Source organism: Mauremys mutica, chromosome 10, assembly GCF_020497125.1.
Source record: "Mauremys mutica isolate MM-2020 ecotype Southern chromosome 10, ASM2049712v1, whole genome shotgun sequence".
NCBI classification, from domain to species: domain Eukaryota; kingdom Metazoa; phylum Chordata; order Testudines; family Geoemydidae; genus Mauremys; species Mauremys mutica.
The window spans coordinates 1,368,074-1,489,969 of NC_059081.1; the positions used below are offsets into that span (position 1 = coordinate 1,368,074).

Sequence of the window (121,896 nt, forward strand, 5' to 3'; positions counted from 1 at the left end):
TGCAGCTCCCAGGGGGGGCCGGGCCCTGCCTGAGGGACGGAGCCGGCCTTTAAAGGGAAGGTATGTCCAGATGGGGGGGGGGTGTCATCCCAATACCAGGGGAGCAGGGGGAGAGGAAAAACATCGAACTGTGTGAGGGAGAGAATCCGTCCTGCCTGCCCCACGCCCAGCCTGTCTGCCCCCGGCCCCCCAGGCCTGCCCCCACTGCAACCCCCCATGCCTTCTCCACACTCTAACCCGCTGCGCCCCACACCTGCCCCACGATCCAACCTCCCCGCCCCCCCACGCCTGCCCCTGCCCCATGATCCAGCCCCCCTGCCCCCACTGCAACCCCCCATGCCTTCTCCACACTCTAACCCGCTGCGCCCCACACCTGCCCCACGATCCAACCTCCCCGCCCCCCCACGCCTGCCCCTGCCCCATGATCCAGCCCCCCTGCCCCCACTGCAACCCCCCATGCCTTCTCCACACTCTAACCCGCTGCGCCCCACACCTGCCCCACGATCCAACCTCCCCGCCCCCCCACGCCTGCCCCTGCCCCATGATCCAGCCCCCCTGCCCCCAGGTCTTCCCCATGATCCAAACGCCTGCCCCCACACCTGCCTGCCTGCCCCAGAATCCAACCCCTACCCCCCCCATCCCTGCCCCACGATCCAACTCCCCTTTCCCCCACTCCTACCCCACAACCTAACCCCCCTGCACCCTGCACCTGCCCCACGATCCAACCCCGCCTGCCTCCCCACTTGGCCCAGCTCCTGCTCCCCACAAGCCATAGGGGCAGGGGCGGCTCCAGGCCCCAGCAGGCCAAGCGCGTGCTTGGGGCGGCAAGCCGCGGGGGGCGCTCTGCCGGCGCCGCGAGGGCGGCAGGCCGGCTGTCTCCGGCGGTTTGCCTGTGGAGGGTCCGTGCTGGTCCCACGGCTTCGGTGGACCTCCCGCAGGCAAACCGCCGGAGGCAGCCTGCCTGCCGTGCTTGGGGCGGCAAAATCCCTAGAGCCGCCCCTGCGTGGGGGGGACAAGCGGGGTCCCCCCCATGGGGGAAGCAGGTCCCTGCACAGGGCCCTCGCCCTGCGGGTATCACTGGAATCTCTGGGCGGTGAGTCACCCCAAGCCCTCTGCTCTGCCAGCCATGGGCCCGGGGAGACAATTCCCGCCCGGCTGCCCTGGCCCCGGCAGGCTGCCAGCTCCAGCACCCGCGGAGAGGCAGCTACCGGGAAGCAGGCCCCAAAGCGTGAGGGATCATCGCAGGCCTGTGTCGCAGGGGGCGGGGGCACTGCTGGGCAGGCAGGGCTGGCAGCAGTGGGTGCCAGGGGCTGGGCCTGGAGCGAGCAGGGAGCCGGCTGGCCGGCGATGGGCAGCGTCCCGTCCATACCCGCCCCAAGCTTCCTCCCGCCCAGCGTGAGCCCTGCGCCCCGATCCAAGCTCTGGGCTCACCCCTTTCGTTACGCTGGAGCCACCCGGGGGCGGATCGGGCCCAGGCAGAGCTGAGGCACCAGGTCTGGCCCTCGCGGCGTAGGAAAGGAATCGGAGAAGCGGGGAGCCGGCTGGCAGGGTGGAGGGAGCCCCGGTTGCACCAGGCAGGGGCTGCAGATACTGACTGGCGCTTCGGGATGCGACCCCATCAGCAGGGCCCTGCCCCAGCCCAGCCTGGGGATCAGCCAACACGCCCCCCCATGCCCCACAGGGATTGCGGGGAAGGCGCCAGGTGTCAGTGAACTCACAGGAGGGAGGAGGAATCCCGGTGTTTCAGACTCCCCAGGATCGGGGTCACAGCCCCAGTGTGGGGACAGGCTCTGGGAGGCCCCATCAGTGGCCCAGGTCCCCGAGGGGTCTCGCTCTCCCTCCAGGGGAAGCCACGGGGCTTCATCGCCTCCTGGGGCTGGACCTCTGGGCCTGCAGCCCCCTCCGTGAGCCCCGGGCAGCAAGTCCCACGGAGACAGGCCCCGATGGAGCCTGTGACTGAGTAAGGAGCAGGGAGTATTAACCTGGGACTGGTGCATGGGAGTTTTACTAGTTTACTGTCTTCTGCTAACACGGGGCGTGCCTCAGTTTCCCCGGGGTGCTGCACCAATACTAGATGGGGATGGGAAGTAAGGGGGGGACTTCACTGAGGGATGATACTTGACGGCCAGCACAGCACGTAAGGGATGGCGGCTGCCCGGCTCCTTCGTAACCTGAGCCCAGGAGGGGGTTGGGGCCAGGTGACACCTTCTGCCTGGGGGGGGGGGGGGGGACTGAACAAAGGCTGGAGGAGGGGCCGGGTGGGGTGGCTGAGTGAGAGGGATGGAGGGGGGTTCAGTTTGGAGCTGGCTGGGGAGACGGAGGGAGGCCCAGAACCGGGGTCTGAGCTCCCCACCCACCAAGATGGACCCGGCTGAGGGGTCCTGGTCTCTGTACCTACAAGCCCTGCTTGGGACCGTGTTCCTGTCGGCTAATAAACCTGTGTCACTGGCTGGCTGAGAGCCCCGGGGAATCGCAGGAAGTGGGGGTGCCCTGACTCCCCCACACTCCGGGACAGAGACTTGTACCATCTTGGGGGGCAGCGCCCCCCCCCCCCGCCAGCGTCTGCAGGGACACGCAGCCAGCGCGGGCCGACAGGCGGGTGATGAGTCACCTGGACCAGCCCCGGGAGTCCAGGGGAGTGAAGGTTACAGCCAAGTCCCTCCTGGTCAGCCCAGAGCCCAGCCACGCAGTGACCCCTCGGTTCGGCTCCGTCTCTCTCTCTCCCTTTGGCCTCCGTCCGACTCCAGGACTGTTCAGCAGCCACCGCTTATCCCCCACCTCACCCCCACAGCCCTTTGTTCCCGACCCGGGGCGATGGGGCTCTCTGGTCCTTGGTTGCTGGTGATCGACGTCCAGGATTGGCCGTTGTCTTCTCAGAGCCTCCACTGACATGGGGCCCGTGCCCCGGCGGCCCCCCTGGGTATGTCGCTTTGCCTGCCTGGAGAGCTATCAGCCCTTTCCCACCCCCTGGGTAACAATGCAGCATGCAGGGGAAACTGAGGCACACACCAGAAAATTCCCACTTGTTCACACCAGGCACCTACCGGGGCCAATTCTGCTCTTCGTTCCTGGGTCCCTGTGCCTAGCACTGAGATCGAGGGACAGGGAACCACGAGCAATAGGCCGCACTCCGATGGCTCAATCCAGGGCCAGACGGGATCTTCTTGGCCATCCAGATCTCCTGCATCCCCAGAGCCCCCGTGCCACGATTCCCACCGCCAGCCCCTTGGTGTGTGGCTGAGCCCGAGCGGGGTGAGAGACCCCCGTAGCCAGGGCAGGCTCAGCGCTGTGGATCTCAGTCCGTGGGCCAGGACGGCGTCCCCCGGCTGGAGCACGTGGCAATGCACCGTGTTCCTGACGCCCTGCCAGGGGACCGGGCCCTGTTGTGCACAGACAGAGGGAGGGGGGCCCTGCCCCGACGAACCACAGGGCTGGGGGGCAGGGTCTGGTGTGGGGGGGACTAGCCCGTAAGGCCCATCTCACTGGCCCCACTCTGCCAGAGGCAGCCCCCAGCCTGGGAGGGAGGTTCCCAGAGGGGATTGTGGGGAGCCGGGACCTGAGCAGAACCAGGATCTTCCACCAACGATGAGAGGTGGCAGCCGGGCCGACCCAGAGCGGCCCACGTCACCACACCTGGGAATCCTGCCCGAGTGATGGGGTGCAAACAGGCCATGCCGAGACCAGCCGGGGCACTGCCGGTGTCCGACTCAGCTCACGGTGACAGGGGAGTGGGGGGGGACAGGACAGCCATGCGGGGGGAGCCCCAGGGGGGTGGCATTGCTGGGCATGACGGGGCAGGGCCTGGCAGGGAGGGGAACCAGGGGGAGGAGACACATGGCTGAGCCCCCAGCACGGCCTGGAGGGGAAGGCGCCAGGGCCGGCCCCACTGCCCCTTTGACCCACTGCCGAGCTGGACATTTCTGGGGACCACAGCTCGGCCCCCCACCCGGGTGCAGCTGGGAGGGGCTGGAGGCCTGGGATGCTGCGCCAGAGGCTGGATTTCAGAGGGGTCATGGCCCGACTTAGACATGAGTGAAACCAGCTGCATTCAGGCAACCTCCCCCCCCAGCCGCCTGACCTCGATCCCTTCCCCCCACATCCCTCCTCGCCACCAGCACCCCCCATGCAGAGAGCCCCCCATGGCCCTGGGTGCTGGGGGAGCCAGAGACCCGGCTGCTCAGCTCACAAAGGTTCAGCTGCTGCTTGAGAGGACACGTGAGTGGGGCACAGGCAGCAGATCCATTCCCGGGACCCCCAACCCCATTCTCTGCAGCACCCCCCACTTGGGGGGCAGGAACTGGCCTCTCCCTGTGCATCCCTGCCCCCATCCCATCCCTCCCGCATTCTCCCAAGGATTCATCATTGTGTGATGAACACAGAGGCTGGGAACGTGGCCCCCCACTGCCCCCCCGGCCCGTCTGCCCCAGCGCGCCCGGCTCCCCGCTCCTTTTACAGCCATGCGGCTCCGAGGAGCCTTTCTCCTAAGTAGGAAGAACCCGCCGGCCGTTCCCTCGGCTCAGGGCGTCTTATTGTCTAAATAGGAGATTGTTCTGTCTCAGCTGGCGCCCGGCCCGGCCCGCCGGCCTCTGGGCCCCGGCAAGGGACACCCAGAAAGCGCCTCTTGGCCCAGGCTGGGCACCTGAATTGGCTGGACCCAGGGGGGCCCAGGGGGGCCCAGGGGAAAAGGGGATCCTGGCTTCTTGATCCATCACCTCCGACTGGCCTGGTGCCCCCAGCTCACCCCACAGGGCTTTCGCAGGGCTGGCGCTGGCCAGCTGGCTGGGCTGAGACGGGCCCCACGGCCCCCCGTGGGTGGGGTGGGGCACTGATGGGGATCCATGGGAGAGGGCCTGGTGCTGGGGGGAGCTGGGCTCCGTGGGCGGAGATGAGGTGGAGTGTAACCACTGGCCAGGCCCCAGCAGGATGGGACATTTCAGGCATCCTGGCGGCTGGCCCAGCCCAGCGTCAGTGCACGGGAATCCGCTTTGCCCTGCTCCAGCGCTTGGCTGGGAGAGCTGGTCCCCCCCCCCCCCGGCCGTGGACACCCCCTTCCTCCCAGCTCCCGCTCTGCAGCCTAGGGGCGCCCAGCCCGGATCTTGGCCCCGCTCCACCACGGGCTTGTTTGTGGAATCTCTCCTTCGCCGGCTTGTGCGGTTAACCCCCGCGGGGCCGCTCCCCTTCCTGCAACAACAACCCCCACCCCCCGGGGCCCGTAACCCCCGCGGGGCCGTTCCCCTTCCTGCAACAACAACCCCCACTCCCCGGGGCCCGTAACCCCCGCGGGGCCGCTCCCCTTCCTGCAACAACCCCCACCCCCCGGGGCCCGTAACCCCCGCGGGGCCGCTCCCCTTCCTGCAACAACAACCCCCACCCCCCGGGGCCCGTAACCCCCGCGGGGCCGCTCCCCTTCCTGCAACAACCCCCACCCCCCGGGGCCCGTAACCCCCGTGGGGCCGCTCCCCTTCCTGCAACAACAACCCCCACCCCCCGCCGCCCGGCACCCCCGCGGGGCCGCTCCCCGCCCAGCAACAACAACTCCCCCCCCCCGGGGCCCGTAACCCCCGCGGGGCCGCTCCCCTTCCTGCAACAACAACCCCCACCCCCCGGGGCCCGTAACCCCCGCGGGGCCGCTCCCCTTCCTGATACCACCCCCACCCCCTGGGGCCCGTAACCCCCGCGGGGCCGTTCCCCTTCCTGCAACAACAACCCCCACCCCCCGGGGCCCGTAACCCCCGCGGGGCCGCTCCCCTTCCTGCAACAACAACCCCCACCCCCCGGGGCCCGTAACCCCCGCGGGGCCGCTCCCCTTCCTGATACCACCCCCACCCCCTGGGGCCCGTAACCCCCGCGGGGCCGCTCCCCTTCCTGCAACAACAACCCCCACCCCCCGGGGCCCGTAACCCCCGCGGGGCCGCTCCCCTTCCTGCAACAACAACCCCCACCCCCCGGGGCCCGTAACCCCCGCGGGGCCGCTCCCCTTCCTGCAACAACAACCCCCACCCCCCGGGGCCCGTAACCCCCGCGGGGCCGCTCCCCTTCCTGCAACAACAACCCCCACCCCCCGGGGCCCGTAACCCCCGCGGGGCCGCTCCCCTTCCTGCAACAACAACCCCCACCCCCCGGGGCCCGTAACCCCCGCGGGGCCGCTCCCCTTCCTGCAACAACAACCCCCACCCCCCGGGGCCCGTAACCCCCGCGGTGCCGCTCCCCTTCCTGCAACAACAACCCCCACCCCCCGGGGCCCGTAACCCCCGCGGGGCCGCTCCCTTTCCTGCAACAACAACCCCCACCCCCCGGGGCCCGTAACCCCCGGGGGGGCCGCTCCCCTTCCTGCAACAACAACCCCCACCCCCCGGGGCCCGTAACCCCCGCGGGGCCGCTCCCCTTCCTGCAACAACAACCCCCACCCCCCGGGGCCCGTAACCCCCGCGGGGCCGCTCCCCTTCCTGCAACAACAACCCCCACCCCCCGGGGCCCGTAACCCCCGCGGGGCCGCTCCCCTTCCTGCAACAACAACCCCCACCCCCCGGGGCCCGTAACCCCCGCGGGGGCCGCTCCCCTTCCTGCCAATATTTAAAAAGGGCTCTAGGGGTGATCCCGGCAATTACAGACCGGTAAGTCTAACGTCGGTACCGGGCAAATTAGTTGAAACAATAGTAAAGAATAAAATTGTCAGACACATAGAAAAACATAAACTCTTGAGCAATAGTCAACATGGTTTCTGTAAAGGGAAATCGTGTCTTACTAATCTATTAGAATTCTTTGAAGGGGTCAACAAACATGTGGACAAGGGGGATCCGGTGGACATAGTGTACTTAGATTTCCGGAATACCTTTGACAAGGTCCCTCACCAAAGGCTCTTACGTAAATTAAGCTGTCATGGGATAAAAGGGAAGGTCCTTTCATGGATTGAGAACTGGTTAAAGGACAGGGAACAGAGGGTACGAATTAATGGTAAATTCTCAGAATGGAGAGGGGTAACTAGTGGTGTTCCCCAAGGGTCAGTTCTCGGACCAATCCTATTCAATTTATTCATAAATGATCTGGAGAAAGGGGTAAACAGTGAGGTGGCAAAGTTTGCAGATGATACTAAACTACTCAAGATAGTTAAGACCAAAGCAGATTGTGAAGAACTTCAAAAAGATCTCACAAAACTAAGTGATTGGGCAACAAAATGGCAAATGAAATTTAATGTGGATAAATGTAAAGTAATGCACATTGGAAAAAATAACCCCAACTATACATACAACATGATGGGGGCTAATTTAGCTACAACGAGTCAGGAAAAAGATCTTGGAGTTATCGTGGATAGTTCTCTGAAGACGTCCACGCAGTGTGCAGAGGCGGTCAAAAAAGCAAACAGGATGTTAGGAATCATTAAAAAGGGGATAGAGAATAAGACTGAGAATATATTATTGCCCTTATATAAATCCATGGTACGCCCACATCTCGAATACTGTGTACAGATGTGGTCTCCTCACCTCAAAAAAGATATTCTAGCACTAGAAAAGGTTCAGAAAAGAGCAACTAAAATGATTAGGGGTTTAGAGAGGGTCCCAGATGAGGAAAGATTAAAGAGGCTAGGACTCTTCAGTTTGGAAAAGAGAAGACTAAGGGGGGACACGATAGAGGTATATAAAATCATGAGTGATGTTGAGAAAGTGGATAAGGAAAAGTTATTTACTTATTCCCATAATACAAGAACTAGGGGTCACCAAATGAAATTAATAGGCAGCAGGTTTAAAACAAATAAAAGGAAGTTCTTCTTCACGCAGCGCACAGTCAACTTGTGGAACTCCTTACCTGAGGAGGTTGTGAAGGCTAGGACTATAACAATGTTTAAAAGAGAACTGGATAAATTCATGGTGGCTAAGTCCATAAATGGCTATTAGCCAGGATGGGTAAGGAATGGTGTCCCTAGCCTCTGTTCGTCAGAGGATGGAGATGGATGGCAGGAGAGAGATCACTTGATCAATGCCTGTTAGGTTCACTCCCTCAGGGGCACCTGGCATTGGCCACTGTCGGTAGACAGATACTGGGCTAGATGGACCTTTGGTCTGACCCGGTACGGCCTTTCTTATGTTCTTATGTTCTTAACAACCCCCACCCCCCCGGGGCCTGTAACCCCCACGGAGCCGCTCCCCTTCCTGCAACAACAACCCCCAACCCCGGGGCCCGTAACCCCCACGGGGCTGCTCCCCTTCCTGCAACAACAACCCCCACCCCCCGGGGCCTGTAACCCCCGCGGGGCCGCTCCCCTTCCTGTTACCACCCCCACCCCCCGGGGCCCGTAACCCCCGCGGGGCCGCTCCCCTTCCTGTTACCAACCCCACCCCCCGGGGCCCGTAACCCCCGCGGGGCTGGTCGCTCTTCCCGTTACCTCTCTTGGGGCCCGTCCTCCCTCCCCCCGCCCCTGGAGCCCATAACCCCTCTGGGGCCGGCAGCCCTGCTGGCTGGCGCTATCAGGCCTGCCCCAGAGCCTCTGGCCTGTCCCGGGGTGGCAGCCCCCACTGGTGCCTGGCTCTCCAGTCCCCCGGCAACCCCCTGGCCCCCACAGTGACCCTCTGCTGCCATTAGCCCTGCCAGCTCCAAGGGCGCCTGCCTCCGACCGGGCCCCATCTCAGCAGAGGTTTTCCATGGGGCGTCCACAGGAGGAGCCCAGCAGAGCCTGGCGGGGCCGGGCGTCCCCCAGCCCTGAGGGGTTAGACAAGGGGGGAGGGATGCCCGATGGGGGGTAGCAGCCTGTGGGGCACAGAGAGGGGCCGAGGCTGGTGGCGGGGGGAACAGCCTGTGGGGCGCAGAGACAGGGGTGAGCAGGCAGCAGCCTGTGGGGCACAGAGAGGGGCCGAGGCCAGTGGGGGGGAACAGCCTGTGGGGCGCAGAGACAGGGGTGAGCAGGCAGCAGCCTGTGGGGCACAGAGAGGGGCCGAGGCCAGTGGGGGGGAACAGCCTGTGGGGCGCAGAGACAGGGGTGAGCAGGCAGCAGCCTGTGGGGCACAGAGAGGGGCCGAGGCCAGTGGGGGGGGAACAGCCTGTGGGGCACAGAGACAGGGGTGAGCAGGCAGCAGCCTGTGGGGCACAGAGAGGGGCCGAGGCCAGTGGGGGGGAACAGCCTGTGGGGCGCAGAGACAGGGGTGGGCAGGCAGCACCTGTGGGGCACAGAGAGGGGCCAAGGCCGGTGGGTGTGGAGTGGCCCGTGGGGCGCAGAGACAGGGGTGAGCAGGCAGCAGCCCGTGGGGCACAGAGAGGGGCCGAGGCCAGTGGGGGGGAACAGCCTGTGGGGCGCAGAGACAGGGGTGGGCAGGCAGCAGCCTGTGGGGCACAGAGAGGGGCCGAGGCCAGGGGGGGGGAACAGCCTGTGGGGCGCAGAGACAGGGGTGGGCAGGCAGCAGCCTGTGGGGCACAGAGAGGGGCCGAGGCCAGTGGGGGGGAACAGCCTGTGGGGCGCAGAGACAGGGGTGGGCAGGCAGCAGCCTGTGGGGCACAGAGAGGGGCCAAGGCCAGTGGGGGGGAACAGCCTGTGGGGCGCAGAGACAGGGGTGGGCAGGCAGCAGCCTGTGGGGCACAGAGAGGGGCCGAGGCCAGTGGGGGGGAACAGCCTGTGGGGCGCAGAGACAGGGGTGGGCAGGCAGCAGCCTGTGGGGCACAGAGAGGGGCCAAGGCCAGTGGGGGGGAACAGCCTGTGGGGCGCAGAGACAGGGGTGGGTAGGCAGCAGCCTGTGGGGCACAGAGAGGGGCCAAGGCCGGTGGGCGTGGAGTGGCCCGTGGGGCACAGAGAGGGGTGTGTGTAACAGTGCTGCCCATGGGAGCCAGCTGAGGTGAGCTGCAAACAGACCGGGGCAGACAAACCCCAAACGCTGGTGGATCTTCCAATACTGAGACTTACCAACCAGCACAGAACAGCTGGTTCCGCAGAATCCAAACCCCGCAGCTCCCTTCAAGTGCCCAGCCCCAGGCCTCCGGCCAGACACACCTGTCAGGGATGATGATGATTCCTGAGAATCTTCTCTCATCATATAAAGAAAAGGTTCTTCCAACCCCAAAGGATCAGCCACATGCCCAGGTCCAATTATAACTTAGATCTTACCCCAAACACACGCTACAGCCAGTTCTTATTAACTAAACTAAAATTTATTAAGAAAGAAAAGCGAGAGAGTGTTGGTTGATAGATCAATCTACAGACAGACGTGAATTCAATTCTTGAGGTTCACACACAGCAGAGATGAGCTTGTAGTTGCCAAAAGTCCTTTCAGAAATAGTCCAGAGGTTATAGTCCAATGTCCATATTCAGGGTGGCTCCAGTCAGTGACTGGGGATCTCAATCCTTGGGGCTTAAGGTTTCCCCCTCTTGAAACCCAAAGCAGATCTGAGATGAAGCAGGATCCTGTCCCGGGTTCTTATACATTTCCAGCAGCCTTTAGCCTGAGAAAACAATCGGCTCAACTCTCCTTCTCCCAACCATCCTGGCAATTAGCACAGGGCCATTTATCCATTAACAGCTCAGATACAGGTCACCACAACCTGCAAAGAGACACACAGAGAATAACACTATTTCCCTCAGGTATCTTCTGGGATGGAGCAGGGGCTGTCTGTGTGGGGGAGGGGAGAGCCGGGAGGACGTTAGGGGAGGGACAGGACCTGAGCCTGTAACCTGAGCTAGGCAGGGGGGGAGGTCAACACCTCTGCCCGGGGAGCTGGACAAAGGAGGGGGCCGGCTGGAGAGGGGGGGTCAGTGTCGGTTTGGGGCTGGGGGGTGCAGCGCAGGGAACCCCAAGCTGGGAACTAAGCTCCCTGCACCCCCAGAAGGACCAGAGTGAGGGGTCCTGGCTGTGCCCACAAGCTCTGCTGTAGCCTGTGCTCCTGTGTCCAATAAACCTTCCGTGTTACTGGCTGGCTGAGAGTCACTGGGAGTCCCAGGCAGAGGGTGCAGGGCCGGACGCCCCCACACGCCGTGACATCTTCCTAACTGTTAATATTCCTGTTTTGATCTTTGACTCGAAGCTCTAGCGCTAGACAAGCCTTGTTTGCTGCCATCCCAAGCCCTGAGCAACCCCCTCCCCTGCTCCCGCTACCAAGGCGGCTGCATGGCCCAGCTCTGGTCATTGACAGATCTTCCTAGCCAGGCTCTGAAGCTCGGCCCTGGGGCAGGTGGGTCTGGGGGTAATTAACCCTTTCTGGCCCTGTCACCTTCCAGTGAGAGATTAGATCACACTCAGCACATCACAGGGTGGCCGGGGAGCGGCCCATGGGGCTCAGAGAGGGGCCGAGGCCGGGGGGGGGAGCAGCCGGGGGGGCGCAGAGAGGGGCCGAGGCCGGGGGGGGAGCGGCCGGGGGGGCGCAGAGAGGGGCCGAGGCCCAGGGGGAGCGGCCGGGGGGGCGCAGAGAGGGGCCGAGGCCGGGGGGGGAGCGGCCGGGGGGGCGCAGAGAGGGGCCGAGGCCGGGGGGGAGCGGCCGGGGGGGCGCAGAGAGGGGCCGGGGCCGGGGGGGGGAGCGGCCGGGGGGGTGCAGAGAGGGGCCGAGGCCGGGGGGGGGAGCGGCCGGGGGGGCGCAGAGAGGGGCCGAGGCCGGGGGGGGGGAGCGGCCGGGGGGCGCAGAGCGGGGACGAGGGCGGGGGGGGAGCGGCCGGGGGGGCGCAGAGAGGGGCCGAGGCCGGGGGGGCGCAGAGAGGGGCCGAGGCCGGGGGGGGAGGGGCCGGGGGGGCGCAGAGAGGGGCCGAGGCCGGGGGGGGAGCGGCCGGGGGGGCGCAGAGAGGGGCCGAGGCCGGGGGGGGAGCGGCCGGGGGGGCGCAGAGAGGGGCCGGGGCCGGGGGGGAGCGGCCGGGGTGGCGCAGAGAGGGGCCGGGGCCGGGGGGGGGAGCAGCCGGGGGGGCGCAGAGAGGGGCCGGGGCCGGGGGGGGGAGCGGCCGGGGGGGCGCAGAGAGGGGCCGAGGCTGGGGGGGGAGCGGCTGCTAGCCCACGAGGGACGCGGGCACGTGGGCAGCGGGGGTGGCTGGCAGGGGTGGGGGTGGGGGAGTCAGTAACAGCAGTGGGGGCTTGGTCTGGAAGCTGGGAATAGCCCCTGGCGTGGGGCCGGCCCCTGCCCGGCCGGGGCGAGGGGCGAGCGGGGAGGGGCCACACCCGCTGCTGCCACTCAGCCGGGGCAGCTGGAAATAGCCTGTCCCAGGGGGCTGGAAAACAGCTGAGCTGATTGTGTCCGGCCCTGGGGCTGCCCCACCCTTTCCCAGGGGCCCAACCCCCTTCCAGCCCCTTCCCGGGGCCCCAGGGGGCCCAACCCCCTTCCAGCCCCTTCCCAGGGGGCCCAACCCCCTTCCAGCCCCTTCCCGGGGACCCAGGGGGCTCAACCCCCTTCCAGCCCCTTCCCGGGGCCCCAGGGGGCCCAACCCCCTTCCAGCCCCTTCCCGGGGACCCAGGGGCCCCAACCCCCTTCCAGCCCCTTCCCGGGGCCCCACGGGGCCCAACCCCCTTCCAGCCCCTTCCCGGGGACCCAGGGGCCCCAACCCCCTTCCAGCCCCTTCCCGGGGCCCCACGGGGCCCAACCCCCTTCCAGCCCCTTCCCGGGGCCCCACAGGGCACCCAGCGTCTCCCCAGGTTCCCAGTGACAGCAATGGAAGGGGACGTGGTGCCCCGAGCTGGGGGAGGGGCAGGCATTGCAGGTAACACATGGGTGGGGGGCGTCTGGGGGGGAGAGGGGCGGCTCCCATCACACCCTGGCCATTAAGCAGGGCTGGGCGGGGTAAGTGCAGGGCTGGGAGATGTCCAGGGATCCCACCGCGCTGCCGGAAACCTGTGTTGGTGGCTCTTGTCCTTGTGGCATGAGGGGGCGGTGGACAGTGGGGGGGCTCGGTGGGGGGTTCTCCCCTCGCAGTCAGCGCTGACCCCAATGCCCCATAGCGCTAGGGGGCGCTGGGCTGCGGGGGGCTCGGTGGGGGGCTCTCCCCTCGCAGTCAGCGCTGACCCCAATGCCCCATAGCGCTAGGGGGCGCTGGGCTGCGGGGGGCTCGGCGGGGGGCTCTCCCCTCGCAGTCAGCGCTGACCCCAATGCCCCATAGCGCTAGGGGGCGCTGGGCTGCGGGGGGCTCGGCGGGAGGCTCTCCCCTCACAGTCAGCGCTAACCCCAATGCCCCATAGTGCTAGGGGGCGCTGGGCTGCGGGGGGCTCGGCGGGGGGCTCTCCCCTCGCAGTCAGCGCTGACCCCAATGCCCCATAGCCCTGGGGTCTCCCCCAGCTGTCGGGGAGGCCCTGGCTCCAGGGGCCCGTCAGGGCCGTGCCAGCTGTTGTGCCAGCTGACTGTGACGCTCGGGCCCCTGCTCGGCCTATTCCCGTCCCCTGGCCAGGGGCCAGAGCTGGCGTTTTCCTGCCCTGGCCCATGGGGGACATGGAGCAGCTGGCTGTCTGTGTGGCAGCCGGGTGTCCGGGGCGAGCTCCCAGCATGGAACGCCCCCAGCTGTCGTCGCTCTCCCGGAACCCCAGCGGGGCGCCGCTGCACGCTACCCGGGGATTGGGGGGCTGTAGGTGGGGCTCCCCCAGCTCCACAGGTCTCTAACCACCCAGGCGCCCCGCCAGACGCTCAGTCACCAGCTCCCGGGGCTTCGCTGTGGGGAGCGCTCACGGGAGTGGGGCAGCTGGTGACTGACGCCCGAGCTGCTCCGGAGCCCGGGGAGCTGGGGAGCCAGTGCAGAGCACCCCCAGAGCAGCACACGGGCACCGCTATTTCCTTCCCCAGGGCACAGGCAGGCCCTAGTGCCACCCCTCTGGGAGACAGGGCCAAGCACGGCTCGGCGCTGGGCACTGCCAGGCCCTGGGAGCTGAGGGCAGGCATTGACGGCTGTCACGGACTCACAGGCCTTGTGCTCCTCGGCTCCCTACGGCCCCTGGGAGGGCCCCCCCTTCAGTGTGACACCTCTGTGACGGCTCTACCCCGTCTCGTTGGGGCGAGGCCAGGGGTTCTCTAACTGGGGTCGAGACCCCTCAGGGGGTCGCGAGGTTATTACATGGGGGGGGGGGGTTTACGAGCCGTCAGCCTCCACCCCAAACCCCACTTTGCCTCCAGCATTTATAAGGGTGTTAAATATATAAAAAGTGTTTTTAATTTATAAGGGGGGGTCACACTCAGAGGCTGCTCTGTGAAAGGGGGTGTGAAGGAGTAGGAAGCACAGACTGTCTGTGCGGGGGAGGGGAGAGCCAGAGGTTTAGGTGAAGATGCAGGAATTCAACTGTGAGCTGAGCTTGGCCTGGGGGAGGGGAGATGACACCTCTGGCCAGGGGAGACAAAGGAAAGGAGCTGAGGAAAGAGGAGGGGCCGGAGGGAATGGGCAGACGAGTGCTGGCTGGAGAACAGAGGGGAGGCAGGGAGACCGAGCTCTGATCCCCAAGGGGGGCTGTGGGGCCCCCCAAGATGGACCTATCCGGGGGATCCGGTTATCTGTGCCTGCAAGACCTGTGTTGGACTGTGTTCCTGTCGTCTAAATAAACCTTCTGCTTTACTGGCTGGCTGAGAGTCCTGATGAATCTGCAGGGAGTGCGGGGGTGCAGGACCTGACTCCCCCACACTCCGTGACAGGGGGCACCAGGGCAAACGTTTGAGAACGGTTCTGTTCAATGTCTTCAGTAACGATCTGGAGGACGGCGTGGGCTGCACCCTCAGCAAGTCTGCAGATGACACTAAACTGGGAGGAGTGCAGAGTCCTGCACTTAGGACGGAAGAATCCCATGCACAGCTACAGACTAGGGACCGAGTGGCTCGGCAGCAGTTCTGCAGAGAAGGACCTAGGGGTTACGGTGGACGAGAAGCTGGATAGGAGTCAGCAGGGTGCCCTCGTTGCCAAGAAGGCCAACATCATTTTGGGCTGTATAAGTAGGGGCATTGCCAGCAGATCGAGGGACGTGATCATTCCCCTCTATTCGACATTGGTGAGGCCTCATCTGGAGTACTGGTCCTCTGCAACAACAAACCCCCACCCCTTGTTACACATGCAGCACACAGGGAAACTGAGGCACACACAGGCTTCATGGAAAACACTAAGAACATCCCCCACTTCGTCACATCTCTCCCCCCTTCAAGTCTGAACTGAGCGGGGTCATTTCAGCCGGTGACCTGGGGAAGTTCAGGTACCCCTCTCCGGGACAACACATCGACTAGAACATTTGAACTTTTTGTCAACATGGCTCACATCCATCTCATAACCCTGGGGGATCAGACTCCATTTTAGGGCTGCCAACTAGACATCGAGCCGTTGATCGCTACCCATTGAGCCAGACGATCTAGCTAGATTTCTATCCACCTTATAGTCCAGTCATCCAGCCCATACTTCTTTAACTTGCTGGCAAGAATACCGTGGGAGACTGTATCAAAAGCTTTGCTAAAGTCAAGATACATCACATCCACCACTTTCCCCATATCCACAGAGCCAGTTATCTCATCATAGAAGGCAGTCAGGTTGGTCAGGGATGACTTGCCCTTGGTGAATCCATGTTGATTGTTCCTGATCACCTTCCTCTCCTCAAAGTGCTTGAGAATTAATTCCTTGAGGACCTGCTCCATGATTTCTCCAGGGACTGAGGTGAGGCTGACTGGCCTGTAGTTCCTCGGATCCTCCTACTTCCGTTTTTTAAAGATGGGCACTACATTAGCCTTTTTCCAGTCATCCGGGACCTCCCCCGATCGCCATGAGTTTTCAAAGATAATGGCCAATGTCTCTGCAATCTCATCGGCCAACTCCTTTAGCACCCTTGGATGCAGTGCATCCGGCCCCATGGACTTGTGCTCGTCCAGTTTTTCTAAATAGTCCCGAACTACTTCTTTCTCCACAGAGGGCTGCTCACCTCCTCCCCATACTGTGCTGCCCAGTGCAGCAGTCTGGGAGCTGGCCTTGTTTGTGAAGACAGAGGCAAAAAAAGCATTGAGCACTTCAGCTTTCTCCACATCCTCTGTCACTAGGTTGCCTCCCCCATTCAGTAAGGGGCCCACACTTTCCCTGACCTCCTTCTTGTTGCTAACATACCTGAAGAAACCCTTCTTGTTACCCTTCCCATCCCGTGCTAGCTGCAACTCCAAGTGTGCCTTGGCCTTCCTGATTTCACCCCTGCATGCTGAGCAATGTTTTTATACTCCTGCCTAGTCATCTGGCCAAGTTTCCACTTGTAAGCTTCCTTTTTGTGTTCAAGCTCAGTGAAGATTTCTCTGTTAAGCCAAGCTGGTCACCTGCCATATTTACTATTCTTTCTACATATTGGGATGGTTTGTTTCTGCGCCCTCAATAAGGCTCTTGTAAAATACAGCCAACTCCCCTAGACTCCTTTCCCTCTCATGTTATTCTCCCAGGGGATCCTGCCCATCAGTTCCCTGCAGGAGTCACAGTCTGCTTTTCTGAAGTCCAGGGTCCGTATTCTGCTGCTCTCCTTCCTTCCTTGTGTCAGGATCCTGAACTCGACCAGCTCATGGTCACTGCTGCCCAGGTTGCCACTCACTTCTACTTCCCCTACCAATTCTTCCTGGTTTGTGAGCAGCAGGTCAAGAGGAGCTCTGCCCCTAGTTGGTTCCTCCAGCACTTGCATCAGGAAATTGTCCCCTACACTTTCCAAAAACTGGATTGTCTGTGCACCGCTGTATTGCTCTCCCAGCAGATATCGGGGTGATTAAAGTCTCCCATGAGAACCAGGGCCTGTGATCTAGTAACTTCTGTTAGTTGCTGGAAGAAAGCCTCGTCCACCTCATCCCCCTGGTCCGGTGTCTATAGCAGACTCCCACCACGACATCCCCCTTGTTGCTCACACTTCTAAACTTAATCCAGAGACTCTCGGGTTTTTCTGCAGTTTCATACCGGAGCTCTGAGCAGTCATACTGCTCTCACACACAATGCAACTCCTTCACCTTTCCAGTCCTTCCTGAACAGTTTACACCCATTCATGACAGTGCTCCAGTCATGTGAGTTACCCCACCAAGTCTCTGTTATTCCAATCACATCATAGTTCCTTGACTGTGCCAGGACTTCAATTCTTCCAATTATCCATGTAGGCCTGGGCACAGTCCTCCGCCCGCCCCCCTCAGTAACTGACCCACCCAGCACTGGGAGGTGGCAGGTGCCCCCTTGAAGCGAAAGGCAGGACCAGGAACCCAAAGAGCCCCATAGGGGTGTGTGACGAACTGGGAATGTTCTTAATGTTTTCTCTGAATACGGTGTTGGTGCCTCAGTGTCCCCTCTGCAGTTCTTAAGTATCCAGGTGGGGGGGATCAGGGGGTGTGATTGCTGCAGAGCAAGGGGCCAGTGCACCTAAATGCCTGGCACTCTGTCTCCTAGCAACTGATGGCCTGGGCCCCCCCCCTCCCCTGCAAGGTGCCAGCTGAAGGTGTTGGAGACAAAGAGGTCAGGTGACCTCCTGGCCCGGGGAAGGAGCTGAGCAGAGGAGGGGCTGGAGGGGGGGTCAGTCTGGAGCTGGCTGGGGATGAGGAGTGAGGGCAGACGTGGGGGTCTGGCTCACTGCCCCCCAGGATGGACCCGGCCGAGGGGTCCGGTTCTCTGTACCTACAAGCTCTGTTTTAGATCCTGTTCCTGTCATCGAATAAACCTCTGTGTCACTGGCTGGCTGAGAGTCACGTCTGACTGCGAAGTGGGGGGGCAGGACCCTGTGGCCCCCCCCAGGACCCCGCCTGGGTGGACTCGCTGGGGGAAGCGCACGGAGGGGCAGAGGATGCTGAATGCTCCAAGGAGAGACCCAGGAGGTGAAGCCGTGGGAGCTTCTTGCCCTGCAGACAGGCTGCTCCGAGGGAGAGGAGGCTCCCCAGGGTCCTGCCTGGCTTTGTAGGGAGCAGTTCCAGAGCAGCGCCCGGGGACTACGTGATGGGAGCAGATTCCAACCCAGCATCAGGGTCCGAAGGCACCGGTCAGTAGCCCTTGGTGACATCCCTGGTAGTGAGGTAACACCCCCCCCAACTTGTCTACGATCTCGTCAGCCCTGGCACAGTGACAGCTCTGATATTCCGATAGTCCACACCGGGTCTGATCGACCCGTCCTTCTTGGGGACCAGCACCACGGGAGAGGCCCAGGGCTGGTGGGCGGCTGGATCACCCCTAAAGCCAGCGTGTCTCTGAGCTCTCTCCAGGGCCTGGGCTGTGTTCCCAGTGACTCTGAACGGGGAACACCTGGTGGGAGGGTTATTTTCGTCTCCCCCTGCCCCCCCCCCCCCAGCTAGATTAGTCAGCCCAGGCTGGCAGGAGAGCAGCTGTGGGGAAGATCTCAGCCCCTCTGCTTCCTGCCTGCGGGGCAGGATGAGCTGGGCAGAGAGGGGAATTGATTGCAGCAGGAGGCGCCGGCTCCTGTCTCAGGGGAGATCTCACCCCTTCTCCTCCTGGCCACACACACAGCCCAGCACCAGGGATTCGTCATGTCCACCCGGGACACGCTCCCCACCCCGCAGCTCCAGCGCGACTCACCTCCTTCCGCTGGTTCCTGAGTCACTGGGCCCCTTCGCACTGAGCTGAGACCCCCCTCCTGGTCCCTGAGGAGCCGGCACACGGTCGCACCAGCCCTTCTGCTTCCCTTGGGCCTCGGCTAGGCTCTTCCTGGCCAAGGCCACGGGCTCAGTGAGCTTTCCCTGGAATGAGAGTTCATACTCCAACCCCGAGATCCCATTTCTCTTCCCCTTCCATTCGTGCCTCATCAGATCCAGGGGTCCCGTCACTCCCCTTCCAGACAACTCGCAGGGGTGGACCCCTGTGAACCTCTGGGGCAGTAAACGTTCTGCACAGCCCTCCCCTGGCGCGCTGGACCCCTCATGTCCCGAGAGAGGCACATTCCACTGGGGTACTTCTGAGGAACCGCCAGCTGCCCCCTCATCCTGCCAGGTCCCGTCTTCCCTCAGGGGCCCTTTCCTGGCCCCGGATCCCTTTTCTTACAGGGCTCTTTCCCTGCAGTCCTCCCGCAGGGTGGTGCCACACTGGGGCCCACAAGGGCCCTCAGCTTCTTCAAGGAGGGACCCTTCTGGTGCTTGGTCCGGGTTTCAGCCCAGCCCCCCTGGCTGGGGTCCGGGTGCCACCTGGCCAGTTCTCCAATCCGTCCCCCATCAGCACCTCCGCAGGTAGCTGATTGAGCACCCCAAACTCGCTGGGGCCCCCTTTGGCCCCCCATTTCAGATGTATCGTGGCTACAGAACCTTAACCAGGGGTCTGACCCCCACTCCCCCCAGGGCTAGATATGCACTGGGCCCTACGTGATCTGGGTCCACCCCCTTGGCTGTCGTCACCGCAGCACCTGTGTCCCAGTGAGGGCAGGCAGCGAACCTCTGCTTCGGTTCCAGCATCAGAGCCAGCGTGAGCCCCCTCTGCCCGTCACACTCAGCTCCAGGGGTCTGGCTGCAGGCAGGCAGGTAACCGAGCTTCACAGATCTTCCCTTGTGCTACTAGCCAGAGGGGAAATTCCCTTCTCCTGGCCCGGCCGAGCCATTCACACGCTCGCTGGCTCCTGCCCTCTCCGCCTTCCCACCTCTGGGCTCAGCTCTTTGGCCGTTACTGGCGCAGGATTTGAATCCTGTTTTAAAGAGACAGTCACCCGAGAGTATGTCAGAGCTGCTGTGCTAAAGGACCCCAGCTACCAGTCATCTCCCCACCCACCCCCTTCCTGCACAGGGATCTGAGCCGGCGGCCGGGCGAACGGCTGTATATTTGGGACCTTCACCCAAGTCATATATTCCCTCAGCAGCTGGTGGGGCTGCATCACACTGACAAGAGTCTCTTGGTCCCAGGACCCCTCCGCCTGTGAATGTTTCCCCTTGGAGGTCAGAGGGGCCGGAGCCCAGGGGTGCACAAGCAGACCTATCTGCTGGGCTTGGGGTGGACCCTACCCTGGCCAGCTCTGCTCCAGAAGCTGGCTGGGTGACTGCTTCCTCCAAAGGGAGACGCGCAGCTTCAGAGAGCTGCTATTACAGGCTGTCTTCCCACTGCCACCCTAACCCTTTGAGGAGTCTCATGGGCCAAGATTTCCTTTCTTTTGGGGCATTGCACCACCTGGTGTCCTTTTTGTGCACAGCAATTACACCTCAGGTCCCATGGAGGGGTGTGACGAAGTGGGACTGTTCTTAATGTTTCCTCTGAATACTGTGTGGGTGCCTCAGTTTCCCCTAGTCTCCAGTGCCCATAGATGGCCGACACTCTGTCTCCTGGCAACACATGGCTGGGGCCCTTCCCCCGCCCCCACAAGGGGATGCTAAAGGTGAACAAAGAGATCAGGTGACCTCCTGGCCCCGGAAAGAGACAAAGGCCAGAGAAGGAGGGGCTGGAGGGGGTTCAGTTTGGAGCTGGCTGGGGATGAGGAGTGAGGGCAGACGTGGGGGTCTGGCTCACTGCCCCCCAGAATGGACCCGGCTGAGGGGTCCCGTTCTCTGTACCTACAAGCTCTGTGTTAGACCCTGTTCCTGTCATCGAATAAACCTCTGTGTTACTGGCTGGCTGAGAGTCACGTCTGACTGCGCCGTGGGGGGGCAGGACCCTGTGGCCCCCCAGGACCCCGCCTGGGCGGACTCGCTGGGGGAAGCGCACGGAGGGGCAGAGGATGCTGAATGCTCCAAGGAGAGACCCAGGAGGTGAAGCCGTGGGAGCTTCTTGCCCTGCAGACAGGCTGCTCCGAGGGAGAGGAGGCTCCCCAGGGTCCTGCCTGGCTTGGTGGGGAGCAGTTCCAGAGCATCGCCCAGGGACTCCGTGACAAGGGGTCTGCCTACTCCAGCATTCATGGGCACCCTGGATTGGGCTTCTTAGAGTCCCCACTCTGAGAGGTCTCTGGGGGACTCCCCTTCTGAGTCCCCGACGTGGGTCACCCTCATTCCAGATCTGCTGTTCATAAACTCATTTGCCAGCGCACCTGCTCTTCACAGGTCTTTAGGCTTCCGGTTCACTAACCACATCTTAAGGTCTGGAGGACAGAAGTTATACAGCCAATCCACTCCCACCAGATCATACACATCCTCTGCAGAAGTGCCCCCGCCCCCTTTCCCCACTTGCAGAGATATTCTCCCAGCAGGGTGGTGACTCCTGCTCGCAGCCAACCATCTACAGGGTGCATCCACCAACCATCCTCTGCTACCAAGTTGTCACGGACTCCCAGGACCCAGGCTCTCTCTGCTCCGCAGGGTCCCTGGGAGGAAAATAAGAATGGCCAGACTGGGTCAGACCAAAGGTCCATCCAGCCCAGTGTCCTGTCTGCCGACAGTGGCCAGTGGCAGGTGCCCCGGAGGGAATGAGCAGAACAGGGAATCAGCAAGTGACCCATCCCCTGTCGCTCATTCCCAGCTTCTGGCAAACAGAGGCCAGGGACACCATCCCTGCCCAGCCTGGCTAATAGCCATTAATGGACCTGTCCTCCAGGAACTTCTCTAGTTCTTTTTTGAACCCTGTTATAGTCTTGGCCTTCACAACATCCTCTGGCGAGGAGTTCCCCAGGCTGACAATGTGCTGTGTGAAAAAAAATATTTCCTTCAGTGCGAGAGCCCTTCTCGGGGCTCCACTCTCTCTCGGGGGTTAAGCCATGGGCTCCAGCACCTCCTGGAACCGCACCTCTCTGAGCCTCCAGCAGGCCTGTCTCTGCCGTGGGCCCCCCCAGGGAGACCCCTCGCTCTGGCCTCCACCCCCAGAGGGAGCAATGCCCCCCTCCCCCAATCTCTAGCCTGCCGTGACTCTCAGCCAGTGCAAAACAGGAGGTTTATTGACTCTCTGAACCCAGCACAGGCACTTCTCAGGGCCTCGAGCCTGGCCCGTCTCAGCCCCGTCCAGCTGGGTCCGTCCCCCTCCCCATGGGCTCCGGCTGCTCCTTGTCCCAGTCCAGCAGCCCCCTCCTATAGCCCCTCCCCCACAGCCCCCCTCTGTCCTGTGTCCTCGGTCCCAGGCAAACAGGCCACCTGGGCCCCGCTCTCCCGTCCGTTGCCCCCCCGGCTGGTCAGGTCACCGGGCCCCTCTCTCCGCAGCCCTTTGGCCTCCCCCTGGGCAGAACCGGCTGGCTCCCAAACTGGGCTGGGCCTCCCGGTCACAAGTGGCTGGTCCCCAATCTCCAGGCTGGTGTCAGGGAACATGGGGCAGCCCTGGGTGGTCTGTGGGGCAGGCCAGGGGGCCTATGGGGTGATGTGGGGACATGGGGCAGTCCGGGGGTGTCTGTGGGGCAGGCCGGGGGGCCTATGGAGGATGGAGGGACATGAGGGACATGGAGGTCGATAGGGCAGTGGGGAGACATAGGGCAGGCTGGAGGGGGGGGTCTGTGGGGCAATGTGGGGGGTCTATAGGGCAGTATGGGGACATGGGGCAGGCCGGGGGGCCTATGGGGCTGTGGGGGGACATGGGCAGCCCGGGGTTGGGGTTGGGGGCAGGCTTGTGGGGGTCCATCTGGCAATGGGGTGACATGGGACAGGCAGGGGGGTGGGGAGGTGTCTATAGGGCAGTGTGGGGACACAGGGCAGGCAGGGGGGCGGCCCATGGGGCGGGTCTATGGGGTGATGCGAGTCCACGGGGCGGAACTATGGGGCTGGGCGGGGACACAGGGCAGGCGGGGCCCGGGGCGGGTCCGTGGGGCCCGGGGCGGGTCTATGGGGCGGGTCTATAGGGCAGGCGGGGGGCGGGTCTATGGGCCCGGGGTGTGTTTGCTCCTCCCGGCCCGCAGGGGGCCCCGGAGCCCGGCCCGGCCCGGCCCGCTCGGTGTCGGTGTCCGGGGCGGGGCCGGAGCCGGAGCCGGAGCCGGGATCATGCAGGTACCGGGGGGGGGGACGGAACCGACCCTGCCCCCCCCCCGCGCTGCGGGCTGGGCACGGCCGGAGGGGTCCCAGGGGGGTCGGGGGGGCACGGCCGGGGGGGTCCCAGGGCTGCGGGCTGGGCACGGCCGGGGGGGTCACACGGGGGGAGGGGGGGCACGGCCGGGGGGGTCCCAGGGCTGCGGGCTGGGCACGGCCGGGGGGGTCACAGGGGGGTCACAGGGCTGCGGGCTGGGCACGGCCGGGGGGGTCCCTGGGGGGTCGGGGGGGGCACGGCCGGGGGGGTCCCAGGGCTGCGGGCTGGGCACGGCCGGGGGGGTCACAGGGCTGCGGGCTGGCTACGGCCGGGGGGGTCCCAGGGCTGCGGGCTGGGCACGGCCGGGGGGGGTCACAGGGGGGTCGGGGGGGCACGGCCGGGGGGGTCCCAGGGCTGCGGGCTGGGCACGGCCGGGGGGGTCCCAGGGCTGCGGGCTGGGCACGGCCGGGGGGGTCACAGGGCTGCGGGCTGGGCACGGCCGGGGGGGGTCACAGGGCTGCGGGCTGGGCACGGCCGGGGGGGTCCCAGGGGGGTCGGGGGGGCACGGCCGGGGGGGTCACAGGGCTGCGGGCTGGGCACGGCCGGGGGGGTCCCAGGGGGGTCGGGGGGGCACGGCCGGGGGGGTCCCAGGGCTGCGGGCTGGGCACGGCCGGGGGGGTCACAGGGGGGTCGGGGGGGCACGGCCGGGGGGGTCCCAGGGCTGCGGGCTGGGCACGGCCGGGGGGGTCCCCGGGCGGCGGGCTGGGCACGGCCGGGGGGGTCACAGGGGGGTCGGGGGGGCACGGCCCGGGGGGGTCCCAGGGCTGCGGGCTGGGCACGGCCGGGGGGGTCACAGGGGGGTCGGGGGGGCACGGCCAGGGGGGTCCCCGGGCTGCGGGCTGGGCACGGCCGGGGGCTGGCGTGGGGATGAGGTGACTCCGCACCCATCGGTGCCGGTGTCACTGACCTGGCGGGTTGGGGGAGTCCATGGGCGATGCGCTCGGGGGGCTGCCTGCCATGGGGCCGTGTGCACATGGTGTCGCCTCGCCAGTGAGTGGGGGGCCGGGGCCGGGGTCCCTCCGTCTCCGTTCGCCACAGTAACGCGCCCTGTGCCCACCAGGCGTCCGTGGCCAAAGACTCGGTGCAGGGGGCGGCCCAGAAGTTCCTGAGTTTTGTGAACCGGGGCCCCTCCCCGTACCACGGTAAGGGGCTGGGGGGCTGGGGGGGGTCACAGGGCTGCGGGCTGGGGGGCCGGGGGAGCCTGGGGAGCCTGGGGGAAAGGGGTTTGCAGCCAGGGGCCGGGCCCCCTGAGCCTGCAGCTCCTGCCCTGGCCGGGCGTTCACCACGTCCACAGTGAGCTGCCCTGGCGCTGCCCCTCACTGCAGGGTGCCCTACCCGCACCCCTCCGGGGTCCCTTCCCCCCCGGCTCCAGCCTCTGGAGCCCATGGGGCGGGGAGCAGAGACTCCCCAGCTGGCGGGGGGAGATATTGCCCAGACTGGGAGGGCACCAGCTCACCAGGGTGTTAACCCCGGGAAATCGCTGCCCACGCCCGGCTCCTGGGCACTGGGCCCGTTTCTCACACTGCCCCTGCACGCTCCTCCGCACGCTGGAGTCCCAGCGTCTGTTCTGCCCCATGCTGCCCCCCCCATAGCTGCCCTCTCCCCCTGCCTGGAGTCCCAGCGTCTGTTCTGCCCCATGCTGCCCCCCCCCATAGCTGCCCTCTCCCCCTGCCTGGAGTCCCAGCGTCTGTTCTGCCCCATGCTGCCCCCCCATAGCTGCCCTCTCCCCCTGCCTGGAGTCCCAGCGTCTGTTCTGCCCCATGCTGCCCCCCCATAGCTGCCCTCTCCCCCTGCCCGAGCCTGGGCCTGCGTCCAGGAGCTTCGCTGGCAGCCAGGCAGGGGATGCGGCAGGCCTGCAAGGAGCCAGCGTCCCCACTTGTTTATCAGAAGCCTGCGGGACGCTGCAGGGTGTGGAGTTCCCCTCTCCCCCTCGTGTGCGATTCGGGGGCGGGGTGGGGGGGAGGTTTGGTGGCAGAGCAGGTTGGGAATTGCAAGCCAGCGGGGCTCCCAGTGCCAGCCGCCCAGCCCTGCTGAGTGCGTGAGGATCCGGGGGGTGGGGGGCTGCTTCCTCCTCGCTCCCTGCCCTGGAGCAAAGTCCCTTCCCGGACTCTTATCAGCACAGGCAGGGCCAACTCCCCAGGCACTTGGCACCGGAGCCAGGCGCTGCGCGGGGGGAGCTGCCCTCTTACCCGCCTGCCCCATTGGGGAGCTCTCACCCGGACTGGGGGGTCTGCGAAATCCCTCCCCTCCAGGCAGCGGGTGGGGCTGCCATGCCCATGCACTGCTCTGCATGGACCCTTCTCAGACCCGCTCGGGCACAGCACCCTGGCGAGGCACCGGCTGGCAGAAGGGCAGAAGCACTTTCCTGCGGTCGGTGCCCACTGGCCCCTAGCGGGTGAGGGGCTGGCATGGCCCGGGGGTGGGGCTCAGTCTCTGTGCCGCCCGTTGTGACAGACTTCCCTGGGGTGCAACCTGGAACTGGGGTACCGCCGAGCCCTCTGCCTCACCAGCCTGGGCTCCCTCTCCCACTGTGCTGCTGTGAGGAGCTGCAGACCCCGGCAGGTCCTGCACTCGCCCAGGCAGCCACGCACTCAGCTGAGTGACAGGAATGCGCCTGCCCCCTCAGGAACCCCCAAGAGAGCGAGCGGCCCCAGCCAGTGCCCCCAGCCTCGCACCCCAGAGCCGCACCAGCCAGCCCTGGCCAGCCGCCTGGCCCGTGTGCGGTATTACCCTGTCCACCCCGCCCGCCGTGTGGAGAGGGCACGCGCCGGCAGATTTCCCTTTGCGCTGCAAACAACGTGCCAGCCCCTCTGCCAGCAGATTTCCCTTTGCGCTGCAAACAACGCCCTGTCGTAGGTAAAACACACAACCGAGTTAGGAACGACGGCACGGTCCATTTTAAGTGATGATAAGCAGTAAGTGGACAGATCAGAGTCGGTTACATCAGAAACCAAAGCAAACCGCAAGCTTCGTGTTATAAACCAGACAGGATCTGAACCAAGCGGTGGCTCGTGCTGCTGGGACAAACAGCTCAGCAGTCTTCCGTGCACAGGCTGGGCCCCCCTCCCGGGACCCCCTCGCCCACGCAGTCCTTGGTTTTCCAGACATCTTCCCAGGAGCTGAGTTGGGGGGCGGAGGGAGTGAGGCCAGGGCGGGCGTCGCTTCCCCCCTTTTATGGCTTCTTCCAGCTTGCGGGAAAGGTCCTTCGCTCTGAGTCCCACAGTGCTCTCGCCGAGAGGTTTCCTCAGACCCGGTGCCTGGGGTGAGCCTGGGGAGTGTGTGTTCCCCTCCGTGGGCCGTCAGCACCGCTTGGCCTTTGTGCTGTACCTGAGATGCTGCTGGTGGGTGTGTTTAACCCCACACCGCGGCTCAGCGACTCGCCCAGCTACGATTCTAACTCCAGATACAGTGACAGCACGTCCAAGCCAAGGGGAGATTACTGGGCAACAGAGCCAGACTTTTAAAATGCCACCTCCCAAGGCAGACTTTGTACCAAACACTCAGCAGCCTCCCACCACGGGAAATCGGGGGGCAGGGTGTTGCTTTGGGGTGCAGACAGTCTGTGTGGTTCCCCGCAGTGGTTGCCGAGTGCCGGAGCCGCCTGCTGCAGGCCGGGTTCCGGGAGCTGAAGGAGGCTGAACACTGGGACATCCAGCCCGAGCACAAGGTAGGGCAGGGGGCTGCCCGGGGCACGGGCTGGGGACATGGGGTGCTCTTTGGGGGCACAGTGCATTTGTGAGGGGAGGGAGCAGCTTGGTGGTGTGGGCCCGACTTCTCCCCACCCCCAGGAAAGGGCTGAGGGGGTCCTGGCCCCGACGCCGTGGGGATGGGCTCAGGCTAACGCTGACACTGCTGCCTCTCCCCTTTCCTCTCAGTACTTCGTGACCCGGAACTACTCCACCCTCATCGCCTTCGCCGTCGGGGGCCGGTACCAGCCTGGCAACGGCTTCAGTCTGATCGGCGCCCACACGGACAGCCCCTGCCTCAGGGTGAGGGACCCCTCGCACCCGGGACGCCGGCTGCCTCCTCCAGACCTGCTCTGGTTCCCCTGGGGCGCGTCCAGCCCGACCTGACCCGGTTCCCCTGGGGCTCCATCCTTGCCTGCCCCATCACCCGCTCTGCCTGGCCCTGCCCGGAGCGCTCCCTGGCCTCTGTCCGGATTCCTTCCCCCAGCCCCCTGGAGCGCCCCCTGCCCTGCCGGGTGCTGGACTCCCGGCCCTGCCAGGCTGGGATTGCTGGGGGCCGGTGTGACGGTGCTGCCCGTGGGAGCCAGCTGAGGTGAGCTGCAAACAGACCGGGGCAGACAAACCCCAAACGCTGGTGGATCTTCCAATACTTCAATTTACCAACCAGCCCCACTCAGCTTCTCTCTAGCACCTCCCTAGTTCCTCAGAATCCAAACCCCGCAGCTCCCTTCAAGTGCCCAGCCCCAGGCCTCCGGCCAGACACACACGGCAGAGATGATGATGATTCCTGAAAATCTTCTCTCATCATATAAAGAAAAGGTTCTTCCAACCCCAAAGGATCAGCCACATGCCCAGGTCCAATTATAACTTAGATCTTACCCCAAACACACGCTACAGCCAGTTCTTATTAACTAAGCTAAAATTTATTATAAAAGAAAAGCGAGAGAGTGTTGGTTAAACGATCAATCTACAGCCAGACTTGAATGCAGTTCTTCAGGTTCAGACACAGCAGAGATGAGCTTGTACAGTAACTCCTCACTTAAAGTCGTCCCAGTTAACGTTGTTTCATTGCTGATCAGTTAGGGAACATGCTCGTTTAAAGTTGTGCAATGCTCCCTTCTGTCACGGACTCACAGATCATCCCCACTCATGGCCCCGTGCGGTCTGTGTGGGGGGTGCCCCTTCCACTGAGACAGCCCTTTTCGGGAGGTCCACTCTCTCTCGGGGTCAGGCCCCTCCACCTCCTGGAGCCGCACCTCTCTGAGCCTTAGCACATCTGTTTCTCGCTGTGGGCCCCCTCAGGGACCCCTGAGGCCTCCTCACCCCCGAAGGGGTTGATGCCCCCTGTTCTCTAGCCCGGAGCGACTCTCAGCCAGCGTAACACCGGCGGGTTTATTGAACGTTGAACCCAGCACAGGAAACTCTCTGACCCTCAGGCCTGGCCTCCCTCAGCCCAGCACATCCCAGTCTCCCCTGCTCCCAGATGGGCCTCCGATATCCCCGGCCCCAAGCCCCCTCTGTCCATTGGCTTCTCTCCAGGGAAACAGGGTCATAAACAGGCAGGCCTGGGTCTCCTCTCAGCCCCCCTCTGGCTGGAGCCGGCTGGTCAGGTCACCAGGGTCCTCTCTTTGCAGCCCATTGTCCCCCGCTGGCCAGAACTGGCTGTAACTCCTGAGCTGGGTCTCCGGGTCCCCAGGTCACCAGTTGCTGGGGTCTCCATCCTCCAGGCCATCGGCCGGGGTCCCAAGTTCCCTCTCCGGTCCCTGTGTCCCAACAAACTCCCTCTCCCCTCCCCTCATTAAACTGGTAACACCCAGGGACACTGAGTCCCACCCCCTGTGCATGCAAACCACTGGAAAACCACGAAAAAATAAAAAAATCCCCCACTTAATCACACCTTCTAACATTGTTTGGCAGCTGCCTGCTTTGTCCACTGCTTGCAGGAAGAGCAGCCCGTTGCAGCTAGCTGGTGGGGGCCTGGAACCAGGGTGGATCGGCAGCCCCCCATCAGCTCCCCCTATCAGCTCCCAACTCCCCTAAGTTCCCTGTGCTGCAACTGTGCAGCAGGCTGGCAATTGCTGGCAGTTCAGCTGTCCCTTCCCCCACTGCCATGTGCTGCTCCTGCCCTCTGCCTTGGAGCTGCTCCCAGAGACGCCTGCTTGCGGTGCAGGAGGAGAAGGAGGGGCTAATGTTGGGGTGTCCCCCTGCTCCTGCACCCCGCTTACCCCTTCTCCATATAGAGCAGGCAAGGGACACAGACAGAGAGAGACAGAGAGAGCTTGGGGCAGCAGCTGCTGTCTCAACTTCCTGAGCCACTTAAAAAGACAATGCACTGAAGAGTGGGTCAGCTTCCTTAAAGGGGCAGTGTGCATCTCTCGCTCTCCCCCACACACAAGGTGTGTGTCTGTCTCTGCTATGCTGTCTCCCCTCCCTCGGGTTCGTGCTGCCTTGTATGAGAGGCTAAATTAACAACAATGTGTTAACCCTTGTGGGCTCAGCGAGTTCTAGTTCATCATTTAGCAGCAAGGCTCCCTGGGAAATATCCCTCCCTCTGACTCCACCACCTCAACCAAGCTTCACAGTCACCATCGCTGTGAACAGTATTAAATTGTTTAAAACGTAACCTGAGAGTGTATCTATCTAATACATAGTTTTTTATCTGGTGAAAAAAATTTCCCTGGAACCCCTCCCCCCCATTTACATTAATTCTTATGGGGAAATTGGATTCACTTAACATTGTTTCACTTAAAGTCGCATTGTTCAGGAACAGAACTGCACCGATAAGCGAGGAGTTACTGTAGTTACCAAAAGTCCTTTCAGAAATAGTCCAGAGGTTACAGTCCAATGTCCATATTCAGGGTGGCTCCAGTCAGTGACTGGGGATCTCAATCCTTGGGGCTCAAGGTTTCCCCCTCTTGAAACCCAAAGCAGATCTGAGATGAAGCAGGATCCTGTCCCGGGTTCTTATACATTTCCAGCAGCCTTTAGCCTGAGAAAACAATCGGCTCAACTCTCCTTCTCCCAAACATCCTGGCAATTAGCACAGGGTCATTTATCCATTAACAGCTCAGATACAGGTCACCACAACCTGCAAAGAGACACACAGACAATAACACTATTTCCCTCAAGCATCTTCCTAACTGTTAATATTCCTGTTTTGATCTTTGACTCGAAGCTCTAGCGCTAGACAAGCCTTGTTTGCTGCCATCCCAAGCCCTGAGCAAACCCCTCCCCTGCTCCCGCTACCAAGGCGGCTGCATGTCCCAGCTCTGGTCATTGACAGATCTTCCTAGCCAGGCTCTAAAGCTCGGCCCTGGGGCAGGTGGGTCTGGGGGTAATTAACCCTTTCTGGCCCTGTCACCTTCCAGTGAGAGATTAGATCACACTCAGCACATCACAGGCGGGAGCTCAAGGAGCCTCGCTCTCCCGCCCCCGGGGCCTGGCTTCATGTGTCCCCCCGGAGCCCCGTCCTTGGTGGCCTCCCCGCTGCTGCTGCCAGTGCCCGGGTGGCGGTGGCTGAGCCGGAGGTGCCCGTTGGTGGGCAGAGCCTGGCCCCGCTGGCTGGTGACCTGCTGCCGCTCTCACAGGTGAAGCGTCGCTCCAAGAGAGGCCAGGTGGGCCTGGTGCAGGTGGGCGTGGAGACCTATGGAGGTGGGATTTGGAGCACCTGGTTCGACCGGGACCTGACTGTGGCTGGGCGGGTGATCGTAAAGGTGAGGCGGGGCGGGGCTGGGAGCCGCTCCTGGCCTGCAGCTCTGCGTCTGCAGGTCTCAGCTCATAGTGGGATCCACTCCCGTCCACGAGTCCGTCCGCCCATCGCACCCACACTCCCCCTCGGAAGTCAGCAGGTTCCGACTCCCTACCCCACGCGTGGAACACACACCTCCCCGGCTGCAGGGCTGGGGTGGGGGTCCCGCGCTGCCGCCCTCTTCACCCCACATGGTGGGCAGCTGGGGGGCAGGTGCAGAGGGAACGCCCCAGGCGGGCAGAGACCCTCAGCCCGTGGATGGCTCACCCCAGGCCTGGACGAGGGCTGACTCCTGTGGGTGGGGACAGGGGAGGGCCCTGGGAAGGGCTCGCTGACCCGCCCTCCCTGCTGTGTTTCAGGAGCTGGCTGCGGGGCGGCTGGAGCAGCGGCTGGTGTGGGTGGAGCGGCCTGTCCTGCGCATCCCCCACCTGGCCATCCACCTGCAGCGCAGCGTGAACGAGAGCTTCGGGCCCAACACGGAGCAGCACCTGTGAGCCCCGAGCGGGAGGGCTCCGTGGGGCAGGCGTCCCCATCCCACGCCAGAGCCTGGGCGCTAACGTTCCCCGCGCTGTCCCCAGGGGCCTGGCCCGGCTGGGTGCCGAGAGAGGGGCCCTCCCCAGCCGGCTCACAGCCCAGTGTCCCCAGGGCACAGCCTGGCCGGCCTGGGAGGCTGCCTGCGAGGCACCGGGTACCATGGGGGGCACAGAGATGGCAGGCCTGGGGCAGGGCTCCCCCCTCAGTCACTCCCAGTGGTATTGACCCCCCTTTCTCTCCCTGTCGGCTGGTGAGCCCCCGGGGAGCAGGGTGGGTGCGCCCCCCGGGGAGCAGGGCGAGGGAGCCCCCGGGGAGCAGGGCGAGGGAGCCCCCAGGGAGCAGGGTGAGGGCGCCCCCAGGAGGAGGGCGAGGGCACCCCCGGGGAGCAGGGTGAGGGAGCCCCCCAGGGAGCAGGGCGAGGGCGGCGCCCGGGGAGCAGGGCGAGGGCGCCCCCGGGGAGGGGCACGCTCCGGCGATTGCCCCGGGACGCGGGAGCAGCCGAGCGGGTTGGAAATGCCCAGGTGACCGACCGAGCCCTTTCCCCCGCAGGGTGCCCATCCTGGCCACTACCATCCAGGAGGAGCTGGAGAAGGGGGCGCCCAAGGCTGGGGCTCCCTGCGCTGCTGATGCCCAGGTGAGGCAGGAGGGCTCCTGGGGGTGTCAGAGCCCAGCTCCCCATCAGGTGGGTTTGGGCACCGAGTGTCCCCTGCTGGGCATGCCGGGGGAAACCCAGCCAGGAGCTGCAGTGTTCCTGGCAGAGCCGGGGGGCTGGGGCCTGTGGGGAGGGGGGGCTCGTGGCCCGTGCAGGGCGTTCACCTCCCCCGGCGGGCTCTGCTCTCTCCCCAGACGGAGCGGCACGCCCCCACCCTGCTCTCCCTGCTCTGCGCCCAGCTGGGCGTGAAGCCGGAGCAGATTGTGGAGCTGGAGCTGTGTCTGGCAGATACGCAGCCAGCGGTGAGTACCCCGGACCCAGGCTGACGCACAGGGCTGAGGGCAAAATCTGCTGCGAGCGGCCCTGTCACGGAGTGTGGGGGAGTCAGGGCCCTGCACCCCTGGCTCCCTGCGATTCACCGGGACTCTCAGCCAGCCAGTAAAGCAGAAGGGTTTATTTAGCCGACAGGAACACAGGTCCAACACAGGTCTTGCAGGCACAGATAACAGGATCCCCCCCCTGTCATGTCCATCTTGGGGCCCCAGGAGCCCCATAGCCCCCATTGGGGATCAGAGCCCTGTCTGTGCTTCCCTTCTTTCCCCAGCCTCCTCCAGCCCCTCCCCTCTGCCTGGCTTCTCTCCCGGGCCAGGAGGTCACCTGACCCCTTTGTCTCCAACACCTGCAGTCGCACCTTTGCAGGAGGGGCCCGGGCCATCAGTTGCTAGGAGACAGAGTGTCAGGCATTCGGCTGCGCTGGCCTTTTGCTTTGCTAGATACTTAAGATCTGCACACAGCACCCCAGCAAGAACAGTCCCACTTCATCACAGGCCCTGCCCTGCCCGGCCGGTGATGAGCTGCCCGGCTTGGGAGGAGGCAGGGACCATCCTTCATGTTGTCACAGATCCACAGGATCGGGGCTATGCCCCCGGCTTTGGGTCAGTCCCTTGGCGTGATGTGCCAGGCCCCCCGGGTCCCACTCTTCCCCCACTTCCTAGACTGGGCCTGTGGGCGCCAGCCTCCTGCACCCCGGGCAAGCCCAGCTGAGCCCCCCTGGGAGGGAGCAGGGTGCCGCCCCCCCACACCCCTCCCACGCCTTTGTTTTGGAGCTGGAGGATTTGCTCAGCCTGGGTGCCCAGGGGTGGGGAGTCCTGGTGTCTGGCTGGCGAGCGCATTGCTCGGGGTCAGTCTCAGCCAGTCCCCTAGCGAGTCCTCAGGCCGCCCAGACAGGGCTGGTCTCCCAGCAAATGCTGCAGTGTGTCCGGGTAGTCCCCTGTCTGCACCCGTCCGTCTGGCCGGGCGCCCCATGGCTCCGGGCCAAGTTAGGGGGTGAGACAGCCGGGTTCCCACCACAAGCCTTCCCACAGGCAGTGAGGGCGGCATCTGCACCCTCCCACCCCCTTAAACTGGGCAGCGGTTTGGTATCTAGGCTCCCTGCAGAACTGGCAGCCCGGGGCCTTTCCCCACTGACCCCTTGGTGAGGCCTCTTGCCCCTCGGCTTCTCCAGTTCCTGCTTGGCTCAGTCGCCGGCCTCGTATTTCTGCTGCTCCGGCTGCGGCTCCCAGCTCCAGTGACCCCCGCTTCCGATCTGGCGGTGGGGACCAGGGACCAGCCCTGCTGCTGCCTCTGTCGCTCTCGGACCCGCTTGGCGCCCCGCTTGGGCCTGGGACCTGCTTCTTGGACCGCTCCTCCTCCTCCAGCCCACGTAACCCCCCTCCGGGCCCAGGGCTGCGAGTCCTGCTCCGGGCGGCGGCTTCGTGCCGTTTTCTCGCTGTTTCCTGTCACTCCCCTCGTCCTGCTGCTGCGCGTCACATACTGCGAAATGCTGCTGCTGCTGCGTTCAGCCTCCCGCCGCTAACACCGCCTGTCGCGGAGCAGCAGGATCGGGGCTTACAAGCCCTTGGGGGAACCTCTTCCGTGTGTCCCTCCCAAGGGGTCTCGCTCTTCCTTCAGGGTCAGCCCCACGGCCTCACCGCCCCCCTGCCCCAGGCCGCGCTCTGCCCAGGGCGTCCGGCTGAGACAGAGCCCTGGGCGCGGCGCGGCCGCTCCTTGGGATTGGTGCATCTCAGCCAGGGGGATTAGTCACCTGGCACAGCGCAGGAAGCCCTTAGGGAGGTCAGAGCTCGGTCCGTGCTGGTCGCCCAGAGCCCAGCCCAGGCTCAGCCTGTCTCCCTCCAAAGTCAGTTCCCAGGTGGGGGAGCCCCCAGCCAGGGGCCAGCCCTTATCCCCCCTCCCAGGCCTTTGTTCTCAAGCTGGGCTCTTTCCTTAAGGACTCCCCCCACCCCCGTCTCTGAGTCTGCCCGGAGAGCAAACGTAATCCCTGTTCCCCGCTGGGTCGCCATGGCCATGTCTGGGGAAACTGAGGCACACTGGCCTGCTACAAACTCTACAGTAAATTCCCACATGGATACATCTGTGTGGCAAGGGTGACGAGCAGGCTGCCTGCTCTGGTGCTGATGGCGACTGGGGGTCCCTGCCCTTCCCCCACCAGCTCCCTCCTGGGGCCTGCAGGGGCCAGTGCGGCTGCTTCTAGACTAACAGACGTATTGGAGTAGGAGCTTTCGTGGGTGAATCCCCACTTCGTTGGCTGCGTGTAAACCGACGCAGTGGGGATTCACCCAGGAAAGCTCCTGCTCCAATACGTCTGTTAGTCTATAAGGTGCCACAGGACTCTGCTGCTCTCACAGATCCAGACTAACCCGGCTCCGCTCTGATATTAGTGTGGCTGCTGTGCACGTCCCCTGGGAGCAGCCTCTGCTGCGGGCCCCCCAGCCTCCAGGGGCTGGTGGCTGCGCCCTCAGGCTGAGATCCCATCCCAGCCGAGCCAGCCCCCAGCTTGTGCCCCCCTCCTCGGAGGCGGCCCCCCACTCCCTGCAGCAGACCCCCAGGGCAATCCCCAAGCAGGGCTGGGGTCAGGCCTCAGGCGGTGCAGCTGGGGCAGGAGCCGGCTCCTCAGGGCACCGGTACCCCTCAGCCCCACTCCTGGAGCGTGGTGCTTGCCCAGGGCGTGGTGGGGCAGCGCCCGGGCACCTGGCTCTGTGCGTACGTGCAGGGGTGCAGCCCGGGGGGAACTGGGCCCAGAGCCCTGCTGGGACGGGACTGCCCGGCTCCGCCAGCCCCCCAGCCCGGGTGACGGGTCCCGTTTGCTCGTCTCGTTTCAGACGTTAGGCGGCGCCTTTGACGAGTTCATCTTCTCCCCTCGCCTGGACAATCTGCACAGCTGCTACTGCGCCCTGCAGGTGAGTGGGGGGGCTGCACTGGGGGGGCCGTGTCCCACCCCCTGCTCTGCACTCCTCTCTGGGGGGTGGGGCCCAGTGGGGACTCCCCTTCTGGCAGGATGGCAGCGGGGCTGGGCACGTGGAGGGGCGGTTTGCCTGGCGCTCGCTCGGCGGGTGCTGTGGCTCTGGGGGCTCTGCCCCCAGGAATGCCCCAGCTCAGCCCCATGTTCTGTCCCCTGCAGGCCCTGATCCACTCCTGCGAGGCTCCCGGCTCCCTCTCCCAGGAGCCCAACGTCCGCCTGATCGCGCTGTACGACAACGAGGAGGTGAGCGGAGGGGGGGCGGTGACATGCCCCAGCTAGAACTGAGCTGTGGGGTGGGGAGATTGTGGGGGAGGAGGGGAACCTGCGCCCTTCCCCCTCCAGCACAGCGCCCCCCAGCGAGGCACGGACTGGCTGGGGCAGATCTCCCCCCAACCCCCATGTCCAGTGATTCCCAGCGCAGCCACCTCCAGTGCCTTTCTCTGCTCCTGCAGGGGAATAGCCCAGGCACCACTCACCCCATGTTGGGTGTCCCGGACCCCCAGGAGCAGGGCCAGGGCCCAGCATGGCGACAGGCCCCCAAGGGGTCTCACTCCTCCAGGGGAAGCCATGCGGCTTCAGTGCCTCCTGGGGCTGGACCCCTGGGCCTGCAGCCCCCCGTTTCCCCCCCCCCCGTGAGCCCCGGGCAGCAAGTCCCCCGGAGACAAACCCCGATGGAGACTTGTACCATCTCGGGGGGCAGCGCCCCCTCCGCCAGCATCTGCAGGGACACGCAGCCAGCGCGGGCCGACAGGCAGGTGATGAGTCACCTGGACCAGCCCCGGGAGCCCTTAGCTCAGCCCAGAGAACTAAAGGTTAAAGCATCGTCCGTCCTGGTCAGCCAGAGCCCAGCCCCGCTGTAGTGAACCCCCTTGTTCAGGCTCCGTCTGTCTCTGTCTGGCCTCCTTCGGCAGAGTCCAGGTGAGCCCCGACTCCTGCCAGCAGCCAGCTCTGATCCCTTACCTTACACCTCCCCCGTCCTCTGTCCTCCAGCTGGAGGATGTTGCCTGGGGGAGGTGCGGAAATCCACCCCCTTTCAGGCGCTGGTTGTGGGCGTCGATGTCCTGTGACTGGCTTTGCCGTTGTCTTCTGGGATTCCCCATTGATCTGGGGGTCAGGCACCACCAGTGTTTTTTAATGACTTATCCCTGCTCAGATAGCCGGGCGACATTCACATCAAGGTCTCTTAGCCTCCCTGAGAGCAAACTACACACACACACACACACACACCCACACACACACACACACACACACACACACACTACTCCTGGGGGATTCTGCGCCAAAATAAAAATTCACACAATATTTTAAAATTCTGTGTATTTGATTTGTCAAAATAACACAATATAATCACGCCAGTTTCAATTATTTTTGGTCATTTATTTCAAAATACCTGTCAGCAAGTCTGTCTGCAACAACACAGACAAGAAAAAAGATTCAGGAAATGTTTTTGGACAAATAGATTCCTTACTAGGCATATTGATACAGGACTCTGAGCAATAATTCATTTAAACTACAGTACCGACCTGTATTTCCCGCACCCCTCAGAAGCCGAGCAAAGGCTTGGGGGAGTCAGGGGTAACGCAGGAGCTGAGGGAGAGGGAAGTAAATTGCTGGGAAGGCTCCTCGCTGTGAACTTGGAGGGTTGTTGAGGATGGGTGTGAAAAGTATGGAACAGGTTTTTTTGTGAGGTGGGGAGAGATCGTTAGGGAGCTTCCCCATGCAGACCTTGGCTAAGCCCCAGCCTTTCCCATTCAGTCAGGCCCATGTGCCCCTGTCCCCATGTGTCTATGTGCCCCCCAGCCACTCCTCTGTTGCGATGTAGCTCTGCACCCCCTCCCTCATCACCATGTAGCCCTGCACCTCCCTCCCCCCGTGGCCCTGTGCTTCCACTCCCATCCAGCCCCTGCCCCCGTCTGTTCTCCCCCACTAGCCCTTATGAGCCCCTGCATGACCATCCCCCCCCAGCACCCCATGCTGTCTGTCTCCCCACAGCCCGGTCGCCTGACCTGGCCCACTGCTGTGAAGAAGGCAGGCTCTTTCTCTTCCCGCGCTGGCCGGGAGCTGCTGCTCTGTTCTGGTGCCACAGCACCCTCTGGTGGGCAAAAGGCAGAACTGCAGGAGCATTTTGGCAGAAGCTTTTTTCTGCACAAAAATATAGAAAATATGCATGGCTCATTAATTATGCATGAGCACACATAAAGTTCTGTCCATAGGCAGGTCCCTGCCTTGCTGAGTCACAAGGTGTATCTGCCTCCTCTCAAAGGGTCAGTTGTAGCTGATGGTCCTTAATGAGCCCTCAAGCAGGCTAGGCAGAGCTGACACCAGCTTGTCTGGGGTGTCCCCAGAAGCACAGCACAAGTTTGAAGTACAGACAGTCTAGAGCCAATACTCATAACTTCAACTACAAAATGACACATGCACCCAGACAGCACAATCCTAACCAGCCACCCCTAACCTGGTCTTAGACACCTCATTTGACCCCCTCTATACAAGATTTGGTGCCACTACAGGACCTTGGTTGCAACAATGATCTATACGGTCCCAGTTCATGTCAGTAACGTCACGGGGGGAGCCCAGGGCTGGGCTAGCAGGGGGCTGTGGGTCAGGACTGAGGGGCACCGGCGCAGCTGGGGGAGCTGCACTAGCCGGGGGCTGCAGCCCCTTTCCAAGGCAGAGCAGGAGGCGGGGGATCTGGAGCAGGGATCTGGCTCCTGCTGGGACGTGGGGCCAGGAACGGGGCGTCGCTCCCGTGTGGTCCTGGGGCAGGCTGCAAATGGGCTGCCCTGGGCGTGGGGTGGGAGCCCCCCTGCTGCCAGCCGCGCTGACCAGGCCCTCCCTGCAGGTGGGGTCGGAGAGCGCGCAGGGCGCCGAGTCTCTGCTGACGGAGCTGGTGCTGCGCCGCATCTCGGCCACGCCCCAGAACCTGACGGCCTTCGAGGAGGCCCTGGCCAAGTCCTACCTGATCAGCGCCGACATGGCCCACGCCGCACACCCCAACTACCTGTGAGTGACCGGGGGGCGGCACGGGAAGCCCGCGCGGGGGGAGGGCAGTTTGCCCCTAGGCTCGGGGCTGGCTGGGGAGCAGATGGGGCCTGCAGGCGGCCCAGGAGTAACGTTCAGCTTCTCTTGCAGGGACAAGCATGAGGAGAATCACCGGCCGGCCTTCCACAAGGTGAGTGCAGCCCCCTCCCTGCGGCTGGGACCGGGGGTTCCTTCGGGGCGGGGGCTGGGGGGAGCTCTCCCTGCACCCCCTGGCAAGAGCCAGGCTCTTGGGATCCAGGGCCCTTCCCCAGTGCTCGCCTGGCCCCGATCCCAGGCTGCTCTGAGACCCCGTCGGCCTGTGCTGAGCCTCGAGCCAGCCCCCGCGGGGTCCTGGGTGCCTGGCCCAGCCGGCGCCCCGTTGGGGGAGGGGCTGCGGAGCACAGGAGCTCCGGCGGGGTGGGGAAGGACCTCATCCCCGCCAGTCACAGGACACCAGTGCCGCGCCCCTGCTCAGGGAGGCCGAGGACAGGGAACTTTGCCGGGAGCTGGGGCAGATCCTGCTGCCAGGGGGTGCTGCCCTCCCAGCTGGGGGTCGGCGCCAGGCTGAGTCTGGGTGTTTGCGCAGGGCCCCGTGATCAAGGTGAACAGTAACCAGCGCTATGCCTCCACGGCCGTCACCGAGGCGGTGATCCGGGAGATCGCGGGCCGCGTCGACGTCCCCCTGCAGGTAAGTGCCCTGCCCTGCTCTCGTGGGCTCTGGCCATGGATGGCTCACGCCCCTGGCAGAATGGCCTCCCTGCCTGGGAAACCTCCATGTCAGGGAACCACAGGGTCTGGTCTGTGCCCAGCCTCCCAGGAGTGCCCCATGAGGGCCCCAGGCCCCCCCCCGAACTTCCACAGGGACGGCCTGTGGCTTCCACGACTCCTGGGCTGGGTCGCCTGACTGAAAATATTCCATGATACCGGACCCAGGACTGATCCCTGCGGAGCCCCCCTAGATACACACTCCCAGTTTGACAGTGAACCCTGGATAACTACGCGTAGGGTGCGGCCTTTCAGCCAGTGGTGCACCCACCGGACAGGAATCTCATCTAGACCCCCTGGCCCTAGTTTGTTTAGGGGAATGTCACGTGGGACTGCGCCAAAAGCCGTACTGCCATCCAGATAGATCCCGTCCACTGCTTCCCCCAGCCACCGGCCAGTGACCCTGTCAGAGGAGGAAGGGAGGTGGTTTGCCAGGATTTGTTCTTGGCAAACCTCTGCTGGCTGCTCCTAACCCCATTAGCCGCCGGGTGCTGACAAACCGATTGTTTCATACTTTGGTCCAGGATCTCCCCAGGTCTCAAGGGTCCGTAACCCCCCGGGTTCTCTTCCTCCCCCTTTTTACATGTCTGCCCGTCTCCAGCCCTCCAGGAGCTTCCAAAGGTCGTCGCTACCGGTTCCCAGATTGCTTCAGCCAACTCCTTAAATAGCCGCAGCTGAATAGCACAGCCCCTGCCGACCTGAATACGTCCGACCCCTCCAAATCGTCACTAACCTGCTCGTTCCTTCCCCCTTGCTGCTCACAGTAACTGTGCGGAGTGTCTGGTCACCGTGACCCTTTCTCGTGAAGCCTGAAGCAAAATAGACATGAAACACCTCAGCTTCCTGAGCACCAGTGATCGGCTCCTTCCCCGCTCAGCAGAGGACCTGCCCTTCCCTTCCCTTCCCTTCGTCTTTCTCTTGCGCCTCCTCTCGCTGCCTGGCGTGTCCCCTGCTCCGTGAGCTCAGCCTGTCTGGCTCCGGCGTGGGCTGTTCCGTGCTCCTTAGCCCTTCGTTTGGTTCCACTTTCTGTAGGATTCCTTGCTGAGTTCCTGGTGCTGGAGCCCCGTGCCCGGCTCCCCGGGGCTGGCCTCCCCTGCCGCTCTGGCCTCTCTTGGGTCCCTTCTGCTTTGTTCTCCAGCGGCCTCGGCCTGCAGAGAGGCGTGCGGGGCTGTAACTTGCCGTAGGCGTCAATGTTCAGAGGTGCTGGTTCCAGCCCAGGCACCCCCAGGGCTGTCCCCCGAGTGCCTGGCCTGATCGCCGTGGGGGGGCGCTGCCGAGGGGAGAGGCCCAGAGCTGGAATATTCCGGAAGGCACCTGGGTGACCAGCCCCACGGTGGTTCCTACAGCAAGCTCCAGAACGTTCCCACACTCGTCCACAGGGGGTGCTGGTGCGCTCCCCTTGCTGCCCCCCCGCGGGACGGCAGGGCTTGGGGACCCCCCTCACCCCGGGTGTCTGTGCCGCTGGCTGCCGAGCTGCGACCCCCAGGGCTGAACGCAGTGCGAGGGAGAGGACGCCCCAGCCCAGGCCAAGGGCCGGCAGGGAGGGAGGGAGGGAAGAGATGGGGCCAGGCGCCCCCGTTCCCCAGGGGCAGGTTCACCCTGCACTGCCCCTTCCACGCCATCCCCTCTGTGCTCACCGTTGGCCCAGGGTTTCCATGGCAACCAGGAGGGGTCTGAGTGCCCCCCGCCCAGGGAAGCCCCCCAACGAATGGGGCCTGGCGCTGGCGGCTCAGCGGCTCCAGCATGGCAGCTCTGCGCTGAGCCCTGAGGGAGCCGGTCGTTATCCGGGCTCGTTAGTGGAATGCCAAGGCCGTGGTTAGCTGGGAGCCCAGCCTGTCGTGACACTCCCCAAGGCGCTGATGGGAGTTGGGGGAATGGTCCTGACTCCTGCCCCCCACCCCCGTCCTTGCCCTTCTGCCCCTCCCAGGAGTTCATGGTGCGGAACGACGTGCCCTGCGGCACCACCATTGGGCCCATCCTGGCCTCCCGCCTGGGGCTGCGGGTCCTGGACATCGGCTGCCCACAGCTGGCCATGCACTCGATCCGCGAGATGTGCTGCACCTCCAGCGTGCTGCAGAGCATCACCCTCTTCCAGGTGAGAGCGCGCCCCTGCACCCCACACCCCTGCACCCCACACCTGTCCCCTCACCCCCCGTCCCCCTGCACCCTGGCCCCCCACAACCCTACAGCTACAGCGACTGCAGAGCATCACCCTCTTCCAGGTGAGAGCGCGCCCCTGCACCCCACACCCCTGCACCCCACACCTGTCCCCTCACCCCCCGTCCCCCTGCACCCTGTCCTCCTGCACCCTGACCCCCCACAACCCTACAGCTACAGCGACTGCAGAGCATCACCCTCTTCCAGGTGAGAGCGCGCCCCTGCACCCCACCCCCTGCACCCCACACCTGTCCCCTCACCCCCCGTCCCCCTGCACCCTGGCCCCCCACAACCCTACAGCTACAGCGACTGCAGAGCATCACCCTCTTCCAGGTGAGAGCGCGCCCCTGCACCCCACACCCCTGCACCCCACACCTGTCCCCTCACCCCCCGTCCCCCTGCACCCTGGCCCCCCCCAACCCTACAGCTACAGCGACTGCAGAGCATCACCCTCTTCCAGGTGAGAGCGCGCCCCTGCACCCCACACCCCTGCACCCCACACCTGTCCCCTCACCCCCCGTCCCCCTGCACCCTGTCCTCCTGCACCCTGACCCCCCACAACCCTACAGCTACAGCGACTGCAGAGCATCACCCTCTTCCAGGTGAGAGCGCGCCCCTGCACCCCACACCCCTGCACCCCACACCTGTCCCCTCACCCCCCGTCCCCCTGCACCCCGTCCCCCTGCACCCTGGCCCCCCACAACCCTACAGCTACAGCGACTGCAGAGCATCACCCTCTTCCAGGTGAGAGCGCGCCCCTGCACCCCACACCCCTGCACCCCACCCCTGTCCCCTCACCCCCCGTCCCCCTGCACCCTGTCCTCCTGCACCCTGACCCCCCACAACCCTACAGCTACAGCGACTGCAGAGCATCACCCTCTTCCAGGTGAGAGCGCGCCCCTGCACCCCACACCCCTGCACCCCACACCTGTCCCCTCACCCCCCGTCCCCCTGCACCCCGTCCCCCTGCACCCTGGCCCCCCACAACCCTACAGCTACAGCGACTGCAGAGCATCACCCTCTTCCAGGTGAGAGCGCGCCCCTGCACCCCACACCCCTGCACCCCACCCCTGTCCCCTCACCCCCCGTCCCCCTGCACCCTGTCCTCCTGCACCCTGACCCCCCACAACCCTACAGCTACAGCGACTGCAGAGCATCACCCTCTTCCAGGTGAGAGCGCGCCCCTGCACCCCACACCCCTGCACCCCACACCTGTCCCCTCACCCCCCGTCCCCCTGCACCCCGTCCCCCTGCACCCTGGCCCCCCACAACCCTACAGCTACAGCGACTGCAGAGCATCACCCTCTTCCAGGTGAGAGCGCGCCCCTGCACCCCACACCCCTGCACCCCACACCTGTCCCCTCACCCCCCGTCCCCCTGCACCCTGTCCTCCTGCACCCTGACCCCCCACAACCCTACAGCTACAGCGACTGCAGAGCATCACCCTCTTCCAGGTGAGAGCGCGCCCCTGCACCCCACACCCCTGCACCCCACACCTGTCCCCTCACCCCCCGTCCCCCTGCACCCTGGCCCCCCACAACCCTATAGCTACAGCGACTGCAGAGCATCACCCTCTTCCAGGTGAGAGCGCGCCCCTGCACCCCACACCCCTGCACCCCACACCTGTCCCCTCACCCCCCGTCCCCCTGCACCCTGTCCTCCTGCACCCTGACCCCCCACAACCCTACAGCTACAGCGACTGCAGAGCATCACCCTCTTCCAGGTGAGAGCGCGCCCCTGCACCCCACACCCCTGCACCCCACACCTGTCCCCTCACCCCCCGTCCCCCTGCACCCTGGCCCCCCACAACCCTACAGCTACAGCGACTGCAGAGCATCGCCCTCTTCCAGGTGAGAGCGTGCCCCATCCTGCACCCCTACCCCTCTGGGGACAGCAGAAGCTGGGGTCCCCTGCACTGAGCCCCCCTCCCCCCCGCATCCCTTCCATCTCAAGGTGCTTCAGGGTAAGTGCCGGGGTCCCCTGCAGCCCCCGGGTCCCCACCCCACACACGTGCTGACGCTCTGTGGACAATCGAGCCGGGTCCTGCTGCCCTTGCTCTCCCTGACCCCCCCACCTCAGCCCCTCCCTGGCCACTTTCATCCCTGAATGGTTACCATAGCAACCTGCCCTGGCCTTGAGTCAGTGATTGGTTACTATGGCAACATGATCCAGCACTAAGTGACTAGCTGGTTGCCATGGTAATGCTTGTATAACTGAACCGGGAGCAGCTGTTCCCCTTTCCACCACCCCCACCCCTTGGCTCCCTGGCCCCGGCCCTGATCTCCGCCTCTCTCCTTCCAGGGCTTCTTCAGGCTCTTCCCGGAGGTGAGCCGCGGCCTGCTGGTGGACTGAGCCGCGGGGGCTGCCGGCCCTTCCCGAGCCGCCCGCGGGGCCATTAAAGTGCATTCACCATTCACAGAGTGTGGCTGTGGCCGGGGCAGCGGGGCAGGGGGGATGTCACAAGAGCTCCCGTGGGGCTGCGAGCTTCCCCCAGGAGTGCCGGGTGGGATAACTGGCATCCAGACACCCTGAGCGGCCGGCCGCTCCGCTCTGCCTCGGGTGGGAAGCGCCCCCCCCAGTTGCAGAGGGGGGGACCCCCCAACATGTGTTTTGCCCCACACAGCCTGTCCCTGGCTGGTTCAGCAGCACCTGGTCCCGCCTGGGGGGAGCAGATGTTAGTGGGGACCCTCCCTGCCCCCCAGGAAGGGGCAGTAGGGGAAGTAGAAGAGCCCCCTCCCGCCCAGCCCCCAGAGGGGAGGGGCTGGGGGAATGAGACTGAACCCTCTGTGCAGAGAAGGGACCCCCCGGGGAAGGGGCAGGGGGAGATCAGTCTGGCCTGGCTGCTGCTCTCTGGGCTGGTTTCACCCAGGGGTCCTGGCAATTTGGGGAAGGGGGGGGGGGAAGCCCCTCTGGATTGTGGCAGCTCCTGGAGCCTTTGAGCTTTCGCAGGCCCCCAGCTGCAAGGGCAGAGCCTCCCCCCCCCCCCCCGGGCCAGGCCCAGGGGCACAAGGCGGGTGCCCGGCTGCAGAGGTGGCTGCTTCTGGCCAGCAGCAGGGAGGCGCCGTGGGGAATGGGACGTGAACGGCACTCGCTGATCCGCCAGCGGGAGCCCCGGCATGGGGCCGTGGCTTCCCCTCTGGCTTCAGCAGCCCGGCCCCTCCCCAGAGCCCAGCCGTGAACACCCCCACTCCACCCGCTGCAAACCGGGGGCATCACCGTGCAGGCACAGGACTGGCTGGACCCAAAGCGAGACCCTCAGGCAGGAAAGAAGTTTTACGGGTGAGAGGAATTCACTTGGAACTGCTCCCCAGGGGCGCGGCGGGTTCTCCATCCCAGACAGGCTGGGTCCCTAAACCAGCTGCTCTCGGGGTGATTGTGGGGCAGGTCGCTGGCCTGTGCTGTGCAGGGCTCAGACCACATCCACAGTGATCCCTCCCAGCCTTGCAATCCGTGTCAGTCTCTGTAACTCTGGAACCTAATGACGACAGGCGAAAGGACAGAATTGTTAGCTGCTGCTCCTGGCGGCAGAAACCTCCAGCTCCAGCAGGGGGACGAGGCCGCGGCTCTAAAGGGGCAGGTCGCAAAGGAGAGGGGGGAGAAGGGAGCGAGGGCGCCTCTGCTGGGGGGGAAGCGGAAGCTTTTTGGGGGGTCTCAGACAGGCAGGGGCTGCACGGCTGGGGGGAAGATCTTGCGGAGCTGAGCCAGGAGGGGAACGTTTGTTTCTAACTGCCCCGGGCGCCGGTCCTGCTCTAGGGGCAGAGCAGGTGAGGGCCCCTCTCGGGCAGTGCCCCATGGCTGAGCTGGCGGGACGGGGTGACCCACAGCTTTTGCTGTGCGTTCTGCTCCCAGAGTGACCATCCCCCTCCCACGCGGAGCAGGGAAGCCCCTGGCTGAGCCCCCTTGGGCCGCACGCTGGGTCGATGTCCCAGCCGCCAGGGCTTGGCAAAGGGCCGAACGTTTCCCCCTGGGGCCAGAGGTTCCTGCTCCGTGATCGGGCAGGGATGGGGTGAGCCGCAGCTTCTCCCCTCTGCCTGCTCTGGCTTCGCTCGGCTCCGGCTCCTGGTTCCGGCTGCTGGGCGGTGAGCTCTGGGCCCCACAGCACACGGGCTGGGCCCGGGCAGGCAGGCTGTGGGGCAGGGAGAGGAGGCCAGGAGGGTGGCTGAGCCTTCTGGCCTCTTGGCTGCAGGTGTGATCCCCGGAGCATGGCTCGCTGTGAAGCCGCCTCGGCCGGCTGCTTGCCCTGCCCTGCCCTGCCCCAGCCCAGCGCTGTGCTCGTGAAGGAACCGGGGGGCTGCAGTTCAGTGCTACGGTACCGGCCCCCCGGGCTCCGCAGGGATCTGGCCGTGGCTGTGACGCTCTGTCCTGATGAAATCGGCAGGGCGCCTGCAGACGGGGCTGGGCGGCCGTAACACCGCCAGACAGCAGCAGCTGTGGGGAGACGCTGCTCCCCTTGGTCGTTGCCTTGCGTCCGGCTCCTTGCCTTGGACAGACCCCTGGCCGGCGAGCTCAGTGGGGCAGGGCTGGCTGGTCTGCGAGCGGCTCTGGCGACGGCATCGCCCTCGTCCTTCAGGCTACACCCATCAGTGGCGGGCGGGGCATCCTGCCTCGGGTGCCATTCGCCACCCACAGTCCCAAGCAACGCACCACTCGGCCGGGGCCAGGCTCTTGGGGTGCGGCTTGGCAGCATCTCGCCCTGTGCCCCCAGGTGCAGGGGGCTGCATTGCCCACTGCCAGGGGCCTTCGCCAGCCAACAGCCCATGTGGTAACTGCTGAGCTGTGGGGCGACCCCCAGCCCAGCTGCTTGCAGGGTGCCTGGTCAGCGCAGGCCCGAGCGGCCAGCACATGGGAGCTGAAAATTCCTGCCTTTAACTGCTGGAAGGGAGCCAAGAGCCCCCCCAGCTGAACCCAAGAGCCCCCCTCCCGGTACCAAGACTGGCCACCAGCCCTTGGCACGGGAGCCCCCCCAGATCCTACGTGGTGGAGCCTGAGCCAGGCCTCTGCTGCAGAGAAACAGGCGGCATCTCTCGTGGTCCCAAGCCCAGCTGAGTGGCCCCACAGCTCTGTGGGGAGAGGCCCCTAGGAGCCGATGCTCTGTGTGGGGCCGCGAGATGGGACCCCAGAGGCCAGCAGCATTGCGAGCCAGGGGGACAGGGAGGCTGGGGCCCCCTGTCTGCATCGTAGACAGCTGGGTCCTGCTCCTTTCACCCTGCAGAGTGGGGTGGGGTTGCGGGGGGCAGGGCAGAAGTCCTGTGGGGCAGCAGGGATGGGAGGGAGGCGCTGCAGGCGGAGACTCTCCTGTCTAACAAAGTTCCTTGGTCATGTTAGACGAAAGCCGCTTTCGGTGATTCCTCCCGTCGCAGGGCACCGGCTCGGCTCGGCTCGGCCCGGAGGAGCCACCCCCGGACGGCACTGCCAGCTGCTGGCTCTGACCCTGCCTCTAGCCACGCGCCAGTATTCGTACATGACCAGCCTGGCTTCTCAGCCCACCTCTGCCATCGCCTGTGCCAGGCCGCGTTGCGGCCCTGGGGGCGAGGAGCTGGTGGCTAATGTTCGTAAAGGGCCGATTGGTTCAGTAGAGCGGCCGCCCTGCCCCAGGGAAGGCTGAGAAGCACTTTCGGTTTGCGGCTCTAAACGCCTCACGTTGGTTCCCCTTGCCGTGAAAGGGGCAGGAGCTCCCCGGGGGTGCAGGGTTGGGGAGGGGTCCGGCTTCGGGGTCCTTGGAGCAAGGGGTGTCTGAGCTACATCCCCTAGAAGCATCGTGTTCCCCAATCAATTGGTTCTGCTTTGTGCGCCCGGCTGGAGCTCCAGCTGCAGCTCTAATCAGCCCCAGCCCGTCTGTCGCGGCGTTTCTCCCAGCCGCCCCCTGGGTGAGCAGTGAAGGAAGAGCCTGGCTCCTGGACCAGCCTGGGTTGGAGACGGGCAGCGTGCACAAAGCCGAGGCGAGAGGGTTTTCAGGCGGGCTGTTGGCACAGGAACTGGGCGGCTCAAGAGACAGGCTGTGGTTCTGGAACCTGCACTGCCCCCATGTGCTCTGAGTTCACACCCCCCCGGGGCAGATATTGGCAAATGATCTGTAGACAACAGCGAGGGTCCCTGTCCCTCCTGCGATGCGCAAGGCCTTGGCCACAGGGGTGTGGTGCTGGCCTGCCCTGGGCGTGGGATCCGGGATCCAGCCGTGAGGTGCTCTATGGTTGAATAGGGGTGAAGCTGTTTATTGATATCACTGCCCACGAGCCCTTGTCATGCAGCAGGACCCCCGTCCGCCGTACCGACACGGAGCAAAGGAGCTGAGATAAGAGGTGGGGTGGACAGCTGGGGAGTGCCAGGAAACAATGGGCTGCGGCAGAGGAGCGGTTTGAGGAAGGTGGACAATGAGGTAGCTTTGGGGTGTTTATGGGGTGCACCTCTGTGACCCAGGGACCGCTTGGTGCCATCTGGCAGGGGGCACAAGGGGTGCACAGGGGTTTGCGGGTGTCCTCTGGGTCTCATGGCTGCAGAATAGTGCGCCGAAGGGCGGCGTGTGGGGGCTCTCCCAAGAGCCAGTAAAGCTCTGGTCACCAGTCAGTGTGACAGGTAGGTACGGCTAGTCACAGAGCTGTGTATCGACACTGAAAGCTGCGTCCTTAAGGGGTGCGAATTCAGACAGGTCACAAGCAGGTGACGGATAGGAGACACTCCTCTCCCTGGCTGGGCCTTGTGCACTCACAATGTCAGTCTGTCCACACAGGGAACCACCAGCTAATCAAGATGGCAAAGTTGGCAAGAGACCACAAAACCGAGTTATTGACGTGAACTGGGACCATATAGATCATTGTTGCAACCAAGGTCCTGTAGTGGCACCAACTCTTGTCACAGGTTGTCGGGTCAGGTGTCTATGGGAGGTTACGATTCGCTGGTTCTGATGCTCTGTAGGTCTGTATCCTCTTTGTAGCTGAACTTATGACGATTGGCTCTGTACTCGTCTCTCAGCGTGTTTGATTCTAAGTAGCCTGAGTGAAGCGTTTGGGCAGCTTCTTGAGAAGGGACAATTCTCAGTAAGTGTCCAACCAAGAAACACTTCACTGACAATGGACCTTGGGAGACGCCAACCCACATCGGAGCTTTCCTGGGAACGTTCAAACTAACACGGAAACACTGGCCTCGGCCTGCAAACTGAGTCATGCATGGACATGTGACTTGCCCATGTGACTCCAACCTCCATCTTGTTGCTGTGATTTTCCTCAGTAAGAACAAAGGGGGGGTCCTTCCACAGGGCAGAGGATATCAAAGGCCCTGGAAACCCCTCCATTTTGTCTTCAATCCTGCTTCTGATGTCTGGAGGGACTTTTTGCTACAAAAGGAAGTTCTATACAAAGGACTGAATGACCCATCCCAGTGGGGGATGTTCCAGAGACTTGATTTGAACCTGCAGTTTACTCCATCACTGCTACAAGCCTGAACTAAGAACTTTGCCATCACTGGATGGAATTGATTCCATTTAACCAATTCTAGCTCTCAGCTCTACTTTTTTCCTTTTATGAATAAACCTTTAGATTTTAGATTCTAGAGGATTGGCACCAGCGTGATTTGTGGGTAAGATCTGATTTGTATATTGACCTGGGTCTGGGGCTTGGTCCTTTGGGATCGAGAGAACCTTTTTCTTTTACTGGGGTGTTGATTTTCATAACCATTCATCCCCAGGACGAGTGCACTGGTGGTGATACTGGGAGACTGGAGTGTCCAAGGAAATTGCTTGTGTGACTTGTGGTTAGCCAGTGGGGTAAAATCGAAGTCCTCTTTGTCTGGCTGGTTTGGTGCCTTAGAGGTGGAAAAACCCCAGCCTGGGGCTATAACTGCCCTGCTCTGACCAATTGGTCCTGAATTGATACTCTCAGAAGTGTCCCACCAGAGCAGCATGGTTACAAGGGGTAGGAGACACTCCTCTCCCTGGCTGGTCCTTGTGCACTGTGTGTCTCACAATGTCACTCTAGCCACACAGGCAACCACCAGCTAATCCAGATTGCGAAGTTGGCAAGAGGCCACAAAACCGCCAGGAAGAAACACGCAATGGGAGGGTGACCTGTTTACGACAGGTCAGCAAATCAGGCTGGTATCTCAGGCGGATGCAAGGAGACACTCGGGTCCCTGCAGTGAGAAGCCAAGCTGAGAGCATGGCCAGGGGCCGCCCTGAGGATTCAGGGGGCCTGTGGCAGAGCGGGGGAGCTGCGGCGCTTGTACTCACCCGGCAGGGGTCTGGGGCTTCGGCGGCATTTCGGCGGCAGGGGCCCTTCAGTCGCTCCGCGTCTTCGGCAGCACTGAAGGGCCCCCCCCCGCCACCGAAATGCCAGAGCAACTGAAGGGTCCCCTGCTGCCGAAATCTCGCCGAAGACCCGGACCACCGCCAGGCCAGGGCTCGCAGGGCCCCTGTGGGGCCCGGAGCAAATTGCCCCACTTGCCACACACACACACACCTCCCGGCGGCCCTGAGCATGGCAGTTTGTGGCTGAGGGATCCCAGCTGTTGTGATGAGCCACGCTGCTGAGCCGTACTACAGAGCAGTGATCCCGAGGCGTCCCTGGCATGCCAGGGGCTGTGGAAGCCGGGGGCACCCAGTGGAGCAGGAGCCGAGCGTGGCGGGGGGCCGCTTGCTGGGCTCCAGGGCTGGTGTGTGCCCATGGCTAAGCTGCAGAGGGACAGCAGGGCTGGTGGGGTTGGGGGCTGACCCTAGCGGGAACAGCCCTGGCTTCCCCACACTAAGGGCAGGTGGCAGCGAGGGGCCTTGCAGTCACAGTGGGGCAGCATGGGGGGAAGCACCGAGGTGCTCGCTGGAGAAGTGGGTGATGGAGGCTGGCGTCACGGGCCCATCAGAGGCAGGTACCCGCAGCCCGGGAGGGAATGGGACTATGTAGGGGTGGCTGTGATGGGCCAGACGCGTAGCTGATGTTTGACGCAATGGAGAGGAGCGAGCCGGGGAGGGTGCAAAGAGAGGGGTGAGGTGGTGAACGCGGCGGGCCCGGAGAATGCCAGTGGCCGGGTTCGGGTTGCGGCATTACGCGCCGAACCTGCTCGGGGAGGGGAGGTGCCGACACCGGCTGCACTGAGTGCGAGGTGCCGTCGCTGCTAATGGGTCCTGGGACGCTGTTGGCCGGCTCGGCCGGATTACAGGGTTAGCGGGAAAGGTCGAATGCTGATTTCAGCGGATACGCGCACCCAGGAAAACACAGCGCCAGCCAGCGTCCCCGGCAGGCCCAGCTGGGCCCCGGGGGAGAAACGCTGCCAGAGAACAGACCCCAGCCTGAGCGGAGACTGGTCCCCTCAGACAGAGCCACGCGATGCCCACAATGGGCGTGAGAGGGGTTAAAAGCGTTAGCTGCCCCTCGCAACGTCAATTATTGTCTGACCCCTGCATTGCCCTGTCCTGCCCCATTGCCCCAGCCTGCCCCATTGCCAGCCCTGCCCCATTGTCTGCATTACCCCGCCCTGCCCCATTGCCCCACCCTGCCCCATTGCCCCGCTCTGCCCTGTCCTGCCCCATTGCCAGCCCTGCCCCATTGTCTGCATTGCCCCACCCTGCCCCATTGCCCCAGCCTGCCCCATTGTCTGCATTGCCCCAGCCTGCCCCATTGCCAGCCCTGCCCCATTGTCTGCATTGCCCCACCCTGCCCCATTGCCCCGCCCAGCCCCATTGCCCCAGCCTGCCCCACTGGCTGCCCCCCCCCGTTTCCTGCACCCCTGAGACGGTGAATCTGCCCCAGGGGCAACCAGGGGAGGCCCAGGGTCCCTCCTGGGAGCCCAGACCAACGACCATCCCATTGGCCCACCTGGTGTGAGGGCGTGTCCCAGGGCTGGACTGTGATTGGCCTGTTACTCAGGGGGCGTGTCTCTTGTAGGGAACAGCCCTCCACCGGGTTGTGGTTGGTGACACCGGCAGTGGGTGGGGCCCCTCAGAGAGGGGCGTGTCCTATGACCAAGCGTGATAGGTGCAGCTCCAGGGGTTAACCCCGCTTGCGAGATGCGGTTGGTCCCTGTGTCGGAGGGCGGGTCTCTGACTAGCGTCCTGATTGGCTTATCCCAAAAGGGGCGGGGCTGTTTGCAAGGGGCGTGTCCCTGCACAATTTAAGTATCAGAGGGGTAGCCGTGTTAGTCTGGTTCTGTAGAAGCAGCAAAGAATCCTGTGGATTCCACAGGATTCTTTGCTGCTTCTGCACAATTTAGTTGAGCCGGAGGGGCGTGTCCGAGGCATGGGTTGCGATTGGCTCCCCACTTGGGGGCGTGTCCGAGTGGCGGGCTGCGATTGGTGTCCCCGGCGGGGGCGTGGCCGGGCTCCGGGCTGCGATTGGCCCGTCGGAGCGGGGGCGGGGCCGGCTCCGGCTGCTGCCGGCGGGAGGCGCTGGGCTGCGGGCCCGGCGTGGTGCGGCGCTGAGCGGCCAGGATGGGGCGGCGGCTGCTGCGGGCGCTGCTCTGCCTCCTGCTCGCGGCCGGGCGGCTGCTGCGGGCCGGGGGCGCCGGGACCCACGGTGAGAGCCGGGCCGGGCCGGGGGGTGATGGACCCGGGGGGGGGCCGGGCGGGGGGGGGGGCGCCGGGCTCCACGGGGGGCCCACGGTGAGAGCCGGGCCGGGCCGGGGGGTGATGGACCCGGGGGGGGGCCGGGCTGGGGGGGTGCCGGGACCTACGGTGAGAGCCTGGGCCGGGGGGTGATGGACCCGGGGGGTGATGGACCCGGGGGGGGGGCCGGGCTGGGGGGTGATGGACCCGGGGGGGGGGGGCCGGGCTGGGGGGGCGCCGGGACCCACGGTGAGAGCCGAGCCAGGCTGGGCTGGGGGGTGCCGGGACCTACGGTGAGGGCCGGGCTCCATGGGGGGCGCCGGTGCCCACGGTGAGAGCCGGGCCAGGCTGGGGAGTGACGGACCTATTGGGGGGCCGGGCTGGGGAGGCGCTAAGACCTATGGGGGGCGCCAGGACCCATGATGAGGGCCGGGCTGGGGGGTGCTAGGGGACTGGGTGGGGCTGGGGGGCAGTGGGACCTATGAGGGGGCTGGGCTGGGGGGGTGCTGGGGGGTGCTAGTACCCATGGGGAGGTGCTGGGGGGACTGGGACCCGGGGGGGGCTGGGCGGGGGGGACCAGCGGGACCGGGACACATGGGGGGTGCTGGTACCCATGGGGAGGTGCTGGGGGGACTGGGGCTGGGCGGGGGAGGCAGTAGGACCGGGACACATGGGGGGTGCCTAGGGTCGGCCCGGGGAGAGGGTTCCGGGGAACCAGACTGGTGGGGTGGGCCCCACCACGGTGCATGCCGGGCTGGGGAGAGTTGAGCTGAGGGGAACTGGCCCTGCTGGACCCATGGTGGGACCTGGGCTGGGGGAGCCAAGGTTTGGAGGAGCCAGGCTAGCGGAGCCGCATTGGGTGGCAAGCCAGGAGGCCGCGCTCTGGCTGGGACCGGGGCTGGGGGAGTCGGGTTACAGCCAATGGGGGCTGTGTGAGGGGTCAGTGGGGTTGCTCTCTGGGGACCCTGCCTCTCCTCTCGTCCGGACCCCCATGCACGGGGCACTGCTGCTGCTCAGACCCCAACTATAGAGGCTGTGGGGGGGAGCGAGAGGCAGTCTCCTTTCCCCCCCCTCTGTGCACTGGGCCCCCCAGGAGTGCATGGATTGGGGGGACTGGCTTGTAGCCTGCACACCTGGGCTTGGGGGTGCTGGCTGTGGTGCTCCATTGTGGCTTTTGGGGGGGTCACTGTGTGCGTGTGGTGGGGGAGGAGGTGGGATCCCCTCTGTGATGTTTTGGGAGGCCCAGGCTCCCTGCACCGCTGTAAGCTTCCCCCTGGGGGCGCAGGTCATGGGGGGGTCAGTTCGGTGGCGGTTTCATTCTCCCGTCCCTGATTCACGGGGGCCGGACAGGGACACTTTCCCTCCCCTGGGCTCTGCCCCCAGACTCTGGGTCCATCCCCGGCTGGGCACACCCCTGGGGGGCTGCTGGCTGCAGGAGTGACCCCATGGGCTGCACCTGGAAGCCCTAATCCGGCTCCCCCGAGGGCGGGGAGCATCGGCAGCGCTGTCAGGGAGGGCTGGATCCAGCCGGAGGCTTTGCAAACAACCCCCAAGGAATGCAGCTAGGAGCACCAGCAGAGCCCAGCCCCCCCCCATCCCAGGTAGCTGGCTGGACCCCCTGCTCCCGGCAGGGCGATGATGTCACCCCTTTGCGTGGCTGCCTGTCACGAGGCACGTCACGGAGCTCGCAGGCCCAGCCCCACGGCCCCCCCCACCCCAGCTCGCACTGCTCCGTAGGATGCTCTAATCTCCTGTCTCAGGCATTATTCCGCCTCTGCTCAGCTGCAGACGTCACTGGGTCCCTGGTCCCTGCCTGTCAGCGCTGGGGAAATGCTTCCCTTCCCGCTGACGCCATCCCAGCTGCTTCCTTTTCCAGCCCGGCTGCCTGTCCCGGGCTGCCGACCCCCTGCCCGTCGGTTTCCTGCCCAGGGTCCTGCTGCCCCGCCCAAGGCTGCTTCCCCTTTGTGGTGTCAGCTGCGGGGTCCAGGTGGGCGCCTGGAAGAAGAGTGACGCAGGCTGGTACCTTCCCTCGCTGGGCGAGGTCCCTGGAGCCCAAGGGGTTTCGTGGCAGGTGCCAGGGATGTGCCAGCCGCCCCCTCCCCAAGCAGCCTCTCCTCTCCACCCCCACGCTGGGGCTCTTGTGCCTTGGCTAGGGGATGCCAGGCCTGCCGATATTGGGGTTCCCCGCAGTAGTGGGGCTGAGCTGGGCTTCCTGCATTTCCCAGGCCTGCAGCTGGAAGGGCCCGATCCGGAGTCCCCTCCACGATGCTAGGGAAGGAGCCGGAGGTGCTCAGTGCGCTCTGTCTGCCCGCTGGGCTGGGGCTGGCTTGAGGGTCTACTTGTGCCCCAGCGGGGTTTGTTCCTGCACCACCCAGCTCTGCTCCCTCCCATAACGCATTGGCCAGTGGGTGCCAGGGGGATCCCCCAGGACTGCTGCCCAGGGCTTGCCAGTGAACAGGGGTAGGAGCCGCGCTGGGAGCTTGGGCAGGTGGCATGTCTGGGACCCCGGGACTCAGCGCCCCGTGTGGAGCTGCCTGCAGCCCTACTGACGGCGGGGTGCCTCAGTCCGGAGCGGAGGAGGACTGGCCGGAGCCGGGATCTGGCGCGCTGGGCAGGCAGGGCGGCTCTGAGCTGGGTGCGGTGGGTTTGTTGGGGGCGCGGCGCAGGCAGAGGTGCGGCTGGAGGCCAGGCTGCGATGGGACCCGTGCTGGGCTTGGGAAGGCTCCAGTCTCTGACGAGGGCAGAGAGACTTGGCTGGAGGCTGGGGCCCTGGTGGTGAAATGTTCCATGTCCCTTGGCCGTGACGCCCCCCCCCCCCTGCCCGCCCGCCCGCGTACGGGGGTGGAGCCAGGCAGCGAGAGGAGTGAAGGTGCGTCCTGACGCAGGGCATATTAGGCACATGCCCCTGGGCAAGGGGAGGTCTCTGCCCAGCACCCCAGGGTTCCTTAGCGCCCTCGGGAAGGGGGGTGTGAGACTCTGGGGCACTGGGGGGGGTGTAGAGGGGCCCCCCTGCCCCCAGCAGGGAGCGCTTAGGCAGGCCCAGGGTGCAAGGTGCCAGCTCCAAAGCTGCCCTGCACTTTACCTTCCTCCTCTCGGACCTTGAAGCCTCGAAAGTCCAAATATTTTGGCCATGAAGCACAGCAGGCTCCAGCTGGGCTGAGCGAGGCCGGGGGCTTGGCGCATCCAGGCTCCGTAAGCGTGGTGCCCGCCCCATGCCTGGCTCTGCCCCTGCAGCTCCTGGGGCCATTCCTCCTCCCCTCGGGAGGGCCGGACCGAGCTGTGTGGGCTCCCGTGGGAACGAGCATGGGCCCCTGGGAGCCTGGCACAGAAGGTGCTGTGGGCCCCACAGCTGGTGTGGGGCCGGGCTGCGGGCATCTGGCAGCTGAAATTGCTCTAATGCCCTGTAGTCAGTTCTGCTCCCCTTGTGATGCCCTGGGGTGTGTGGGGGAACGAGGGGCCGGGGAGCCCGGAGGATGCAGTGGCCTCTCTAGACTGGGGGCCCTTCCCGGAGGTCATGGAGGTGCTGTGCTAGTGACACCGAAGGGCAGTGGGGCTCCGTTCCCCCCAGGCTGAGCACCGAGCCCCTGCACGGAGGGCGGGAGCAGGCTGTGGGTGCAGCCTGAGCCCTTCGGCCCATCCCCCTCCCAAAGCCCCAGGGCTGCCCGTGTGAGAGAGGTGGGCGTCCGGACAGGCCCTGTGTGCTGGGACAAGCCAGCTTGGGGGGAGGCAGGGCTGCAAGCTCCTCCCTGGCTAGCTGTGAGGGGACTAGAAATGGGGCATCTTCCGGGTCGTGCCGGGTCCCTGTCCAAGGTGCGTCCCGGCCCCCTCGCTCTCTTTGGGCTGCGGTGGGAGGCTGGAGCCAACGTCCCTGGGGCAGGACATGCCGGAGTGCAGCTCCCAGAGCCCCATGTTGCTCCCCTGGCAGAGATGCTGTGGTGGGGGGCGGTGAATCCCTGTCCTGGGGGGCAGGCAGAGCGTGGCCAGCCCAGCTGCCCCGTAGCCCCCTCCTGTGCTGGGCTGCCAGCCACGGATTCTCCTGCCTCTGGAGGCTGCTGACTCACGCTGCTGAGGATGTCACAGCTGATGCTGCCATGCGTCTGCCTGTGACTCACCAGCCCCGGGCACCTGGGATGCTGCACGGTCCTTTCTCTTAGCTCCTCAGCTCTGCCCTGCTGCTCGTGAGGGCTGCGACCGGGGGCGGGGGCGGGATGGACTCACCAGTCCCAGGTCCGATCTGATCCCAAATGGGGCTGGCTCCCGCCAGGGGACCTGCCCCACTCCCGAGCCATCTGCTGCCCTGTGCCTCGCTCCTGTGGGGCAGCCGTCTCCTCTTCCACCGGGAGCTCAGTGCCACCACGTCTGCCCCAGCCCCGTGGCAGCCGAGTGCCCGCCTGGCCCAGGAGCCTTCGGAGGGAGCTCTCCCCTGGGCAGGGAGGGGTTGCGCCTGCTGGGTGTGGGGGGGGGGGGGCTGACTATGGGGGTGCCCCTGCATTCTGGCAGGGTTGTGCTTCTCCTGGGGGCTTTCTGTGCGGGGGCTGTTGGGGGTTGAGGGCAGTGCCCCGGTGGGGGCTGGGACATGTAGCTCTGTGCTTAGCGCTGGCTTGGAGCACCTCGGTCACTCAGTAGTTCGCTGTGCTGGCTCCGTGGGGCTGTGTTTGGGGGGGGTGCAGGGTGAGTCTGGGCTGGTGGGATGGGGATGCAGTTGGGGGGGGAATGGGCTGGTCTCTGGGCTGTTTGGGTTGGGGGGGGCTGTAAGGGGAGATCCCTGCAGTACCCCAGGCCTGCAGCTGTATCAGGGACTCGGTGTCCTGTGGAGACTCCTTGGTTCTCCCTCCCTGCGGTGGGGGGAGAGGGGGCGTGCAGGGCTCCCCTGTCTGTGGGGAGTCACCTGCTCCTGGCGTGGCTTCCCCTCCCCCCTCAGCTAGAGGCAGCTGCGGGGCCATGGGGCTGGGAAGGGGCCATCTCCCTGGGGGGGTCAGTGCAGGCTGTCCCCGATGCCCTGCTGGCAGCTGCCAGCCCCAGCTCTCGGGGAGCAGGGGGCAGCGAGCTGGGCCCTGGCCTGGCGCAGGCAGAGCTGTGGTGAGCTGGGGGCTGTGTCAGCAACGTGCCCGGGAGCCCAAGGGCCACCCTAGCGGAGCGGGTTGCAGCCCCCCCGCCCCAACCCAGAGAGCGTTGTGGCCTGCAGATTGCTGCTCCCAGCATGCAATTCCCCAGGCTGATTGGCCATGCTGGAGCATTGCATGCTGGGATTTGTAGTCTGCGGGGCGGGGGGGCGCACCCCTATGCTGGAGGTGAGGCAACGCCGCTGGATGCTTGGTCAGATGCATTTGGGGCCCCGGTTGAACGGTCCTGGTTCAGGAGGTGTGAGCGGGCAGCTGGGTGGCGCTCTGTGCCAGCTCGGCTAGCTCGGGAGAGTAGCCGGCCCTCTGCCTGCGCAGCCAGCTCGCGGCCCCATCCGGGGCGTGCCGGCCGGAGACGCGGGAAGGGACCTGGGGGGACGGGTGGAAACGTAGCCAGGAAGTGTCCATCAGAATGGACCTGGGGCCGCCCAGAACCCTGGGTTGGGAGATGGCTGGGACAGATGGGTCGCCCCCCTGCCCCAGCCCTGCCTGGGGCCGGTGCTGGATTTTCATAGGTCCTAGCAACAGGGCTCTGGGAGTCGGAGGCGCAGCCGGCTGCCAGCTTGCTCCTCCTGAGAGTCCATCGCAGTCCTTGATGTGACACCTGCCGGGCGGGTGTGTCAGGAGGCGTGTGGGACGGCCGGAAGCTGACGTTCTTTGCAGAAGGCCTCCCTGCAGGCGGGTCCCGGCTGGGCCAGTCTGTCGTGAACCCAAGACAGCTGCTGGCACCCAGGCCCTGCCGCTGGCTTTGGTTCGTGGGAGCCTGGGCCTGACCATCTGGGGTCTGGAGAACCTGTCAGGTGATTGGCTCCTCCCAACCTGTGTTGTGCAACCGAATACCCCTAGTGCGAGTGGTGGTGTCGCACACGCACCTGGAGCTGCGGTCCCTTCGTGCAGCATGTGCTATAATGGGGGGGCTGAGTTAATGGTGGCGCAGGAACGTTTTAGTGACTCTGAGTAAATTCCAGGCAGGCAGCAGGGACTGGATTGACCCCCTGGAGTCTGACGCTCTATGGCCCAGACGGGCTGGCTCCTCACTAAGACTCTGGACGGAGCCTCAGGAAATTCAGGGTCAGGTCCCAGCTCCAGCACAGGCTCCCCGGGTGAGACCCTGCATGGCTCCGTTCCTGGTTCCCAGCTGCCTTGCCAGGTCTGGAGCAGGACGCGTCCCTGTGTGTGCAGGGCCTGGCGCGATGTGCTGGGCTGTGTTGGCAGAGTGCCGGCCATCCCAGAACAGGGCCAATACAGGGAAAGCAGGGACTCGGCGTGGGGTTTAGGGGCCTGCGATCCTGGGCTGTATGGAGAGGGGAGTAGGAGCAGGGAGGGGGATTTATCCTGAGCAGACCTGCCCCCGGTTCGGCTGCCCACGTCGTAGGTAGGTGGTGGTTGGAGGCTGCGGAAGCGCCGGTCGGCAGGAGAGCGAGGCTCAGTCTGTTCAGTTTGTTGCAAACGTTGCGGGGTGACAAAAATGATTAGGGGGCTGGAGCACATGACTGATGAGGAGAGGCTGAGGGAACTGGGATTGTTTAGTCTGCAGAAGAGAAGAGTGAGGGGGGATTTGATAGCTGCTTTCAACTACCTGAAAGGGGGTTCCAAAGAGGATGGAGCTCGGCTGTTCTCAGGGGTGGCAGATGACAGAACAAGGAGCAATGGTCTCAAGTTGCAGAGGGGGAGGTCTAGGTTGGATATTAGGAAACACTATTTCACGAGGAGGGTGGTGAAGCACTGGAATGGGTTCCCTAGGGAGGTGGTGGAATCTCCTCCCTTAGAGGTGTTTAAGCTCAGGCTTGACAAAGCCCTGGCTGGGATGATTTAGTTGGGGATTGGTCCTGCTTTGAGCAGGGGGTGGGACTAGATCCCTCCTGAGGTCCCTTCCAACCCTGAGATTCTGTGACTTGGCCGTGGTGGCTCAGTGTTCGCGGGGAGAGACAAGTGGGTGCCAGGGGGCTCTTTAGACCAACGGAGCCGGGCAGAACAAGAGCCAGGGGCTGGAAACTGAAGCTGGGCAGACTCCAGTGTTACCAGGGCAGTGGTGGGGTCTCCGTCTGTAGGTGTCTTCAAAGCCAGGCTGGTGGCTTTCTGGAAGGTGCCAGGTTGTTGACTCCATGCGGGGGGATGGGTGCAGCCCTAGAGATCAGGCCGGATGGTCTCGTGGTCCCTGCTGGCCCCAAGCTCTCTGCGTCCTGGTGTTTTCATAGATTCCTGGAGTCCGAGGCCAGCAGGGGCCGTTGTGGTCGGTTGTGATTCTCCTGCCCCTTGTGCGTTCGCGTCGCCGTCCTGCTGCCGCGTTCACGGCCTGCCGGGGAGGGGCCGCCGCGGTTCAGGGCAGCGTCTCTTTGCTGGGGCTGTGGTAGCGCGGCAGGGCCCTGCGGTGCTGGGCGCTTCACGTCACTGAATGGAAGGGGGCGGTCCCGGCCCCAGAGGGGTCGTGGCTGGGCCCTGTGGGCCGTGGCTTGTTTCGCACGGGGCTGCGGGGAGGGAGTTGGGCATTTCAGCACCGTGGCCAGCTCCTGCCGCGGTTCCTTTGCCTTTAGACAGGATTCATGTGCGGTGCTTTAGGGTCCTGTGGCTGGGAAGCGCTTTTGCACCCTCCCCCCCCCCCCCACCGGTCAGTCCCTGCCCCCGGCTTGGGGCCCTGCATACGCCCCAGGGCCACGGCTTCGCCCGGTCTAGGTCCAGGCTGCAGGGAGGGGCTGTGCCCTGCGCCCCCCCCAGCCCCATCAGTCCCTGCCCCTGGCTTGGGGCCCTGCATACGCCCCGGGGCCGCGGCTTCGCCCGGTCTAGGTCCAGGCTGCAGGGAGGGGCTGTGCCCTGCGCTGATACCCCAGGGGCGGGGGCCATGGGGGCTGCCCTGGGGCAGACGGGCCCTGCTGGGACACTCAGCAGCCAGAGCATCAGGCCTGCAGTGTTGCCCTGTTGGGAGGGCAGACGGGGGAGCCACCCGGGCAGGGGGCCAGGACGGACCGGAGACCCTGGGAGATTGATCCAGGGCCGGGTGGTTTGCTGCCTCTTCCCTTGGGGAGCGTTTTCCCAGCCGGCTCTGGCTCCTGGCTGGGGCAGCCGGGCCCCCAGCCCTTCCCCTGGAGGCGATTCCCTGCCGGATCCGGATCCCGCTCCCTGGCAGCTGCAGCTTGAATTTCCCAGTGCCCCTGGCTGTGTCTGTTCCTCCCTCCCTCCCCTGCCCTGTTTCCCTCCTTGCAGGCTCGGTCCGTGGGGATGGGCCCATCTCCCAGCTTGTCCTGCCTGTGGGGGCAGGGCTGTGCGTGGAAGCCGGGCTCCCGGGAGAGAGCCAGTGCGTGGGGCAGCTCAGGGCGCGGCGGCGGGGCCGGGTGTCCCAGGCAGAGCAGCCCCCGGCTGCCCGTGGCCGGCGGCAGAGGGGCGCTTTGCTCCAGGCTGGCCAGACCCCTCCCGCCAGCTGCTTCCTGGCCGCTGTGTGGCTGAGTCATCGGCTGCTGCTGGGCTGAGGGAAGCGGGGCGGGGGGGGGGGGGGGATCTGCCCACCAGGCCCGTGTTGTGCCCCCACCCCCCAGCTCCCGACGCTGCTGCTGTGAGGGGGCAGACGGGAGTGGGCTGGGCTGGCAGCTTCCGCAGCGGGCGGCAGCTGCCCCTCCCCATCCCTGCGTCAGGCCCCCCCCCCGTGCTGGGCCAGCAGGCTGCTGAGTGACGCGGCGTGTGTGGGCCAGGCCTCGGGAGCAGCCCTGCAGTGACCCGGGCCTGGCTCCCCTCTGAGCTCCAAGCCCCTGTGTCCCCACCTCGCTCCCCAGCCCCCGTCCATCTCTGTCCTCTCCCCACCCGCCCTTCCCTGCAGCTCCACGGGCTTCCCCCTTCCCACGCCCGGGCCTGCCTCCCGCCAGCGCCTCCCCACGCCGCCTCTGGGGCAGGCCCTGCCCCGCCTGCCTGGCGGTGCCTCGCCACACTGGGGAATGTCTCGTCTGGCTGCCCCCTGCCCTGCGGGGAGATGTGGGTTTGAGCCCCCCCAGCCCTGCTGGGGGACGGTTATCACACCCTTGGTATCACTGTCACCTGCTGCCCTGTAGTGACCTCCCCAGCCTGGGGGGAGCGGGGCTCTCGAGCCGTCACGCTGGGTTGGGCTGAGCCCTGGAGAACAGGCTGCAGGGACCTCGGACGGGGCAAGGCACAGCTGAGGGCTGGGCACCACTCACAGGTCCAGGGCTCTGCCCCCAGCTTTGGGACTGTCTCTTGGAGGACTCCGTCTGTGTGCCAGACCCCTGGGGGGGTCTCTTCCTCCAGGGTCAGCCACGTGCCCTCCTGGGACTGAATCTCTGGGGCTCCAGCCCCCTGCTTCCCACCGCGAGCCCCACTGAGAGCGACCCTGGGCAGGGACCCGGGCACCTCGCCCAGCAGCCAGGGCAGGCGGAAGTCAGGTTTGTTACTCAGCTGGGCACAGCACAGGGAGGCCTGAGGTCAGCCCGGGGAAAGGAAGGTTAAAGCACCGGTCAGCCGGAGCCCAGCCACGCCGGCCGCCGTGGTGAGCCCGTCTGTCTCGGTCGGTCCCCAGGTGAGAGCCCCCAACTCGCCCTCCCGCAGGCCGGCCTTGTTCTGCAGCTGGGGGATTGTGCTCCGCTCCCTGCAGAGAGGTGGGGGGCGCACACACTCGCTCTGTCCTGGGCTGCCTTTGCCGTTGTCTTCCCGGATTCCCCACTGATACGGGGCTGGGCCAGTCCTTGGTAATGCCCCGTCCCGCTCAGACAGCCGAGCGACGTTCACACCGACGTCTCTGAGCCTCCCCCCCCCCCCCCGACTGTAGCAGTGCAGCATCTCGGGGACATTCCCCTGTGGGACTGGACGGAGCTGGGTCACTCTGAGCAGTGGCCTGGGGCAGTTTGAACCCTCCAGTGTTCAGCGGTGCCACGGCATCTCCCTGCCCTCGGTCGCTGTCCCGCCGGGCGCTTCCAGCCCCGTTGCTAATGGCGGAACCGTCCGCCGCTCCGAGCAGGGTCACATCCTCCCTCCGGTCGGGGCTGGCACGGGGCGTTTTCATGCAGTCCCCCAGCCCTTTTGCCACCCCAAAACCTTTGGCTTTGGAACTGGGCTGGGGACCTGCCACTGCCCCTCCCCCTCATCTCCAGAGTGTGTGTTGGGGGGCAGCGACCCGCCCGCCTCCATGGGCCCGCTGTCCCGGCTGCAGCGTGCAGTGTCCTTGCCCCAGGCTGGGGCAGGCAGTGACCCCTGGAGCATTTGGTCTTGCCCCAGGGGCTGAAGAGGCCGGGGTGCCGGGTGTTCCCCCACATCAGCAGGCGCCGAACCCCAGGGCTGGGCCGAGGCAAGTTGGGGTTAACGTGCTGCCCTCATCCCCAGGACAGAGCCCTCTCGCCCCCTCTCCTGCTGGGCTGGAGAACCCACCATGGCCACCCTCTGACCAGGCCTCTCTGGTACCAGCAGCAGCCTCACAGCTGCTTTCCCCTTCGCTGTTGCGGCTCCGGTCCGTGTGACCCCTCGGCGGAGCCTGCCAGGGTCGGCTGCTCCCCCACCTTTGGGTTTACCTGAATCCTGCTTCTAGGGCGCCTGGGCTGGGTCCCTTTCCCTGGACCCAGGCTTAGGGCAGCCCCTTTGGGTCTTTCCATCCCCGGAGCCGTGTCCCCAAACTCCTCTGCCAGCCGCCTGGCCCTGCCAGACCCTCGGGCTTCCTGGCCACATGCTCAGCTTGTGGGGACGGCTCTCAGAGCTGCTCCAGCCCCTCCAGGTTACACTGATCCTCTGGGCGGTGACCCCGGCCCCTGACCCCACACGCAGAGAGATTCTCCAGCAGGGTCGGGGCTCACATCTTTGCACACCACAAAACCGTTTCCCATACGCCCCATGGGTCCATTCCAACCTCAGCACGGAGCCTCTGTGAACAGCTCCTAGTCCCCTGTCTCCACCCGTCCGTCTGGCCGTGCGCCCCATGGCTCCGGGCCAAGTTAGGGGGTGAGACAGCGGAGCCCGTCCGCAGGCTCAGCCTGGTTCAGAGCACAAGCCAGTGAGGTAGGTATCGATATCCCCCCCCCCCCTTGAACAGGGGCAGCAGTTCGGGATCTAGGCTCCCGGGGCCTTTCCCCACTCACCCCTCGGTGGGTCCTCTTGCCCCTCGGCTTCTTCAGCCCCAGTTCAGGCTTTTGCTGGTTCTGGTTCTTCCGCCGTTCTTCCTCGTGCTTTCACTGCTTCTCACAGTCAGCAAGCTCCTCTGCTTCAGCACCCACCGCTTCAAATCTGGCAGTGGGGAGCCAGGTCCTGAGGACACCTGGCTGCTGCCTCTGTCGCTCTCGGACCCTCCTGGAACCTGCTTTTGGACTAATCGTCCTTCTCCAACTGCAGTCAGCTGCGCCTTGTTGGGCTTCCCCACGCGTAACCATCTCTGCGATGCCCTTCTTCGGGCGGTGGTTAGGGGCCATTTCCTTTGACTACCCTGGTTTTACTGCTGCAAGTCACTTGTTGCAAAACACAGCTAGTGCATTCAGCATCCCACTTCTGCCACCAACAGTCATGGATCCCCAGGATCAGTGCTGCGCCCCCAGCTTCAGAACAGTATCTCAGAGGAACCCCTTCCATGCGCCAGACCCCCTGGGGGGGTCTCATTCTTCCTTCAGGGTAAGCCTTGTGGCCTCACCGGCTCCTGAGACTGAACCTCTGGGAGTCCAGCCCTCCTGCTTCACGCTGAGCTCTGAGACAGACGCTGTCCTCTCTGCAGAGGTTAATGCACCGCAGCCAGTGTTTGCAGTGACACTCGGGCAGCGGATATCAAGACAGTCAGGTTTATTAGCGGGGACACAGCACAGGCTGTCTTTGGGCTCTGCTTTAGCCTTCAGTTCTCTGTGCTCCCCTAAGTCCATTCTGGTCAGCCCAGAGCTCAGCCCAGCTCTGTGTCTCTCTCCATCTCACCTCCCTGGGCAGATCCCTTCCAGCAGCCTGCTCTCATCCCCACCTCGCCAGCCCTTCGTCTGGGGGGATTGGGCCCAGCCTCCCTGCTGAGAGGTGGGGAAATCCCCCCTGGTGCTGGTTGCTAGGGGTGAAGGTCATGGTGACTGGATTTGCCATTATCCTCTGGGATTCTCCATTGATTTGGACTTGGCCTGGGGTGGTTGAGGCTAAGATTTAGTCAGGGATATGTTTAGTAGAAGTCAGGGCCAGGTCATGGGCAATAAACAGGAATTCACAGAAGCCCGTGACCTGCCCCTGACTTTCACTAACCAGCCCTGACAAATGGGGAGGGAGCCCCCACTGCTGGGCTCCAGGGTCCCCCCCACTCCTGCTGCGGTGAGTGGGAGCTCCAGGGTCCCCCCAGCAGGGCGCAGTCTGGAAGCTGCAGGGGGGCCAGCTGGGAGCTCCTGGGTCCCCCTGCTGCCCAGCTGTGGGCGGGGGGCCCCGGGCAGAAGGTGTCATGGAGGTTACTGGAAGTCACAGATTCCATGACATAATCGTAGCCTTAGTGATGACCCACCCTGGCTCAGAAGGCCGGGGGCACCGCACCTGTCTCTTAGCTCGCCCTGAGCGCAGTCAGCTTCCCCTCCCCCCCATAACAATGCAGCATATAGGGGAAACTGAGGCACACATAAGGGTCATAAACATTTCCCACTTTGTCACAGGCACCTAGTGAAGTGTGTGTGTGTGGGGGGGGGCAGCATGCTGTGTGCCGGCTGCAGTGCATGTTTGGGGGGGGGGTCCTGCCTCTGGAGGGCCCCCCTGCTCCCTCCCTGCATGCTGGCTGTTTGTCCATCTGGGGGGGGGTGCTAACTGTCCCCGTGTCTGTCCCAGGCTGCCTGTTCGACAGGAGACTCTGCTCCCAGCAGGAGGTCTGTGTGCAGGGTAAGTGACCAGGGGCCCTGGGGGGGGCTGGCCCCAGCTCCGGCTTGGTGGGTGGGAAGGGGGGCAGGAGCCGGGTGCGGTGCCCTCTGGCTCGGTGGGGTGAGGTTGAGTCCTGCCAGGACCTGGGGCCTGTTTGTGGTGAACCCCCAGCAATGAAAGGTGACCCCGGGGGGAGCTGCCGAGGCTGGAGCACCTGCTGGAGGGGGAGGGACTTAGGGGGCAGGTGGGAAGACGGGTTAGGGAGGGGTAAAACTGCCCCCAGCTCCCCTCCTCCACCAGTGACCTGGGGCTGCCCTGGCACATGCTGGTCTCTGGGGCCGGTGCTGGCTGCAGCGTCCCCTTCCAGAGCTGCCCCCACCCCCCCGGCGGCCAATGGCTCCTCCATAGCAGGGTGAATGAGGGGGGAAACCAGGGGCCCACCCCACAGCGCCCCCCTCCCCCGGCCCGCGGGAGCTGAGCTCGCTGCCCCTTGGCTCCTCTGGGCCCAGCGCTGAGCCCCCAGGCTGGCACCGTCTCTGCTCTGTTCCTAGATGGCTTGTTTGGGCAGTGCCAGGAGAGCGCGGCCCATGACAGGCCCTACTTCCAGGTCACCTCGCCGGTGCTCCAGCGCCTGCAGGACGTGCTGCACCGCCTCACGGCACAAGGTGAGCCCCGGCGGGGGGGCAGGTGGGTGGGGTTCAGCCCCTCCCCGGGCCAGGGGCAGGTCTGCCCGGGAGGTCGGTGCCTGCCACCGGCGCCCTGCCAGGAGGGCCTGTTTCCTCTTGCTATGGCAATGGTCCCTAGCGTCTCCGTGGGAACTGGCTCCCGCCCCTTTGTATCCATGCTCTGATTGGCTGCCTGTCTCCCCGTGGACAGGGTTGTCGTGGCAGGATGACATCACACAGTACGTGATCTCCCAGGAGATGGAGCGAATTCCCAGGCTGCGTCCGCCCCCCGCACGGGAGCCAGCGGCCAAGGAGAGGTAGGGCCGGGTGGGGCTGCCTGGCCGTTCCCATCCCGACCCAGCCCACGCCGGGGCACCCTCCTGCCGGCAGCTCCCACCCCCCACACTGTCCTACCAGGGGGGTACAAAGGGCACAGCTGGGTGTCGTGTGCCCGCTCTGGCTGGGGCTTTCCCCATTGGTGGGCGTTAGGCCAGACACCTGGCCCGCTGCGGCTGAGCGAGCTGCCTGCACCCACTTGCCTCTGCGCCAGACCCGCACCCTGGGCAGAGCTGGGCACCGCAGGGGATCTGTGATGGGAGTGTCTGACTTACCCAGCTGGGCCCCACAGGAAGCAGGCCCCACCACCAGGGGTGCAGGCCGGCAGGAGATCTCTGGTTCCTGGGGCCTGGTTGCCGAGTGAGGGGGCCTGTGCCATCACCCAGAGGCTGCGGGGATGTTCTGTGCCAACACAGCGGCGTTCGGGGCAGAGGCCTGGGCTCCGAGGGGGGGCAGCAGTGCAGCCTGGTCCCTGCTGGGCTTTCAGACTCCAGCCCCTACCCACAGCTCTGGCCCTGGGATGCCCCTCCTGGAGGTCTGCACACTCGCTGGAGCTGGCCATGCGAGGCGGGGTCATGGGCGCTGCCCACTGCCAGCTCGTTAGCTACTTGCTGGGCTGTGTCAGTGTGTTAGCACTGGGGGTGGAGCAGGTAAAGCACCTGCAGATGGCAGATGGGGGCCCGCCAGGAGCTGGTGCCATGCCAGAGACTCCCTTCTTCCCCTGGGGGGCCGGGGCCTGGCTGCACGTCTGTACGGTCACCGGGCGCTGGACAGCCCGGTGGTGCCGCTCGGCCGGGAGCCCCTGCAGGGTCGGCGCTTTGCCAAGCTGCAGCTCGTTCTGCTTCGCTCATGTCCTCACACAGCAAGCAGCGGCTTTGCACTGGTGCAGCTTTGCTCTCGTTCGCTAGGTCTGGCCCATGGGAAGCGGGGGTCCCTTGCCAGCATGGGGAGGCCGCGCAGGGGCCTGCGGGGTGCTGGGCCTCTCTGCCGTGTTGCTGGTCTGCCAGGGCACGGGGTTCTCTAGGGGTAGCGAAGCATGCGGGGGGAAGGGGAGAGAATTGCTGTGTGGGAAAGCTCGGGGGGGCTGTCCAGGGCCGCACCCAGCACCCAAAAAGGTAGCCCCTCTCCTGCACCCCACAGGAGCCCCGAGGGCACTCGGGGTGGACCCTGCTGTGAGGGGTTGCTCCTCTGGGATGCCACCTGGTGTCCTGGAATCCCACTGAGCCTGCCTGTTCCACCAGCCTGGGCTCCCTCACCCTGTCCTGCTGGGCCAGGCCCCCTCCAGCACACACCCAGGTAGGGGCACGCCCAGCTGCAGAAGGACACAGACACTGAGCTCAGCTCTGCATGGGAAGAATCAGCTAGAGGATTGCCCAGCACTGCACCCCAAATGCTATTGTCTTGCACTGCACAGAGATCTCTGAAAATCGCCCCCTCCCTCAATGTATTAGCAACGTGGAGGAAGAGCTGCACAGCCCTTTGCCCCCCCCCCCCAGTTATGAATGGCACAAACTGGCTTACAGAAAACAAGGCCAGTTGATTAGCTACCGAAGAGATTGTAAGTGGCTACACGGGACAGCAAACCGATCAAAGCAGATCACTGAGCAAATGAAGCAAACATGCAAACGAAGCTTCATACACTGAAGAAACTGGCTCCAAGTGGTAATTTCTCACCCTAAATGTTGTTTAAGCAGGTTGCAGAGGTTCTTGAAGGCCGGCTGCTCTTGCTCGAACCTTAAAACTCCAGGTGTTTCTTTCACAGGCCAGACTCCTTTTCCGGCCCAGGCTCGGCTCAGCTCCCCCCACCAGTCCTTGTTTCTTAGATGTTCTCGGCAGTCATCCTGGGCGGGGAACTGACCCTGATTAACTCCCCAGCCTTAAATAGGATTTACAGCTGGGGGAATCCTTTTGTTTCCCAGTTTGATCCCCACCCCCAACTAGTGGAAAAATACTAGCAGTCCAAAATGGAGTCCAGGACCAGATGACATGATCACATGACCCTGCAGTGTCAAAGCAGCTTCTCAGGAAGGGGGGAGATTAGCATCTTCAAAGTCCTATTGTTCCCCCTAATGGCCCATCCCGGCTGTTTGCATTCGGCCTGGCGGGTGTTCCCTCCACTGATGTGAACCCACTTGTAATTGTTACATAGTCAATATTCCTAACTTCAGATCCAGAAATACAAATAGGATAATCACATTCAGTAAATCAGAACCTTTCCAGTGATATCTCACATGAGCCATCTTGCACAGAACACATCTTCGAATCCTAGACTGTCAGGGTTGGAAGGGACCTCAGGAGGGATCTAGTCCAACCCCCTGCTCAAAGCGGGACCAATCCCCAGACAGATTTTTGCCCCAGATCCCTAAATGGCCCCCTCAGGGACTGAACTCGCACCCCTGGGTTTAGCAGGCCAGTGCTCCAACCACTGAGCCATCCATCTCCCACCCCCTGGCATCTCACTTATGCCATATTCATACCCGAACAATATCTCAATGAAGACTATGGGGCACAGTGTCACGCCTGCAGCCTGTGTTTCCGGGGACCCAGGTGCGGGTGTCTGGCCCCTGCTCTCCTGCTTCTCGGGGCTGGTGGGGAAGAAGGGGGAGCCGTGTCACTCTCCAGAGCTGTCGTGTCTCTAAGGTTCTCCCCGCTGCATGCCGCTCCCCGGATGGCCCTGTTCCCCTCCGAGCCCAGCCAGCTGGGCAGCACCCTGCAGATGGTTCTGCGCCTGCCGCCCTCCAGCGCCAAGAAGTCCCCGCGCCTGGAACCGCAGCCCCCGCTGCCCCCCGCCCTGCTGCAGCGATACCTGGAGCTCCTGCTGCTGGGCCCCCCGCCTGAGCTGGGCTATGAGGAAGGCCTGCTGCACCCCTATTCATACCACAAGGTGAGTGGGAGGCAGGCCGCCTTCCTCTGGCCCTGACACAGGGCCCAGGAGGCCTTGGGTGGGTGGGGAGAGCGGGACGGGCGGATGAGACAGACACCCTGGCTAGGCCCAGCTCCAGCAGAAACACCAATAACAGCTCCTCAGCTTGTCTCTGGCTGGCTCCCTGGTGGGGGGCCCCCCAGGAACGGGTGTTCTGGCTGATCATCCCATCCCGCCTCCCTATGTTCCCGATGGACGCAGATTCTGTGTCACCCGCTTGTCTATAAACTGCTGTGCAATGCGGCTGTTAACCAGCGGTCACAACCCACCCCAGAGGTGGTTGCATCTCGCACCGGGCGAGGGGTCCCTCTTCTCCAGGGTTTTGGGGAGGAGGTGTTAGCCCTGCAGCCCACGGTAAACTGCTCTCCGGGGTGGCTGTTCCTGGCACTGAGTGCGCGATGGTTCTGTGCTTTGGTTACAGTTTGGCTACCAGGATGGTGCACGGCAGCTGAGCCCCATCCAGGGCAATTCGGGCAGGCAGAGCCCTGAGCCCCCTGCCCAGCCCTCCCAAGCCCTCTTTGGGGCCAGCCCCATCCCTTCCTATGGGGGGCAGCCAGGGCTGGACGGAGGGCATCTCTTCCAGGACCTGGGCATGCTCTACCTGCCGAGGGAGAAGGCGAGCCGCTTGGCCCCTGCCAGCACGAAGGCCCAGCACAGCCATGGGCTCCCCCCGGACTACGCCGAAACCGACGAAGAGAACAGACAGCAGGAGCCAGCCCCGGGTCCCCAGGTGCAGTCAGGTAACCCGCCTTCCAACCAGTCGCCCGCAGACTCCTAGGGCTTTGTCCAGCCTGTTCTGACGACGGGGATTCCCCAGCCCCCCTGGGAGCCTGCTCCGGAGCATGACTCCCCTGAGCGCTCGAAAGCTTTTCCCGGTCGCTAACCTCCGTCCCCCTGGCTGCAGGTTAAGCCCATTGCTGCTTGTCCTGCCTTCACTGGACACGGAGAACAACTGATCTCCAGCCTTTTCGTAAGAGCCCGTAGCATGTTGGAAGCCTGTTCTCACGGCCCCCTCAGTTGCCTTTTCTCCAGACTAAACATGCCCTGGTTTTTAAACCTTTCCTCAGAGGTCAGTGTCACGGACTCACAGATCGTGCCCACTCGTGGCCCCGTGCGGTCCGTGGGGGGTGCCCCTTTCAGTGCGACGGCCCTTCTCCCGGGGGACCACTCCTGGGGTCCGGCCCCTCCACCTCCTGGAGCCGCACCTCTCTGAGCCTCAGCACGTCTGTCTGTGCCGTGGGCCCCTCAGGGAGTCCCCTCGCTCTGGACCCCCGGGCCTCCTCACCCCCAAAGGGGTTGATGCCCCCCGTTCTCTAGCCCGGAGCGACTCTCAGCCAGCGTAACACAGGAGGTTTATTGAGGGTTGAACCCAGCACAGGAAACTCTCAGGGCCTCAGGCCTGGCCTCCCTCAGCCCAGCACATCCCAGTCCCCCTGCAGCCGGGGGGGCTCTGCCTGCTCCCCCTCTCCAGCCCCGAGCCCCCCTGCTTCCCAGCTGGGCCTCCAATATCCCCCGCCCCAAGCCCCCTCTGTCCATTGGCTTCTCTCCAGATAAATAGGGTCACCTGGGTCTCCTCTCCTCTCCGCCCTCCTCTGGCTGGAACCGGCTGGTCAGGTCACCGGGGTCCTCTCCCCGCAGCCCATTGTCCTCCCACTGGCTAGAACCGGCTGCGACTCCTGAGCTGGGTCTCCGGGTCCCCAGGTCACCAGTCGCTGGGGTCTCCATCCTCCAGGCCGGGCCGGGGTCCCGAGTCCCCTCTCCAGTCCTGTGTCCCAACAAACTCCCTCTCCCCTCCCCTCATTAAACCAGTAACACCCAGGGACACTGAGTCCCACCCACTCTGCATGCAACCCAGTGGAAAACACGGAAAAAAAACAAGAAAACCCCCCACTTCGTCAGTCGGGCTTTCTAAACCTTTGATCAGGTCTGTTGCTCTCCTGGATTGTCTCTGATTTATCCGCATCTTTCCTGCAGTGCAGGGCCCAGAACTGGACACACGAGTCCAGCTGAGGCATCGCCAGCGCTGAGCAGAGCGGGACAGTGACCTCCCCTGTCTTACCTACGATGCTCCTGTTCCTACTCCCCAGAATGAGATTCGCCTTTTTCACAGCTGCATCACATCGCTGATTCATCTTCAGTTTGTGATGCACTGTAACCCTGGATCCTGTCCAGCGGTGCTACACTGAGCCAGTCAGTCCCCAGTTTGTACCTGTGCAGCTGAGTTTTCCTCCCTACACTAGCGGGGGGGGGGGGGGGGGCCTCGAACTAAGATACGCCAGTCGCGTAGCTGAAGTCGAGGTATCTTAGCTTGACATCCCTGCCCTTTCTGATCCTGCCTCCAAAGTGCTTGTGACCTCTCCCAGCTTGGGGTCGTCTGCACGTTTCATAAGCAGCCTCTCCACTCCATTATCCACGTCATGCCTGAAAATATTCCATGATACTGGACCCAGGGCTGACCCCTGCAGAGCCCCCCTAGATACACACTCCCAGTTTGACAGTGAACCCTGGATAACTACGCGTAGGGTGCGGCCTTTCAGCCAGTGGTGCACCCACCGGACAGGAATCTCATCTAGACCCCCTGGCCCTAGTTCGTTTAGGGGAATGTCATGTGGGACTGCACCAAAAGCCGTACTGCCATCCAGATAGATCCCGTCCACTGCTTCCCCCAGCCACCGGCCGTGACCCTGTCAGAGGAGGAAGGGAGGTGGTTTGCCAGGATTTGTTCTTGGCAAACCCCTGCTGGCTGCTCCTAACCCCATTAGCTGCCGGGTGCTGACAAACCAATTAATATTTTGTTCCAGTATCTTTCCAGGTATCAAATTCTCTGGGTCCTCCTTGCTCCCCTTTCTGCAGATCGGGGCTATGTCTGCCCTTCTCCAGTCCTCTGGGCCCTCACCCGTCCTCCAGGAATTCCTGAAGATAATTGCTAAGGGTTCAGAGATTGCTTCAGCTAGTCTCTTAAGTACCCTGGGATGAATTTCATCTGGCCCTGTGTTACGGAGTGTGGGGGGAGGCCAGGCCCTGCACCCCCGGCTTCCTGCAATTCTCCGGGACTCTCAGCCAGCCAGTAACACAGAAAGTTTATTTAGATGACAGGGACACAGTCCAATACAGGTCTGGTCAGTACAGAGAACAGGACCCCCTTTAGTTAGGTCCATCTGGGGCCCCCGGGAGGCCACAGCCCCATTGGGAAGCCCAGGCCCTGTCGGGGCTCCCTCCATTTCCCAGCCAGCTTCAAACTGAAACTCCCCCCAGCCTCTCACTCAGCCTCCCCCCCACCCCGGCTCCTCCCCCAGCCTTTGTGTCCTTTGTCCAGTGTCCCGGGCAGAGGTGTCACCTGGCCTCCAACCCCCACCTGGGGTCTCAGGTTACACGCTCAGGTATCCTCCCTTCCCCAGTGCAGGCCGGCCCAGCACAACTCCCCTGCAACCTTCCCAGGCCAACACTCCCCACTCAGCATCCACAGACCAGCCCGAACATTCCCACGTCCTCACATCCTGCCAGTCTGAATATATGTAACTCCTCTAAATAGACTTTAACCTGTTCATCCCCTATTTCAGCGCGATCCCTCCCCCTTGTTAATGGTAAGTGTGGTGAGTGTCTGGTCATCATGAACCTTTCTAGTGAAGACTGAAGCAAAATAGGCCTGAAACACCTGCCTTGATGTCATCAGGTATTCGCTCTCCTTCCCTGCTAAGGAGAGGCCCTGCACTTTCCTCTGCCTTTCTCTTGCTCCTAATTTATTTAAAGAACCTCTTCTTATTGCCTTTTATCTCCCTTGCCAGCTGTAACTCATTTTGTGCCTCGGCCCGTCTGATCTTGCTCCTGGGAGCCTGCGCTATTGCGTGGGCCCCTCCTTAGCAATTGGTCCACGTCTCCCCTTTTTGTAAGATTCCTTTTTGAGTTCAGGTCATTAAAGCGCTCGCGATGGAGCCACGTTGGCCTCTTACCCATCTTCCCTTTGCATTGGGCTCCTCTGCAGCTGTAACGGGGCTATTGTCTCCTAGAAAAGCTGCCAGCTCTCCTGAATCCCTTTAGCCCTTAGAGACTCTTCCCATGGACCTGACTCCCAGCCTCTGGTTTCTGGAATCCGTTGTCCTTGGTCTGCGGCTCTCACTCCTTTCCTCAGAATCATGCAATCCATCCTTCAGTGAGCACTGTCGCCCAACTGCCTCCACCTTCAGATTCGCTACCAGCTCCTCCCTGTTGGCCAGAGTCTAGTCCACAAGGACTGTCCCCCTGGTTACTCCCTCCGCCTTCTGGAATGAAAAGTTCCCGGTCCGTTCCAAGGGCTCATTGGAAATGTTGGTGTCCCGGATCCCCACAATCGGTGCTACGCCCCCAGCTTTGGAAATGTCTCTTGAAGGAACCTGCCTGTGGGCCAAGCCCCAGAAGGGTCTCACTCTTCCTCCAGGGGCAGCCGTACGGCCTCACCACCACCTGAGGCTGAGCCTCTGGGGCTCCAGCCCCCCTGCTTTGCGGCGTGAGAGCCGTTCCGGGAGTCAGATGCAGGTAGAGACTTGCCCGCTCCCCAGGGATTAATGCCCCTCACCCAGCATTTGCAGTGACAGCGCTGTCGGAACAGCTGGGTTTTCCTTCGCTGGCACACAGCACAGGACGTCCTTCGGTTGGGTCAGGGAACAGCAGCTCAAAGCATCGTCCCCGTCCGTTCTGGTCAGCCCAGACCCCAGCCCGGCCGTCATGAGCCCCAGGTTCAGGTGTGCTCTGGCTCTGCCTGAGCTGGATTCGTCGATCCTCCAGCAGTCAGCTCCTCTCACCCCGTCCCCATCCTGTTCCCAAGCTGGGCCATAGTGCTCAGCCTCCAACCATCCATCACGCTGTCCTGTCGCGAGCGGGTGTGGGGACCGGCCTCGGGGCAGACGGCTACGGGGCAGGGTACAAACCGCACCCTGCCTGTGAGTTCTGTCCTGAGATTTCGCCAGCCAGTGAAGTGTGAACTCCTCAGGCACTCACAGCCCAACCAGGGCGTAGGCTCCAGTCCGTGTGGGTATCCCCGTCTGTCTGGCTCACCTTTGTGCCAGTGGGTCCCTCGCACCGCGGATCACAGCCCTGTTCCCTACACCCAGTCCCAAAGCCCCAGTCACTTCTCTGAGGTGCAGCCAAGCCTGTACTACGTGAGCTCCAGCTCTATTAGCCAGGCAAAGGAAGCGGGTTGTTTCCAAGGTTAGAGCAGGTGCCCGTAGCTACACCAGCCGGTGCACTCTGAAGTTTCCGAAGGTCATAGAAACTGCTGTAATACGCAAGCTCGGTGTGATCTTCAGGGCTAACCACTGGGGTCGCTGGCTGCTGCCTGGGAACCTCGGCCCCCGAGTCCGAGCAGCACCGAGAGCCAGAGCCGGCTCCTCCTGGGGAGGGGATTTCATTCCCTTCCTCCCATGTGCTCTGAGCTGCAGAGGACTCGTCTGTCTCCGTTGGGGGGGAAGAGCAGAGCACCGTCTGGCGTGATGGGCCTGACTGGGGGCAGGCCCTAACCCCTGCTGTCAGACCGGCCCTTCGCCCGAGTTACTGACTCTCCTGGCTGGTGATTCGCACACTCACAGGCTCACAACACAACTGCTTAACTACCACCGTGCAGGAGAAGGGAGAGTGATGCTGGCAGCCACTCGCAGGCAGTCACTAAACACTAAGCGTCTACTGCCTGTTTTACCAGCACTAATGCACGGGGGAGCCAGGCGGGTTCCAGCCCCAGAGCTGAGCCGGGGGGGGCCTTGCCGCGAGCTGGTACCTGTCCTGCCAGCGTCACGCCATCTCCCCCTGGGTGGTTGGGGCTAGATGGCGATGGCCATTGATATGGGGTCAGCCTTGGACAGTCCTTTCCCAGTGACCCATCCCGGCTCAGACAGCTGGGTGACATTCACTCCTCTGCCTCTGCACAAACAGTCCTCCCCCCACCCCCCGGCTAGCCACATGAAACAGGGGAAACTGAGGCACGCATCGGGCTCATAAAATATTCCCCTTTGTCACAGCTGGGTTTTGCCGTGTGACTTTTCCAGCAGATGTCTGGGTAGTTTAAGTTCCCCATTACTACCAATCTTATGCAGCTCTTGCATAAAGCTGAGAGTCTGTTCGGATCCCGTGACTTTCCAGGGCCTCCGTGACTTCCGCAGCTGCCGGTGCAGCTGACCCCAGGGCCGCCCCGGAGGCCATCGAGCAGCAGTGCCCAGGGGCCTCGGGTAGCAGGGGACAGTCAGCTTCCCCCTCTCCCCCCAAGCAGGGGCCAGCTGTCAGCCCTTGGGGCCACCCAGAGCAGCGGCACCCTGGGGCCCCAGGAGCTGCCAAGTTTGAGTCCCGAGTATTTATAGTAAAGGTCAGACAGGTCGTGGGCATGAGGCCTGTCCATGACTTTTACTAAAAACACCCGTGACTAAATCTTAGCCATAGTCATGCAGCTCCCTCTGCCCTTCCTCCTCCTCTGGGCCCCGGGGGGGGCTCTGCCCTGCCCCGCCCCAGCAGCTGGCTCTTGTCCCTTCACCCCCTGGATCCTGACCTCTGTGGGCGCAGCGGGCCCAGGCCGTGAGTCGTCTCGCCCAGCAGCCGTTCCCTGCTCCTCCCCGTCGCCTCCACTGCGTCCAGCCCCCGACGACGGGGCGGCCCCTGCCAGCCATCGTGTGCCTGGCGCTGGGCTGCCCGTTGCTCCGTGGGCAGGATCCCAACGCGCGCTGTCTCCCTCCCGCAGACGCAGCCCTGCAGAGACTTGTGGCGGTGCTGGCCGACTACGGGGTGGGGCTGCAGGACCTGAGTCCGCAGCAGCTCGGCAGCCTGTCCGCCCTGCTGCAGCTGCTCCAGCGCCCCGGTGAGTGGGGCTGACTTGGCGGGGGGGCGGGCGGGGGGCAGACAGATGAGAGATGCCAGCACTGCACTTTCTACCCTGGGATGTGTTCCCCCCGGGGCGGGGGGGGGAGTATGTTGCCCCATCCTGGAATCTGCCTGATTCCTCCCCCCGCGCCCCAGGTGCTTTCTTTGTGCCTGGAGCAGTGCGTGAGCCTTGGCTGCGCCAACACGAAATGTCCTTTTCTCTCCCGGCAGGTGGGTTTGGCCAGGAGGCTCCGGAGGCCAAGCGGGTAAGTCCAGCCGTTCCCCACCGCACAGGGCAGCATCCCAGCCCTGATCCCAGGGAGAGGCCTGTTGCGGGGGGGTCAGGAAGGGTTCACCGAGTCAGGCATCCAAAGGCCAGCAGAGGCCGTTGAGGTCACCTCGCCTGAGCCCTGCCCTGAGTTCAGGCCTGTCTGAGCTAGAGCAGGTGGCTTAGAAAAACATCTTGTGCTGGAGAATCCACCCCGGCCCTTGGTGAGTGGTTCCAGCGATTAATCCCCCTCCCTGTAAAAACTGGTCTTATAGCCACTCTGTGTGCGCCTAGTTCATCCTCCAGCCGCTGGGTCGTGTTAGACCTTCCGCTGCCAGCCAGACAAGCCCGTTCCCCACACAGGTACTTACAGGCTGGGATCACGTCACCCCGAACTTTCTCTTCAAGCTACATAGATTCTGCTCCCTGAGTCTGTCGCTCTAAGGCAGGTTTTCCAATCCTTTAATCCTTCTCATGGCTCTTCTCTGCTCCCTCCCCAATTTATCAACATCCTCCTTGAACTGTGAGCACCAGAACTGGCCACAGGATTCCAGCAGCGTCGCACCAGTGCCAAGCACAGAGGTCAAATAACTTCCCTGCTCCCACCCCGAGATTCCCCTGTTGATGCATCCCAGGATCACATTAGCCCTTCTGGCTACACTGGGAGTTCAGCTGAGTATCCCCCATGACCCCAAGTCCTTTTCAGAGGCCCTGCATCCCAGGATCGAATTCCCCCATCCTGTAAGTGCAGCCAATGTTCTTTTCCTAGGAGTCTGACTTCACCTTCGGCCTTATTAAAAATGTGTATTGTTGTCTTGAGCCCAGCTTACCAAGCAATCAGATCACTCGGTATCGGTGACCTGTCCTCTTCGTTATTTCCCACTTCCCCCAATTTCTGTGTCTGCTGCAAACTTTATCAGAGATGATTTTATGTTTTCTTCCATGTCATTGATAAAAACACTAAAACAGCACAGGAACAAGAACTGATCCCTGCAGGACCCCTCTGGAAACCCACCCGTTTAGTGATGATTCCACATTTACAGTTGTATTTTGAGACCTATTAGCTAGTTATTAACCCATTTAATGTCTGGCCATCTTACCTTTATATCCTTATATTTTCCTAATCAAAATGTCATGCGGCACCGAGTCAGAAGTCTAAGTATATTACATCCATGCTGTCACTTTTACCAACCAAATTTGTAATCCCATAAAAAAAAAATCTAGTTAGTTTGACAAGATCTATTTTCCATAAATCTCTGCTGATTTGCATTAATTACACTGTTACCCTCCTTCAATTCTTTATTAATCAAATCCCATTATCAGCTGTTCCTCCATTATTTTTTCCAGTATGAATGTTGGACTGACAGGCCTATGATTACCTGGGCCATCCCACTTACCCTTTTTAAATAGCAACACAACGTTTGCTTTCTTCCAGTCTGCTGGAACTTCGCTGGTGTTCCAAGAGTTATGGAAGATCAACATTAATGGTTCAGTGAGCTCCTCAGCCAGCTCTTAAAACACTTGGAAGCAAATTGTCCAAAGCGGCTGAGTTTAAAATGTCTGACTTCACTAGCTGCCGTTTAACATCCTCCTGAGTTAGTGTTGGAATGGAAAGTATTTCATCGCCATGTGATAACGACATCATTTTTTCCCTCCCCTAAATACAGAACAAAAATTTATTGAACTGCTGCCTTTTCTGCATTATTATTGACAATTCTACCACTTCTGTTTAGTAATGGACCAATATAATTGTTAGGATTCCTTTGTTTCTAGTATACTTGTCCTTAACTCTGCTGGCTGTACGTTATTCCTGGTGTCCTTTTGCTTCCCTTATTCATTTTCTACAATGCGTAGCTTCTGATTTATAGTTCATTACTGTCAACTTCTTTCTTCCCTGTTTTATATTTTTTATAGCTGCCTTCACCTCCACTGTATGCCAAGTTGTTTTTTAACCAGTGCAGCCTTCTTTCTTGAATTGTAGCTTTTTGAGCCTCTAGTAAAACATTCTTAAACAATTCATAATTATCATTCACACTTTTCTGTTTGAACTCTTTCTCCCAGCTGATTTGGCTCATAATTGTTTGGAGCTTTATGAAATGGTCCCATTTTAACCACTGGGTACCTGTGTGTTACTGGTTCAGACTTTATTCTGTTTGCATGTAACAAATGTGATCACGTCATAACTTGCACCTAAGCTACAACTAATTTTTAGATCTTTGATCATTTCCTCTTTGTCCCTCAAGATGAGGTCTAATGCAGAATTCCCCCACGTTGGATTCAGCACTGGCTTGAGTGAGGAAATTCTGTCATTCTGAGGATGTTTTAGTCCTGGCAGCTTGAGACAACGACTGTGTGCCCTTCAAACTGAAGTGCCGTCCCCCCCCACCCCCCCATGAGCATGGGGCTCTTTTCCCTACCCACCCTATCTGGGTGCCTGAGGAGCCACTCATCATGTTCCCTAGTGGGATTTGCGGCTCTGCAGCAGACACCAGCCAACGCCTCATCTTGCCCTTTCTCCGTTAGGGTATTGAGCCATAAGCATTTGATATCGGAAAGAGGTCCTGCTATTTCTGACAGTGCTGCTGCCCCTCCCCTTTGGGCCACTTGATCCTTCCTCAGTCGGTCATAACCATTGATTTTTGCCATGCCAGTCACCCAAATCTTCCTACCAGGCAAACCAACTGGATCAAGTTTATGCTCATAAATGAGCAATTCCGGTTCCTCTGGTGTGTTTGCAAGGCTCCTACCCTTGGTGTCCAGGCAGTTAAAGAATTTCTGCTCTTCGTGTCCTCTGGTGTCTTGGTGAGGATGTCTCAGCATCACGACTGTGTTCCCGTTTCCTCCCCGTCGTCATCGTCCCCTGGTTAGTTTAACCCTCTCTCAACGACTCTAGCCAGCCTGTCCCCAAGGAGATCGGTCATCTTTCTGCAGAGGCGGAGGCCAGCCTAACTCTGCAGCCCCCCCTCCTAGCACCTAGCCACCAGTTCACCCCCAGAGTCCTCTGTTCTGTCCTGCTTTGCTCGCAGGACAGGCCGGATCTCCGGGAAGGTCGCTCGGATGTTCTTCAGGGAACTGGAAAGGTCTGTGTAATCTGTGTGCAATCCCACCGAGCTCTGTCATTAGTACGGTTCGTCCCCGTCGACTGCAGAAACCTGTCAGATCTCAGCGACAGCTCACGGCCTGGCTCCGGGAAGGCAGCACGCCGTCCTGTTGTCCTCCTGGCCCTTGCAGATCTTCCTAGCATAGAATCCCTGACCCGGATTGTCCGTCTTCCCGGACGGCTGTAGCTTAATTTTCTTCCCAGTTGGGCCAAGCAGCCTTCCACAGGTGTGTCCCGTACAGCCCTCCGTCCCCTTCGACCAGCTGGCTCTTCAGAGGGGTCTGTGCATCCACTGCCCCAGGGGCTGGGCCTCCGCGCCCTGGGCTGCACACAGAATGGGTTTGCTGAGAGCTAGCCCAGGCGTGCCTGCTCCATCTGCAAATATTTACTGGCAGCCCAGGTGGGAGAAGTCCCGTGGGAGGGCGGCAGGCTGAGATTGAGGAGTGACAGCGAAACTCCAGGGTGAGTCTTGCACGGCGCCTCCTGGCACCTGGCCCCAGCCGGAGCTGTGTCTCCTCTGAGAGCTCTTGCCAAGGTCACGAGGAGACTGATTCTGGCCAGGGGCCGGTCACAGGAGGTGTGAGGTCCCGTTCCCCTGCCTGAAGGGCTGGCTCATTTCCCCAGCTGGGGCAGACTCTGCCATGAGCCAGGCCCGGCTGCCCCGTGGGTAATGTCCTGCCCTCTGCCCCAGGTGATGGAAGGGGAAATGCAGCACGGAGAGGAGCCGGAGCCGCCCCCCTCCACGGTGCCTCCCCCTGAGAATCCAGCCAGTGCCGCCTCCCGGACGGAGGGGCCAAGCCGGGAGGAGGCGGCTGGCCCGGTGCGGGGCAGTGCCAGGCCTACGTCGGCGTCCCAGGCTGAACCGCAGGCCCTGGGGCAGGCTGCACCCAGGGACCCCGCCGCAGGGGACGTGCTCCATCTCCACAAGCTGGTCCCAGTGGAGAAGAAGAGCTACACGGAGCCCAGGGCCCATGGCGGGAAGGGGGAGCCGCCGGAGCCCCGGCCCGCCGAGGAGTACGGCTACATCGTCACCAACCAGCAGTGAGCTGTGGCTGGGGGCTGGGGTGGGGTGTGAAAGGGCCAGAGTAGGCGGCTTCCTCGCTAGTATGGCTGCTGTGCCTGTGGCCATGGTGGGGAGGGGGCCCCCAGCATTCCCCGCTCTGGCCCCCGCCCCGGTGGCCGGTCTGTGGCCGATTCTCTGGGGTGCCTGCAGGGGGGACCTCGTTCCTCAGGCCGGGATGGCTCCTGGTTCTGACGGGCGGGGTCCTGCCCATGGCCCCTTGTCCCGCCCTCCGAGGGGGGCTCTCAGGTGGGGTGCATATGGGGAGCTTGTCCCTCGTGCGGGGATGGCTCCTGGTTCTGACTGGCGGGAGCAGCCCAAGGGCCGTGTGACACGTGCGTGAGCAGCCCCTGCGCACGATGGCCACACGTGCAAATTGGGTAAATGCTCCTAACCCCCAGGTCACACGTCCTCGCACCAGACTCCTCCCCTCCCCCTGGAGATGGAGCAAGCGCTCCCGCCTGCCTGGCGTGCCCACCTAACCCCCCTCCTCCCAGCTCCTCCGCATGGCGGGGGCCTGGCAGGGCTGGGACCCGGCCTGTCGCTGGCTTGCTCCAGCGCCCGGACAGCCTGACCCTCAGGGCCCTTGACCCGCCTCGGGTGCTGGGGGAGGTTGTGAGCCTGGAATCTCCCTGCGGCTCCCAGCCTGTCCCTGAGCTGCGCCCCTCTCTGCTCCCCTCCAGGTCGCTGGACTTCACTGCCGGCGTCCGGCTGCTGGAGATCCTGGCCGAGCACCTGCACCTGTCCACAACCAGCTTCATCAACATCAGGTGGGGCCGCGGGGGGCAGAGCAATGCATCCTGGGAGGGGTGTATCCTCGCTGGAGGGGGTGGGGTGATAGGGGCACTGTGGGGGATGGGCTGGCGTGGGGCGAGTGCAGTGGTGGGGGCGTAGGGCCAAGGGGTTGAGGTCTCACCCCAGTTCATCCACAGTCTCTGACCCCTCTTTGTGGCACGTCATCAGCTGCCCTGACCCCAATCTCCTCGGTTAGGCCAGGCCGGGGCACAGGGATCCGGGGTGGGGTCTGGGCGGGGGGCACGGCCCCCTTGGCTGCGGTCTGGCCCCTCCCTGTCTCGTAATGCCCAGGCCTCTCTGCTCCCTGCAGCGTCGTGGGCCCAGCTCTCACCTTCCAGATCCGGCAGAACCATCAGAACCTGTCGCTGGCAGATGTGACCAATCAGGCCGGTGAGTGGGGGCGGCTGGGGGCTCTGGGTCCTGTGAGGGAGAGGCCCGGGAGCTGGCTGGGCCTGCACCACCTGGGCGAGGGGAGGCTGCATGGGGCACAGGCCAGGGCATGGAGTGTGGGGCCCAGGTGATTCATTGATCCCCCTGCCCCCCCTTCACACACATCCACGGCCCCTCCCAGCTCTGAGTGCCTGCTGTGATCTGCGCCCCGCGCTGTAGGGCAGGCAGTGGGGGGAGGAGCTGGGAAGCAGGGTGATGCCCCCATGGTCCGGGGCAGGCCCTCAGCAATTCACCCCACCTGTAGTTGCTGGGGCCGTGTGTTCCCCGCCCTGACCTCTCCCCTCTCCGCAGCAATGGTGAAGTCGGAGCTGGAGGCTGAGCTGGGGCTGAAGATTGTGCAGACGGGTGTGGGGCAGGTAAGGCAGCGACTCTGCCGCAGACGCCCCGACGGGCTCGTCCTGGGTCGGGCTCCCCACTGTGCCCCTGCAGCGCCGCATGTGGCACTGAACAGCTGAGTGACTGGGGACGCGGCCATGTACCAGTGCCAGCGTCCTGGGGGTTGGGATCTTGGGGGGCGGGGTGGTAACGTTGTATCTTGGGGCTGGGCTGCAGCTGTCTCCTGGGGCTGGAGGGTCAGGGGCTGGGGCCGTCTCCTGGGGCTGCCTGTGCTGGAACCTGGGCTCCTCTGCTGCAGGGTTGTTCGTGTAGCAGCAGGAGGTCAGACCCCCTCCCTCTCCGTCTGTGGGGCTGGTTCAGCACTAGGGGCAGGGGGGGGACTGGTGCCACCTGCTGCAAACTCCTAGTGGGTGAGCTGGTTAGGGTGACCAGATAGCAAGGGTGAAAAATCAGGATGGGGTGGGAGGTAATAGGCGCCTCTATAAGACACAGCCCCAAATATCAGGATTGACCCTTGTCACGGGGTCCCCGGGCGCTGCTCCCCACCAAGCCAGGCAGGACTCTGGGGAGCCTCCTCTCCCTCGGAGCAGCCTGTCTGCAGGGCAAGAAGCTCCCCCGGCTTCACCTCCTGGGTCTCTCCTTGGAGCATTCAGCATCCTCTGCCCCTCCGTGCGCTTCCCACAGCGAGTCCGCCCAGGCGGGGTCCTGGGGGGGGCCACAGGGTCCTGCCCCCCCACTTTGCAGTCAGACGTGACTCTCAGCCAGCCAGTAACACAGAGGTTTATTCGATGACAGGAACAGGGTCTGAAACAGAGCTTGTAGGTACAGCAAACCGGACCCCTCGGCCGGGTCCATTCAGGGGCCCAGCGAGCCAGACCCCCACGTCTGTCCTCACTTCCCGTCCCCAGCCAGCCCCAAACTGACCCCCCCTCCAGCCCCTCCTCTCTGGCCTTTGTCTCTTTCCCTGGCCAGGAGGTCACCTGATCTCTCTGTTCTCCAACACCTTTAGCATCCCCTTGCGGGGGGGGGAAGAGCCCGGCCATTAGTTGCCAGGAGACAGAGTGTTGGCCAGAAACTGAGGCACCCACACAGTATTCAGAGGAAACATTAGGAACATTCCCACTTCGTCACAACCCTATAAAATCGGGACATCTGGTCACCCTAGAGCTGGTGCAGTGCCCAGGAAGGGTCTGGGGCTGTGGGATTTTCACCTCAATCCATGTGTCGGGAGGGTGGGGGGTTGGCCTCAGCAGAGCCTTGAGTGGGGCAGGACTCAAGGCAGAGTGTGCTGTCACTGGCACAGCCAGCCAGGCTCTGCCTCGCTGGGGGATTTCCTGGCCTTGGCTCCATTGCGACAGCATGAACTGCGGGGTACGCTTGCCTCTGCCCTGGGAAACTCCCCTGGCTTGTGCGGGGAGGGATGGGCTGGGTGCATGTCCCAGCTGGGTCGGGGAGAAGCGGTTTCTGGGGGGATGCTGATCTCAGTGCAGAGACGTCTCCTGCAGCGGAATGGCTGTCATCGCTGCTCCCCTCAGCACCGCGCGCACTGGGCTGAGGGTTCAAAGGAGGGGCATGGGGGATTTTCTGCCTGGCCATGGGGTGGTGGGGGTGGAGATGGGGCTGGATGAGTTCTCAGGCTCTGGTCCTGGGGCCAGAGATTTGGAGCAAGGGCCAGAATGTCCTGAAATGAGGTGGGGGGGGGGGCTGCCCCAGCAAAGGGGGTGGCCTGGGCAGACTGGCACTTGGGGTGCCCATTGATGAGATGCACCTACCCTGTGCTTCACAGATCGGTTACATTCAAATGTGGCCAGCTGCCCCATGCTGCCAGGTGTCACTGAGGCAGAGCCCCTGCTCTGTTGGGGTTCCTGCCCCCTGGGGTTTGAGCCCCAGCGTCCATTCCTGCCCCATGGTGTGGTGCTGCTCTCCTGCCAGGCCTGATTCTACCTGTGGCTTTTGGACAGTCTGCTCATCCCTGGGGCTGGGCGGACTTGCCCCGTTCCTGTATTGTCCGGCCCCGACCCCTCCTGTCTGGCCGGCTGTGCGGTCATGCCTGTCCCCCATTCCCAACCCCTGGTTCCTGGGCCCTGATTCTGTGGGTGGCATGAGCTTGCCCCTGGCCCAGCCTAGCTCTGCCCAGGTCACTGGGGCCAGGCAGGGCTGTGCAGGGATCGCAAGCAGCCTTTGATGTGGACGTTGGTGTCTTGGCCTTGGGCTATATTCTGGTGTGGGGTGGGGCGGTTTGCGCCTTGGTTGGGGTTGTGCCCGGGGAGCGATGCTGTAGCAGTGGGTCGTGTTTGCGGTCGGGGTTAGTTTCTGACCCCCTCGTGCTCTCCGGAGGGGTTGGGGCAGCGTTGGCTGCACTGGCCGACGTGGTGCCCGGCAGGAACGCTCTGCGCTGGGGGCTGGGAGACTGGCCTGGCTCTGCTCTGTGGCAGGGGGGATGGCCCAGTCCAGGTGGGAGGAGGGTCTGTATTGCTGCAGGGTGGGGTTTCGCCCTGGTCGGTGGTTGGAGCCAGCCCTGCGTTTCACTCCTGTCCTGTGGCCCCGGGCTGGGTGCTGTGCCCCTAGGGCTCCTTCTGTATGGTGCCAGCCGCCTGCTAAGCTCCCCCCTCCCCCCGTCCCCACTGCCCTCGCTAGGTTTGTCGTCATGTGGCTCCAGCTGTTTCCGAAAGGCCCTGATTAGTGCCCTGCAGCCGGGGCTTGCTGGGACGTTGTCGCGGGCGCCGGTGCTGCGGGAGTGCCGGTGTGGCAGGCGTTCCGTCGCAGGCGCCGGGGCGTTGCTGAGAGGCTCGGTGGGGCCAGCCCTGTCCAGCCAGAGGACGCTGGTGCTGCTCTTTATCTTTGTCTGGCAGTGGGGGCTGGGCCGGGGCCACGAGCCATGGGGACGTTTCGTAGCTCCACAGAGTTTAAAGCCAGCATGGACCATGAGATCCTCTAGACTCCCGTCTAGGCTGGACGGGAAGCCCTCAGGGGCTGGAGAAGACACCGCTGCCGCGGGCGCTTGGTCCAGTGCTCTGCCCTGTTAACAGTTTGTACCTCATTTTCCATTGGCATTTGTCTGGCTTTAGCTTCCTGCCGTTGGCTGTTCTGCCCGGCTCCGCTAGACTAACGAATCCGTTAGCACCTGCTGTTTCCTGCGCACTAATACAGACTCTCTCGCTGAGAAACAAACCTGGCCAGTTCCTGCCCCACAGGTGCCTTGAGAAACAAACCAGACCCACTGCCTGGGTGTGGAGATGCCCAGCGAGAAACGGGGAGGGAAAGGGACCCAGGGAACGGAGCTGCTGCCTTCACGGATTTTAAAGACACTCCTGGCTCGATCTGGGCCCCAGGCCCGACCCCTCTGTTGCTGCAGCACAGAATGGGTGGGGACTGGAGAGAGCCAACGGCTGGAAGCTGAAGCCAGACAACTTAGGCCCCCGTTGTTAACAGTGCAGGTGACTGACTAACTCCCAGGGGCAGCGGTGGCTTCTCCAGCTCTCCGGCCTGGTGCCTTTACCCCAGCGAGGCTATTGGGCCTAGTTTGACAGGGGGTGACGGGGGGAATCCTCGGGCCAGAGCTGTACAGAGCTCAGACCAGCTGATCTCATGGTCCCCGCTGGGAACAGGATCCCGTCCAGCTCCCAGGGATGACACGCCGGTGGCTCACACCCTACCCTGCTCTCCCCTGGAGCTGGCCTGGCTGTGGCCGGGGGCTGCGCAGACTCAGAGGGCTCCCAGGCTGTGCTGAGGACAGGGTGTGAGCCCCTTGGCTTGGGGGAGGTGGGACATCAGGAGCTCTAGCTCCCACACTCCTAGGGAAGCAGTGGTGGAACAGCCCCGCCAGGAGCCCTGCAGTGCGCCAGCCCCTCAGCATCACGCTCACTGGGGTCAGCTCCTGGGACCAACCCTCGGAGCCTTCAGCACCCCGGGTCACACCGTCAGCTCCCCTCAGCAAGTCCACTGGCTTGGACCCCTGAGGGAGCCTTGCCCACCCCAAGGCAGCAAAGCATCCCCACCTTCCTGACTGCAGTGACTCAGCCAGTGGGGTACACATGGGGTTTGTTGGATGTCTGGACACAGCGTAGAGAGTCCTTAGATTAACACGCAGTTACAGCAGCGTCCAGCTGGGTCAGCCTGAGCCCAGAACCCTCCGGCCCCTCTCTGGTCCCCGTGGAAGAGCGGCCCACATGTAACAGCCCCCCCCCCCTCCTTTGTTCTTCTCTCTGGGCAAGGGGTCACCTGGCCTCGTCTTTAGTCCTTTTGTTCAGGCTAGTCCCACCTGGCTGGCTTCCTGCAGAGGGTGGTGCCCTGCCCACCCCCACCCCTAGTCATTAGTAGCTAGGTACCAAATGGCCAGGCCATTGTCTGGCCCCAGACTCCAGACAGCTTTTTTCCCTACCTAGTTAACTGTGCAGCACACAGAGGAAACTGAGGCACACACAGTAGTCATATAAAATATTATGAAAAATTCCCACTCTGTCACGGGGGCTGTGGTGTGAGGAGACAGGGCCCTTCCCGCAGGGAGTGTCACCTTGGCACCGCACCAGCAGCCCGAGGGTCACCCCAACTCCCCAAATGGGGCAGGTCTCGGGGACTCCACTGCCCAGCACAGCCTGAGGGGAAGGGCACAGAGCAGGCGCTGCGGTGCCCCGGTGATGGTGCCTTGGGAAGGGGAGCTCCTGGCGACCCCGCTCGTTGCCAAGGGCTGAGCAGCTCTGGGTGAATCCTCTTGCTGGATGCGCCGTTGCCCCGCCCGCAGAGAGCCTGGTCTCTGTCCTGGCACCTTACCACTGGGTGCAGCGTCGGGTGGGGCCGGTGATGGGGGCAATGCCAGGCTGCGGAGAGGACAAGCAGCCTCAACTGGGTGCCAGGCCAGGGAGATGTCTTGGGGGCTGTGGTTTGGGGGGCATTAAAGGGGGGTGTGTGCAGTGACTGAGGTGGGGCAGGAGCAGCAATGCACGAGGCCTTGGGGGCTGGGGGGAGGGTGTGATGCCACGAGCCTGAGGGGGGCTGGCGGGCGGTTGCCGGTACTGATGAGGCAGGGGAGCTGGATTTGGATTTCGCTGGGGGCTCACAGAGGGCAGGGGAGGTGGACAGGAGGGGCTGAGGGGGGAGCTCTCAGAAGAGGGGCTTAGAAGCTCGGGGAGTCAGAGGAGAGGAGCCCAGCAGCATGGTCCTCCCTCTGCCCTCCTGCTGCCCGGCCCAGCCCCCTGGGAGGGCAGGCCAGCTGGGCCCGAATCCTGAGAGCAGATGCGGGGGCTGGCTTGGGGGTGGAGAATGGGACATGGGGCCTGTCCCATTTAGGGGGCGCCGGCTCCCGGCCCCAGGGCGGGGACCGGCTGGCTCAGGGGGGTGGGGAATGGGGGACAGCGCCTGTCCCCTCCGGGGGCACCGGCTCCCATCCGGCCCCAGGTCTGTAGTGACTCCAAGGTGTGACCATCCGCTAGCAGCGGTTTTGTCCCCTGCAGGGGTGCCCCGGGCTGGGGGTGGGAGGGGAGAGGCCGTCCCTGCGCCGGGCTCCCTCCCCAGCGTTAGCCGCACTCTCCTTGGCTCCCGCACGCCCCAAAGGCCCCTGGCCGGGCGCTGCAGCTGGCATCGCGCCGTTGCCACGGTAACCCCGGCCTGTTCTCCGGTGCCCCGCTGAGCCGGCTCACTGTGCGCTCCTGCCCGTTCCCATGGTTACCTCACCAGGCCAGAGCAGAAGGGACAATGGGGGCTCCCCCTTTGTGGCTGGGGGGCTCAGGGCCTGCCCCTTGCTGGCTCTCAGCCCTGGCCCGCCCCCTGTGGGGGGGGCCCCGGCTCAGGCATCGCTGTCGGTCCCCCCCCCGTGCGCCCCACACCGGGCAGGGCGGCAGGGGCTGACTCTGCTGCCCCCTGTCCCCAGCGCAACGAGGCCGTCCCGTACCCGCACCCCTCGCACTTCGGCGACACCTTCCACTCCGTGCTGCTCACCTTCCTGGCCCTGGCCTGCGTGGCGGGCGTGGTCATCGCCGCCGCCATCGCCGTCTGCCTGCGCCAGCACGCCAAGCAGCGCGAGAAGGACCGGCTGGCGGCCCTGGGCCCCGAGGGCAGCGGGGACAGCACCTTCGAGTACCAGGTAGGGCCTTGGCCAGCGCCGGGGGGGGACAGGGACACAGCGGGGCCTGAACCAGCCACGGCTCGGCTCGGAGGGGCGGGGGGATGCTGCGGGCTCGGTGCAGTGCTGGCAGCGCTGGTCTCGCCCCCCCCAGGAGCTGTGCCGGCAGCACATGGCCGCCAAGTCGCTCTTCGGCCGCGCAGAAGCCCCCCCGGCCCCGGCGGAGAATTCCCGGGTCAGCAGCGTCTCGTCCCAGTTCAGCGACGCCCCCCAGGCCAGCCCCAGTTCCCACAGCAGCACGCCGTCCTGGTGCGAGGAGCCAGTGCAGTCCAACATGGACATCTCCACCGGCCACATGATCCTGGTGAGCCTCGGGGGGGGGGGGAGGGGTGTGTGTGTGTGCGTGCACGCGCTGCCCCCTGCTGGAGGGAGTGAGCCCTGGGGTGTGTCCCCATCCCCGTGTGTGTGTGCGCGCTGCCCCCTGCTGGAGGGAGTGAGCCCTGGGGTGTGTCCCCATCCCCGGGTGTGTGTGCGCGCTGCCCCCTGCTGGAGGGAGTGAGCCCTGGGGTGTGTCCCCATCCCCGTGTGTGTGCACGCGCTGCCCCCTGCTGGAGGGAGTGAGCCCTGGGGTGTGTCCCCATCCCCGTGTGTGTGCACGCGCTGCCCCCTGCTGGAGGGAGTGAGTCCTGGGGTGTGTCCCCATCCCCGGGTGTGTGTGCGCGCTGCCCCCTGCTGGAGGGAGTGAGCCCTGGGGTGTGTCCCCATCCCCGGGTGTGTGTGCGCGCTGCCCCCTGCTGGAGGGAGTGAGCCCTGGGGTGTGTCCCCATCCCCGGGTGTGTGCGCGCGCTGCCCCCTGCTGGAGGGAGTGAGCCCTGGGGTGTGTCCCCATCCCCGGGTGTGTGTGTGTGTGTGTGCACGCTGCCCCCTGCTGGAGGGAGTGAGCCCTGGGGTGTGTCCCCATCCCCGGGTGTGTGCACGCTGCCCCCTGTTGGAGGGAGTGAGCCCTGGGGTGTGTCCCCATCCCCGTGTGTGTGTGCACGCTGCCCCCTGCTGGAGGGAGTGAGCCCTGGGGTGTGTCCCCATCCCCGTGTGTGTGCACGCGCTGCCCCCTGTTGGAGGGAGTGAGCCCTGGGATGTGTCCCCATCCCCGGGTGTGTGTACGCGCTGCCCCCTGTTGGAGGGAGTGAGCCCTGGGGTGTGTCCCCATCCCCGGGTGTGTGTACGCGCTGCCCCCTGTTGGAGCGAGTGAGCCCTGGGGTGTGTCCCCATCCCCGGGTGTGTGCACGCTGCCCCCTGTTGGAGGGAGTGAGCCCTGGGGTGTGTCCCCATCCCCCTGTATGTGTGCGCGCTGCCCCCTGTTGGAGGGAGTGAGCCCTGGGGTGTGTCCCCATCCCCGTGTGTGCGCGCGCTGCCCCCTGCTGGTGGGAGTGAGCCCTCAGGTGTGTGTGTCCCCATCCCCATGTGTGTGCGCGCGCTGCCCCCTGCTGGTGGGAGTGAGCCCTCAGGTGTGTGTGTCCCCATCCCCGTGTGTGTGTGTGTGTGTGCGCGCGCGCTGCCCCCTACTGGAGGGTGAGCCCACTCGAGGGTTAGGAGCCCTAACTGTGCTGGTTCCGATGGTGATTCCCTTTTATCTCCCTGTGTTCGGAGCAGAGGCTTCCTTCGGGGGCGGTCACACAGCTAGCCAGCCCCCAGCTGAGACAGACCCTGGGCAGAGACTTGCCCTCTCTGCTGGCACTGGTGCACCCCAGCCTGGACGTGCAGTGACTCCCCAAATGGGGGCGGGGGTGTGTGTTTCCTCAGCCCATGGGAACCCGGCATTGGCAGCCCTTAGTTAGCACAGAGACGAGGTCTGCTCAGCCCAGCCGGTGCAGAGACGCCCTGTTCAGGCTGTCTCTGATCTCCTCCCTTAGCTCCCTGGGGAGAGCCACCCGCCATCCCTGCTGGAGACTGGGGGGGCTCCTGCTTCCCTCCCCTCCCTGTGTGGCCTCTTCTCTGGGTCCGAGGGCTGCCCTCCCCGCATCCCGTCGCTCGCTTGGCTGGGCACTGCCCTGCTGCCCCCCCCGGCGCTGACCACGCGCTGTGCCCGCAGGCCTACATGGAAGACCACCTGAGGAACCGCGACCGGCTGGCCAAGGAGTGGCAGGCACTGTGCGCGTACCAGGCTGAGCCCAGCGTCTGCGCTGCAGCCCGCAGCGACGCCAACCTGAAGAAAAACCGCAACCCCGACTACGTGCCCTGTGAGTGCCCTGCCCCCTCAGAGCCCCCCCGGCGGGCTGGGGCCCAAAGAGCTGCCAGCCCAGCGAGTGTCACCCCAGGGGCCCCTGGGGTGTGCTGGGGGCTGCCCATCGTTGGAGTGGGCCATACAGGCTGGGGGGGAATGGGGGTTGCCGACCGGCATTGCTTGGACAGAGAAAACCGGGTCTCTCCCCCACCCCGCAAGAGCGGAGCCGTGGGCAGCTCTGAGGCCCAGTGGATCCTGGGGTGCGTGGGGCTGGCTGGGCGCTTTCCCCGGCCCCATCTTGCTCGCTCACGGCTCCCCTTGTACGGTGATTTCCCAGACGACCACGCGCGGATCAAGCTGAAGGCCGAGAGCAGCCCCTCCCGCAGCGACTTCATCAACGCCAGCCCTATCGTAAGTGAGAGCTCGCCTGGGCCCCCCCTGCCGGCCTGCTGGGCCCCCCCGCCGGCCTGCCCCGGGCGACTGGGGGTGTTCCTCAGAGCAGGGTTCTGCCCGGGACGCTCGTGTGCTCCACCCTGTACCGACACGCGTGTGCCCGCTCGCCCCGGGCCACTGCTGCGTCCATTTCCTGGGGGCCCCCGCTGCACCCCCATTGTGCTGACGCGCTGTCTCCTGGCCCAGATTGAGCACGACCCGCGGATGCCGGCCTACATCGCCACGCAGGGGCCCCTCTCGCACACCATCGCCGACTTCTGGCAGGTGAGTGCCGGCCGCGGGGAGGGAGGCCGGAGGGGGCTGGAGCCGGTACCTCCCCACCCCACCTTTGAGGCATCAGCCGTGGCTGGGCACAAAGGTGCCCACAGCAGGGTGCTGTCCTGTGCACTGCCTGGCAGGGGGCTCCTCCTTGCTCAGCTCCGAATCCCCCCTGTCAGTGGGGAGACCGGAGGCTCCCTGGAGTGCTGGGTCACAGGGCCTCAGGCAGGCGTGTGTGAGGATGGCGGGTGGGCATCATCTGGGCCGGACCTTGCTGTGCCCAGGGTGCCCTGGCTTTCCTGAGCCGGGGGCAGGAAGCAGCAGGGAGGTGCCCAGTCCGGCTATTGGGGCTGCTCCCCCAGTTCCCTTTCCAGGGACTCCTCTGGGTCCTCTTGGCCAGGCTGTGCCCAGCGGCCAGCGCTCCAGAGACCTGCCCCTGCCAGTCCAGCCTGGCTCAGCAGGTGCAGCCTGGGACCCCAGGCTTCAGCTGCTGAGCTCTGCCCGCCGCTGGACTCCTCGCAGTCCCACCTGGCGCTCCCAGCAGAGCCCCTCTAACAAGCCCCCGAGCCTGGGCCCAGCGCCCGCTGCTGACGGCGTGTGGCCTGCGTGCAGATGGTGTGGGAGAACGGCTGCACCGTGATCGTCATGCTGAGCCCGCTGGTGGAGGACAGCGTCAAGCAGTGCGATCGCTACTGGCCCGATGAAGGCTCCTCCCTCTACCACATCTACGAGGCAAGTGGCAGGGTGGGCGGGGGGCACGGCCCGTGGGGCGCAGCGGGCAGAGCGCAGGCCCCCAGGGAAGTGGTGCCATTGGAGCTGGGGCTGGCTGGGCCGTGACTCCCTGGCCTCTCCGTGCAGGTGAACCTGGTCTCGGAGCACATCTGGTGCGAGGACTTCCTGGTGCGCAGCTTCTACCTGAAGAACGTGCAGTCGCAGGAGACCCGCACTCTGACCCAGTTCCACTTCCTGAGCTGGCCAGCCGAGGGCATCCCCACCACCACCCGCCCCCTCCTGGACTTCCGCAGGTACGGGGCAGCCTCCTGCCGGGGCACCCGCCCGCCGCACAGCCTGGCTAGGAGCGGCCGCCTCAGGGCAGATGGTCTGGCAGAGCCCGGCCTGCTTCGGCAGCCGGCAGGGGAACCGGGCCCTGGGGGTGGCTCTGAGAGGGGCTGGGGCACACCCTGTCAGATGCCCAGTCAGCTGGGGGGCAGCCAGGGGCGTTGATGTCCACTCAGAGGGGGCTGCGCTTGTGGGTCTGGGAGGCGGGGGAGCGGGTGTGCCGACTTGCAGCGCTGCAGCTGGGGCGGCTGTGAGACGGGGGAGGGCCCCTGGCAATGGCCCTCGGGCGAGTCCCTGAATGGCCTGGGCCAGTGTGGGGGTGGCACGGGGATGCTGCCCTGCCCTGCCCTGCCGCTGGCGTGGGATGCGGCGGGGGGAAGTTCTGAACCTTCTGGCAGAGAGAGGCCCTGGGAGACTAGGTGGGGGCCAGCTCAGCTGGGGCAGAGAGCGCTGCTCCTGGGGGAACAGGGGAGCCTGGGGGGCAGGGGATGAGACCCCGGTTCCCCACTGCAGACGGGGGCCCAAAGCCCGGTGTGACCTGGGCCTGCGTGCACAGGGGCCTCCCAGCCTGCAGCGAAGGGGGGTGAGTCTCTGCTGTCTGGGGGAGGGGCAGACCCAGGGCTCAGTGAGGATTCTGGACTGGGGGGGGCAGTGGAGCACCCCCTCCTCTGGGATCCCGAGGGTGGGGGTCAGGCAGGCCCTGGGGCTGGGCAGAGGGGCCCTGCGGCCAGGGCTTTGGCTCAGCACTGTGGGGGCGCTGCAGGCCGGCAGGGGGCTGATTTCCAGCCCCCGGCTGCAGGGCTGGGCCCTGGGGTGTGTGGCGGGTGGATACCTCGGCCTGAGGCGTATCTGCCCCCATAGAGACCAGGCCTGGTTCTCGTACCAGCCTCTTGCTGCCGTCTTGGTTAGCTCGGGGCAGGAGTGCGGGCCAGGGTCCCCCCCGCGCTCGCTGTGGGAGGAGAGTGGGCGGAAGCCACTGCACTCAGAGCTCGGGCAAGCAGGGCTTGTCACGGGCACCGCCCCGCCCTGGCGTCCCCGTGGCACTGAACATAAGAACATAAGAAAGGCCGTACCGCGTCAGACCAAAGGTCCATCTAGCCCAGTATCTGTCTACCGACAGTGGCCAATGCCAGGTGCCCCTGAGGGAGTGAACCTAACAGGCAATGATCAAGTGATCTCTCTCCTGCCATCCATCTCCATCCTCTGACAAACAGAGGCTAGGGACACCATTCTTACCCATCCTGGCTAATAGCCATTAATGGACTTAACCTCCACGAATTTATCCAGTCCCCTTTTAAACATTGTTATAGTCCTAGCCTTCACAACCTCCTCAGGTAAGGAGTTCCACAAGTTGACTGTGCGCTGCGTGAAGAAGAACTTCCTTTTATTTGTTTTAAACCTGCTGCCTATTAATTTCATTTGGTGACCCCTAGTTCTTGTATTATGGGAATAAGTAAATAACTTTTCCTTATCCACTTTCTCAACATCACTCATGATTTTATATACCTCTATCATGTCCCCCCTTAGTCTCCTCTTTTCCAAGCTGAAGAGTCCTAGCCTCTTTAATCTTTCCTCATATGGGACCCTCTCTAAACCCCTAATCATTTTAGTTGCTCTTTTCTGAACCTTTTCTAGTGCTAGAATATATAACTGACAGTGTTACCGGCTCCCGGCCGGGCTGGCTGGCTTTGGAGCGGCTGGGTGTGCAGCCAGCCCGTCTCTGGCTCGAACCGCGGTCAGGGCCGCTTCCTCCCCAGGCCGAGGGGTGTAGGTGTGGATCTGTGTGCGCCACATCACCGCAGGCTGGACTGGAGAGGAGCTGTGACAGTGCTGCCCGTGGGAGCCAGCTGAGGTCACTCAATCAGGGTGAACTGCAAACCAAACAGGACAGACAAACCCCAAATGCTGGTGGTTATTTCAATACTTAGATTTACCAACCAGCACAAAACAGCTTCTATAGCACCTCACTGGTCACTTAGAAATCCAAACCACACAGTTCCCTTAAAGTGCCCAGCCTCAGGCCTCCGTCCAGACACACCTGTCAGATATGATGATGATTCCTGAGAATCTTACTTCATCATATAAAAGAAAAGGTTCTTCCAACCCCAAAGGATCAGCCACACACCCAGGTCCAATTATAACTTAGATCTTACCCAAAATACACGCTACAGCCAGTTCTTATTAACTAAGCTAAAATTTATTAGAAAAGAAAAGCGAGAGAGTGTTGGTTGAAAGATCAATCTACAGACAGACGTGAATTCAGTTCTTGAGGTTCAGACACAGCAGAGATGAGCTTGTAGTTGCCAAAAGTCCTTTCAGAAATAGTCCAGAGGTTACAGTCCAATGTCCATATTCAGGGTGGCTCCAGTCAGTGACTGGGGATCTCAATCCTTGTGGCTTAAGGTTTCCCCCTCTTGAAACCCAGAGCAGATCTGAGATGAAGCAGGATCCTGTCCCGGGTTCTTATACATTTCCAGCAGCCTTTAGCCTGAGAAAACAATCGGCTCAACTCTCCTTCTCCCAAACATCCTGGCAATTAGCACAGGGTCATTTATCCATTAACAGCTCAGACACAGGTCACCACAACCTGCAAAGAGACACAGAGACAATAATACTATTTCCCTCAAGTATCATTATAAATGTTAATATTCCTTTTTTGATCTTAGAATTAAAACTATAGCAATAGACAAGACTTGTTTGCTGACATCACAAGACCTGAGCAAACATCTCCCCTTCTACCTCTACCAATGCCGACTTGCATTTCAAAGCTTTATTCATTTACATACCTTCCTAACCAGTCCTTAAGGTTCACCCCTGGGTCAGGTCAGTCGGTGAGGTGAGTTAATTAACTCTTTCTGGCCCTGTCACCTTTCAATGAGATATTATACTTATAATGTCACAGGAGCCCCCACCTCCTGCTGCCACCTTGGCTCTGGGGAGGGGCTGTTTTGAAGCCTCCTGTTGGTTGTGGCCGTCTATGCTGCCTCTGGGTCCCTGTGTGGGGCAGGGCCCCACAGCCCAGCTGGGATCTCCGCGCCCTCCCCCCTCCTCTCTCTCATGCAGCTGCCAGTGCCATTTTTGTGATTTGCAGCTAGTAATCTGGGTCCAGTTGCATAGTCACAAAAGTGAGCATTGGCAGCCGTGCCTGCTGCATGGAGCCCGGCCCCCTGGACTCCCACTAGTGCCCCACTTCGGTGCAGGGTGCCAGGCACGGGACAGTGCCCCACGGCTCCCATCCCCACCTGTTTGGGAATGCCCTGTGCCCCTCTGCTGTGCGTGGCCTCCTGCAGAGACGCCCCCGCCAGGCCTGTTGGGTGCAGGGACGTCAGCCCTACTCGGGGGGGGGCGGGGAGTGTGCCCGTCGCTGCAGGAACGGCCCCCGGGGTGACACGGCTGGGGCGAAACAGCAGGCAGAGCGGATCGCCGCTTACCCGGAGAGCCCTCGGCTCTGGCCAGGCAGGGCAAGGCGGCTGGTAGTTCCTCCCGCTGGGCTGCCAGGCCCCAGGACATGCCCCGTCTGTGCCCCGGGGCAGGGGGGAGCGTGCCCGGCGCTGCAGGAACGGGCCGAGCGCATCGCCGCCCCACCACGCCGAGCCCTCGGTTCTGGCCAGGCAGGGCAAGGCGGCTGGTAGTTCCTCCTGCTGGGCTGCCAGGCCCCAGGATGTGCCCCGTCTGTGCCCCGGGGCAGGGGGGAGTGTGTCCGGCGCTGCAGGAACGGGCAGAGCGCATCGCCGCCCCACCCCGGAGAGCCCTCGGCTCTGGCCAGGCAGGGCAAGGCGGCTGGTAGTTCCTCCCGCTGGGCTGCCAGGCCCCAGGACGTGCCCCGTCTGTGCCCCGGGGCATGGCTCTGCGCTGGCTGGGCGGGCGCTGGCTGCTCTCACCTGCTCTCTCCTTGTCCTTGCAGGAAGGTCAACAAGTGCTACCGGGGTCGCTCCTGCCCTGTTATCGTGCACTGCAGGTAACGGCCCCCGCGTCCGCGCTGAGCGCCGCGCGGCCCTGCCTGGGGGGGGCCCCCTGCCTGGGGGGGGCCCTTGCCTGGGGGGAGGGCCCCCTGCCTGGGGCTCCGTCACGCTGCCCCCTCCTCCCGCCACGGGACGCCCCACCCAGGCCTGCCGGGGGGGGAGGGGAGCATGTGCAGCACAGTGGGGAACCCCTCCCCCACCGCCCCCGTGCCCTGCTGGGAGCCAGGTGTCCCCCCCCCCCCCCCGGTGCAGGGGCTTGTGAGCGTCTCTGTGTCTCTTCCAGCGACGGGGCGGGCAGGACCGGGACCTACATCCTCATCGACATGGTACTAAACCGAATGGCCAAAGGTGAGTGCGGCCGCGACCCGGCCCCACCGCCTCCCCGCGTCCAACACGCAGTCCTGGCGGCGGAACCCACTTCAGCCTTGATCTTGCCCAGTCCCCGGCCCGGAGCCTCCAGAGCCCCAGCCCTGGCTCTGGTGCCCCTGCTCCGCCCCCTCATCCACGCTGCCCCCGGCTCCTCCCCTCCAGAGCCCCAGCCCTGGCTCTGGCGCCCCTGCTCCGCCCCCTTGTCTGCTCTGCCCCCGGCTCCTCCCCTCCAGAGCCCCAGCCCTGGCTCCTGTGCCCCTGCTCCGCCCCCTCGTCTGCTCTGCCCCCGGCTCCTCCCCTCCAGAGCCCCAGCCCTGGCTCCTGCGCCCCTGCTCCGCCCCCTCATCTACGCTGCCCCCGGGGCTCCTCCCCTCCAGAGCCCCAGCCCTGGCTCCTGCGCCCCTGCTCTGCCCCCTCATCTACGCTGCCCCCGGCTCCTCCCCTCCAGATCCCCGGCCCTGGCCCTGGCGCCCCCTCGTCTGCTCTGCCCCCTCATCTACACTGCCCCCGGCTCCTCCCCTCCAGAGCCCCAGCCCTGGCTCCTGCGCCCCTGCTCCGCCCCCTCGTCTGCTCTGCCCCCGGCTCCTCCCCTCCAGATCCCCAGCCCTGGCTCTGGCGCCCCTGCTCCACCCCCTCGTCTGCTCTGCCCCCGGCTCCTCCCCTCCAGAGCCCCAGCCCTGGCTCTGGTGCCCCTGCTCCGCCCCCTCATCCACGCTGCCCCCGGCTCCTCCCCTCCAGATCCCCGGCCCTGGCGCCCCCTCGTCTGCTCTGCCCCCTCATCTACGCTGCCCCCGGCTCCTCTCCTCCAGATCCCCAGCCCTGGCTCCGGTGCCCCCGCGTCTGCTCTGCCCCCAGCTCCTCCCCTCCAGATCCCTGGCTCCAGCGCCTCCTGCTCCACCCCCTCGTCTGCTCTGCCCCCGGCTCCTCCCCTCCAGATCCCCAGCCCTGCCCCGGCGCCCCCGCTGACCCCTCGTGTGCTCTGCCCTAGGAGTGAAGGAGATTGACATCGCCGCCACGCTGGAGCACGTCCGTGACCAAAGGCCTGGCATGGTGCAGACTAAGGTGCGCCCCTTCCCCCAGCTAGGCCCCAAGCCTGCAGGGGCAGCTCTCAGTGGGTCAGCCCTGGGGCCAGCCCAGCCACCTGCAGGGAAGGGGCAGGACACCCCTTATGCCTCCCCCACTGCCCCACAGAGCCCTTCTCCCCTCTGCCATCGCTGCACCCGGGCAGCACCTGGCCCCCCCGTCGCTGTGCCCCTCCCCAGGCACAGGCTAGTTCTCCCACCAGGGGGCAGAGAGCCGGGGCCGCTGGCTTCCTTCCCAGCATGGGGGGGCACGATGGGGCTGCCCCTTCCCGGGGGGGCGGGTTCATCTGTTGTGCAGGGCCCAGGCTCTGGGAAGCAGGCGCTGGGCGGCCCTGCCTGTGAGCTGGGTGGGCAGTGGGCACACAGCCCTGCCCCCCCATGCTGGGCACACGCTGCGTCGCTCCGGGGTGGGGCTCACCCTCCTCTGCCCTCCGCAGGACCAGTTTGAGTTTGCGCTGACGGCCGTGGCAGAGGAGGTCAATGCCATCCTGAAGGCGCTGCCGCAGTGAGCCGGTCGCCTCGCCTCCAGCCCCGTCGCGCCCGCCACCTGCCGGGTGCCGCCCCGTGTGCTTCGGGCGCCCGCTCGCCCCTGTAACGTCGTGTCTGTGATGCTGGTCGTCTCCCCAGGCCGCCCTCGCCCCTTCGTGCTGCCCAGGCCTCGGCTGGCTGCCAGCTCCTGCAGGAGCAGCTGGGCCCGGAGGAGGGGTCCTGCTGAACTCGCTGGGGGAGGGGGGGCTGCACCGACTGCTCTGAGAGGTTAAGAGGGGACCGTGCTGCCCCCCCATCTGCTCCTGCATGCCTAGTACCCACCTGCCCCGTGTACAGGTGCCCAGGCCCAGCCCCCGCCACGGGCACCTCCTGTTCGTCTAGTCTCAGCCCCACGGGCGCCCAGGCCCTGCCCACGGGCAGGGAAAGTCTGAGCCAGGGCGGGGCGGTTCTGAGCTCTGTCAGGAGCCTGCACCCGCTGGGCAGGACGGGCCTGGGGGGGCTGCTCCCTGCTCGGCCTAGGGGGCAGCTCCTGCCCACCCCCGAGCTCTGCTGCTCCCTGCCCTGCCTGGGGGGCACTGCAGCTCTTGCCAGGCTGGCCCCAACCTGCCCTCCCCCTGCCTGTCTCAGTGCCCGGGGGTGGACCCTTCCCCCCACACTTCCTGGGGCAAGCGGTGACCCAGCTGGAGCAATCCTGGCCAGGCCGAGGGCGCCCAGCTGGGCAACCCCCCCTGAGCGCCCCCCCCCGGGGTCAATCATCACAGTTGAGCAGAAGAGAAATTTCTAGAGAAATATAATTTTGTATCTTGATGTGAATAAAGTTCTCGTGTCGCGTTTGTGCAGCTGCAGCCCGGCCTGGCCTGTCTCTGTGGGTATTTCCCTGCTGGGGGGCAGGGGGGAGGGGAGGGGTTGTGCCCTTCACTGCCCCCCCAGGTGGGGAAGGCAGCAGAGACTGAGCCCAGCGCCCAGGCAGGGTGCCCGGTGCAGCTCACTCCCGGCTCTGCTGCCAGCAGCTGAGAGCTGGGGGTTAGGGGGCAAGTGCCCCTGGGGCCCCCCCTTGTGCCAGTCCTGCCAATGGGAACTGCCAGGGCCCTGCCCTCCCGGGGGGGCAACTCGGCTTGAGGCTGGGGCCGAACCTGATGCCTGGTCCAACCCCCCTGCAGCCCCCCCCCCCTTGGGGCTGAATTTCCCTGGCCTGGCCTGACCCTCTTGTAGTGACTTGGCCCCCCCACATCCCCACAGGCTGCTCCAGCCAGCCCCTGCCCCCCCCCCCTCAGAGAGCCCCCCCCTCACACACTGCAGCTATTGCAAACGATTTATTGACTGACAGCAGGCTCCACACCCGGGGGGGTGGCACAGCCCCCAGCAGCAAGGGAGATGCACCGCAGGGCCCAGGCACCGTCCTTCCACCCCCGCCCCCCACTGCATCCGCAGCCTCCGCGCCGCTCCTGCCCCGCTGTGAGGGGAAGGGGGGGGTTGTGGAGTAAGATCCTCTCGCAGGGTGCAGGCTCTGACGGGGAACCCGCCATCTCTTCCAGCTGCAGCCCCCACAACCAGGAAGGGCCACAGGGAGGAGCAGATGGGGGCGGGGGAGATGCCTGGCCCTGGGCTGCCTCCACCCCTGCAATCAGGCCTCTTCCCACCCCAGCCACAGCAACTCCTGGCAGAGCAGGGCTGGAGGTGCCCAGGGCTCTGCCCCCAGCCCGCCTTCCCCCGTCCCAGCCAGCCTGCAGCGCTGCCAGGGCACTGCCCAGCCAGGCCACGCGCATGCCATGGGCCAGGGCTGGAGCCAGGATGGAATCTGTGCCCCCAGCGCAACCAGCCCCCCTCCACTAGCTACAGCCGACTACACCCTGCTGCGCAGACAGCGACAGAGCCCCCCCACTGGGCAGCCCGGGGGCACTGGGGGGCAGGGGTGGAAACAGAGCGATGTCCGGGCGTGAGCAGCCTCCCTGGGTGACTGAGCGTGGCAGGTGCCCGCAGCGCGGCCCTCAGAACACACCTGGGGAGACAAGCAGAGGGGAGGGACGATGGATGAATCAAGCCTGTGAGCGTGTGAGAGCCAGTGCACGTGCAGGCCGGGCACCAGCACCGTGTGCTGGGAGGGGGGCTGGGCCCCCGGCCCTTTGGGGTGCTGGTGCCCTGGCGGGTCAGCCCGTGGAAGTGGGACAGGGGGTTACCTAGGGGCAGGGGTGTCAGGCAGGGACTGCAGCCAGAGCGAGGGGGGGAAGCAGGATTCACAGCAGCACCAGTGAGGGGGAGAACTAGCACCCGCCCCCAGCCCCCCTCGAGCCACACAGCTGTGCTTGTGCCCCACACGCCTGGGCACCCCCCGCCCTGCCCGCACCCCCAGGCAGGCCCCTTGCCGCTGCTGGGGGGGAGGGAGGGGGCCCGGCCCAGCAGAGGGGGTTTGGGAGGAGACGCTAGGGGCAGACCCGCCCCTCACCCCCCCCACCCTGCAGAGGGGGGAGGCCTGGCATGGGCAGGCAGCTGAGCGTGTGATGCAGCAATGGTGCCAGGGCCCCCCAGCCCCCCCTGGCGGGGGCAGCTCCTCGCTCGGTAACGACACACCAGCGGGAGGCTCCTCTCCTGCCCTTCCCTGAGCCCCAGGCAGCCCCGCTGCTGCCCGCCTGCGCTGGGGGAGGAACCCGCTGCCCCCCTGGGGCTGCTCCCCTGGGGATGCCCGGCCCCAGCCTGGCTCACAGCAGGCGGCAATGCGACTGCTTCTGCTTGGGCGCAGGCTCTGTCCCTGCCGCTGCTGCCTCGGGCGCTGCCCCCTCCTGCCCGCCCCCTGCCCCCGGGCTCTGGGTTCGGCTTCCCTTGCTGCCCACGGGCAGGGGCGGAGGCGCCTGGCTCCCCCCTGGCGCCTGCTGCCTGCTGGCGCCACGCGCACCTGCTCGGTGCTGCCCCGCGGCCTCCATCTCCGACAGGCTGTAGGCCATCGCCAGCTGCAGGTCCTCGTCCTCCTCCTCGCTGTCCGTGTACAGGCAGACCGGGGACGAGCCGCGGGGCCGCGGCGGCGCAGGGGGCGAGTGCGAGGCCTGGCCCAGGAGGGCCTGCTGCTCCCGGCGGCTCAGCTCCAGCCCCAGCGCCATGTCGTCAGGGACACCTGCGGGGCGGGAGGCACAAGCGTCAGGCCCCAGGCCTGGCCGTGGGGCGGAAGAGGACGGGCCTCTGCCTAGGGCCCCGCATGGGGACTCCAGGTCAATTCTCAGGCCTGCCCCTGTCTCCCCACCTCACCCTGGGTCTCAGTGCCGCTGTCTGGGAAGTGGGGAGAACCCCCCTCCCAGGGGGCGGAGCTCAGCCAACATGCAGAGGATAGTCCAGAGCCAGGGGCCACCCCGTTCCCCAGAGCCCCCTCCCACCCCACTCCTCACCATTAACGTGGATCGATTTCAGCTCCCCGTCCTCTTCCACCTCCACCCGCTCCTGCCTGTTCTCCACAATCCTGCAGAGACAGCGCCAGGTCACCCAGCCGGCTAGGGGGGCATGTGACGTTATTGATATAAATGGGGACCATATAGAACATGGGTTGCAACCAAGGTCCTGTAGTGGCACCAAATCCTAAGTAAAGGGGGTCATATAAGGTGTCTAAGACCAGGTTCTGGGTTGCTGATTATAATTATGCTGTCTATATGTCTGTATCATTTTTAGTTGAAGTTATGAATGTTGGCTCTAGGCTGTCTGTATTTCAAGTTTGTGCTGTGCTTCTGGGGGAAGCCTCCCAGACAAGCTGGTGTTAGCTCTGCCTAGCCTGTTTGATGGCCCATTAAGGACCATTAAGGACACAATGGACCCATGGAGAGAAGGCAGACACGCCTTGTGACTCAGCAAAGTATGCAGGGACTGGCCCATGTGACTCCAGGCTCCATTTTGCTGTAAATTTCCACAGTGAAGACAAAGAGATTCTTACACCTGGAAAAGCCTATATAAGGCTGATGCTTCATCTCCATCTTGTCTTCAATCCTGCTTCTGACCTCTGGAAGGACTTTGCTACAAACTGAAGCTCTGCACGAAGGACTGTTGACCCATCCCAGCGGGGGATGTTCCAGAGACTTAATCTAAACCTGCAGTTTACTCCAGCACTGCTGCAAGCCTGAACTAAGAACTTTGCCATTACTGTATGTAATTGATTCCATTTAACCAATTCTACCTCTCATCTCTACCTTTTTCCCTTTGTAAATAAACCTTTAGATTTTAGATTCTAAAGGATTGGCAACAGCGTGATTTGTGGGTAAGATCTGATGTGTATATTGACCTGGGTCTGGGGCTTGGTCCTTTGGGATCGAGGGAACCTTTTTCTTTTATTGGGGTGTTGGTTTTCATAACCATTCATCCCCAGGACGAGTGCACTGGTGGTGATGCTGGGAGACTGGAGTGTCTAAGGAAATTGCTTGTGTGACTTTGTGAAGGAGTAGGAAGCACAGACTGTCTGTGCGGGGGAGGGGAGAGCCAGAGGTTTAGGTGAAGATGCAGGAATTCAACTGTGAGCTGAGCTTGGCCTGGGGGAGGGGAGATGACACCTCTGGCCAGGGGAGACAAAGGAAAGGAGCTGAGGAAAGAGGAGGGGCCGGGGGGAATGGGCAGACGAGTGCTGGCTGGAGAACAGAGGGGAGGCAGGGAGACCGAGCTCTGATCCCCAAGGGGGGCTGTGGGGCCCCCCAAGATGGACCTATCCGGGGGATCCGGTTATCTGTGCCTGCAAGACCTGTGTTGGACTGTGTTCCTGTCGTCTAAATAAACCTTCTGCTTTACTGGCTGGCTGAGAGTCCTGATGAATCTGCAGGGAGTGCGGGGGTGCAGGACCTGACTCCCCCACACTCCGTGACAACTGGTGGCAGCGGTGGGATCAGCGGCACCCCGTGGACGGCGCTTCCTGCAGTAAGTGACTGGGGAACAGTAAAACGAAGGGGCGAGTCACCCCTGGGCGAGTGTGGCCAGAGAGCAGGACTTTGCAGTAACAGGGTCCTCCGGGGGATCACAGCGAGCGATCCCAGGGGCGGAGGAGTCTGCAGCTCGACCCTGGCAGAGAGGTGGTGAGCTCAAGGACTGGCACACTAGGGGTCCCCCTGGAACCCGTGGGGAGCGGCGAGCACCCCAGCCTGCGAGCGGCCAGCAGGAAGATGTATGCCACGCAGCGCAAGTGTGAGCTGGTGGAGCTGTGCAAGCAGAGGGGGCTGCACTGTGGGAAGCTCACCAAGGCCCAGCTGATTGCCCGGCTGGAGGAGAGAGATCGCAGGAATGAACCGGTCCCTGTCTCTGAGGGAAGCAGCCGGGCAGATGCAGCGCAGGCACCAGTGTCTGTCCCCGCTGGGAGTGGTCAGCCGGCCGCTGAGGGCGTCCCGAGACCCCCCACCCCTAGGCCTAGAGGGAGGGGGAGGAGGAGCCCAGCTACGGAGGGCACCGTGACCCCCCCGGCCAGCAGGGGATCGTCCCGGCGACGCTCGGCCTCCGTGGAGCGCAGGCGGCTGGACTTGGAGAGAGAGATCAAACTGAAGGAGATGGAGATGGAGGACCGGCAGAAGCAACGGGAATACGATGAGAGGGAGAAGGAGAAGCAGCGCAGTCATGAGCTGGCCATGGCCCAGCTGAACAACAGGGAGGCCCCGGCTGCGGTGAGTGAGGGGGGGCCCAAGCCTACAAAGAGCTTCGGTAAGAGCTTCCTGGCCCCGCGTAAGGAGGGGGAGGACATAGACACCTTCCTGACGGCCTTTGAGAATGCCTGCGAGCTGCACCAGGTGGACCCTGCAGACAGGATCCGGCGCCTCACCCCCTTACTGGACTCCACCGCCGTGGAGGTGTACAGCCGAATGAGAGGGGAGGAGGCGCGGGACTACAACCTGTTCAAAGAGGCCCTGCTCCGCGAGTTTGGGCTGACCCCGGAGATGTACCGGAAGAGGTTCCGGGGTCAACGTAAGACCCGGGAGGTCACATACCTGCAACTGGTCAACCGGGCGCAGGGGTACGCCCGCAAGTGGACGGCTGGGGCCCAAACTAGAGAGGACCTGCTTGACCTAGTTGTACTGGAGCACCTGTATGCGCAGTGCCCATCCGACCTGAAGCAGTGGCTGATGGACCGGAAGCCGGAGAACCCGCAGCATGCAGGCCGGCTGGCCGACCAATACATGGACAGTCGGGCGGCGGATGGCAGGGAGGCGTCTCGAAGGAGCAGGTCTGCCTCAACGCAGAGAGAGAGTCACCATGGGACCTCCCAGAAGGAGCCGAGGGAGGGCCCCCACCAAAGGGAAGCATCTGGCGTCAGGTCCAGCCGTCCCACTCGAGGGGACCCACGAGACATGGGCTGCTATCAATGTGGCCAACCGGGCCACGTACGGGGCCAGTGCCCCAAGCTCCGGGACAAACTGAGCAGACCAACCCCACACTGGGTCAACTTGGTAGAGACCCAGCCGGATGAGGGGCAGCGTTCGCACGAAAGGGGGGTGGGCCGCGTAACCCCTGCGAAGGAGGGAGGGGGGCCCCGGGTGGACCCCTCCGAGGGGCTGGATGCTCCCAGCCCTGAGTTTGGGGTTTACAGGGTGGGCACGGGACTACCCCTCCGGAGCGAGTGCCTTGTTCCCCTGGAGGTAGACGGGAAGGAGGTCACTGGGTACTGGGATACGGGCGCAGAGGTGACGCTGGCCCGGCCGCAGGTGGTGGGCCCAGATCGGATGGTGCCCAACACCTACCTGAACCTGAGGGGTGTGATCGGGACCCCATTCAAGGTGCCTGTAGCGAGGGTGCACCTAAAGTGGGGGGACAAGGAGGGCCTCAAGGACGTGGGGGTGCACCCACATTTGCCCACGGAGGTGTTAATGGGGGGGGACCTCGAGGACTGGCCAAGTAACACCCAGGGTACCCTGTCCGTGAACCGTAGTCAGGGTCGACGCAGGGCTCTGCACCCTGACCCCGGGGAACGTACTCTGGCCGAGACACCGGACCCTGACCCGGTAGGGAGGGAACGCCCAGGGACAGGGCTCAGAGAGGCTGTGGCCCCAGACCCAGCCGGGGAGAGAGAGCAGATCCCCGTCCCTGCCCCAGCGGCTGAGTACCAGGCCGCGGTGCGGGAAGACCCCTCCTTGCGGAGGATAAGGGACCTGGCCAACCTCGGGGGGGGACAGACCATGGGACGAGGTGGCCGGAAAAGGTTCCTGTGGGAGAAGGGGCTCCTGTACCGAGAATGGGCTCCCCCAGGGAAGATGGAGTCAGGAGGGATCAGGAGGCAGCTGGTGGTACCCCAGGAGTATCGCCACCAGCTGCTGTGCCAGGCCCATGACATGTCCCCCTCAGGGCACCAGGGAGCCTGGCGTACCCAGCAGCGGCTGCTGCAGAACTATTACTGGCCTGGGGTCTTTGCCCATGTCCGGCAGCACTGCCGCTCCTGTGGCCCCTGCCAGAGGGGGAGGAAGGCCCGGGACAGGGGGGAGATGGCTGTAAGGCCCGGGCCCCGCCCCGAGGAGCCTGTCCAGAGGGGGGCCAGGGTCAGGAGGGGGGCTCTGAACCGAGAGAGCCTGAGTCACAGCCCCCCAGACTGGAACGTGGGGGGAAGGCCCCAGCCCCGTGTGCACCCCAGGGGTACTGGGGTGGGGAGAGGGCGCGGGCGGCATAAGGTTGTAGGTGGGTCCGAACTTCCCCGGGTCACTGGCTGGAGTGACCCCGCTCAGTTCAGTCTCGGAGGGGGGAGAGGTGTGAAGGAGTAGGAAGCACAGACTGTCTGTGCGGGGGAGGGGAGAGCCAGAGGTTTAGGTGAAGATGCAGGAATTCAACTGTGAGCTGAGCTTGGCCTGGGGGAGGGGAGATGACACCTCTGGCCAGGGGAGACAAAGGAAAGGAGCTGAGGAAAGAGGAGGGGCCGGGGGGAATGGGCAGACGAGTGCTGGCTGGAGAACAGAGGGGAGGCAGGGAGACCGAGCTCTGATCCCCAAGGGGGGCTGTGGGGCCCCCCAAGATGGACCTATCCGGGGGATCCGGTTATCTGTGCCTGCAAGACCTGTGTTGGACTGTGTTCCTGTCGTCTAAATAAACCTTCTGCTTTACTGGCTGGCTGAGAGTCCTGATGAATCTGCAGGGAGTGCGGGGGTGCAGGACCTGACTCCCCCACACTCCGTGACAGACTTGTGGTTAGCCAGTGGGGTGAGACCAAAGTCCTTTTTGTCAGGCTGGTTTGGTTTGCCTTAGAGGTGGAAAAACCCCAGCCTAGGGCTGTGACTGCCCTGTTTGAGCAATTGGTCCTGATTTGGCACTCTCAGTTGGGTCCCGCCAGAATCGCTCCGTCACAGTGGCGTAGTCGGCAGGATCCACAGAACCAGGTCAATTAAGCTTTGGGTCAGAACCCCACGCTATCCAAATTTTAACTTTGGGATTGAGAGTTTGGTTGGTTAAAGATCAGTGACCATGCGACAGAGAGCATCAGGAAAAGCAAGGAAACTGCAAGCCTTGAGAGACAGTCTGCAGTTTGATTATGAGCAAGAACTGGCAGAAATTCGAATGGAGAAAGAGGCTGATGAGAGAAAGAAAGAAGTTGCTAGGAGAGAAGAAAAAGCTCGTAAGAGGCGTCTGGAGCTGCTGGCTGCTGAGGAGAAAACTCGACAGATGCAACAGGAGACAGCTAGACTCCAACTCCAAGTCAAAAAAGCAAGGGAAGAACGGCAGAAACTGTATCCTCTTGAAAGTCCAGTTTGTAACAATGTTGGTATGTTGTATAACTCTGAGCAGTTGTCTGGGGGTAACCAAATGTACCCCAACAATGCCACCTTTTATGTCAATGCTGTTACTGTGTGTTCAGTAGGGGGTGGCCCCATAAATTGTGCCAGTGCTATGGATGGGAATGGTAATGGAAAATTCATAGAGTGTGTAAAAGTCAATGGTAAAAGCTGTTTAGGGCAAATTATGGCTTCTAACATCACTCTTGTTAAAGCAGATCTGGTCAAAGAGGAAGATTATTTACCAAATCAGAGTGTGAATGTTGTGATCCTCTGTGAGTTTACTGTCCGTGTGCCTTTAGCTAGAATCCACCTTGAGTGGAATGGGGCTCAGCATGAAGTGATAGCTGGCGTCAGGAAGTTATTGCCTAAAGATCTTTTAATTGGGGAGAATGTTACAGTTTTGTTCAGTCCAGGTAGCCAGACACAGGAGAGGAATGATCTTAAACCTGTGTCTATTGTGGGCAATGATTTGCCTGAGGAGGGTTGCTCCAAAGGTTTGTCTGTGCAAAAAAGCAGTATTTTTGGGAATGAAGTTTCTGAATGTCTGTCTGGTGTCTCAGAAGGAAATCTGGAGTTAGATCAAAAGCAGAAAAATCTCATTGGTGAGGAAAAGGTTTCTCAGGAGCAGATTAAAGTAAATGGTCAGGTTAAAGCCCTAACTGAGGAAGGAAAGGGTAAATTTGTAATGGGTAATGGATTGGTGGCTAGTGCAGCTTGTAGAAGTAAACCTGAAATGGGTAACTGTGATTTGCTAAAAGTAGCTCAGTGTAGTGAAAAGAGCAGCAGCTTATCTGTTGGGAGAGGCAATGTGCCTGGAAGGGAAAGTTTGGAGGAGCCTAGGCAGCCTTGTGAGCTGATGGCTTTGTCTAATCAGCAGTTTGGGAAGGGAGGGATAGTGGAAGATGAGTGTCCATATCCCTTACCTGTTTCCTGTGTGGAGAAATGTGACAGTGGAGGGAATGTGCCTGTGTCTGTCAGGAGTATTGACTTGCCTATAAAGGAAGCTACCCCAGTCTCCAAGCAGTTGTCTGTGAACAGCCCTGTGTGCTGGGACAAGGGAAGTAAAATCCCAAGCTGTGTGTCTGGTAAAGGAGAATGTGTCTCCGGCTCTTCGGTGTCTGTGGAGCAGACAGAAGGTGCCTGTCAGCCTGTGATGGTTGAGGGTGATTCAGTTGTCTCGAAGTTGGTTGTAAATACAGCTAAAGCCCAGGAAGGGAATAGTCCTGAGTTTGTGTCTGCTGGGGAGAATGGCACTGTGACTAGGTTGCATCCAGTTAGTGTCATAGCAAGGTCCCAAAGACCAGACAGTTCTGGTGCTTGTAGTTTGCCAGTTGCTAATGTGTGGTTGGAAAAGGGTGCAGCAACTCTGTCTGATCAGGGTGATACCCTAGCCAGGGCACAAGGAGAGCATGAAGGTGATTTAAGTGTGTTACCTACTGACAGTTTGACAACTTGTAGCAAGAAGGAAAAGATTCCTGAACTTGTTCATGGCCAAGGGAAGGAGACTGCTTCTGACCTGTTATCTAGAAAGTCTGTAGGTGTGCCTAAAAGGGGATTGTGTAGAAATCCGCCTGTTGGGCCTAAGGTGATTCTGAATGTAAGTGAGGCCCAGAAAGCGTCTGTGGTTGCTCAGGGAAGTGTTCCTTTAGAGCAAGCCCTAGGTGAAGAGGGGAAGGGCAGAACTTCTGTGAGGGGTGAATTGCTGCTTAGAGAAGCTCCTAGGGAAGGGAATCCTCATGGTAGCCTGTGCAAGCAGTTTACTGCAACTGAAGGGTGTAAAAGTGATTTAATCAAGGAAGTTTCAGTTCCTAACAGCCAGAAATTTTCTGTTGTGAATGGATCCACTGACTTTCCTTTTGAGAGATCCAGTGTGGGCAGCTTTGAAAAGGTCTCAGGTGGAGTAGAAGCTGTTAAGGAAGTTGAGCAGCCCTATAACCACCTGGCTGTGTGTGGCCAGCTTGTTGGTGGGGAGACAATGCTGTTGGGACAGGAATGTCTCCATGCTGAATCTGTAAGTGAGCAGTCTGTGCTTCAGGATCTGAGGACAGATTCAGTTACTGGTGTTTCAGAGCAGAACAGTTGTATGGCTAAATGCTTGAGGAGGCAGGGGAGAGCAAGCCAGCTCTCACCCTCAGACTCTTTGGATTTGTGTGGTATCTCTGTTAGACAAAGTCCAGCCGTGGAATCCATAGCAGCTAAGAAGTTAAAAGCTAGTGTCTGTGTTGATGCAAATTACTTGGCTGGCAGGGAGAAGAAAGACTTGCTAATAGCTGTTAGCACAGAGGGCCCACCCCATCAGCCAGTGAATTCTGTTAAGCAAGAGAAATCAGGGTTTAATCCTAAAGGACAAGAAGGAAAGAGAAGACTGAATTTTGCAAAGGGAACCCACAGGTTAACCCTAAAAGGCCCAAACTCCAATGGTATTGAGCCAAGGGTGTGGCATGACAAACATGTTTGTAGATGGACACTTGCAATCAATTTGTTGTTATTGCTAATGCTAACTGTAACAATGTATAATGTGCCTAATCTTTTGGAAAATCCCTTGAACATGTTGAAAGGAATACATGAAAACACACTTTATGTTAAAGGGCCTTGCTATACTGATGTTTCACAGTTAATGCCTGTAAACAGTGTTGGAACTTTTCACAGGGGAAAATACATTCCAGACCTGATGTGCTGTATGAAAGGGGAAACTGAGGCACACTACCATATTGCGTTCATGGCTAAATGCCAAAAGTCCTGTACTATGAACAACATCAATATCTACATTGGTTTAATGTTAATGGGGTTCAAAACATTGGCCAAAGCTGGTATGGATAAAGTAGCTGTTTTCTTTAGCTCTTGGCAAGATCACCTGAAACATACAGGAACCATGCTGCAAAAGCTAACCAAGTTATACCTTAAGTTTGTAAAGAGATCCATTCATGTTATTGAACAGGACTTTGATAAACCATTTCGGTTATACACTGGTACGGCCTCTAGCCCAACACTAGCTGTAGTGAGACAGACCCAAGGAAAGGGGGCTCTTGGGATGCAGTCTGCGATGTTTTGTCATCCCTTCCTGCATCAATTTTGCGTTGGGGGTGTGACGTTATTGATATAAATGGGGACCATATAGAACATGGGTTGCAACCAAGGTCCTGTAGTGGCACCAAATCCTAAGTAAAGGGGGTCATATAAGGTGTCTAAGACCAGGTTCTGGGTTGCTGATTATAATTATGCTGTCTATATGTCTGTATCATTTTTAGTTGAAGTTATGAATGTTGGCTCTAGGCTGTCTGTATTTCAAGTTTGTGCTGTGCTTCTGGGGGAAGCCTCCCAGACAAGCTGGTGTTAGCTCTGCCTAGCCTGTTTGATGGCCCATTAAGGACCATTAAGGACACAATGGACCCATGGAGAGAAGGCAGACACGCCTTGTGACTCAGCAAAGTATGCAGGGACTGGCCCATGTGACTCCAGGCTCCATTTTGCTGTAAATTTCCACAGTGAAGACAAAGAGATTCTTACACCTGGAAAAGCCTATATAAGGCTGATGCTTCATCTCCATCTTGTCTTCAATCCTGCTTCTGACCTCTGGAAGGACTTTGCTACAAACTGAAGCTCTGCACGAAGGACTGTTGACCCATCCCAGCGGGGGATGTTCCAGAGACTTAATCTGAACCTGCAGTTTACTCCAGCACTGCTGCAAGCCTGAACTAAGAACTTTGCCATTACTGTATGTAATTGATTCCATTTAACCAATTCTACCTCTCATCTCTACCTTTTTCCCTTTGTAAATAAACCTTTAGATTTTAGATTCTAAAGGATTGGCAACAGCGTGATTTGTGGGTAAGATCTGATGCGTATATTGACCTGGGTCTGGGGCTTGGTCCTTTGGGATTGAGAGAACCTTTTTCTTTTATTGGGGTGTTGGTTTTCATAACCATTCATCCCCAGGACGAGTGCACTGGTGGTGATGCTGGGAGACTGGAGTGTCTAAGGAAATTGCTTGTGTGACTTGTGGTTAGCCAGTGGGGTGAGACCAAAGTCCTTTTTGTCAGGCTGGTTTGGTTTGCCTTAGAGGTGGAAAAACCCCAGCCTAGGGCTGTGACTGCCCTGTTTGAGCAATTGGTCCTGATTTGGCACTCTCAGTTGGGTCCCGCCAGAATCGCTCCGTCACAGGGCACCCGCAGGGGAGATACGACGGGTCCCCCGGGGCGGGGTGGGGGCACTGTGTGCCATCTAGGGATTGTGCCAGGCCACAGGCTCCATGTGTGTCGGGGGCAGCTGCCAACTCCATTCTGAGCGTAGGCTGGTGTTTACCTTCTCAGGATCTTCTGACCTCGGGCGCGAGCTACACTTCCGGGAAGCGCAGGTCGTTGATGTAAAGTGCTCTCCCATTGCAAGGGAATCGCGCCGAGCTATCACCCCTGCCCAGCACTGTGGCGACAGGCTGCCAAGCGACAAAGCCTCCTGGTAGGACTCTGGGCTCCCTGCTTGGGGCTGATGGAGGTGTCACCCGGCAGAGGGGCTGGGAGGTTATAAAGGGCAGAAGCTGCGCTGGTCAGGCTGGGTCTTTGGCCATTGTCAGCCGGTCAAACAACAGTTGCTGCAGGAGGCAGCAGAGATGGGGGGACCCTGCCTGGACACAGGGTGGGCCCTGGCGTGGGGGGAGGCGGGACTGGCTGGCCCCAGGGAGGGCCCCATGAGCTGGTCCCCTGGAGCAGCTGCCGTGTTGCTGGGAGACAGGCTGGCTTGGCCATTGGCCAGTCCGCGATGGCCCATCCCTACCTCTTCGTGGTGATGCGTTTGCCGTTGACGAAGGTGGTGGAGGTGGAAACCGAGCGGAAGCCGATTCCGGGCTCGGTGCCGGGGCTGAAGGACGAGGAGAAGAAATCTGAAAAACAGGGCGACAACCTCACAGCAGGAGCCCCCAGCCTGGGCCAGGCCCCGGGAAGCCCCGGGGGATCACAGGGGGTCCCTTGGCCGGGCGTGAGAGGGCGACGGGGCAGCCAGGGGATGCACTGCAGGGCGGGTGTGAAACTGGGATAGGAAATGTCTGAACAGGATTCGCAGGGCGAGACTGTCACTGAGCCACTGGAACCGGAGGGAGGAGGTTTGGGCCGGGCCGGGGATACAGAGCCGGAGCCGAGGGGGGGAAGGTTTGGGCCGGGCCGGGGAGCCGGAGCTGGAGCCGGAGGGAGGAGGTTTGGGCCAGGCCGGGGATACAGAGCCGAGGGGAGGAGGTTTGGGCTGGGCCGGGGAGCCGGAGCTGGAGCCGGAGGGAGGAGGTTTGGGCCGGGGATACAGAGCCGAGGGGAGGAGGTTTGGACCGGGCAGGGGAGCCGAGGGGAGGAGGTTTGGGCCGGTCAGGGGAGCCGAGGGGAGGAGGTTTGGGCCGGGCCGGGCAGGGGAGCCGGACGGAGGAGGTTTGGGCCAGGCCAGGGATACAGAGCCGGAGCCGAGGGGGAGGAGGTTTGGGCTGGGCCGGGGAGCCGGAGCTGGAGCCGGAGGGAGGAGGTTTGGGCCGGGGATACAGAGCCGAGGGGAGGAGGTTTGGGCCGGGCAGGGAGCTGGAGCCGAGGGGAGGAGGTTTGGGCCGGGCAGGGGAGCCAGAGCCGAAGGGAGGAGGTTTGGGCCGGTCAGGGGAGCCGAGGGGAGGAGGTTTGGGCCGGGCCGGGCAGGGGAGCCGGACGGAGGAGGTTTGGGCCAGGCCAGGGATACAGAGCTGGAGCCGAGGGGAGGAGGTTTGGGCCGGGCAGGGGAGCCGGAGCGACCCAGGAGAAAGCTGGAGCTGGGACCACACAGGTGCCCCCTCCAGTAGGGCAGGTGCCCAGGAAGGACGGTGCTGGCAGCGATAGGCAGGCTGCCCCCTACCTGAGGATGCCGGGAAAGAGGAGAAGAAGGAGCCTGATCCGGGGTGTCGGAGGCCAGTTCCCCGCAGCTCTGAGAACGGCAGCATCTCATCTGGGAGGGAGGGATCGTGGCGTGAGCACAGTCCAAGAACCTCCCCAGCAGGATGCCAGGCCAGGCTGCGCCAGCCACACAACTGCAGAGTGCAGCCAGTCCACCCTGGGGGCAGGGCACCCATGGGCCCCAGAGCAGCAGGCCCCAAAGGGGGCTCTGGGGGCCGGTCTCTGGGGCCTACGGAGCGGGCACTTCCTTGCGTCCAGCTGCTGAGCTGCAGGAAGAGAAGCCGAAGATCCAGCAGCCCCCGGCTAGGGTGGCTCTCCTGCCCCGGGCGCTGCGGGATCAGGCCCACACAGGAGGCAGGGCCTGGGTGCTGGTCGCTCTGACAGGGCCACACGCTGCCAGGGCTGGGAGCCAGTGGGCGCTGCTCCAGCCTCTCAGTTCCAGTGTCCTGCAGCCCTTGGGAGAGGATTCCCGAGAGGCAGCCTATGACGGGGGCCGGTAACTGCAGCCCGCTGCTTCCAGCCGCCTCGCCGGCGCCCGCAGCGAGCCCCGGGACTCAGCCTAGCGCTGCGCCCAGGCTACCTCCATCGGTCGCTGGCACTGCCCAGTCATGGCTCTTCACCCCTCCCCACGCACGGATCCTTCTGCCCTGTGCGTTCAGCCCAGAGCTCGCATGCTGCCTCCCACAGGACCGAGCCCAAACCACCATGGCTTCCTGGCCTCTTGCCTTGGGCTATCCGGCCTCCCTCGCTCCGGCACAAGGACCAGCGTCTGCTTGGACCGGGCCTGCTGAAAACGCCCCCAGTGTGGGGCAGTCCTCGGCCGGCATCACCGGCTCTCTCAGCACCCCCCCCCCCCGCGCTGGCCCCAGCGTGGCGAGCCCTGGAGGAAGCTGCTGCTCCAGCTGTGAGGCAGGGAGCCGACGCTGCGGAAGGCACCGTACTAACCCCTGCCGTCACCCGGAAGTTCAAACTCAGCCCCTCCTGAGGCAAAAGCCCAGGCCATATCACTTGAGTCAAAGGTGAATCTCCATGAGCTTTCAGCAGTACAGGGCCCATGACACACAACAGTCTCTGGGTCTCTCACCAAACCCCATTTCATAGTCCCTCTCCCACTTCTCTGGCCGCAGAGAATCAAAACGTGCACTGGGTTGGGCCCACACTCCCCTCCCTCCTCCAGAGCCCCCAGGAGACTCACCGAAGAGGTCAGCGAAGGGATCCCGCCCGCCGAAGAACTCCCGGAAGACGTCGTGGGCGCTGCGGAAGGTGAAGGTGAATTCGGGGACTCCCACGTCGGCTCTTGATCCCCCAGGCCCTGCTGGGGAAAAGCAGAGACAGGACGCTACCGCCAAGAGTCCAGTCTGAACTGAGCGAGAGCAACAGGCCGGGGTCCCCGTCCCCCGGGAGAGACCAGCTCTGCTAGCACGGGGCTGGGGACAGCGAAAACTACAGGTCCCAGCATGCAACGGGGCATGAGGTCTCCCAGCCGGCCAGTATTTGTAGTAGGTGCAATTGGCCCCTGGGCCAAGAGCCGGCGCCCAGCCCGGGGCAAGTTCCACCCCTAGATGGGGCACAGACATGCTGGGGGGGGGCAGCGAGCCCCGGGGGGGGGGGCTGTACCCAGGTGTCACGGCCATGTAGACGGGTGGGGCCCTGCTCAGGGGGCAGTGAGCCCCGGGGGGGCTGTACCCTGCTGGGGGTAGCAGTGAGCCCCGGGGGGGCTGTACCCTGCTGGGGGGGGGGGCAGCGAGCCCCGGGGCGGGGGCGTACCTGGGTGTCATAGCCATGTAGATGGGGGGGCCCTGCTGGGGGTAGCAGCGAGCCCCGGGGGGGGGGGGCGTGCCCTGCTCGGAGGGGGGAGGGGGGGCAGCGTAAGGCTTTGCCGTCTCGTTCATACCCACGCTCCGGGGGCGGGCAGTGTCCAGACTCCCTGCCACAGCCGGCTCGGCAGCACTCCACTGCGGGCGCAGCACCCGACAACGCTGGCGGGGCCTGTCTGACCTGGGTCCCCTCGGCCCAGTTTTTAAGGTGCAAGGTCCCCCCACCCCCCATTTCAGCTCCCCCAGCCAGGCCGGCTCACCTGCTCCCATGAGGCCTTCCTTGCCATAGCGGTCGTAGATGTCTCGCTTCTCCTCTGCGGGTAGAGGAGGGGAGAGTTAGGCGGCCCCCACCGCTCCAGCAGGGCCGGGCTGAGCTGGGGAGGGGGCGGCCCCTAGCTAAGGGGGAGAATGGGTCCTGCAGCTGGGGGGGGCAGCTCCCGCTGTGTGGGCAGGCGGCATCGCCAGCTCTGGTGCCATAGGGATTATTCCTAAAGCCCCAGCTCTCGGAGTCATGGGACGGGGCAGGACTGTCAGCTGCTGTTTTCTCCCCTTCCTGGCTGCAGAGCAAAGCCTGGGACGGCGCCCCCCTGGGGTCAGACACAGGAGCGCAGATGAGAACCCAACACTTGGGGATTTTCGACCCAGTGTTGTGGCTCTGAACCCTCGGGGCTGGTGGGGGGGGGGGGATGTCCCCAGCCGGCTCTCCGGGTGCCCCACACCAGGCTCCCGGGGTCTCTGAGCAGCGTCGGATCAGAGCGGCTCCAGGCGACGTGAAGGACCTTCATGACCTAACCCAGCCCCCCATGATCCGTGGGACGCCAGGGGCTACCCCCGGCCTGGAGCGCAGCAGCGAGGGCCAAGCTCCGGCAGCGAGTCTGTGGGGCATGAACGAATCCAGCGAGGCGCACGCAATGCACGGGGGGGCACATGGCCAGAGACTCCTGGGGACCCCTGCCCCCACCCCACTGCAGCCCCCAGGGAGAGAGGCAAAGGAACACGAAATGGCGCGTGTGACTCAGAGCAAAGGGTTAACGAGAGCCTCTCCCGCAAAGGGACATAGTGAGGTGCAGAGCGGCCGGATGCCCCGTCTTCCCCGCGCGAAGGGGGCTCCGGCAGCTCAGCGTTCCCTAGGGCAGGGACTGGGGCAGGGGGGAGGGAGCAGGGAGAGCCGCAGTCTCTGTGCACCCCGGCCCTGCACCGGGCAGAAGGCAGCCGGGCTGGAGGCTGCTTGCAAAGGGCCGTCTCAGGGCCTGCTCCGCTAAGGGGCAGAGAAACCGGGCAGCAGGGCACGCGCGCAGCTGGGAGCGATGGGGACACCGTCCACACAGAGCACAGCCGCTCCCCTCAGCGCCGACCTGGCTGGGCAGGGTCTGGGGGCCCCAGTGGATCACACGCTGACTAGAGTCTGCCACAGGCCGCTCACGCTGGGGTGTTAACGGGAGGTCATTGGCCCGCTCTGCTCGGCACTCGGCAGGGCTGCGGCCAGGTCTGGGGGCCGCACGTCAGGAAAGACGTGAACCAATCGGAGAACAACAAACCTGCCCCGTGAGAGAGGGTTAGACCCTGAGCGGGTTCGCTCTGGAGCCGAGGCCTGAGACCAGGCTCCAGGCCCGGGAAGGGCCGTTCTCCAGAGGACGGGGATTAAGGGTCTATCCAAGTTGCACACGAAGGCTGGGCTCTGACCCCGGCTCGAGCCCACGTTCCGTCCACACACGCGCCAGGCAGACAGCACAGGAAGCCCTCAGGCCTGGGGCTCTAGGGTCAGAGCCAGAGTCCCGCTGGGCGAGGTCCAAGCCCCGTCACTTTGCAATGTGGACGCAGCCCAAGCGCCAGCCCCGGGTCCGAAGGGCTGCAGAGGGGGTCTGGCCGCCTCCGCCTGGCTGAGCCGGGTGTTTGCAGCGCAGTGGGGATGCTCGAGTCCCCGGCCCAGCCCCGGGGCTGCACTGCGTGTGGACACCCCGGTGCTGGGTTTGATCTGCAGCACGGGGGACTTGGGGCGGTAGCGGGAAAAGCTTCCACCGCCCCGGGGGCTACGCTCGGGAGCAGGCTTCCCGGGGGCGGGGACCCCGTCCCTGGAGGTTTTAGCAACAACCCATCAGGGCTGGCCTAGGGCCACTTGGCCCTGCCGCAGTGCAGGGCTGAACGAAGCGACCCCTCGAGGTCCCTTCCAGCCGCACAGCTCCAGCCGCACAGCTCCAGCGCCAGGTGTCGTGAAACGAAGGAGGAGAGGAGCCCGCTGAGCCCGGAGGGAGGGGAGCCGCTGGCCCCCGCTGAGCCCGGAGGGAGGGGAGCCGCCGGCCCCCGCTGAGCCCGGAGGGAGGGGAGCCGCCGGCCCCCGCTGAGCCCGGAGGGAGGGGAGACGCCGGCCCCCACTGCCAGGACCCACCCCTAGCCCGGAGGGAGGGGAGACGCCGGCCCCCGCTGCCAGGACCCACCCCGAGCCCAGAGGGAGGGGAGACGCCGGCCCCCGCTGAGCCCGGAGGGAGGGGAGACGCCGGCCCCCGCTGCCAGGACCCACCCCGAGCCCAGAGGGAGGGGAGACGCCGGCCCCCGCTGAGCCCGGAGGGAGGGGAGACGCCGGCCCCCACTTCTGGGACCCACCCCGAGCCCGGAGGGAGGGGAGACGCTGGCCCCCACTGCCGGGACCCACCCCGAGCCCGGAGGGAGGGGAGCCGCCGGTCCCTTACTGTCTGACAGCACTTCGTAGGCCTCCGCGATCTCTTTGAACTTCCGCTCGGCGTGTTCCTTGTTCTCCGGGTTCTTATCCGGGTGCCATTTCAGCGCCGCCTTCCTGTACCTGCACAGGCCCCGAGAGAGTCAGTGACCCCCAGCTCTGCTGTCAGCAGGTGCCACCCTCCCCACCTGTGCCAGCCAACCCCAAGCCCAATCGATGGGTGCGCAGGCTCCCACCGTGCCAGGTTCCCTCCAGCGCCTGGGTTCCAGGGGCTTCCTTGGAGAGCGGCTCTTAGCTCCTGGGGCAGCCCCCCACCTCCCACCAACCGGGGCCCCCCTCCCTGTCCCCCCAAACCAGCACCCACCAGGCCAGCCCCCCTCAACCGGGGCCCCCCTCCCTGTCCCCCCAAACCAGCACCCACCAGCCCAGCCCCCCTCAACCGGGGCCCCCCTCCCTGTCCCCCCAAACCAGCACCCACCAGCCCAGCCCCCCTCAACCGGGGCCCCCCTCCCTGTCCCCCCAAACCAGCACCCACCAGGCCAGCCCCCCTCAACCGGGGCCCCCCTCCCTGCCCCCCCGAACCAGCACCCACCAGCCCAGCCCCCCTTAACCGGGGCCCCCCTCCCTGCCCCCCCGAACCAGCACCCACCAGGCCAGCCCCCCTCAACCTGGGCCCCCCTCCCTGCCCCCCCGAACCAGCACCCACCAGCCCAGCCCCCCTCAACCAGGGCCCCCCTCCCTGTCCCCCCGAACCAGCACCCACCAGGCCAGCCCCCCTTAACCGGGGCCCCCCTCCCTGACCCCCCGACCCAGCACCAACGAGGGGTGCCCCCCTTAACCTGGGCCCCCCTCCCTGCTCCCCCGAACCAGCACCCACCAGGCCAGCCCCCCTCAACCAGGGCCCCCCTCACTGCCCCCCCAAACCAGCACCCACCAGCCCGGCCCCAAGTCACAACTCCGGAAGGAAGCAGCAGCATTTCCCGCCCTGTCACAGTCACCCACACAAGAGCCCCCCCACGCCGCTGTGCGGTCAGAGTCAGGCTCGCTCCAGTCAGAGGGACAGCGCAGGGGTGACAGCGGCAAAACTCATTAGCCGATCAATCAGGTGTGTTGTGGTAACACCTAGAGATCCTGCACGAGATCCACTGGTGGTGTCAAGCCCCTGCCCCGTCTGAGATCGGGGGGGGGTGTGTGTCAGTCAGGCCCCATCCAAGATCGGGGGGGGGGGCGCGCCGGCCTAGAGCGGGACACGCCCCGTCCCCAAGCGTGACGCGAACAGCCCACGGACGGCCTGTCGCCGCCATCGCCCAGCCGCAGAAGCGAGGCCCCTCGAGCGCTCCTCCAGCCCCACGTCACCTGAGCCGGGGCCGACTCGGAGGCAGCACAGGGCCCGGGCTAGGGGAAAGCGGGGGCGACCCGGGATGGGGCAGGACTTACGCCTTCTTGATGTCGTCCGAGGAGGCGTTCCGGGGCACGCCCAGCACTTGGTAGTACTCCACCATGGCGCCCGTCTGTCCGGCAGGCCCCGCGGCGCAGCTGGGGAGGAAGAGCAACGTCAGGCCTATCTGGAGACGCCAGGGGAGCGCGAGCCCCCCCCGGGACCACGCTGGCATCAGCCAGGAACAGCCGCCCGGAAAGTCCCCGTGTCCCGAAGAGCAGCGACCGGGTCGGTCTGTCCCCTGCCAGAGGGGGCCGCAGAGACCGACCGACCGACCGACCGGGGCCCGATTCCTGGGCTGCTGTACGGCGCTGCCAGCTCCGGAGGGGACGTCCCACCCCCTCTGCACAGGGGCAGCAGGCAGATTCGGGCCCGGGCCCCATCTGCCCTCAGTCCCTGCCTGCTGCAGGCGCACTGCCGCCCAGCCGACGGGCCGTCCCGTGCCATGCAGTGTCTGAGCCAGGACGGGGTCCCCCCGCTCACCCTGCCCCCCGCCCCGGCAGCAGCAATGCTAGGGGGTTATTTGTGGCCCAGAGGCTGGCGAGCCCCCACCCACGTCGGGCGCCGGCAGCCAGAGCTGCGGGGCACGTGTCTCTGTCACAGCCCGAGCGCAGGGACTGCGCCAGCTGCAGATCCTTAAAGGGACCCTGCCTCTTGGCATCCCACAGGGTCCCACGGCCCCACCCCTCCCAGAGCCACTGGGGCGCAGGGCTATGCTCAATCTATGTCACCCCCGCTGGACACCCCCTCCTCGCCGGGGTCCCCTCGCCCAGCCGAAGGGAGGAGCTTGCTTCTGCTCCTCTCCCTCATGTTCTCCCTCTGCACTATGGGGCTCCCCCCACTCACCTGCCCACAGGGAGACACCCCACCAGCCAGGGCCAGCCACCCCCCCCCAGACACTGGTGGCTCTTCAGTGAGTGGGGAGCAGAGACCTCACCCTAACCCCAGCCCCTCCAAGCACCTCAGGGTCTTACCCCCTGGGGGTGGGGGTCTGCTCAGCAGGTGCCCGGGAGAGCTGCATGTGGCGATGACGGGGGTAGCTGGGACGGGGAACTCGGGGGCCGGCATTCGGGCACCCCTTCAGGATGTGCCCCCACCCTGGCTGGCCTCCGGCCCTGGGGCGGTGACGAGGGGCAAGGGGTCCCTGCTAGAACCCGCTCTGCAGCCGGGTGGGGGAGGGCACTGCCAGCGTCAAACAATACCAGGCAGCCCAGGACCTCCCTCCCCACGCGCCTGGGCAGTGCCCAGCACGACGGGCCCCGGGCGCCACCACCGCAGAACACGGCCCCTCGCCAGGGGGCTGAGCACCCCCAGCCCCCATCACTCCCTGCTTCTGCCTAGATGGGAGGCTCCCTGGCCCTTAGGGGCACTGCAGAAGCCCTCACAGCTGGACGGGGTCGTTGTGGGGGGGCAGCGAGCAGGGGCCAGAGACCAGGGAGTCTCACCCTGGGACAGATCTGGGCCGGGGGCCGGGCCCGGCCCCTCCCTAGTCAGTCAGTCAGTATTAAGGAGCTTAGCCGCTACTATAAACATCTAATCCCGTAACAAGGGAGGAGTAAGAATAGCTCTGCCGCCGTCCCGGCAGCGGGTCGAGGGCGGCGGAGGGCGCCCGGCTGCTGGGGAAATGGGGTCATTGTTTGCATGGGGGCCCTGGCGTCAGTCACAGCTGCGCCTTTTCCCTAGGGCAGCGAGTTCCACAGGTTAGTTTATGCTGCAGCCTCCTCCTGGCCGACCCGCCGCGCACCCCAGAATCCATTCGACCTGCAGCTGCTGAGATCGTGGCCTCCGAACCCCTCCACTCTCTCCCCATTTCAGCCACATTACATCCAGGTGCCTCCTCTTTGCCTTCACCCCCTCGGCCTTCCCGCAGACCCACTCCCACCTCGGCTCACACGGCCCCGCACCGCCACCATCCCACTACCCCCTGCTCCCGGCGCACTGACTCTGCCCCCCAGCCCCACCCTGCTCGCTGCCCTTCTCTGGCCCTGGCCCATTTCAGTGACCGCAGGCCCCCGAAGCAGACGGCAGGGTGGGGCAGACGCCCCCCCTTCTGTTTCCTTCATCCTGGACCCTTCCCTCCCCCGCACATTCAGCACCTGCCTTAAACTAATTCACTCTCCCCTCCCCCCCTCCCGGTCAGCAGTTCCCAGGGCGGGTGGGGCCCCAGCTCGGCTCTGTTGGTAAATAAGGGATTTTGCAAACCCAGCCTGTAATTTTGTGCCTTAAAAACAAAACGTCAATTCTCACTGTTCCCGGGGTGCACGGGGGGCTCTGAGCCCGGCCCAATCGCAGTGCAGGCACAGACGCAGAGCGACCCCGAGAGGGGCAAACACCCAGGCAAGGGAGACCAGCCGGCCTGGCCTTGTGCTCAGATCCCTGCTCCCCAGTGACCAGCCTCGCACCTCCCGGCCCCACAGGGCTCCCTGCTCCGCGTCCCTCGCGCCTGGCCCGGGTTTTGAAGCTGGGTGCAGGGCCAGGCGCCCTGCTGCCCACCCAGGGAGCTCGGCTCTGGCCAGACGCCGGACCCGCCCCCGGTCTATTCCCGTCGGGTGCCTGGCAGCGATTCCAGCGGGCGCTGGGACTGACTGGAACTTTCTCCACCTCCCTCGGGCAGCCTCTTCCCTTCGCCACCGAGACAGGGCAGCCCCAGAGCACGGACACCAGGCCCCAGCCCAGCGCCAGAGGACCTGCTGCAGGGCCCACAGGCGTCGGCAGTGCCGGGCTCCGCGGGCACAGGCTGGCATCCCCTCCTGGGCGCGGGGCGGCCGGGCGCGGAGCGGGCACGGGCTGGCGTCCCCTCCTGGGCGCGGGGCGGCCGGGCGCGGAGCGGGCACGGGCTGGCGTCCCCTCCTGGGCGCGGGGCGGCCGGGCACGGAGCGGGCACGGGCTGGCGTCCCCTCCTGGGCGCGGAGGGGCCGGGCACGGAGCGGGCACAGGCTGGCATCCCCTCCTGGGCGCGGAGCGGCCGGGCACGGAGCAGGCACAGGCTGGCGTCCCCTCCTGGGCGCGGAGCGGCCGGGCGCGGAGCGGGCACAGGCTGGCGTCCCCTCCTGGGCGCGGAGCAGCCGGGCACGGAGCGGGCACAGGCTGGCGTCCCCTCCTGGGCGCGGAGCGGCCGGGCACTCGCACACCAGCCACCGGCGGCGCCACCACCGCGCCCGTCTTTGGCCAGGAAGGGCAACGGCCCACCGGCGGCCAGGCCTGGGGCCCGACCCCTGCAACAGCCACTCCACAACCTCCTGCCCCCGGGAGTCTCCCCGGGCCCGACACCCCCGCAGGAACAGCCGGGGATCCCCCAACCCCCCATCCCGTGCCAGGGTCAACTCCTTACAGGCGCTGCCCCAACCCTCCATTTCCATCCCTCGGGAAAACACCGGGAGCAGCACCAGGGCCCCCCCCACTGCCCCCGGGGACTCCCAGCGCCCCCCAGCGCCGCTCTGCGCCCCCCGCCCCCCAGTGACCCCCCCTCCCCACTGCCCCCCCAGCGCCGCTCTGCGCCCCCCAGTCACCCCCCCGCCCCACTGCCCCCCCAGCGCCGCTCTGCGCCCCCCCGCCCCCCAGTGACCCCCCTCCCCACTGCTCCCCCAGCGCCGCTCTGCGCCCCCCCGCCCCCCAGTGACCCCCCCGCCCCACTGCCCCCGGGGACTCCCCGCGCCCCCCCCCCAGCGCTGCTCTGCGCCCCCCAGTCACCCGGGGACTCCCAGCGCCCCCCCAGCGCCGCTCTACGTCCCCCCGCCCCCCAGTCACCCCCCCGCCCCACTGCCCCCCCAGCGCCGCTCTGCGCCCCCCCGCCCCCCAGTGACCCCCCTCCCCACTGCTCCCCCAGCGCTGCTCCGCGCCCCCCCGTCACCCCCCCGCCCCACTGCACCCCGCGCGACGCTCTGCGCCCCCACTCCCCAGAGTGACGCCCCGCCCCACTGCTCCCCCAGCGCCGCTCTGCGCCCCCCCCGCCCCCCAGTCACCCCCCCGCCCCACGGCCCCCGGGGACTCCCAGCGCCCCCCCCCAGCGCTGCTCTGCGCCCCCCCGTCACCCGGGGACTCCCAGCGCCCCCCCAGCGCCGCTCTACGCCCCCCCGCCCCACTGCCCCCCCAGCGCCGCTCTGCGCCCCCCCGCCCCCCACTGCTCACCCCCCCCCGTACCTCCCTGCAGCGCAGCGGCCCCGGCTCCCCACGCTCCGAGTCCGGCCGCAGCTGCGGGCCTGGGGCGGGACACGAGCTCGCTGCCAGCCCGTCACGCCCCTCCGCCGTCTGACGGGACAGCACCTGCAGCCAATGGCGAGCCCGGGCCGATTGTGACGTCAGTGCTCTGCCCTCTGAACTGATGAGGTCATGAAAAACAAGCTCAGAGCCCCGCCCCCATTGCCCCCCCCGGGGGCTCCCGTCGCGTGAGCAGGGCGCTGGGTGGCTCCGGGACTGCCCGGGCACGGTTGCGGGGAAGCTCACAGCGCTGGTGTGATGGAGTGGGGGGTTGCCGGGTTTTCCAGGGTTGCAGGCGGGGGGTGGGGGGGCTCAGTGTCCCCTGGTGTCACTGGTGTAACGAGGGGAGGGGAGAGGGAGTTTGTTGGGACACGGGACCGGAGAGGGACTC

The 121,896-nt window shown here is 63.9% G+C and overlaps 3 protein-coding genes across 7 annotated transcripts; 2 read left to right on the forward strand and 1 right to left on the reverse strand.

Moving 5' to 3' along the window:
- Window positions 1-22,682: 22,682 nt before the first annotated feature.
- Window positions 22,683-43,093, forward strand: LOC123378767 (aspartyl aminopeptidase). Its single transcript, XM_045032893.1, has 15 exons — window positions 22,683-22,722; window positions 23,859-23,940; window positions 26,377-26,465; window positions 26,674-26,787; window positions 30,072-30,197; window positions 30,592-30,722; window positions 31,316-31,400; window positions 31,613-31,720; window positions 34,577-34,654; window positions 34,876-34,959; window positions 37,559-37,719; window positions 37,849-37,888; window positions 38,324-38,425; window positions 40,430-40,597; window positions 42,961-43,093. The coding sequence occupies exons 1-15, from the start codon at window positions 22,717-22,719 to the stop codon at window positions 43,009-43,011; spliced, it is 1,425 nt and encodes a 474-aa protein (XP_044888828.1). The 5' UTR covers window positions 22,683-22,716; the 3' UTR covers window positions 43,012-43,093.
- Window positions 43,094-51,042: 7,949 nt separating this feature from the next.
- On the forward strand, window positions 51,043-97,775 carry PTPRN (protein tyrosine phosphatase receptor type N). Of its 3 annotated transcripts, XM_045031835.1 has the most exons (23): window positions 51,043-51,155; window positions 64,057-64,107; window positions 64,638-64,751; window positions 64,963-65,068; window positions 67,728-67,971; window positions 68,432-68,750; window positions 74,708-74,824; window positions 75,058-75,092; window positions 78,886-79,235; window positions 79,938-80,024; window positions 80,360-80,439; window positions 80,791-80,855; window positions 86,702-86,914; window positions 87,048-87,257; window positions 88,983-89,130; window positions 89,452-89,525; window positions 89,754-89,831; window positions 90,438-90,557; window positions 90,684-90,850; window positions 94,789-94,842; window positions 95,130-95,194; window positions 96,204-96,277; window positions 96,735-97,775. In XM_045031835.1, exons 1-23 carry the CDS (start codon window positions 51,071-51,073, stop codon window positions 96,804-96,806), a joined length of 2,928 nt encoding a protein of 975 aa, XP_044887770.1. In that variant the 5' UTR covers window positions 51,043-51,070; the 3' UTR covers window positions 96,807-97,775. The 3 variants fall into 3 exon arrangements, with proteins under 3 accessions (XP_044887770.1, XP_044887769.1, XP_044887771.1); XM_045031834.1 differs by lacking the exon at window positions 51,043-51,155 and having other exon boundaries at window positions 63,933-64,107; XM_045031836.1 differs by lacking the exons at window positions 51,043-51,155; window positions 95,130-95,194; window positions 96,204-96,277; window positions 96,735-97,775 and adding an exon at window positions 94,930-95,028 and having other exon boundaries at window positions 63,933-64,107; window positions 94,789-94,890.
- Window positions 97,776-98,086: 311 nt separating this feature from the next.
- On the reverse strand, window positions 98,087-121,580 carry LOC123378270 (dnaJ homolog subfamily B member 2-like). 3 transcript variants are annotated; one of them, XM_045031853.1, is made up of 10 exons: window positions 121,449-121,580; window positions 117,308-117,406; window positions 115,884-115,993; window positions 113,457-113,510; window positions 112,575-112,691; window positions 111,342-111,431; window positions 110,256-110,361; window positions 100,161-100,231; window positions 99,677-99,892; window positions 98,087-98,785 (listed from the first exon to the last, which is right to left on the reverse strand). In XM_045031853.1, the coding sequence occupies exons 2-10, from the start codon at window positions 117,370-117,372 to the stop codon at window positions 98,775-98,777; spliced, it is 840 nt and encodes a 279-aa protein (XP_044887788.1). In that variant the 5' UTR covers window positions 117,373-117,406; window positions 121,449-121,580; the 3' UTR covers window positions 98,087-98,774. The 3 variants fall into 3 exon arrangements, with proteins under 3 accessions (XP_044887788.1, XP_044887787.1, XP_044887789.1); XM_045031852.1 differs by having other exon boundaries at window positions 112,575-112,694; XM_045031854.1 differs by lacking the exon at window positions 98,087-98,785 and having other exon boundaries at window positions 99,030-99,892; window positions 112,575-112,694; window positions 121,449-121,510.
- Between the last annotated feature and the right edge of the window lie 316 nt (window positions 121,581-121,896).

Coding starts and splice junctions, on each gene's coding strand:
- LOC123378767 (XM_045032893.1), top strand. Junction 30,723..31,315: donor CCCAACACGGAGCAGCACCT/GTGAGCCCCGAG, acceptor TTTCCCCCGCAG/GGTGCCCATCCTGGCCACTA. Junction 31,401..31,612: donor CCTGCGCTGCTGATGCCCAG/GTGAGGCAGGAG, acceptor CTCTCTCCCCAG/ACGGAGCGGCACGCCCCCAC.
- PTPRN (XM_045031834.1), top strand. CDS start 63,948: ATGTTTGGGGGGGGGGTCCTGCCTCTGGAGGGCCCCCCTGCTCCCTCC. Junction 65,069..67,727: donor GAGCCAGCGGCCAAGGAGAG/GTAGGGCCGGGT, acceptor CGTGTCTCTAAG/GTTCTCCCCGCTGCATGCCG. Junction 67,972..68,431: donor ACCCCTATTCATACCACAAG/GTGAGTGGGAGG, acceptor CTTTGGTTACAG/TTTGGCTACCAGGATGGTGC.
- LOC123378270 (XM_045031854.1), bottom strand. CDS start 117,372: ATGGTGGAGTACTACCAAGTGCTGGGCGTGCCCCGGAACGCCTCCTCG. Junction 113,511..115,883: donor CTACGAAGTGCTGTCAGACA/GTAAGGGACCGG, acceptor CTCTACCCGCAG/AGGAGAAGCGAGACATCTAC. Junction 112,695..113,456: donor GGAAGGCCTCATGGGAGCAG/GTGAGCCGGCCT, acceptor GCTTTTCCCCAG/CAGGGCCTGGGGGATCAAGA.